The sequence below is a fragment of the Coregonus lavaretus genome (assembly GCF_964263955.1).
Source record: "Coregonus lavaretus genome assembly, chromosome: 14".
Taxonomy (NCBI): domain Eukaryota; kingdom Metazoa; phylum Chordata; class Actinopteri; order Salmoniformes; family Salmonidae; genus Coregonus; species Coregonus lavaretus.
The window spans coordinates 29396580-29505542 of NC_140001.1; the positions used below are offsets into that span (position 1 = coordinate 29396580).

At 44.7% G+C, this 108963-nt stretch overlaps 2 protein-coding genes across 4 annotated transcripts; both read right to left on the reverse strand.

Moving 5' to 3' along the window:
• Positions 1-35961: 35961 nt before the first annotated feature.
• LOC311141104 (uncharacterized protein) lies at positions 35962-43812 on the reverse strand (the record flags this gene model as incomplete). Its single annotated transcript, XM_084176370.1, has 2 exons — positions 35962-36789; positions 43639-43812. The coding sequence occupies 2 exons, from the start codon at positions 43810-43812 to the stop codon at positions 35962-35964; spliced, it is 1002 nt and encodes a 333-aa protein (XP_084032496.1).
• Positions 43813-47353: 3541 nt separating this feature from the next.
• coro1ca (coronin, actin binding protein, 1Ca) lies at positions 47354-97633 on the reverse strand. Of its 3 annotated transcripts, none has more exons than XM_084177487.1 (11): positions 97524-97633; positions 75407-75606; positions 60750-60872; positions 58324-58453; positions 57624-57805; positions 54087-54206; positions 53767-53871; positions 53436-53581; positions 50652-50709; positions 50244-50486; positions 47354-48425 (listed from the first exon to the last, which is right to left on the reverse strand). In XM_084177487.1, the coding sequence occupies exons 2-11, from the start codon at positions 75602-75604 to the stop codon at positions 48306-48308; spliced, it is 1425 nt and encodes a 474-aa protein (XP_084033613.1). In that variant the 5' UTR covers positions 75605-75606; positions 97524-97633; the 3' UTR covers positions 47354-48305. The 3 variants fall into 3 exon arrangements, with proteins under 3 accessions (XP_084033613.1, XP_084033614.1, XP_084033615.1); XM_084177488.1 differs by having other exon boundaries at positions 97529-97617; XM_084177489.1 differs by lacking the exon at positions 54087-54206 and having other exon boundaries at positions 97524-97613.
• Positions 97634-108963: the final 11330 nt, after the last annotated feature.

Consider the following 108963-nt stretch of genomic DNA (forward strand, 5'->3'; position numbering starts at 1 on the left):
CAAAATGGTGACGCTCTAAACATGTTCAAATTCCCATAGGAACACAGCCATTTTTAAAGTGCAGGGCTTGTGCAACGTGCCATGCCTTTATTTTTCGTCTTACATGAATGATATATACACTACCAGTCAAAAGTTTGGACACACCTACTCATTCAAGGGTTTTTCTTTATTTTTACATTGTAGAATAATAGCGAAGACATAAACTATGAAATAACACATATGGAATCATGTAGTAAACATGAGACAAAGGGCTGTGAGACAGAGGTTTAAATCCTAGACACATGGAAAGTGGGATGGACAGTCGTGATCAGATGAATTACAATGAATTGCAAAGTCCCTCTTTGCCATGAAATTGAAGTTAATCCCCAAAAAACATTTCCACTGCATTTCAGCCCTGCCACAAAAGGACCAGCTGACATCATGTCAGTGATTCTCTCGTTAACACAGGTGAGAGTGTTGATGAGGAAAAGGCTGGAGATCACTCTGTCATGCTGATTGAGTTAGAATAACAGACTGGAAGCTTTAAAAGGAGGGTGGTGCTTGAAATCATTGTTCTTCCTCTGTTAACTATGGTTACCTGCAAGGAAACACGTGCCGTCATCACGTTTGCACAAAAAGGGCTTCACAGGCAAGGATATTGCTGCTAGTAAGATTGCACCTAAATCAACCATTTATCGGATCATCAAGAACTTCAAGGAGAGAGGTTCAATTGTTATGAAGAAGGCTTCAGGGCGCCCAAGAAAGTCCAGAAAGCGCCAGGACCGTCTCCTAAAGTTGATTCAGCTGCGGGATCGGGGCACCACCAGTGCAGAGCTTGCTCAGGAATGGCAGCAGGCAGGTGTGAGTGCATCTGCACGCACAGTGAGGCGAAGACTTTTGGAGGATGGCCTGGTGTCAAGAAGGGCAGCGAGGAAGCCACTTCTCTCCAGGAAAAACATCAGGGACAGACCGACATTCTGCAAAAGGTACAGGGATTGGACTGCTGAGGACTGGGGTAAAGTCATTTTCTCTGATGAATCACCTTTCCGATTGTTTGGGGCATCCGGAAAAAAGCTTGTCCGGAGAAGACAAGGTGAGCGCTACCATCAGTCCTGTGTCATGCCAACAGTAAAGCATCCTGAGACCATTCATGTGTGGGGTTGCTTCTCAGCCAAGGGAGTGGCCTCACTCACAATTTTGCCTAAGAACACAGCCATGAATAAAGAATGGTCCCAACACATCCTCCGAGAGCAACTTCTCCCAACCATCCAAGAACAGTGCCTTTTCCAGCATGATGGAGCACCTTGCCATTAGGCAAAAGTGATAACTAAGTGGCTCGGGGAACAAAACATCGACATTTTGGGTCCATGGCCAGGAAACTCCCCAGACCTTAATCCCATTGAGAACTTGTGGTCAATCCTCAAGAGGCAGGTGGACAAACAAAAACCCACAAATTCTAACAAACTCCAAGCATTGATTATGCAAGAATGGGCTGCCATCAGTCAGGATGTGGCCCAGAAGTTAATTGACAGCATGCCAGGGCGGATTGCAGAGGTCTTGAAAAAGCAGGGTCAACACTGCAAATATTGACTCTTTGCATTAACTTAATGTAATTTTCAATAAAAGCCTTTGACACTTATGGAATGCTTGTAATTATACTCTAGTATACCATAGTAACATCTGACAAAAATATCTAAAAACACTGAAGCAGCAAACTTTGTGAAGACCAATACTTGTGTCATTCTCAAAACCTTTGACCACGACTGTATATGGAGAGTGTGGGGCAACAGAAAACGAACAGCAGTGGGGCTAAGGATTTTAGAGATGGGGAAAGGGCCGATAAAGCGGGGGGAAAGTTTACGGGACTCCACCCGGAGGAGCAGATCCCGAGTGGAGAGCTATACCCTCTGCCCGAGACGATAGCAGAGAGCCGTGGTCTGGTGGCAGTCCGCCTGTTGCGATACACGGAGGTGGTCTTAAGAAGAGTGGACAAGGCTCTCTTCTAGGTACGCCAACAGCGGCAGACGAACATCTGGGCCGAGGGTATGCTGACTTCTTCCTCTTGCTCAGGGAAGAGCAGAGACTGGTAACCCAAGGAACACTCGAAGGGCAAGACACCAGTGGCCGAGCAGGGAAGGATGTTGCGGGCGAACTCCACCCACACGAGTTGCTGGCTCCAGAAGGTGGGGTTGGCAGAGACGAGGCAACGAAGAGTCGTCTCCAGGTCCTGATTGGCTCACTCCGACTGGCCGTTAGACTGGGGATGAAACCCGGAGGACAGGCTGGCCGATGACCCAGTGAGGGTGCAGAACGCCTTCCAGAATTGGGACGAGAACTGAGGACCACGATCGGAGACCATGTCGACCGGAAGTCCATGGATCCGGAAGACGTGCTGTACAATGAGCTGGGCCGTCTCCTTGGCTGAGGGTAACTTGGGAAGGGGAATGAAATGGGCGGCTTTGGAAAACCTATTAACTACCGTAAGGATGGTGGTTGGGACCAGGGGTGGTGAGGAACGGAGAGTGGTTGAAGGAAGCCTGCCGCAGCTCGGCGCGGAGTCTTACTCTGTGCACACACAGTACAGGCGGCAAGGAACGTGGAGACGTCAGGAACCATGGTGGGCCACCAAAACTGTTGTCGGAGGAAAGCCAGGGTCTGGCGGGAGCCGGGGTGGCAGGTGAGGTTAGAGGAATGGGCCCATTCCAGGACCGGGGAGCGGGCAGAATCTGGGACAAACAACGAACATGAACTGGTTCAACATGTCACGGAGCACATCATTGACCAGGGCCTGAAACTCTGCGGGAGCGTTGGTCAGTCTGAATGGCATAACCAGGTACTCATAGTGCCCGCTAGCCGTGTTAAAAGCTGTCTTCCACTCGTTTCCTTCCAGTATCCGAACCAGATGGTAGGCATTCCGAAGGTCCAACTTCGAGAAAATGGTCTCCCCCTGGAGAGGCTCGAACGCCGAGGAGAGGAGTGGTAGAGGGTTATGTTTTATTACCGTGATGTCAATAAGGCCCCGGTAGTCGATACACGGGCGCAAACCCTTTGCCGGCCGGGGAGGCAGAAGCACGAATGAACCCTGCAGCCAGAGAGTCCTCAATGTACGCTTCCATGGTCTTGGTCTCCGGATCAGACAGGGAATAAAGCCGCCCCGAGACGGTGTAGTGCCCAGGAGGAAGTCAATGGCGCAGTCGTAGGGTCCATGCGGAGGAAGAGATGTGGCGCGGGCCTCTCGGAGGTCCTGGTACTCCGCAGGAACGGCTGAGAGGTCTGAGGCTTTTCCCAAGCCCGCAGGAGAACGCCCAGGGGCAGGCTGCACCGCCTTGAGGCAATGTGCTTGACAGAACGGGCTCCAACCCAGGATAGAACCCATAGCCCATTCGATCAGGGGGTTGGAGCCATGACAATCCCAAAACCACTCAATGACTCAATGAGCAGAAACTGCATGGACTCACTGTGGTTACCTGACACTCGCAGGTTGATGTGAACCGCACTGTGAGTGACCCTGCCAATAGAGCGTCCATCCAATGCTCTGGCGTCCATGGGAATGGAGAGGGGTTGTATGGAGATGCCCAGCTCCGACACCAGCATAGCGTCCATAAAGCTCCCGTCGGCCCCAGAGTCCATGAGCACCCGGAGAGATTTAGACTGGTCACCCCACAGCAGGATAGCATGGAGAGGAGTTCAAGTAATGGGAGATGGGAGACTCCCTGTATGGCCCACCAGCATACCCATACCTACTGATGAGCCTGGTCTTTTACTGGATATGTAATGTCCTGAAGTACCACAATACAGACAACTTTTGGAGCTCAGTCTGTGTAAACGTTCCTCAGGAGACAAACTAGCCCTGCCCAGTTGCATGGGCTCCGGAGGAGGCGAGTCAACAGTCCTCGATGATTCCCGGGGGAACTCGGTTGACATCGGATTCTCTCGGGAATGCAGGTATCGGGGACTTCCGGGATTCTTCGGAGGCGAGGGGGAACCCGTGGACGATCGCGTGTGAACAGGAACAGACCTCCTCTCCCTGCTGCATTCCCGCAACCGCCAATCGATCCTTATGGTGAGGGCTATGAGGGAGTCGAGGTCCATGGGCAGCTCCCGGGCTGCGAACTCATCTTTAATTCCCTCCGATAATCCGTGAAGGAAGGTGTCAAACAGGGACTCCGGGTTCCAGGTACTCTCGGCGGCCAACGTGTGAATATCTACAGCGTAGTCTTCCACACTACGGGAGTATTAACGCAGCCGAAGAAGCTTCCGAGCCGCCTCTCTCCCGGACACCGGAGAATCGAACACCTTCCTTACCTCTGCCATGAAATCCTCTAGACTAAAGCAAACGGTGGATTGTTACTCCTACACCGCCGTAGCCCAGGCGAGCACCCTTCCGGTCATCAGTGTTATAAGATACACCATCTTCGTACGATCTGAAGGAAACGAAGAGGGCTGTAGCTCTAAGATGAGGGAGCACTGGGAGGGAAACGCCCTGCAGGTTCCAGGATCCCCAGCGTAGCGCTCCGGAGGAGGTAAGCGGGGTTCTCGGGAACCCGGGGTAGGCTGGGGAGAAGCACCGCTGGTAGCGGGGTTACTGGGAGTCTGGAAGGTTAGCGTTGTGGCTTACTGCCTAGTAGAAAGTCTGTGGAATTATTCCAACAATGCATTGAAGGCATGGTCATGGTGTTCCGCCAAGGTATGGAGTCCCTCCACAAGGTTATGCAGTAACTCCTTGTGTCTTCCAATAGTGGCTCCTTGGAGGGAGACAGTGTTGCGGAGCTGGTCCGAGTCTGCTGGGTCAGTCATGGCCAGTTCGTACTATCACGATTCAGGATATGACCCAGATGCAGACACAGGAGGTGGATAGTTAGATTCTAACACCAAGGGGCAGGCAAAGGGCAGGTCGAGGGCAGGCAGAGGTTCATAATCCAAGGCAGAGTCAATAAGGGACAGGACGGCAGGCAGGCTCAGGGTCAGGACAGGCACAAAGGTCGGAACCGGGAAGACAAGAAAAAAAGAACTTGAGAAACGGGAAACACGCTGGTAAGACCTGACAAAACAAGATGAACTGGCAACAGACAAACAGAAAACGCAGGTATAAATACACAGGGGATAATGGGGAAGAATAGGAGACACCTGGTGGGGGGTGGAGACAAGCACAAGACAGGTGAAACAGATCAGGGTGTGACAACCTTGCTTTTCTAAAGTCTACCAACCTTGCCAGCAGGAATGCCAGCTAAAATAGTTAGACAAGCTAGCTCAAGAGGTATGCTTACTGTAGATATGCAGAAAGACTGACATTTTTTTTTACATAGAACTAAGCATAATGATTATGGCTCTAGATTGCAGGAAAAAGCTGTTTCAGACATCCTCAAGTACTTTGTGCCCCCTCAGACTTTTGGGTGCATGACGCCCCTGCTCTCTCTCCCCACAAGTGAAATTTTAGTCAATTCTCACACCTGCACTTATCTGTCCATCAAACATGTAAACAACTAGCTTATATCCTGGATACCCACCTGAGTGACCCATACACCAAAGAGAAGTTCCCATCTCTTTTATGGACCTGCTGTGAGTATGCAGCCTAAACAGAGAAATAAATGCGGTCAGAGACCTACTTGAGCAGCACCGCCCCTCAAGATTCTGAGCCTGCCTGGCAAAGCCAGAGCCCCCTGATGGGAGAGCATTATATACAAGGAAATTCTCAAAGCTGCTAATGAGAACCTTGACGACTTTGCACCTAGCCGGTGGGGATTCCGGTGGGGTACCCCCACCCAGGTAGTGGCAGTGCTGGCAACACTGGCTGCAGTAACCCATGGGGAGGGGGTCAAACTCGGACAATCAGAGAGGGTGTTTATCATTGTGGCCCAGGTGGCACAAAATAATCAAAGGTCTGACTGCACAGAGATGCTTGGGAAAAATGGTTACAACGGGGGACCAGAGTGTTTGTGTCTCAGGTGAAGAGGGTGGATCTGATCTCCATCACCTAGGACTTGACATAGATTAAGTAGATTAATCAAATCTCACATTGTTGTCAATTTCTGCTCAATCTTGCATGCTTTCTCAATCAGCTGTAACTGTATGTGCACTCGTAAATCAGGTCCTTTCTTGAGTTGGGCTCTGGGATATAACAACCGTTGAGTATCTGATTTTATGGTGGATTGTTGAGGAGGGGTGTTGAGTGTGTTGGAGTATGTGAATATGTGCGTGTGTGTTTGTCCGGCATCTGTTGTGGGGGGGGGGTATGGGATGGACCGTGGTAATTATTTGCTAGGATAATAATTGCTTGTCAATAAATTAAATGTAATATAATGGCAATCCGGGTTATATGTTAAAATCCTACGCATGAACTGCCGACATTATTACGCATATTAATTGATAATGATGGAAAATAAGATATGCAAGATATTTGAATTGACAGAATGTTTAAAAAAGGTATAATCTTCGTAAATGATATCATCGGTAGGACTGGTGGAGTTATGTCGCACATGCAGCTAACAAAAACATATGGAAATGTCTGCTCTACCCAAAATTACAACCAAATAATTGCAGCCTTACCGCAAAAGTGGAAGAGGAAAGTTGAAGGGGGAGAAAGTAAGGAACTTGTCTGTCGGCCTTGCATTAAAGAACATAATTGGTTAAGGAAAACTGTGATAAATAAAAAAGTATATCAGTTTCACTTAAGGACCAAAGGATTGACAGCAGTCCCATATAGATTGCAAAATAGTTGGGAAGAGATCTTTGACGTACCGATCCCATGGCATAGTGTTTATGAACTGACACGCAAAACGACACCGGATTCAAAAATTAGAATCTTTCAATTTAAATTATTATATAAAATTCTTGCTACCAATAGAATGTTATTTATATGGGGGATACAATCTTCCCAGCTCTGCAGATTTTGCTGTGAAGAGATAGAATCATTAGATCATTTGTTTTGGTTCTGTCCATTTGTAGCTTGTTTTTGGACACAGGTCCAGGAATGGCTAAAGGATTGCAATATTTACCTGGAACTAACCTTGCATATAGCATTACTGGGTGATCTGAAAAGTCATAGTCAATCAATCAATAATATAATAATACTTTTAGCAAAAATGTTTATTTTTAATTCACAATCTGTAGAAGCAATGAGAATAGAAAGGTTCAGAACTTTTGTAAAACATCACAGTATGGTTGAAAAATATATGGCAAATAGAAATCCTATATGGATGGTGTTAAGAGATAGATGGGAGGTATTGAATAGAGTTGAAGGATGGGACTAATAACAAATAACAACAAATAATAACAAAGATAGCTAATAATGTAAGCATACTGTGTCCATAATAAGTATATAGGTTGTATGTTGGGAGCTTTTGGTGAAAGAGCACTGTTAGAAAGATATGGCATTTAGAAGCAAACCGGATGGACATCATGAAAATAATCGGAGAGGTTGAGAGTAAAAAAAGTTTAGGAGCAAAAAAATAAATAAATATATATATATATATATATATATATATATATGTGTGTGTATATATGTGTATATATATATATATATATATATATATAGATATAGAATTATTGTAAAATTAACTCTGTCCATAAGGTGTAGATAGTAAGTATAGACCGGAAGTAGAGGCCTGGGCATTGTTGTTCACTAATTTACTCCAAGTAGGGAAAGGATGGTGGGGTTGAAAAGTAATAAAGGGGAATATATATATAAAAAATAAAAAAAACATGGGGGATTGGAAGTGATGCAGACAATTACATTGATAGAAGATACAATCTATCTGCAATATTAAGCTGATCCATAAAAATAAAAAATAAAAAAATTAAAAAAAGATATTTGAATAGATATATATTTTTAAATAGTTATATATAGAGGTGACAGCATTGGAAATGCTTTTGCCGGTTAATCTGCTTCTATTTTGTGTGTGGCACTGTGTGCTGTTTTTGATGGATGGGTCCTGGCCTCTTGGGGCCCTAGGGATCCGGAGGGATGTGGGTGGGATGCCGATCACTGAGATGACGGCTCAACTTGGGATGGGGAGGGGCTTTAGCGGGGGAATTAGTGGAGAACAATTGAAGGGATACTTAGTAGCAATGCAAATATCACGGTACAGCTATATGGACACTCAATCATTACAGTATTTTTTATTGGTAAATTTACAAACATATATAATGATAAATAGACTTGAAACTTGTATCTCATTATGGTGTATGGTGAAATAAGTTTAGCCAGTTATAATTGTAATGGCTTAGCTGATAATAACAAAAGAAGAACAATATTTACATGGCTCAAATGTCACGATCGTCATACGGAGTAGACCAATGCGCAGCGTTAGTTGCAAACATACTTTATTTATTTAATGAATGCACGAACAAAACAACAAAATGATGACGTGACGTCCTCGGTATAACACAACCGACACGGCAACAAACCAAACGGAACAAGATCCCACAAACACTAAGGGAAACAGACTGTTTAAATATGGCTCCCAATCAGAGACAACCAGCAACAGCTGACACTCGTTGCCTCTGATTGGGAGCCACTCTGGCCAACATAGAAAATCAACAACTAGAACTCCCACACAGAACATAAACACATAGAATCTACACACCCTGGCTCAACATATAGAGTCCCCAGAGCCAGGGTGTGACAGTACCCCCCCCCCCCCCCCAAGGCGCGGACTGCGACCGCGCCTCAACAAAACCCAAACAGGGGAGGGCTGGGTGGGCATTCCTCCTCGGAGGCGGTTCCGGCTCCGGACTTGACCACCACCCTTCAATAATCCCCCCGTAGCGCCCCTGGTCCAGTCTGGCCCCGCTGGCAGGAGCTGGACTGGACATCGTAGGAGCGGATTGCTTCAGCTCCGGTGTGGAGCAGCTGACCGGTACCTGACCAGGCACCGGTGACCCAGGCACGGGTTGTGCCGGACTGACGACGCACACCCCTGGCTTGGTGCGTGGAGCAGGAACGGGCCGGACCGGACTGACGATGCGCACCCCTGGCTTGGTGCGTGGAGCAGCAACGGGCCGGACCGGGCTGACGATGCGCAACCCTGGCATGGTGCGTGGAGCAGGAACGGGCCGGACCGGGCTGACGATGCGCACCCCTGGCTTGGTGCGTGGAGCAGCAACGGGCCGGACCGGGCTGACGATGCGCACCCCTGGCTTGGTGCGTGGAGCAGCAATGGGCCGGACCGGGCTGACGATGCGCACCCCTGGCTTGGTGCGTGGAGCAGGAACGGGCCGGACCGGGCTGACGATGCGCACCCCTGGCTTGGTGCGTGGAGCAGGAACGGGCTGGACCGGGCTGACGACTCGCACCCCTGGCTTGGTGCGAGTGGCAGGAACAGGCCGGGCCGGGCTGGCGACGCGCACCGTAGCTTTGGTGCGAGTGGCAGGAACAGGCCGGGCCGGGCTGGCGACGCGCACCGTAGCTTTGGTGCGAGTGGCAGGAACAGGCCGGGCCGGGCTGGCAACGCGCACCGTAGGCTTGGTGCGAGTGGCAGGAACAGGCCGGGCCGGGCTGGCGACGCGCACCGTAGACTTGGTGCGAGTGGCAGGAACAGGCCGGGCCGGGCTGGCGACGCGCACCGTAGGCTTGGTGCGAGGGGCAGGAACAGGCCGGGCCGGGCTGGCGACGCGCACCGTAGGCTTGGTGCGAGTGGCAGGAACAGGCCGGGCCGGGCTGGCGACGCGCACCGTAGGCTTGGTGCGTGGAGCAGGAACAGGCCGGGCCGGGCTGGCGACGCGCACCGTAGCCTTGGTGCGAGGGGCAGGAACAGGCCGGGCCGGGCTGGCGACGCACACCGTAGGCTTGGTGCGGGGAGCAGGAACAGGCCGGGCTGGGCTGGCGACGCGCACCGTAGGCTTGGTGCGAGGGGCAGGAACAGGCCGGGCTGGGCTGGCGACGCACACCGTAGGCTTGGTGCGGGGAGCAGGAACAGGCCGGGCTGGGCTGGCGACGCGCACCGTAGGCTTGGTGCGAGGGGCAGGAACAGGCCGGGCCGGGCTGGCGACGCACACCGTAGGCTTGGTGCGAGGGGCAGGAACAGGCCGGGCCGGGCTGGCGACGCGCACCATCCACTTAGTGCGGGGAGCAGGAACGGGCCGGACCGGACTGGTGACGCACACCACTTGCTTGGTGTGAGGAGCGGGACTGGGTTTCGTCACAACTCTCCGCTCCCTCAGCTGCCTACCGAGTTCCTCTCGCCGTGCCTCAATTCTCACCTTCTCCCTTATCGCCTCCAATAGCTCCACCCTCTGCACCACTAACTCCTGCTCCCTCTGCGCCAATAGCCCCCTTAACCTGGTGGCCTCCTCACCTAACCTCCTACTACGCCCTGTAGCTGCCTCCTGCTGCCCCGTCGCCCATGCCGTATGCCCCCCCCTAAAAAATTTTGGGGGTTGCCTCTCGTCCGTCCGACGACGACACTGTTGATGCCGTTGCTCCTCTCTCCGTCGCGCCTCTACCGTCTCACTCCATGGACGGCGGTCCATCCCGGCCTGGATTTCCTCCCAGGTCCAGGACCCCTGCCCGTCCAATATTTGCTCCCACGTCCAGGCTACCTGCTCTTGGACACGCTGCTTGGTCCTGGGTTGGTGGGATCTTCTGTCACGATCGTCATACGGAGTAGACCAATGCGCAGCGTTAGTTGCAAACATACTTTATTTATTTAATGAATGCACGAACAAAACAACAAAACGATGACGTGACGTCCTCGGTATAACACAACTGACACGGCAACAAACCAAACGGAACAAGATCCCACAAACACTAAGGGAAACAGACTGTTTAAATATGGCTCCCAATCAGATACAACCAGCAACAGCTGACACTCGTTGCCTCTGATTGGGAGCCACTCTGGCCAACATAGAAAATCAACAACTAGAACTCCCACACAGAACATAAACACATAGAATCTACACACCCTGGCTCAACATATAGAGTCCCCAGAGCCAGGGTGTGACATCAAAGAGAAGGAATATAATATATATTGTTTACAGGAAACTCATTTAACAATTCTAGATGATGTTGCGTGGAAAAAGGAGTGGGGGGACGAAATATACTTCTCCCATGGGCAAAGAAATTCAAAAGGGGTGATGATATTAATTAATAGTAATTTCGATCCGAATGTGCAAATTGTCCAAATAGATACGCAAGGTAGATGGATTATTTTAAATATGTTATTGGACAATAATCAGATATGGCTCATTAACATTTACGGACCAAATAATGATGATCCACACTTCTTTGACAATATATACAGTGGGGCAAAAAAGTATTTAGTCAGCCACCAATTGTGCAAGTTCTCCCACTTAAAAAGATGAGAGAGGCCTGTAAATTTCATCATAGGTACACGTCAACTATGACAGACAAAATGAGAAAAAAAATCCAGAAAATCACATTGTAGGATTTTTTATGAATTTATTTGCAAATTATGGTGGAAAATAAGTATTTGGTCAATAACAAAAGTTTCTCAATACATTGTTATATACCCTTTGTTGGCAATGACACAGGTCAAATGTTTTCTGTATGTCTTCACAAGGTTTTCATACACTGTTGCTGGTATTTTGGCCCATTCCTCCATGCAGATCTCCTCTAGAGCAGTGATGTTTTGGGGCTGTCGCTGGGCAACACAGACTTTCAACTCCCTCCAAAGATTTTCTATGGGGTTGAGATCTGGAGACTGGCTAGGCCACTCCAGGACCTTGAAATGCTTCTTACGAAGCCACTCCTTCATTGCCCGGGCGGTGTGTTTGGGATCATTGTCATGCTGAAAGACCCAGCCACGTTTCATATTCAATGCCCTTGCTGATGGAAGGAGGTTTTCACTCAAAATCTCACGATACATGGCCCCATTCATTCTTTCCTTTACACGAATCAGTCGTCCTGGTCCCTTTGCAGAAAAACAGCCCCAAAGCATGATGTTTCCACCCCCATGCTTCACAGTAGGTATGGTGTTCTTTGGATGCAACTCAGCATTCTTTGTCCTCCAAACACGACGAGTTGAGTTTTTACCAAAAAGTTCTATTTTGGTTTCATATGACATTCTCCCAATCCTCTTCTGGATCATCCAAATGCACTCTAGCAAACTTCAGACGGGCCTGGACATGTACTGGCTTAAGCAGGGGGACACGTCTGGCACTGCATGATTTGAGTCCCTGGCGGCGTAGTGTGTTACTGATGGTAGGCTTTGTTACTTTGGTCCCAGCTCTCTGCAGGTCATTCACTAGGTCCCCCCGTGTGGTTCTGGGATTTTTGCTCACCGCTCTTGTGATCATTTTGACCCCACGGGGTGAGATCTTGCATGGAGCCCCAGATCGAGGGAGATTATCAGTGGTCTTGTATGTCTTCCATTTCCTAATAATTGCTCCCACAGTTGATTTCTTCAAACCAAGCTGCTTACCTATTGCAGATTCAGTCTTCCCAGCCTGGTGCAGGTCTACAATTTTGTTTCTGGTGTCCTTTGACAGCTCTTTGGTCTTGGCCATAGTGGAGTTTGGAGTGTGACTGTTTGAGGTTGTGGACAGGTGTATTTTATACTGATAACAAGTTCAAACAGGTGCCATTAATACAGGTAACAAGTGGAGGACAGAATAGCCTCTTAAAGAAGAAGTTACAGGTCTGTGAGAGCCAGAAATCTTGCTTGTTTGTAGGTGACCAAATACTTATTTTCCACCATAATTTGCAAATAAATTCATTAAAAATCCTACAATGTGATTTTCTGGAATTTGTTTTCTCAATTTGTCTGTCATAGTTGACGTGTACCTATGATGAAAATTACAGGCCTCTCATTTTTTTAAGTGGGAGAACTTGCACAATTGGTGGCTGACTAAATACTTTTTTCCCCACTGTATAATACATTATCAACCCTGCAAGCAATTCAAGACAATATTATTATGGTGGGGGATTATAATACTGTTTTAAATAGCTCAATGGACCGTAAAGGAAATCACACCACAAACAATCACCCACATGCTCTTAAGGAAATCGTGAATGTCATGGATACATTAGAACTAGTAGATACAGTGGGGAGAACAAGTATTTGATAGACTGCCGATTTTGCAGGTTTTCCTACTTACAAAGCATGTAGAGGTCTGTAATTTTTATCATAGGTACACTTCAACTGTGAGAGATGGAATCTAAAACAAAAATCCAGAAAATCACATTGTATGATTTTTAAGTAATTAATTTGCATTTTATTGCATGACATAAGTATTTGATCACCTACCAACCAGTAAGAATTCCGGCTCTCACAGACCTGTTAGTTTTAAGAAGCCCTCCTGTTCTCCACTCATTACCTCTATTAACTGCACCTGTTTGAACTCGTTACCTGTATAAAATACACCTGTCCACACACTCAATCAAACAGACTCCAACCTCTCCACAATGGCCAAGACCAGAGAGCTGTGTAAGGACATCAGGGATACAATTGTAGACCTGCACAAGGATGGGATGGGCTACAGGACAATAGGCAAGCAGCTTGGTGAGAAGGCAACAACTGTTGGCGCAATTATTAGAAAATGGAAGAAGTTCAAGATGACGGTCAATCACCCTCGGTCTGGGGCTCCATGCAAGATCTCACCTCGTGGGGCATCAATGATCATGAGGAAGGTGAGGGATCAGCCCAGAACTACACGGCAGGACCTGGTCAATGACTTGAAGAGAGCTGGGACCACAGTCTCAAAGAAAACCATTAGTAACCCACTACCGTCATGGATTAAAATCCTGCAGCGCACGCAAGGTCCCCCTGCTCAAGCCAGCGCATGTCCAGGCCCGTCTGAAGTTTGCCAATGACCATCTGGATGATCCAGAGGAGGAATGGGAGAAGGTCATGTGGTCTGATGAGACAAAAATAGAGCTTTTTGGTCTAAACTCCACTCGCTGTGTTTGGAGGAAGAAGAAGGATGAGTACAACCCCAAGAACACCATCCCAACCGTGAAGCATGGAGGTGGAAACATCATTCTTTGGGAATGCTTTTCTGCAAAGAGGACAGGGCGACTGCACCGTATTGAGGGGAGGATGGATGGGGCCATGTATCGCGAGATCTTGGCCTTTAACCTCCTTCCCTCAGTAAGAGCATTGAAGATGGGTCGTGGCTGGATCTTCAAGCATGACAACGACTCGAAACACACAGCCAGGGCAACTAAGGAGTGGCTCCGTAAGAAGCATCTCAAGGTCCTGGAGTGGCCTAGCCAGTCTCCAGGCCTGAACCCAATAGAAAATCTTTGGAGGGAGCTGAAAGTCCATATTGCCCAGCGACAGCCCCGAAACCTGAAGGATCTGGAGAAGGTCTGTACGGAGGAGTGGGCCAAAATCCCTGCTGCAGTGTGTGCAAACCTGGTCAAGACCTACAGGAAACGTATGATCTCTGTAATTGCAAACAAAGGTTTCTGTACCAAATATTAAGTTCTGCTTTTCTGATGTATCAAATACTTATGTCATGCAATAAAATGCAAATTAATTACTTAAAAATCATACAATGTGATTCTCTGGATTTTTGTTTTAGATTCTGTCTCTCACAGTTGAAGTGTACCTATGATAAAAATGACAGACCTCTACATGCTTTGTAAGTAGGAAAACCTGCAAAATCGGCAGTGTATCAAATACTTGTTCTCCCCACTGTATACAGTGAGGGAAAAAAGTATTTGATCCCCTGCTGATTTTGTACGTTTGCCCACTGACAAAGACATGATCAGTCTATAAATGTAATGGTAGGTTTATTTAAACAGTGAGAGACAGAATAACAACAAAAAAATCCAGAAGAACGCATGTCAAAAATGTTATAAATTGATTTGCATTTTAATGAGGGAAATAAGTATTTGACCCCTCTGCAAAACATGACTTAGTACTTGGTGGCAAAACCCTTGTTGGCAATCACAGAGGTCATACGTTTCTTGTAGTTGGCCACCAGGTTTGCACTCATCTCAGGAGGGACTTTGTCCCACTCCTCTTTGCAGATCTTCTCCAAGTCATTAAGGTTTCGAGGCTGACGTTTGGCAACTCGAACCTTCAGCTCCCTCCACAGATTTTCTATGGGATTAAGGTCTGGAGACTGGCTAGGCCACTCCAGGACCTTAATGTGCTTCTTCTTGAGCCACTCCTTTGTTGCCTTGGCCGTGTGTTTTGGGTCATTGTCATGCTGGAATACCCATCCACAACCCATTTTCAATGCCCTGGCTGAGGGAAGGAGGTTCTCACCCAAGATTTGACGGTACATGGCCCCGTCCATCGTCCCTTTGATGCGGTGAAGTTGTCCTGTCCCCTTAGCAGAAAAACACCCCCAAAGCATAATGTTTCCACCTCCATGTTTGACGGTGGGGATGGTGTTCTTGGGGTCATAGGCAGCATTCCTCCTCCTCCAAACACGGCGAGTTGAGTTGATGCCAAAGAGCTCGATTTTGGTCTCATCTGACCACAACACTTTCACCCAGTTCTCATCTGAATCATTCAGATGTTCATTGGCAAACTTCAGACGGGCATGTATATGTGCTTTCTTGAGCAGGGGGACCTTGCGGGCGCTGCAGTATTTCAGTCCTTCACGGTGTAGTGTGTTACCAATTGTTTTCTTGGTGACTATGGTCCCAGCTGCCTTGAGATCATTGACAAGATCCTCCCGTGTAGTTCTGGGCTGATTCCTCACCGTTCTCATGATCATTGCAACTCCACGAGGTGAGATCTTGCATGGAGCCCCAGGCCAAGGGAGATTGACAGTTATTTTGTGTTTCTTCCATTTGCGAATAATCGCACCAACTGTTGTCACCTTCTCACCAAGCTGCTTGGCGATGGTCTTGTAGCCCATTCCAGCCTTGTGTAGGTCTACAATCTTGTCCCTGACATCCTTGGAGAGCTCTTTGGTCTTGGCCATGGTGGAGAGTTTGGAATCTGATTGATTGATTGCTTCTGTGGACAGGTGTCTTTTTTACAGGTAACAAACTGAGATTAGGAGCACTCCCTTTAAGAGTGTGCTCCTAATCTCAGCTCGTTACCTGTATAAAAGACACCTGGGAGCCAGAAGTCTTTTTGATTGAGAGGGGGTCAAATACTTATTTCCCTCATTAAAATGCAAATCAATTTATATTTTTTTTTACATGTGTTTTTTCTGGATATTTTTGTTGTTATTCTGTCACTCACTGTTCAAATAAACCTACCATTAAAATTATAGACTGATAATTTCTTTGTCAGTGGGCAAACGTACAAAATCAGCAGGGGATCAAATACTTTTTCCCCTCACTGTATCTGCAATATTAAGCTGATCTACCCCCCCCCCCCCAAACAAATAAAAAAATAAAAATAAACTAGTTTACCGTTCCATAGCAAGCTGCTCTATCCACACTAATTGGTGGAGTAAATTAATGTGTTGGTTTCACAGGGGGAAAATGTACGAAAAGGAACTATATGAACCATTACTTTTTGGGGGGTTAGAATTGGTTCAGAACTTTATGCTAGTCTGAACACTAGAATGGAACGAAATAAATAGGGGTTCTGCTCGGAACGGAACGATTGGAAAATAATTTTGGTTCCAACCCCTGGTGGTTGGTTATTCAACCTTAAAATGAGTAACACATCCATGGCCACATTTTGAGGTTCTTATGTAATCATCTAAAGTGTCAGTGGCGATTTTAGCATGTAAATCTTGGTGGGGCAAACTCCCAAAAATGTTTTTAGATGCATGCCAGCAAAGCCATTACACAACACTAAACAATACATTCATTACAATACATTACTGCACCAATTTGTAAGTCGCTCTGGATAAGAGCGTCTGCTAAATGACGTAAATGTAAATGTTAAAAATTATTTGCCTTATAACGGTGACAAACGGTGCCCACAAACTGTTAGGGCCTACATAAAGCTGTCCCAACAGCAGAGTTCCAACAGCAGTCCTAACACCTTACCACTGCTACACCTGGCTATCAGCGGAGCCTTGTCTGGCAGCGAAACAGTTCATTTAGCCTCTTTTACTGCCTTTAAAAACAACATAGCTGATATGGCTGACTTGCTTAAACAAATGTGGTTTCTACTGACAATTGAGATGGACAAACTATGGCATAAGGGGACGGCGAGTGGATAAGAGGCAATCCGTAATTTTGATAAAGACATTAATGAGCGGGCTAGGATGGACGTAGTCAATATAATTATTTGTTCAGCACTTTTTAAATGTACAGCGACAGAATTAGAACATGGGCCGTTCTTACAGTATTCTCCCTGTACACCAAGTCACAACCGTAGGATAAATAAAGGGAGCATATAAGCAGACAATGAAAGCTCTTACAATATTCGATGATGACATTTCTCTAAAACAGGCTATAGGCTACATGTGCACCACCAAGTCAGAACAGTAGGCTAAATTATGAGGGGAAAAGGGACCAAATTATTAGGGTGAGGCACATGGGCTACTAACAGCTTACTACACATCTCCCTGGCATATTACATAATTTATGCAGCAGCATAAAATAAATTTTTGGACTCACCTTGTTGTGTTGTGCTCACTTGAAAAGGAAGGTGGCGCGGCGGTCCTTCGTGGGCAAATTTTGTCATTAAAGTCTATCGTTCTCTGGATTTATGGTGCTTTCAAGACAACTGGGAACTCCGAAAAAAAACAAGGTTGAATCATGACGTCAGTGATCATCAGGTCGGAGCTCTAGAAAGAGGCCAGAGTTCCCAACTTGGAATTCAGAGTTGGATGACTGTTCAAAACGTATTTTCCCAGTCGGTGCTAATTTTTTCAGTTCCCAGTTGTCTTGAACTCAATGAAGTCTGACATTTCCCAGTTCTGAGTTTCCAGTTGTTTTGAATGCGGCAGAAGTCATGCTGGATTGACAGCATGGCCAATGTTGAATGTTTATCCTTTTAACCTTGGAAAAGAGACCCTTAAACTCAGACTTGGATCACACACCCACTCCACTGAATAGCAGGCTAGTGATTGCTTTGCAATGCTAGCAGTTAGCCACTGATTCCTTCCAAACCAGTCACTGTTGAATTTGCGATTTCCAACTTGTTGTGTAATGTTTATGTCCAATGGCCGATGAGCACCGATACATTTTATCTATAATTTCTCTTCATAATTTCTCTTCATATGACAAGGATTGAAAAGGATTTGCCAATAGATTGTCGACTTGATTCATGATGATGACTGCTAGCTTGCTAGCTAAGATTTTGTAAGTATGAAGTTGACATGATCGTTCCAAATCAAAGCTATATAACGTGATTTGATGTCATTTTATCTGTGGCAGAATCTCGAACAGCTTTGATCAATTGCACTATGTACTTTTAATGTAATCTCAACTGCAATCCAGGTAATTTGGTTGTGCTAATAGATGAAGCACAGTGATAACGCATTAAAGTTGCACTATGCAGGGGCCTCCCGAGTGGTGCAGCGTTCTAAGGCGCTGCATCGCAGTGCTAGAGGCATCACTACAGACCCGGGTTCGATCCCAGGCTGTGTCGCACAATTGGCCTAGCGACTTCTTGTGGCGGGCCGGGCGCATGCACACTGACTTAGATCGCCAGCGGTGTTTCCGATACATTGGTGCGGCTGGCTTCCGGGTTAAGCAAGCAATGTGTCAAGAAGCAGTGTGGCTTGGTAGGGTCGTGTTACGGAGGACGAATGGCTCTTGACCTTGGCCTCTCCCGAGTCCGTACGGGAGTTGCAGTGATGGGACAAGACTGTAACTAAATTGGATATCACGAAAAAGGGGTAAAAATAAAATAAATAAATAGACTCGTTATAAATAAAAAGTTGCACGATGCAGAGATCGCTCCACCATTTCCTGTTTGCTAAAACTCTAATAATTTGCCTAATTTCAGTTTGTGACAAAATAAGCTAGTATAGTGTAGAGAATCATTGAACCGTCTAAACCACAGTGAATATATTTTCCATAAGCAAAAATATTGTTGTTTCAGCTGTATGAAGCTTGTGTACAAAAACAAAAATTGCAAAAACAAAATGTAAGAATGGGAAGCATAGAAATAGTGCACATAGAACAGATCTACTGCTTCTTAGACTTGCTTTCAAGTAGAATGATAGATCTATAACATACATTTCTATGTGAATTTGGTCGGGTCGCCCAAAGTTTACATATTGGCACTTTAAGTTGTTGTATAAATGTAAAATATCTGACTATATTGTATTCCCATTTGAACTTAGTTGTGCTGTTAAGTGGTTGAAAGTGCAGTGATAACACATTTAGATGACAACTAAACCAAAAATCTGACATTGTTTTTCCATTGGAATTTGGCTGTTCTTTTAGATGGTTGAAAGCATAGTGATAACACATTGGGAATTCAACAAACAATCATAATATTCATAATCTCCAGCACCACCCCAACATCAACATACACTACATGACCAAAAGTATGTGGACACCTGCTTGTCGAACATCTCATTCCAAAATCATGGGCATTAATATGGAGTTGGACCCCCCTTTGCAGCTAAAACAGCCTCCACTCCTCTGGGAAGGCTTTCCACTAGGTGTTGGAACATTGCTGCAGGTGTAGCCGGCGCGGTCTGCTCGTTGCCGACTACTGCGTTGTGTTCCGGTGCACTGAAGACAAGACACTGGCGTACTTGAAGGCACTTTATTGTGTACAACTCTCTCAATCTGTTCAACATCAAGGAGAGAAAATGTTCAAAACTCTACCCTCGACCAGAATCCGCCTCTCTCAGTCGAGTAGAATGCAGACTCAGTATAATCACATTCAAAAATCGAAGGAATAAAATACAACATAATTGGAAAATAAACATCGCATCTGGTGTATATCTTATGTATGTGTCATATTGCATGTTATCTCTGCCAAAAACTCTGAGCTTTTAGCCTTTACATTAATACTGTGCAACATGACATAAACCATCTTTCAAATAGGTAATACATACAGTAATATGCACGAAGCAACATGTAATCCTTCACATTTGAGCTTTTCAGTGCCATTAAACACTAATCAATACATGAAAACATTTTAAATGAACACATATTTTTAACCTGATATAGGGAATACATACCTGTTCAACATCAAGGAGAGAAAATGTTCAAAACTCTACCCTCGACCAGAATCCGCCTAACATAAAAAAAAAAACTGAAACGTGGGCTTCAACACAAGAGGATAGAATGACGATCGCTAACTTACAGCTAAACAAAACACGAGGTTAGCTAAGTTAGCAATTTCTCAAACTCTCAAAAATAGCTAAATTCACGACACAGCTTGATTAAATGTATGTACACTCATCATATAATATACATACAAGTTACTATGTGCACTGAAACGTTTTAATTTTAACAGGTATATTAAGTTTATATCACGCCGAAGTGAACACATACCTCTCTCAGTCGAGTAGAATGCAGACTGAGAAAAGCATGAGACAACTCCGCATATAACCAAACCAACACTCTAGAGGGCGCACTTACACAACTAACTCTCCCAATATCTGTAAACTACACGAAATGCTGAACAATACAATATTTTGGTGAAATCAACTCACAAAATAAAATAGAAAATAGAAAATGAACGGTTGCAAAAATCTGTAATTCTTTGACCTGTTACATTCACCCCTCTTTAATTTCACCAAAATCCTTCGCACGTCGAGGGTGGAAAATAACCAAAAACATATAGAATAAAACTCTTGTCCACTTGGTCCAAGATAGCCCTAGGACTCCATTTCCCATATACAGCGCATAAAGCTACTTACAAAGTAAGTTAAAAGAAAACAGCAGTTGATCAGGCTACTGCCCCTTCTAGTGAATATGATGCCTTATACACCATATGAGATCTTGGAACACTTTCCCTCCAATATGAACATCTCATGACCCAGGTCATACTACTGGTAATAAAGAAAAATATCTTAATCTCAAAAATGTATCTAAAATAAAGAACGGAAAGACAGTGACCTTCTGACTCCTGTAACAAAACCCTTGGTGAGTGGTTTTTGCACCATGTTCTCTATCAAGCGATCGACTGCCTTAACAACCCTGCCAGTACGTGTTCTGACAACCTGACTTTCAAACCCTTGTACTTGGGAGGGTATCTGACTATCAGTCAGTGTAACAGGTGAATTGACGTCCGAAGACCCTGTCTCATCTAAGTCAGGAACATCAATTGGGGCAACAGAGTCAGTGTCAGTCATGTGCAAATCAGGGGGGTCACTGGAATCCGACAAGTCTCTCACAGGTGAGTATTCATTTTCCCCTTGGCCTCTGACCTCTTTAGACTGGGCTCTCGTGGGTGTCAGTTGAACAGACTTCCTGGACAGAGAGTGGGGCATCTCATTCTCCATCTCAGACTCATCAGCTTCTCCAATAGACTCAGAGTCAGAGGATGCGTTTAACCACGAACATGTACGGTCCTCAGAAGCATCTACTGCTAGGCCACTCAAAGCATCAACAGAAGGAGGCTGAAACTCACTGGCCACATCCGAAGCAGCTCCATTCATCTCTTCATCGCTTAGTTCTGGCATGGGCAAGAAGCTCACGTCCAACATCAAATTCCGATGAACAACTTTTGTTTTCCCACTTTCGTCTCTGACTTTGTAAACGTGAGTCTGAGGGTTCCGGTCTATGATGGTATACATAGTGGCTTCCCACTTATCCGCTAACTTCCTCTTCCCTCTCTCTGCTTTATTAGCTAACAAAACTCGGTCGCCAACGTTCAAGTGGGTTCCACGAACTCTCTTGTTGTAGCCATCAGCTTGATGTTGCTGTCCTTTCCTCGCATGCTGCTGAGCTATGTCGGCAGCCACATGGAGGTTCGCCATCAGTTTCTCTGCATAGGTCTTATAATTCACCACGACTGGATCCCTCAAGACTTGTTTGAAGACCATGTCTACTGGGAGTCTGGGGACTCGACCATACATCAAATAGAATGGAGGATATCCAGTTGTTTCATGAGTGGTGGCATTATACGCAAAAGTCAAAGTCTGTATCTGTTGGACCCAGTGTTGCTTAGCTGTCAGGGGTAGGGCACGCAACATACTGCCAAGTGTCCTATTGAACCTTTCGGTTTGCCCATTTCCCATGGGATGGTATGCTGTTGTGTGTGTTTTCATAATCCCTGTGAGGCTGAGGAGTTCAGCTATGAGTTTGCTTTCAAAATTGGCCCCTTGATCAGAATGTATTCGCTCTGGGAAACCGTAGATGCAGAATACGTTATCCCATAACTTCTTTGCTATTTGCTTTGCAGTTTGGTTTATGCAGGGAAAGGCATGAGCCAATTTTGTAAAGTGGTCTGTTATGACTAACACATCGACAGATCTTTGCTTACAGTCCTCAGCACTCCAAAAATCAATGCACACCAGCTCCATGGGTGCCGAAGTGCGAATGCTCTCCAAGGGAGCTCGGGCAGCTGGTTCAGGGGTCTTTGCAAGGATACAGCGTTGGCAGCATTTCACATATTCCTTGATGTCTCTTCCCATTTGCGGCCAGAAGAAACGCTGTCGGGCGAGGTGTGCTGTTCTAGCCTGCCCTTGATGCCCAGCGAAATCATGCACACCAGCGAGAGCTTTGGCCTTCAAGCTAGCAGGCAGCACAAACTGATACCTCTTCTCTCTGCTTAATGGGTCTTTGGTTACCCTATATAGGACTCCGTCCTGGACTTTTAGATGATGCCACTGCTTGCACAGTGTCTGGGTCGTAAGAGCTAACCTCCTCCTCCCTCGCCTAGGTGGTGGCTCACCCCTCTGAATGAGTGGCAGGACTTCCCTGATAACTGGATCTATTTCCTGGCTGTGCCTCAGCTCGCCGATGGAGAGGGCTGGAAGTGTGTCTTGTTCTGAGGGCATCGCCTGGGGAAGAACATTGAGAAACTGTGTTGCTCTTATCTCTGCTCCCCTTTCCCACTCTACATGAGCTTCACAAGCAGATTTCACATGAGAGGGTTATTGACTGCCAGCCAGCCTGTCTTGAGTGGGGTCCATAGTTACACAGCACCCTGCATCATGTGCCTGGAGACACTGGGTCTTACTCCGAAAGAGATCTTGGACTTTCTCCTCTTTGGTTCCCTCCGCCTCGGCCAAAAGACTTTCATAGGGCTCACTGATCAACCTTTGGCTCACTGATTTAGCAAACGGATCTCTACTCAGGGCATCTGCCACAATGTTCTTTACCCCAGGAATGTGTTTGATACTGAAGGTGTATGGGGAAAGCTTTGCCACCCACCTCTGTTCGCAAGCGTCAAGTTTTGGTTTGGTCATTATATAGGTCAAAGGATTATTGTCGGTCCACACTGTAAAAGTGTGGCCTTTCAACCAGTGGCTGAATTTTTCACAAACACTCCATTTGAGCGCCAAGAACTCCAGTCGGTGAGCAGGATACCTCTTTTGTGAGCCAGTGAGGGTCTTGCTGGCAAAGGCGATCGGGCGTGCCTTCGTTTCTCCTTCTGGTATCTGGGACAGAACTGCCCCAAGGCCATCAAGAGACGCATCAATGGACAGAACCAAGGGCTTAGAAAAGTCTGGATGGTTAAGGACCACACAATTCAGGAGCTTCCCCTTAAGGCCGGCGAAAGCGGAATCGCAGTCAAGGGTCCAATCCGCAGGTTTGAGCTTTCTGTAGACTCCCGCATTCTGACTGTACTTCCCGGCCTTTCCTCTCCGTTTCTGGCCAGCTGTGAGAGCAAACAGGGGTTTTGCGATGGAGGAGCAATTTGGTATGTAGTGTTGGTAATAAAATACCATCCCCAGGAACGACTTCACTCTGTGAACTGAAGGAGTGCAGCCATCATCTTCCATCAAGTCCCTCTTTGACATTTTGGTGATGACCTCGACCTTCTCTGGGTCAACAGCAACACCGTCACTGTCAACGATGTGTCCGAGAAACTTCACAGATCTCCGCAACAGATGGCATTTTTTTGGACTCAACTTTAGATTGTGCTCCCGTAGCCTCTGGAAAACAACCTCTAATCTGCTGAGGGCCTGCTGTTCATTGGGGGCAAATATCAAGAGATCATCTAGGTAGCACAAGAGACTGCTGAAGTTAAGATCGCCAAAGATACTCAGCATCATCCTCATGAAGGACGCTGGACTGTTGCAAAGCCCCTGTGGCATTCTGTTATACTCGTGCAGGCCTAATGGTGTTGTGAAGGCGGTGTACTTTTTGTCCTCCTCATGCATGGGCAAGTTATAAAATCCAGACGTGAGGTCCATGGTGCTGAAGACAGCATTACCGCCAAGGGCAGCCAAGCAGTCCGATTGATGGGGCAAAGGATGAGCATCCTTGATAGTTCTTGCATTCAGCCATCGAAAGTCTGTGCATATCCGGAGGTCGCCATTTTTCTTCCAAACCATCACGAGTGGAGAAGCATATTCACTCATTGACTTCCGTATGATTTCCTGTTCCTCCATCTCGGTGAGAACTTGGCGCAGCTTTTGATAGTGGGCTGGCGGCACTCTGCGATATGGAAGACGGAAGGGACGGTCGTCAGTGAGGCGGATCCTATGGGCAAAGCCCTTGGCTTCTCCACAGTCAAGATGATGCTTTGAAAATATATCCTGATATTTCTCCAGCAATGTCACAAGTTGGAGCTTGGTGGAGGGGCTCGCTTCACAATGATCAATGTCGACATTTCCTAGACCAGACTTCTGCAGTCTGTCTTTCAGGTCACCGTTGTCGTCCTGTTTCACATGAGTCACTCTAACAGAGCCAGCATCACTCTGACAGGAACCCTGGAACAGTGTGAGATCTTCAGCTGCAACACAAGTAGAGACGTCCGCAAGCTTGCTGTTCCTTTTCAGTGTGAGTGGTTTGTCTGAGATATTAGTGATTTTCATGGGAGTCCAGCCATCTCCCCATAGCGGTGTTACCACTCTCCCCACCATAATGCCCCGAGGCACACACCTGGAGGTTGTAGGCTCCACCATAACTGTACTCCCAGGTGACTTGGGCATTTTACTTGGCAGTCTTCCCCACAGCAGGTACTCTTGTTTGGGAAGGAGAGTCACCGCCTGAGTTAGCTTCACTGTCCCTACTTTTCCTGGGACATCTTCACCCCTCCATCTTGTGAGACTGGTCATCATTTCTAGAAACTGTTCGCCATCTGGAGACCCTTTTGTGTTGCTCGAGATAAGTGTCCAATAACTGTTCTCGTTTTTCAGCTGATGCAGTACACGTTTCAACATGTTGGTGCCTACTATTATGTCGTCTTTCTGACCAGTGATCACCAGAACTGGGACCATGCACTTTACCCCATACAGACTTAGACAATTATCAGACATTGCTTTACAGACATTGACATACATCTCCTTCAATTCTTCACTTTCTTCAAGAGTTGAATCTTCAACGCTCACACATCCCCTTTCCGTATGTGAGCTATCTAGTTTAAACTGGCTCCACCTTGCTCAGAGTTAGGTGGTGTGTACGCTAACTGTGGCTGAGCGTTAATTCTTGGCCGGCGCTGTTGGCATTTTCTCTTCCAGTGGCCGGGCTTGTAACAGCCCATACAGAGGTTCGCCTGTCTACAGTGTGCAGTAGTTGAGTGTTCGGCAGACTGACAGACTTTACATCTACTCTGAACAATGGCTGCTGGCCCCCTGCTTGGTGGCACGACTGCTGTTGTGTGTGCCGTCTGCTCTAGCACACGGTTCAGCAAGCCAATGAGAGACTGCATGCAGATGCTCTCTGTCTGAGGAGAGGATGGAAGCCCCATTGCCTTTGGGTAACCAGTAAGGTCTGTTGGGTTTTCAGCAGCGACTGTCTCTGTGGTTAATGCCTGAGCATGTGCACGAATGTTCTTTGGCCGATAAGATTTGGCTTGACACATTGTTCTAGCCTCTCTCTGATGTTCAACGAGGTGTTCCTGAATCTCATTTGCTGTCCACTTTTCAGCTGTTTTGCACTTTAGGACACTTGCAAGAGCGGGGTCGGGACAGTGTTTCACCAGCATCATTGTGACTTCGTGAGAGGGGTCCTCAATGTTTCGCCCCTGCCTTCTCAGACACTCATCTGCGACATCCACAGCCTTGTTCAAGCGTATCCAATAGTCCATGGGACTTTCTCCGGCCAGAGGAAGTGTGTTATAGAAATCTGCTAAAGGCATAGAGGAGTAGGTTAACTCACTGAAATGTTGTTTCAGAATATCAAAGACGAGCTTGGAGTTCTCAGCTGGCTGCAGCGATGGCATACTGCGCAGGGTAACTTTAACAATGTCTCTAGCCTTTCCCATTAGTCTTGACATTATCTCCTGGGAGTGCTCTTGCGGGTGTACACCCCTCTTATTCAGGTAAACGCTCATAATCTCTTCCCACTCATGCACTGTGTGTTTGTCTGTTCCATCACCCCTGAAGTACGGCGGCTCTTTGACATCTGTCTTCATGACTAACTTTACTCCTGTCATGTTCAAATCAGACTGTCCATATCCTAAGTTCAGGCTAGGCGTAGGAGTGGTTTGGTTATCTGCACTACCAACAGATCTCTGTAATTGGCTAGCAATGTTCTCTCCTATTTCATGAGCTAATTGTGTGATGAGACTCCCTAGGTCTGCAGAACTCACATGTGAACTAGACACTGGCTGACGTGGAGAATGTTCATCTGTTTGGGTGTGAGTGTATGAAAATGCAGGACGGCCCACTGAACTAACGCTGCTTGCAATGTCTGGAGCATCTCTTAAGCTACGCATGTGTGGTGCGGGGGAATATTCATCAGTGCGTAAGCGTGTGGACGAGAGTACAGGTCTGCCTAGTATACCAGCACCCCTAACCGGCGTGCTCTCCACCCTACTCATAAACCTGCCCCTCCCCAGGCTTACCCCTGCAGCATCTCCAACACTAAATGGTGTCTGCGCATCCTTACCATCAGTCATTTTTAAAAAAAAATAGAAAGTTGTAATAGACTATGGTAATGATATGTGAATCACCAGAACATGTGAATATGAAAAAAGTAAAATGATAGAAGTAGCTGAGGTAAGCAATTAAGAGCTACAATTTACACATTAATGTTTGCCCTTATACTTGTCAACGTTCCGAAGAGGTTCCTACTCGTCACAGCAACCACCGGCGATCACCCTGGCGATGATCTGAAGCGAAGATATCCGGGTCACGGCACCAATGTAGCCGGCGCGGTCTGCTCGTTGCCGACTACTGCGTTGTGTTCCGGTGCACTGAAGACAAGACACTGGCGTACTTGAAGGCACTTTATTGTGTACAACTCTCTCAATCTGTTCAACATCAAGGAGAGAAAATGTTCAAAACTCTACCCTCGACCAGAATCCGCCTCTCTCAGTCGAGTAGAATGCAGACTCAGTATAATCACATTCAAAAATCCAAGGAATAAAATACAACATAATTGGAAAATAAACATAGCATCTGGTGTATATCTTATGTATGTGTCATATTGCATGTTATCTCTGCCAAAAACTCTGAGCTTTTAGCCTTTACATTAATACTGTGCAACATGACATAAACCATCTTTCAAATAGGTAATACATACAGTAATATGCACGAAGCAACATGTAATCCTTCACATTTGAGCTTTTCAGTGCCATTAAACACTAATCAATACATGAAAACATTTTAAATGAACACATATTTTTAACCTGATATAGGGAATACATACCTGTTCAACATCAAGGAGAGAAAATGTTCAAAACTCTACCCTCGACCAGAATCCGCCTAACATAAAAAAAAAAACTGAAACGTGGGCTTCAACACAAGAGGATAGAATGACGATCGCTAACTTACAGCTAAACAAAACACGAGGTTAGCTAAGTTAGCAATTTCTCAAACTCTCAAAAATAGCTAAATTCACGACACAGCTTGATTAAATGTATGTACACTCATCATATAATATACATACAAGTTACTATGTGCACTGAAACGTTTTAATTTTAACAGGTATATCAAGTTTATATCACGCCGAAGTGAACACATACCTCTCTCAGTCGAGTAGAATGCAGACTGAGAAAAGCATGAGACAACTCCGCATATAACCAAACCAACACTCTAGAGGGCGCACTTACACAACTAACTCTCCCAATATCTGTAAACTACACGAAATGCTGAACAATACAATATTTTGGAGAAATCAACTCACAAAATAAAATAAAAAATAGAAAATGAACGGTTGCAAAAATCTGTAATTCTTTGACCTGTTACACAGGGACTTGCTTCCATTCAGCCACAAGAGCATTAGTGAGGTCGGGCACTGATGTTGGGCGATTAGGCCTGGCTCGCAGTCGGCATTCCAATTCATCCCAAAGGTGTTCGATGGGGTTGAGGTCAGGGCTCTGTGCAGGCCAGTCAAGTTCTTCCACACTGATCTCGACAAACAATTTCTGTATGGACCTCGCTTTGTGCACAGGGACATTGTCATGCTGAAACTGGAAAGGGCCTTCCCCAAACTGTTGCCACAAAGTTGGAAGCACAGAATCTTCTAGAATGTCATTGTATGCTGTAGCATTAAGATTTTCCTTCACTGGAACTAAGGGGCCTAGCCCCAACCATGAAAAACAGCCCCAGACCATTATTCCGCCTCCACCCAACTTTACAGTTGGCACTATGCATTGGGGCAGGTAGCGTTCTCCTGGCATCCACCAAACCCAGATTATTCAGTCGGACTGCCAGATGGTGAACTGTGATTCCACTGCTCCAGAGTCCAATGGCGGCGCGCTTTACACCAACACTTGGCATTGCGCATGGTGATCTTAGGCTTGTGTGCAGCTGCTCGGCCATGGAAACCCATTTCATGAAGCTCCGACGAACAGTTATTGTGCTGACGTTGCTTCCAGAGGCAGTTTGGAACTCGTTAGTGAATGTTGCAACCAAGGACAGAAGATTTTTACTTGTTACGCGCTTCAGCACTTGGCGGTCCCGTTCTGTGAGCTTGTGTGGTCTACTACTTTGTGGCTGAGCCGATTCCACTAATTTGAAGGGGTGTCCACAAAGCAGGGGTCCAAGTCAATGCTGAGGAGAGCAGAGGATCTTAATCGAATCCGTGAGGAAGATGAAAGAAGTGAAGATGGGAGCGGACTACGGCCCCTTATATGGGAAGTGGAGTGGTCCACTATTTGCCGTTGCTCCTGTCTGTCTACGGCAGACGTTGTGTGATTGGATCTTCTTAGACTCCGCCCCCCTATGAGGCATTACCGATAGTGAGAGACCGAACAAGTAATTTAAATAGAACCACATCATGGTCGTGTTCCTCTACCCAGTCGTTGCTGATGCATGACAGATCTTCCACGCCTTAATAGGTATTTTACATATCAGCTAACCACATCAACAATTATTGCAATCTGGTGTCGACTACTCCGTCTATGACTTGGCACGCAACCATTGGTTGATGGATGCAACATCTGAGCAGGGGAACACGACCATTGACTCCTGTGTGTATGCGGCATATGCCGTATTCAAGACACCTCGGAAACTCAGAAGTTAAAATGTGTGTACCTGTTTTGTGTAGAGCTTCCTATTGGTTAAGTCTGATACATTCCATCTTTCTACAACGAGATTCCAAGTCGAACATTTCTGAGTTTCTGAGTTCCGAGTTGTCTTGAACGCAGCAATATGCCCAATAGGCTACTTCAACCCAAAATAATAATACCTTATGAAAGTGACACATTCCTACGTACTTCCGGGTCGTGTCCCATTATCTCTTGACTAGGCTTCAAGATTATGGCCACATTCACCTGCTCAGACATTGCATGCATCAACCAAAAAGCTCTGAAGGCACACCGGTTTGAGTGTGTCAAGGACTGCAACACGGCTGGGTTTTTCACGCTCAACAGTTTCCCGTGTTTACAGTGTGGCTTGCGAAAGTATTCACCCCCTTGGCATTTTTCCAATTTTGTTGCCTTACAACCTGGAATTAAAATGGATTTTTTGGGGGGTTTGTATCATTTGATTTACACAACATGCCTACCACTTTAAATGCAAAATATTTTTTCTTGTGAAACAAACAAGAAATAAGACTCAAAAACAGAAAACTTGAGCGTGCATAACTATTCAGCCCCCCAAAGTCAATACTTTGTAGAGCCACCTTTAGCAGTAATTACAGCTGCGAGCTCACAGAACAGGGCTCCGGGCAGCCGAGCGGAAATGGAGGAAAACTAGACTCCCTGCGGACCTGGCATCTTTTCACTCCCTCCTCTCTACATTTTCTTCATCTGTTTCTGCTGCTAAAGCCACTTTCTACCACTCTAAATTCCAAGCATCCCTAACCCTAGGAAGCTCTTTGCCACCTTCTCCTCCCTGCTGAATCCTCCTCCCCCTCCCCCCTCCTCCCTCTCTGTGAATGACTTCGTCAACCTTTTTGAAAAGAAGGTTGACGACATCCGATCCTCGTTTGTTAAGTCAAATGACACTGCTGGTCCTGCTCACACTGCCCTACCCTATGCTTTGACTTCTTTCTCCCCTCTCTCTCCAGATAAAATCTTGCGACTTGTGAAGGCCGGCCGCCCAACAACCTGCCCGCTTGACCCTATCCCCTCCTCTCTTCTCCAGACCATCTCCGGTGACCTTCTCCCTTACCTCACCTCACTCATCAACTCATCCTTGACCACTGGCTATGTCCCTTCCGTCTTCAAGAGAGCAAGAGTTGCACCCCTTCTCAAAAAACCAACACTCGATCCCTCTGATGTCAACAACTACAGACCAGTATCCCTTCTTTCTTTTCTCTCCAAAACTCTTGAGCGTGCCGTCTTTAGCCAACTCTCTTGCTATCTCTCTCAGAATGACCTTCTTGATCCAAACCAGTCAGGTTTCAAGAGTGGTCATTCAACTGAGACTGCTCTTCTCTGTGTCACGGAGGCTCTCCGCACTGCTAAAGCTAACTCTCTCTCCTCTGCTCTTGTCCTTCTAGACCTGTCTGCTGCCTTTGATACTGTGAACCATCAGATCCTCCTCTCCACCCTCTCCGAGCTGGGCATCTCCGGCGCAGCTCACTCTTGGATTGCGTCCTACCTGACCGGTCGCTCCTACCAAGTGGCGTGGCGAGAAGCTGTCTCCGCACCACGTGCTCTCACCACTGGTGTCCCCCAGGGCTCAGTTCTAGGCCCTCTTCTATTCTCGCTATACACCAAGTCACTTGGCTCTGTCATATCCTCACATGGCCTCTCCTATCATTGCTACGCAGACGACACACAACTAATCTTCTCCTTTCCCCCTTCTGATAACCAGGTGGCGAATCGCATCTCTGCATGTCTGGCAGACATATCAGTGTGGATGACGGATCACCACCTCAAGCTGAACCTTGGCAAGACGGAGCTGCTCTTCCTCCCGGGGAAGGACTGCCCGTTCCATGATCTCGCCATCACGGTTGACAACTCCGTTGTGTCCTCCTCCCAGAGTGCGAAGAGCCTTGGCGTGACCCTGGACAACACCCTGTCGTTCTCCGCTAACATCAAGGCGGTGACCCGATCCTGTAGGTTCATGCTCTACAACATTCGGAGAGTACGACCCTGCCTTACACAGGAAGCGGCACAGGTCCTAATCCAGGCACTTGTCATCTCCCGTCTGGATTACTGCAACTCACTGTTGGCTGGGCTCCCTGCCTGTGCCATTAAACCCCTACAACTCATCCAGAATGCCGCAGCCCGTCTGGTGTTCAACCATCCCATGTTCTCTCACGTCACCCCGCTCCTCCGCACACTCCACTGGCTTCCAGTTGAAGCTCGCATCTGCTACAAGACCATGGTGCTTGCCTACGGAGCTGTGAGGGGAACGGCACCTCCGTACCTTCAGGCTCTGATCAGTCCCTACACCCAAACGAGGGCATTGCGTTCATCCACCTCTGGCCTGCTGGCCCCCCTACCTCTGCGGAAGCACAGTTCCCGCTCAGCCCAGTCAAAACTGTTCGCTGCTCTGGCACCCCAATGGTGGAACAAGCTCCCTCACGACGCCAGGACAGCGGAGTCACTCACTACCTTCCGGAGACACTTGAAACCCCACCTCTTTAAGGAATACCTGGGATAGGATAAAGTAATCCTTCTACCCCCCCCCCCCCAAAAAAAAAAAAAAAAAAAACCATTGTAAAGTGGTTATCCCACTGGCTATATGGTGAATGCACCAATTTGTAAGTCGCTCTGGATAAGAGCGTCTGCTAAATGACGTAAATGTATTGGGGTATGTCTCTATAAGCTTGGCACATCTAGCCACTGGGATTTTTGCCCATTCTTCAAGGAAAAACTGCTCCAGCTCCTTCAAGTTGGATGGGTTCCGCTGGTGTACAGCAATCTTTAAGTCATACCACAGATTCTCAATTGGATTGAGGTCTGGGCTTTGACTAGGCCATTCCAAGACATTTAAATGTTTCCCCTTAAACCACTCGAGTGTTGCTTTAGCAGTATGCTTAGGGTCATTGTCCTCCTGGAAGGTAAACCTCCGTCCCAGTCTCAAATCTCTGGAAGACTGAAACAGGTATCCCTCAAGAATTTCCCTGTATTTAGCGCCATCCATCATTCCTTCAATTCTGACCAGTTTCCCAGTCCCTGCCGATGAAAAACATCCCCACAGCATGATGCTGCCACCATGCTTCACTGTGGGGATGGTGTTCTCGGGTTGATGAGAGGTGTTGGGTTTGCACCAGACATAGCGTTTTCCTTGATGGCCAAAAAGCTCAATTTTTGTCTCATCTGACCAGAGTACCAAAGAACATGCGCTATCGTCACATTTTTCAGTTTGACCATCGTCATTGTAAATCTCTAAGAAATTGCCTTAAATTCTGATACACAACCTGTAACTACTACTGTACTTATCAATAAACCATTATTTGCCATTCTTCCAAGACTCTGTTTCATCCGCTCTTCCCAAGAAGTTGGCCAGCCAAGAAAGCTATGATCCTCACATGATCCACTGTGTGACTGACTCTCTCCAGAAACCACCGTCTTTGAGAATTTCAAGCAGTTGCCCATCAAAGTTTAATGATGCCCTTAAGGTGCTCTATTACCTGTTTTTTTATCCTCTTCATCCTCCAAATTAATTCATTTTCAAGGGCAGAGAGACAACACTGAAGTTGTCTCTCTTTCAGGAGCAGACCTCCCTCGGGTAGTGTCCCCTCTACGGTTATTATCCAGGTCATAGGACATCCTCTAGCATCCTGTCACTCTGAGAAGCAGGACTAAATGAAGCCAAGCCAGACCGAGATGCTTTGGGTGGTCCTGTCCTGTGGCTGTGTACCTTCCATTGTCCAGGTGGGAAGAGTGAGAGTGCAGGAGTAGTATTATTGTAGAATTATTTAGCACCTTGTTGAAAAAAGAGCAGGGAATCTGACCCTTGTGCGAGGCTCCCTCAGGGCTCACATTTCAGGCGCTACAAGGCTGCACTTGCTTTTGGGCTGTTCTGCCTTCATCTTTGATGTTTGCTCTTTGGTAACTTGACTCTCTGAATAACTGGCCTTCTGCCATGGGATCAAACGTTCAGTTTTCACTTTGAAAACAAATTGGTATTTGTCATACATTCATCCCCTTTCTGTGAAAAAGAGAAATAGGATATTTTATGATCATTAAATCACAAACATTAAAGATGGCAATCGATACTTTCTCTATGTTTTAACTATGTTCTGTTAAAATAAAGATGGAAATCGATACTTGATGTTTTAACTATGTTCTGTCCGGCAATGTAAACAGCTGGTGTTTACAATACTTAAAACGTTCACAGGAGGGCAGCAGTTGCCTATCTTTAGGAATCCCTGGTACAAAATCATAAAGAAGTGATTTCTCTTCAAGTGATCAGACTTCATATGAGCATGTGTGTACAAATCAGTGTCTTGTATTCAAATATGCTCATGTTCGGTTTCAGTGCAAAGTACATAATGTAGTTGGATTGACAGCTGTTGAAATATTGATTGAATGTTGTAAAGAAGCCAGGAGGAAAGACATCAAGGCTCTGGTGCCTTTCACTGGCTTTTCTGGGCATGACATTACATGGTGGTGGTGCCAGCCTCTTTGAACTGGCAAATCACCAATGTGGACATGCATGTGATACTACGGACACATTTCTCGTGTAACATGTGAGTGGGCAGAGTATTTCAACGTTTGTCTCTGAAATATTTAGATTATATATAATATGAACCTAAAATTACAACTGTAGGCACATCTGTCAATGCAGACAAAGTACATGCAGTAATGTGCATGTCACTAGAATTGTCCTTTTGCTTTTTCGAAATTTGAGAACAGATATTATAAATCAGGCAGCTTTTCTTCAAACATATTCTTGGGTAGAAATAAATAAAAATGACGAGTTCCAAAGTTTTATTTAATGTACATGCAGTATGCCTCATCCCTTTTTTCCAAGGCTGTTTTTACACACACCGTGGCCAAACTTGCCAGCACTACCATTCAGAGATGGCCAAACTCCATATGGCAATTTATACTGAACAAAAATATAAAACGCCACATGCAGCAATTTCAAAGATCTTACTGAGTTACAGTTCATATAAGAAAATAAGTCAATTTAAATAAATAAATTAGGCCTTAATCTATGGATTTCACATGACTGGGCAGGGGTGCAGCCATGGGTGGGCAGCCAGGCCCACCTGGGAGCCAGGCCCAGCCAATCAGAATGAGTTTTTCTCCACAAAAGGGCTTTATTACAGACATAAATACTCATCAGCACCCCCTCCACCTCCCCTCAGATGATCCCGCAGGTGAAGAAGCTGGACATGGAGGTCCTGGGCTGCCGTGGTTACACGTGGTCTGCGGTTGCGAGGCCAGTTGGACGTATTGCCAAATTCTCTAAAACGACGTTGGTAGAGAAATGAACATTAAATGATCTGGCAACAGCTCTGGTGGACATTCCTGCAGTCAGCATGCCAATTGCACGCTCCCTCAAAACTTGAGACATCTGTGGCATTGTGTTGTGACAAAACTGCACATTTTAAAGTGGCCATTTATTGTTCCCAGCACAAGGTGCACCTGTGTAATGATCATGCGGTTTAAATCAGCTTCTTGATATGCCACACTTATCAGGTGGATGGATTATCTTGGCAAAATAGAAATGCTCACTAACTGGGATGTAAACAAATGTATGTACAACATTTTAGAGAAATAAGCTTTTTGTGCATATAGAAAATGTCTGCGATTTTTTTATTTCAGCTCATGAAACATGGGACCAACACTTTACAGGTTGCGTTTATATTTTTGTTCAGTGTATGTTTTAGAAACCACTTACTGAACATGGTGAAATCTCACACTCAATGCAAGTCTTTTACACTTACAATTTCTAGAAAAACTAATATCAACAAAACCTCTATTGAAGCTGGACAAAAATTAAACAAGATTCATTACGCAAACAAAATGACCACAATGTACAGCAGAACTGAGGGTCACTGTAAAACAATCCTTAAAGGGATTCAGGAGAATTTGGGGATTTTAATTGACTTGAGTAATGTAAGTACCAGTATAAATAAAAACTTTGTAACCACATACTCGCACCTGCAAATCAGTTGTTTTGATGTTCGAAAAAAATTGATAAGATAATAAAAAAACAAAAGCAGCTCTACCATCTATCCATATAGCATTAGCAAATTCTCTTCAATATTAATCCACAAAGCACCCAGTGTGACATGTATATAATTGTACAATTTCTAATGAAGTAAAAGAGAAACAGAAGTCCATTAATAAAATAAAATACATTTTCTCACATCAATAATTTACTGTGTTGAAATCAACTGGCGAGGTTATCACCATAGAGTTAGCAAACAGAAATATGCTTGCTTTCTCTCGTTCACAGAAGCCAACATTCTTTTTTCTGTGTGATCTACATCTCTTTAGTTAAGCTTTGAAAGCTATCAATTGATGAACAAATCTCATTTCACAATGACTGTTTTCTACAACAAGGGAAATATAGGAGGAATAATTGATCAGATATATCAAAAAGGGCAGTCAGGGCTGAAATTCCTTCTGTTTTTAAGGCATAATAGTATGCTATTTAGACCTAATTGTACAGTATCTGTTTGCTAAAGGTATCCACAGAGTCAGATTCCACATACAAGTTTGGCACACAGCAGCGGACGCACCCAGGGAGTTCCCTCTCCACAAGAAAAGGTTTCTCTCTCCTTTATTTGCTAGTTTACATGGTTGGAGCCCCAACCTATACTTAGTGGTTGGCCTTCCTCAGGTGGCAGGTGCAGACCATGGGCTGGCTGGTGCTGGGGCTGGAGCTCTGCTGCACCTCCTCAGCCTTCTGCCCTTTGTGCTTAGGCTCCACTCTCCGCGTCTCCTTCTCCTCTACTTCCTTCACTTTCTGGACCTCCTTCGGTTTGGGCTCCTTGCCCACCTTTTCCCCCACCAGCGCAGTGGAAGGGGTGCGCAGATTCTTGGGGGTTCCCTGGATCTGGACCCTCCTGGTTGAGTCTGGCCCGCCGCACACCCTACTCTGGACCTCACTGGAGGATTTGACTCCTTCCGCCTTGTGGTCCATGTACTTCCTGGATGAGTTGGCAGGGGGTTTGTAGGCCTCCAACTTGCGCTTTTGGCTCATGGTAGCGGCACAGCAGATGATGAAGATCATGACAATGAGGAGGGAGGTGACCACTATGATGATCAGCATATTATCCTGGAGGAAGTCCACCACCCGGGTGACCATAAAGTCCTTGAGGCGGATCATAGTGGTGGTGATAGTGTTAGTGATGGTGCTGACCAGGGTGGGGGCTAGGGTAGTGGTGGGGGAGACAGGGGAGACTTCAACGGGGCCGACATTGACAGGGGTGACATCGGCGGTGGGGGTGACATCTACCGGGGAGACAGGGTGGTGGGGGCTATCGACGGGGAATATAAGATCCGGCTCCCCTCCGTCACCACTGCCATCCATGGAAATGCTGTAGACCAGTGGCACATGCATGGCACACCCATGGCCCCAGAGCATAACCAGACTCACACATGACAGGTGAAGAATCAAGTGGTGCCTCATCTTTCCTTCAGAATCCTGTAAAGACAAGAGGGAGACATTCAATACAACATTTCTCAAAATTGCAGATGGTTTAGAAATGTTTTGATGTCAAATGAATGAATATTTGGGCTGATTTCAAGAAGATAGGCTTTCATTTTCTGCATCTACAATCGTGGTCAAAAGTTGAGATTGACACAAATACTAATTTTCACAAAGTCTGCTGCCTCAGTTTTGATGATGGCAATTTGCATATACTCCAGAATGTCATGAAGAGTGATCAGATGTCCCTCTTTGCCATGAAAATGAACTTAATCCTCAAAAAACATTTCCACTGCATTTCAGCCCTGCCACAAAAGGACCAGCTGCCATCATGTCAGTGATTCACTCGTTAACACAGGTGAGAGTGTTGACGAGGAAAAGGCTGGAGATTACTCTGTCATGCTGATTGAGTTAGAATAACAGACTGGAAGCTTTAAAAGGAGGGTGGTGCTTGAAATCATTGTTCTTCCTCTGTTAACCATGGTTACCTGCAAGGAAACACGTGCTGCCATCATTGCTTTGCACAAAAAGGGCTTCACAGGCAAGGATATTGCTGCTAGTAAGATTGCACCTAAATCAACCATTTATCGGATCATCAATAACTTCAAAGAGAGAGGTTCAATTGTTGTGAAGAAGGTGTCAGGGCGCCCAAGAAAGTCCAGCAAGCGCCAGGACTGTCTCCTAAAGTTGATTCAGCTGCGGGATCGGGGCACCACCAGTGCAGAGCTTGCTCAGGAATGGCAGCAGACAGGTGTGAGTGCATCTGCACGCACAGTGAGGTGAAGACTTTTGGAGGATGGCCTGGTGTCAAGAAGGGCAACAAAGAAGCCACTTCTCTCCAGGAAAAACATCAGGGATAGACTGATATTCTGCAAAAGGTACAGGGATTGGACTGCTGAGGACTGGGGTAAAGTCATTTTCTCTGATGAATCCCCTTTCCGATTGTTTGGGGCATCCGGAAAACACCTTGTCCGGAGAAGACAAGGTGAGCGCTACCATCAGTCCTGTGTCATGCTAACAGTAAAGCATCCTGAGACCATTAATGTGAGGGGTTGCTTCTCAGCCAAGGGAGTGGGCTCACTCACATTTTTGCCTAAGAACACAGCCATGAATAAAGAATGGTACCAACACATCCTCCGAGAGCAACTTCTCTTAACCATCCAAGAACAGTTTGGTGACGACCAATGCCTTTTCCAGCATGATGGAGCACCTTGCCATAAGGCAAAAGTGATAACTAAGTGGCTCGGGGAACAAAACATTGACATTTTGGGTCCATGGCCAGGAAACTCCCCAGACCTTAATCCCATTGAGAACTTGTGGTCGATCCTCAAGAGGCGGGTGGACAAACAAATACCCACAAACTCCAAGCATTGATTATGCAAGAATGGGCTGCCATCAGTCAGGATGTGGCCCAGAAGTTAATTGACAGCATGCCAGGGCGGATTGCAGAGGTCTTGAAAAAGAAGGGTCAACACTGCAAATATTGACTCTTTGCAAAAACAATGTAATTTTCAATAAAAGCCTTTGACACTTATGGAATGCTTGTAATTATACTTCAGTATACCATAGTAACATCTGACAAAAATATCTCATAACACTGAAGCAGCAAACTTTGTGAAGACCAATACTTGTGTCATCCTCAAAACTTTTGACCACGACTGTATATTACAGCAGCTACTGTAGGCCTACAACATGCCTCCTTTCCGCTCTACTAAGAATGCAGGGGCAGTTGGGTTTCTAGTATTAGTATGAATAAACATTCATCAAATGGTCTGATAAAGTGTGATGAGGGATTTTGTGTCATAACTCAGAACAAAGTAGAAACAGCTCAGGTGTTGTAGATTTTCCCAATGACCAGATTAATCTAGGTTTAATCACTACAGAACATCCACAATATTTCTCCCATTTCACATCTTGTATTAAATCTATTTTAGCTGTCTGTAGTCATTACTTATTTGGGGTGGAGGCCGACAGTTTGGTTGAGGTTTTAATTTGTATAGTGGAGTGAGGCCACCCATCCACCACACCAAGAGGGGAGGAAGCTATATATGCCACAGGGAGCAGGGAGGCGTGGGAGACTTGTGACTGTGGCCTCTATATTTACACTGGGCTGCAGCAGGCTAACGACAGGCTACGGCAGGGATCTGATGGGTTATTTCTGCTCATACGGAAGCCTGCATTCAGCCTGCCTTAGGAATGGGTGGACTTACAGTATGCTCTACAGAGAAAGAATCAAAGTGTCTAGAGCAACTAATGCAGTTCAAATTCAGTCTATCAACATTACCTCACAGTCCAAACACTCTCTAAATGTAATGTCTTTCTGCCTCTCGCTTTAGCTTTCGTGAAATTATAATAAGAATATTTAGAGACTTGAAAATCAACTACTGAAGTGTGTAAAAAGGCATAGAACGGCGCTGAACTGAAATCTGTAACCCAGTACCTTCACTGTGTCTGGAAATACATGTACTGTAATTACATAGTGCTGCTTACTACTCACTCATGAGGATGACTGGCTTCTAATCAGCCTCTAGTTACAATCAACCTCTGCTTCCTTAATGTAAATGCTGTGCCCATGTCTGCTTGTGTGGTCATGAAAATGTATGTACTGTAAACTACAGTCATACTAAAATGGATGGTTATCTTGATCTCCCCACCCATGTATGTGCAGTCAGGGTGGCTACAGAGAGATATGCACTCTGACTGGACCATGGTATTAACCAGCCATAATTACATCTTCAGGAAGAGTCTCCTGGTTGGTCATCATTTCTATAATCACTGTAGGCCCTCCACTGAAAGACCCTCTAAAGAGATAATTATCCTGAATTCCTCTATCCATCTTCACCTACAAGCTACAACAACCACAAATAAAATAAAATGTTATTGGTCATGTACACAGTTTACAGCAGGTATAAAAGGTGCAGCGAAATAAATGCTTGTGTGCTAGTTCCATCTACATTGCAGTACAATAATCAATAATAAGAGTCAAATACAAAATAATAAGTAATAGAAGAGGTAGTGTCATAGTAATAGCCTGATATGTACACAATATGATATACAGTATAGATGATAGATACTGAATGTGCTATGTCAATTATGACTGTATTTACAACTATAAAGTGGGTAGTGTCTTGGTCGTGCAGTTGAATAAATAGTATATAATAGAACAGCAGAGTTGACTGTGTGTGTTTGTGTGTAAGGGTTGGATGTGTGGAGAATCATTGTATATAATCTCTAGAGTGCAGATAGTCTCTATGTGCAAATAGTCACTAAGGTGCAGGTCTATGCAGGGAGACAGCTAGGGTTACCAATCACTTGTGTGATTGTGACTTTTCCCCTCTAATTATTAAGACCAACTCTCTGTGACATGCACCATAACATCTCTTTAAAGGTTCTATTAGCTCCAGGTCTTGACTTCTCGAACTTAGATATTTCTAAACAAAAGATTATGATGGATTTTATGTTTATCATGTTAACGCTACACTTTTCTCTAAACATTTTCTGATGTCTTCACTTAAAAGTTCACAACTGTTATTAGATGACGAACGAAAGGCATGGAAATGCAATTTCTCAAAAAGAAAACATCTCCTTGTCCAAGTCTCTAAACCTTAAGTTGACAGGTTTGTCATCACATCAGTCTACAGCAATCCTAACAACTTTTTTCTTGTTACACATATCCTAACCATTAATTAAAATGAACAAAAATGGAAAAGGTCAGTACTTACAGATTGTATGTCTGGCTAGTGTCTCCTCTGGACTGAATTGTACAGGGATTCTAACAGCAGAGAAGGGGAGAGAGAGTGAGAGCAGAGAAGGAAATTGAGGGAAAAGAGAGGGAGCATCCAAGTTGCCACCCTTCTCCTATAACTTAAAATATACTGAAAGTTCTTTCTCCAGTTTAAAAAAAAAGCCTGCTGATTACAGAAAGATGTCCATCCTTCTACATTTCCATCTCCTCCTGCTCCCTCCCCCAAATCCTCCTCTCCCTGCAGAGGGACCTTGGTGGATGCTTTGGCCAGTCTAGAAAGGAGGGACAGTTAGGGGCTGCCATACTGTATGTATTTTCCTTGCCTGCTCCTAAACCTTACATATGATGGAGATATTGATGAGGGGGACAGGGACATCTTTGTCCACTACAAATTGATACTTCTAATTATTCACAATCCCTGATTCACTGGTTCATGTGGCAATCCTGAAAGTTGAGCGATGAGGTCAAATACAAATTCAGCTGAAATGTAAATGTTAGTGCACAGGACTAAAGCACTGGAGCAGCACAACACAGTGTATGTGCAGGACTTCCATTATTATCAAAGATGAAAATAAAACACTTCCCCCTTTACATTTTAGTCATTTAGCAGACGCTCTTATCCAGAGCGTGCATACATTTTTCATACTGGCCCCCCGTGGGAATCGAACCCACAACCCTGGCGTTGCAAGCGCCATGCTCTACCAACTGAGCTACACGGGAGGCTTGCCTTTATTCACAGTTGAATCAGTATTCTCTAAAATGGAAATTTTGAAGGTTAGTGGGTATTTTAGTTCTCCACAGGGCGAGTCCCTAGTTTTCTTTGCCTACGACTGAGTTCTCTCTAATTACATGCTCCAGATTACAGCCCGTCTCCACACGGCCTACAAGACCAGCTCACAGGCAGAGGGCCCGTCTTTCATCATATCACACATACAAACCTAACATATAAACTTCACGGTCTGCTACAAACGTGCCTCAGAACTCCCATCTCTGCTGGCGCTGCAGGGCTTTTGTTCTGCCCACGGCTGTTTGGAGCACCTCGTGCCTCAGCCTTGCTGTAATAAGAGTCGGTATCATAGGTTGAAGAACTCAGTATGACAGATTTTTTTCCCCCTATTGATTTAGTTTTTGATGGTTTTATTCAGTATGTACAGTGGCTTGCGAAAGTATTCACCCCCCTTGGCATTTTTCCTATTTTGTTGCCTTAAAACCTAGAATTAAAATAGATTTTTGGGGGGTTTGTATCATTTGATTTACACAACATGCCTACCACTTTGAAGATGCAAAATATTTTTTTGTGTGAAACAAACAACAAATAAGACAAAAAAACTTGAGCGTGCATAACTATTCACCCCCCCCCAAAGTTAATACTTTGTAGAGCCACCTTTTGCAGCAATTACAGCTGCAAGTCTCTTGGGGTATGTCTCTATAAGCTTGGCACATCTAGCCACTGGGATTTTTGCCCATTCTTCAAGGCAAAACTGCTCCAGCTCCTTCAAGTTGGATGGGTTCTGCTGGTGTACAGCAATCTTTAAGTCATACCACAGATTCTCAATTGGATTGAGGTCTGGGCTTTGACTAGGCCATTCAAATGTTTCCCCTTAAACCACTCAAGTGTTGCTTTAGCAGTATGCTTAGGGTCATTGTCCTGCTGGAAGGTGAACCTCTGTCCCAGTCTTAAATCTCTGGAAGACTGAAACAGGTTTCCCCTCAAGAATTTCCCTGTATTTAGCACCATCCATCATTCCTTCAATTCTGACCAGTTTCCCAGTCCCTGCTGATGAAAAACATCCCCACAGCATGATGCTGCCACCACCATGCTTCACTGTGGAGATGGTGTTCTCGGGGTGATGAGAGGTGTTGGGTTTGCGCCAGACATAGCGTTTTCCTTGATGGCCAAAAAGCTCAATTTTAGTCTCATCTGACCAGAGTACCTTCTTCCAAATGTTTGAGGAGTCTCCCACATGCCTTTTGGCGAACACTAAACGTGTTTGCTTATTCTTTTCTTTAAGCAATGGATTTTTTCTGGCCACTCTTCCGTAAAGCCCAGCTCTGTGGAGTGTACAGCTTAAAGTGGTCCTATGGACAGATACTCCAATCTCTGCTGTGGAGTTTGCAGCTCCTTCAGGGTTATCTTTGGTCTCTTTGTTGCCTCTCTGATTAATTCCCTCTTTGCCTGGTCCGTGTATTTTGGTGGGCGGCCCTCTCTTGGCAGGTTTGTTGTGGTGACATATTCTTTAAAAAATTTTATAATGGATTTAAATGGTGCTCCGTGGGATGTTCAAAGTTTCAGATATGTTTTTATAACCCAACCCTGATCTGTACTTCTCCACAACTTTGTCCCTGACCTGTTTGGAGAGCTCCTTGGTCTTCATGGTGCCACTTGCTTGGTGGTGCCCCTTGCTTAGTGGTGTTGCAGACTCTGGGGCCTTTCAGAACAGGTGTATATATACTGAGATCATGTGACAGATCATGTGACACTTAGATTGCACACAGGTGGACTTTATTTAACCAATTATGTGCCTTCTGAAGGTAATTGGTTGCACCAGATCTTATTTAGGGGCTTCATAGCAAAGGGGGTGAATTCAAATGCACGCACCACTTTCCGGTTATTACTTTTTTTGACTTTTTTGAAACAAGTTATTTATTTATTTTCACCAATTTGGACTATTTTGTGTATGTCCATTACACGAAATCCAAATAAAAATCATTTAAATTATAGGTTGTAATGCAACAAAATAGGAAAAACGCCAAGGGGGATGAATACTTTTGCATGGCACTGTACAGGAAGGTCAGGTGTACACATGCTTGGCCATAGTGAGATTTGTATTTCTCATTAGAGTAATGCTGAAAGTTAATAATGCCTTTTCTGTATGAGGACAAAACATTTGCTATGTAGCTGAGAGACTCAATGCTCAAGTGTGTTATATATTTTGAGTTTGACTAAAGTGTTACAAGCCTCCGTCAAGGTCTGGGATGGAGCTGTTGAGTGAGGTTGTCCCTCTCGCTGTCCTCTGCTGGGCATCAGGGTTACGTTGCTTTTGGGATGTCTGGATCTCCCCTGGCCTCAATCAGTGGTACTGGTGGGGACCATTGCACACCATCTCTGTGCTCTGCCCCTGTAGCCGCTGGGCCCTGTGTCTGTATCTGTACCTGCTGCCACTCAGCTTGGTCAGGAGGATGACGGTGCTGACAATGAACAATGTCATCACAGCAGCCAGCACAGCGATGGTGATCATGCACTGACCTACCAGTCCTCTCCCATGAGGGGCCATGGTCGGGCATGTCACTATTCAGGACACTGACACTTCCTGAAATGGAAGATTTTGACATCCCTTCTGTGGAGGAGTTGATGGCAGTGGTAGGGTAGGGGGTTGGATGCAGGGCTGATGGGATGGGTGTTTGTTTACCTCTCACAGTGGTGTGGGAGATCTCAGTCCCATGGTCCGAGGTTTCAGTTCTCATTGTTTGCTGGGTAACGGAGACTTCTGTTGTGTTTTCTGGCTGGTCTTTGGTGAGGGCTACAAGTGTAGTTGTTTTATGTGGTAGCTCGGACAGGTTTGACTCCTGGGGTCCATGGGTTGCTTCCTCCCTGTGGCTAGGTAGACGTCTTGAGACAGCCTTGCTTGACAGAAGCAGCAGTAAAATAAGAGCTGGACATCTCCCGGGCCTTGGGGCAAACATATTGGAAATTGTAAAGTGAAACGACAACAGCAAATATTGAAAGATTGAGTTGTACAACTGTTTCCTTGCACATAGACATTAATCACAAGCACCAAACTTTAAGAGGCATAAATGTGCCCAATTCAATCCTTCCTGTTATGAGACAGAAAGTGAGAAACGTATTCTGTATATTGTGATGCATTACAGAACACTGCACTGCCAGCACTGTCAAGCACAATTACCCAATACAGTATGCATTTGCTTCATATTTAAGATCATGTGTTGCTCATCAACATTACATCACTTCAGCCTCTGTAAAGAGAGATCCATTTCCTTTACAAATAATATCAGTGACTGACAATCATCTGATACAACCATATGTCAATCTACCCCATCAGTGATGTTGCAACGTTCCCTCAGCATTTCAGACAAAAACAAAGAAATAAAGTGGAGACTGTAGTAACTGTATAGCAGCTCACACTACTGATCATCCCCACTGCTATAATACTTACCCAAATGCTGGGGGAGAAGTCGTTTTGTGGTATATTGACCCCTCAACAAGCGGATTGTTCCTCGTCAAGCAAGAAACGAGACATTGGCTGATCTGTGAGGAATAAAGGAAGCATACCACATTGACAAGTTTCAAACTGACAAATGAGGAATGGGGTATGGTTGCATACATAGGTTTCAGACAATGAAAGCAATAATCTCCTGATAAAGTATAACAAGTCTGTGAGAGAAAACACTAAATACCTTCACATATCTCAGATATTGCTTGTTTGAAGATGGCCAAGTCATGTTTGCTTTTTGCCGAGACTTCTGCATCACTCATGAACTTGACACCAGCAGACAATTTTATTTTTAATTTCTTTATTAATTTTTCTGATAGTCAATGAGTTGTTGACACTTGAAAAATTAACAAAATTAACAAAAATGCAGAACAGACCTCCACAAGAGGCTGAATTCTTGTTTGTTTTTCTTCTGTAATTCATTTCTCTCTTTTTGTATTCATAATACCTGTGATAGAATGGAGGTTCTGTCATGATGCATTATGACAAGGGCAGGGAATGCAGACAAGAGGAAACATTTCAAACCCACCATAACCTCCTCCCAAACAAACCTCTTCAGCTCAAAACAAACAAAACAAATGAAAATGAAAAGTACAAAGAAAAAGAAAATTACATGGTCATGTTATTTACAAAACTTTAAATCATTTTCTAGGCCTTTATTTCAAACATCTACATATTTCTCCAACCTACAGTGTCCCTTTGAATCGCTATTCACTAATATTCCAAACATCACAGCTCTCGCTGCCTTGAGTGGTTCAAGGAGGCTCAGGATAAGCACTGATGTACATACAGGACACAAAGCCCAAGACAACCTCCCCTTGCCCTGACTGATCCATATCATATCTCTACAGCACAGTAGAACACCTTGGAGTCATTCTCAACCCCAATAAAATATTCCAGAACACCAGACGGTGCATATTTAGTGTCCAATTGCATCTATGGATATAATCTTAGATCCTGGGATTCCAAGATGTATTGATGAAAACGTACCTTTCTCAATGCTTTCTATGCCTTTCTATCCACTCAGGCAGCCCATACACTACCTATCCTGCTAAATAACTCACACCATTCTCAAACCCACAGTCATCCATAAGCACTTCCTGTGCACACTTCCTATGGCACTTTCTGATCTATTCAGTGGTAAAAAACTTTAAAGGCTAACAAACTCTGAACCTTAACCCCTCTCTGGAAAATGAGCATAACAAAAATAGCATGACAACAGAAATATTATCGCGGTTGGCAAACCATCAGATATTCAGTTAATCCAAATGACTCCTTGTTTCTCTGATTCTCTAGTGACAGATTATTTAAGGGTAGCTATTTAGTGGGTTATCTGCAATGGGAGAGCCGGAGAAGGACGCAAGGCTAAAACATACAGTATATAAATTACTAGCATTATCATCACACCATCCAATTCTGTTATCATAGGTCAGAACCTTGGTCACAACCTACGGTGAATCCATTTAATATCCAAAATCCCTCTCACATTTCCTATCTGGCAAAACAAAAACAATAAAAGGTGCATCCTCTACAACTCCAAGAAGGCCAAAGTCATACGAGGCACATATTCGCACATCCTGAAAGCCTTGCCTCTCCATGTTACATCTTGTCGACCGTTGTCAACCAACAGAGGTCAAAGCAGGATCAAATTGTTTTCGTTTCAGACTCACCCGCCACTCACACTCTGGTTGGCTGTATGGATATGGGCCAATGAGGTGGTGAATAGTGAGCATCCTGGCACATGGACCCTGAACACAAGGGCATGGTTCAACATTGGGGTTTACGCCTGCACAAACTACACACAAACACCTCAGAGGCAGAACAAGGCTGCTAAAAGCCTGTGGAAATGTTAACCAGCGACATAACCCACAATTCCGTTGGTCCTTCTCTGGGCAGCACACAGGTCATTGCCACAAGAACCCGTACAAGAGAAGCACCCTAGGTGACTGCATGTCATGAGTCCAGGCTCTGTCGTAGCCGGCCGCGACCGGGAGACCCATGGGGCGGCGCACAATTGGCCCAGCGTCGTCCAGGGTAGGGAGGGGAGGGAATGGCCGGCAGGGATGTAGCTCAGTTGGTAGAGCATGGTGTTTGCAACGCCAGGGTTGTGGGTTCGATTCCCACGGGGGGCCAGTATGAAAAATATAAAATTATGTATGCACTAACTGTAAGTGGCTCTGGATAAGAGCGTCTGCTAAATGACTAAAATGTAAATGTAAATGAGTCAGTAGCACTGTGACTTACAGTGCAGAGCTTACAGTACATACATACCATTTGTGTCACAGGGCCAGATGGGGGGGACATACTGACAAACAAACATAGTGGCAAACTATGACACATTTCTGTTTCATAAGACTGTAACGCTAACAATGTTTATCGCAGTGGTCACCTAAACGATTCAAATGATTTTTGTATTGGGGCATGTGCATTGTAAACTCCAAACAAGAAAACAGTTTAAGGTGAAATCTAAGGCTACGAGAAGTTAAGGTGACATCTAACCTGTCATTTTCATCTACAAAGCTAAGGGGAGTTCTCTAATACCCTTTCTGTTCCTGGGACACAAAATAGATGGAGATGATCAAAACATTGTTCAAGTCGTTTACTGTGATAGATGCATACATAAGTTATAGAAGGTATCAAACTTTATGAAAGGACTTTGTTTGCTGCTTGCTTAGTAAGACAAGCTAGAGTTAGAGATCAAAGATAGAGAATGAACCTCGAGTAGAATATCTATTTTAAGCATTAACTCTGGTCAGGAGATGTTAGCAAGTGTCCAGACAGTGGTCCCATTATGATGTAGTCCACTAAGAGGGGAGGAGAGATCTGAGTTTCAGAAAAAAGAGAATGAGAACCTTCACATAACACTTACAGCATGAATCATACCTCAGTACTTCTGTTGTCTTTGAAATCTAAAAGCTCTACGATACATCAGGATCAATTTCTCTGAGTGTTTGGTGGTCAATCAGTCAAGTTTCTCATTGATGTCTTTTACAGTATTTGATTGATTATTGAAATCTTCCCCCCCCTCTCCTTGCATTACCAGCCTATTGCATTGTCCCATATAGTTCGCATTTTGAATCTTCCCGGGAAAAACAAAGAAAACGAAAGAAAAAAATACTGTCAAGGAGGTGTATAAACAAAACTCCTTTAACATTTGGCAAGATAAGAAGTTGGGGTATCGGGGAGAGAAAATACTGATACCTACATATAAAACATTTGGGTTTACCCAAATAGGAACTGTTCACATTGGAATTTTCTTGGTCACAATCTTAAAAAGGAATATGTAAGATTTTTTCATACAACAAACAAAACTAAACTGCCACTTATTAAAAGGAATGGAATGGTTTGCCATATTTCATCTGTGTTAACTGAGGGTTAGGGCTGGCTAAGAAAAAAGTTCATCTCGGAATGTTGCTTGGGATCGTTACTAGGCAGGTTTCAGGCGGAACTCTGTCATCTAGATTGCCAGCGACTGGTCCCGCCCACCTCCCAGCCAATGGTTCGTCCTGAATTGTGGCAGGGTGGGGGGAGGATCCTTAAATGGCGATCTTGGACATCTGCTCCTCGAGTTGGATGATTCGCTTCTCCTGACTGCTGACCAAGTCCTTGAGGGATTTGATTTCTTTCAAGACCTCTTCCAGCTTGGCTTCGTTTTTCTGAGGAATACAGAGACAGGAGCAAGACATAAGATACCCTTTCTGGAGATGTTTGTGCCAGTGTCCCCCCCCCCCTCCCCGGTTAGGTTTGGTACATTGTTATCTAAAAACAAACATACTCTGTTTATATCTACTGAATTTCCCCAGATCCTTTTTAATCCTCACATCATCGAGTCTATCCCTGCTGGCTGCTCTGCAGGCAGGCTACACTGCAAGCAGGGCTCTAGTACCCTGTGGCACCCTGGGGGTTAACATGGCGCGCCTGCCCAGACTGCTATGATTACAGGCCAGAGCTGCAGATAGAAGCTGAGGCCAGGGCTGGGTCCCATGCGGGCGGCTGTGTTGTGGACGAGGTAGGGCAGGACACCCAGAGCACTCTGCCTATGGGCAGGTGGGTGGGGGGACTTCTAGTAACCACCTTCTAAAACACACCCTGCCAACATAAACTCTACGGGCTCTATTTTCGTCTGGCGTTATGGCAGCGCTAGTGTCAAACGCACGTTAGTTAGCATTTCTGTCATGTAAAAACTGGCGCATTGGCATTTTCCAGCCCTAACGCCAGGTTCGGCAATTTACCTGTCTTCGATCAGCTCGCTTGCGCTCAGATGGATGGGGTGGAAATAGTTTAGGTGTCCTTAAAAACATGATCCAAAGTGCTAATTTCAGGCAGCGTTGATAGGGATATTTAAGACTAACCAAAAGCTGGTTTTAGCGGCAACGCAGTTGGTTATGGCATACATTTTTACAGCGGAAATGCATCCTATCCAGCCATGACGCACACTGCCCATATGCGCATGGAACAAGAGTAGCCTAATGTGCTTTTGGTGCCTGTATTTTGTTTTATTTAATTATAAACCAAGCATAGCCTCACCCTCTCAATTAAGGCTTTTTTTTTGTCTGCCCAATGCAATCGCCGAAGCAGTAAAGACTGTCGATAAAGGGTTTGGCTCCTGAGACCGCTTGGAAAGAAATCTTAAATCACCAAAGCTTTTATTTATTCTATGTATATATTTCCACATTGAAGCCACACAATTACTTAGAACAATGTGGACTACAAACAGGTTCAAGTTAAATTATTTAGCAAAGACGGGATAGATCTACATTGTTATTTTGTTTTAGTAAGCTGTTTAACAGAATATTACGGACTAACATTGTAATTGGAGTTGATTCCAATGCAATACATAAAAGACCGTAAATACACAACTTGAAGCGACCACATATTTAGCCATGGAGCACGTTCTGATTGGCCAGTGAGGTGACAAGCCTCGACACACCCATAACTTGTTTATTCATCAAAACCCAGTCCTTTCGCGCCAACGCCAGCATCTGCACCAATAATTGTGCTTGTGAAAATAGCAAAAAATATTTTAAACACACCCGGACCTATAGTGCTACTGCCCAGCGCTTAGATTGAGCATCGCATTAGGTTTGTTAAAATAGAGCCTTCCATGTTCCAAGGCCCTAGCTGCAATGTGCCGAGGCCAGGGCTGAACTAAAGGCCATTAAAGACTACGTTTCAGTGGTGAAGGACGGGGTAGGTGTGGTGATCATCAGACTAGTCCTGGGAAAGCACTGTAATCATTCACATGTAGATACATACTGTAGTGTTGGTATACTGATCCAGTCTGGTGTCAACTTTCCCTCAAATCACTAGTGGCACATTGTACATACAGAAGAATATCCTGGCATCTGGTAAGTAGTACTTTTGTGCATACAATTCAGTGAACAGAGAGAACGTACCAGTCTCTAGCATACAACCCAGGCAGTGTCCTCCCCAGATAGACAGAGACACAGACAGAGACAGACAGCAGTACTCACTATGGATGGAGTGGATGAGGCAGACTTGTTGGCTGGGCTTGTGTTCTCCGCATTCTTGCTCAGCTTGTTGTCCAGAATGTTCTTCTTGACCACCTTGAGGTCGCGGTTCTTGCCAGGGACGTAGCCGTTCTTCAGGGAAATGAGGATGGGCTCGCCGTTCTTCCCCTCGAACCAATCCTCCGCCTCAATGGCACAGTCTGGTCCTGCCGTGTCTGGGTACAGGTCGTCCTGGAACAGGTCAGACTGCGGGGAGAGAGAGAGAGGGGCATAGAGACAGCTGTTAGAAAACACTGGACCAAACACATTTAATAGAGCATAGCCTCAAAACAGAGTTTGAGTTAAACGTGGCATTGATTGTTGAAATCATTCATATATTGAATGTCTCTAGATCAGAATGAAGAAGCTCACCTTTCTTGGCACAGTCATGATGATAGGTTCACACTTCCTTTCGTGCAGTTTATAAAACCTGTCAACATAGAAGTACAAAGAAGCATATTACCCACAACATCACATAACAGACCTACTGTCTAATATCCTTTCACACACTGCAGCCCAACCCAATGCACTTCTACTTCCATGACACTGGCAATACTCTCAAGCAGCCTCAGTAAACATGGAGCTGTATAAAGGCATGATACATGATTCTGATTGGCAGGGCCTGAGGTAAACACAGATGAGCGAGCTCCCCTTCAACATGTGGTTCTGTGCTGCCTCCTGGTGGACATAGCTGGCCAATAGCTTCACATCACAAGTCATGTCTTCCTCATAGACGCTCATCATAGACCCAGCCAAGCACCAAAACACCTGGTTCAACTAATCAACTAGACCTCGCTGAATTGAATCAGGGGTGTGCCCATCAAAGCATAATAAATCAGATTAGCAGCCCTAATCAGATTAGTTGACCTTTAAACAGGTCAACATTCACAACGCCGCAGGGCCAGATGGATTACCAGGATGTGTTCTCTGAGCATGCGCTGACCAACTGGCAAGTGTCTTCACTGACATTTTCAACCTCTCCCTGTCTGAGTCTGTAATACCAACATGTTTCAAGCAGATCACCATAGTCCCTGAGCCCAAGAACACTAAGGTAACCTGCCTAAATTACTACCGACCCCATAGCACTCACATCTGTAGCCATGAAGTGCTTTGAAAGGCTGGTCATGGCTCACATCAACACCATTATCCCAGAAACCCTAGTCCCACCTTAATTTGTATACCGCCCCAACAGATAATATAATATAATATGCCATTTAGCAGACGCTTTTATCCAAAGCGACTTACAGTCATGCGTGCATACATTATTTTTTTTGTGTGTGTATGGATGGTCCCGGGGATCGAACCCACTACCTTGGCGTTACAAGCGCCGTGCTCTACCAGCTGAGCTACAGAGATCCACAGATGTTGCAATCTCTATTGCGCTCCACACTACCCTTTCACACCTGGACAAAAGGAACACCTATGTGAGAATGCTATTCATTGACTACAGCTCAGCGTTCAACACCATAGTGCCCATCAAAGCTCATCACTAAACTAAGGACCCTGGGAAATAACACCTCCCTCTGCAACTGGATGCTGGACTTCCTGACGGGCCGCCCCCAGGTGGTAAGGGTAGGTAACAACACATCCGCCACGCTGATCCTCAACACGGGGGCCCCTCAGGGGTGCGTGCTCAGTCCCCTCCTGTACTCCCTGTTCACCCATGACTGCATGGCCAGGCACGACTCCAAAACCATCGTTAAGTTTGCCGATGACACAACAGTGGTAGGCCTGATCACAGACAACGAAGAGACAGCCTATAGGGAGGTGGTCAGAGACCTGGCCGTGTGGTGCCTCAACGTGATCAAGACAAAGGAGATGATTGTGGACTACAGGAAAAAGAAGAGGACCGAGCACGCCCCCATTCTCATCGATGGGGCTGTAGTGGAGCAGGTTGAGAGCTTCAAGTTCCTTGGTGTCCACATCACCAACAAACTAACATGATCAAAGCACACCAAGACAGTCGTGAAGAGGGCACGACAAAACCTATTCCCCCTAAGGAGACTGAAAAGATTTGGCATGAGTCCTCAGATCCTCAAAAGGTTCTAAAGCTGAACCATCGAGAGCATCCTGACTGGTTGCATCACTGCCTGGTATGGCAACTGCTCGGCCTCCGACCGCAAGACACTACAGAGGGTAGTGCATACGGCCCAGTACATCACTGGGGCCTAGCTTCCTGCCATGAAGTGTCATCAGATACAACACACTGGAGTAAAACCACAGCGCTGCTCTGACTGTGGTAAAGCATTCACCTTAAGCAGCCTAGTGCAACATTGGTGCGTGCACACTGGAGAGAAGTCCTACCACTACCTTGAATGTTGAAATAACTTTTCAGTATTAAAAGAACACCAGCTTGTTCACTCTGGAGAAAAGCTTTACCGTTGCTCGGACTGCAAGAAGGACTTTGCACAACTTTGTAACTATGGTCCCCTGTAGCTCAGTTGGTAGAGCATGGTGCTTGCAATGCCAGGGTTGTGGGTTCGTTTCCCACGGGGGGCCAGTATGAAAATGTATGCACTCACTAACTGTAAGTCACTCTGGATAAGAGCGTCTGCTAAATTACTAAATTGTAAATGTAAATGTAATCCAGGACCTCTACACCAGGCGGTGTCAGAGGAAGGCCCTAAAAATTGTCAAAGACTCCAGCCACCCTAGTCATAGACTGTTCTCTCTGCTACCTCACGGTAAGAGGTACCGGAGTGCCAAGTCTAGATCCAAAAGACTTCTCAACAGCTTCTACCCCCAAGCCATAAGACTCCTGAACAGCTAATAAATTGGCTACCCAGACTATTTGCATTGTGTGTGTCCCCCCTCGTTTATTATCTATGCATAGTCACTTTAATAACTCTACCTACATGTACATATTACCTCGACTAACCGGTGCCCCCGCACATTGACTCGGTACCCCCTTTATATAGCCTCGCTACTGTTATTTTACTGCTGCTCTTTAATTATGTTACTTTTATTTCTTATTATTTAGTTATTTAATGTATTTTTGGTATTTTCTTGGTATTCTTTCTTAAAATTGCATTGTTGGTTAAGGGCTTGTAAGTAAGCATTTCACTGTAAGGTCTACACCTGTTGTATTCAGCACATGTGACAAATAAAATTGTATTTGAAAATGGCTGATCCGTTTCCTTATCCAGCGAGTCGTACCTGGCGATCTCACACTTGTTGACATCCAGGCCTCTCTTGGGCATATATCCCATTCCCCTCTGGGGCTCCTTGGTGGTGAAGGTGTTGAGGTAGTGGACAAATGGGGCCTCGTCCGTGATCTCAAAGTAGCGGATGCTGCTGTCACCCTACATACCACAGAAACAAGATAAGCCTTTTAGTGTTTGGAACAGTACAACGTTTTAGTAATGTCTTCATGGATAACACTGTATCATGCCTAACTTAATGGATCAGAGTAAGACTTGTTGTAAGTCACGTGCACAACAGATCAAATAGATGTGTGTGTAATATTTGCCAGAAAAACTCCACTCACCTTACCACACAGGTAAACCACATTGGTGTCTGGGTCATAGAAGGGCAAGAGGACTCCATTGCTGGTGTCCATCTCATGCACTGAGATTGCCTCATCCATGGCTTGCTGTAAATTAAACATTGACATAAAGTCAGTTACTGAGCAGTGCAATAACATCTTTATCAGGGCTGCGTCCCAAATGCCACCCTATTCCCTATATAGTGCACTACTTTTGACCAGAGCCCTATGGGCCCTGATCAAAAGTAGTCCACTATAAAGGGAATACGGTGTCATTTGGGACTAAGCCCAGGAGTAGTGATGGTGAGGATGGGGTGACCCACCGGATTCCATAGGGCTAGCTGTCTCTCACTCATGCGGCTGAAGCCTGTGGTGAACACATTCCCGTCCGACAGGAAGATGGCCCTCATGGGCCGTGCCCCCTCGTGTGCCTTTTCCTTCTCCTGTGACGCAGAGGGTCAACAGTCAACATACTGTGGGTACATCCTAAATCATCTCAAAGAGATCCCTTTCAAATTAGGAAAGAGTAGTCTCCCTAGGCAGATGGGTTGCCTCCCACAACGTTTCCAACGTTCCAGCATACGTCAGCACGTACTGTAATACAACGTCTATTTGGCATAGAGGAACTACGTCACCGTACCCACATCCCGGCACAAAATAGTAGCTAGCGAGATACAGTTTACGGAGGTTATTTTTAATGAGTGCATTTTGAAAGTGGCTAGTTTGCATCTACTATCTTCACTAAAACAATTGCAAAGGTTTTGCCTGCAAACGTCGAATCACGACGTTCTGGCACAACCCACCCCATATCTTTACCAAAAAGTTACCGTCATATACAGTACCAGTCAAAAGTTTGGACACACCTACTCATTCAAGGGTTTTTCATAATTTTTTTACCATTTTCTACATTGTAGAATAATAGTGAAGACATCAAAACTATGAAATAACACATATGGAATCATGTAGTAACCAGAAAAGTGTTAAACAAATCAAAATATATTTTAGATTCTTCAAAGTAGCCACCCTTTGCATTGATGAAAGCTTTGCACACTCTTGGATTTCTCTCAACCAGCCTCACCTGGAATGCTTTTCCAACAGTCTTGAAGGAGTTCCCCCATATGCTGAGCACTTGTTGGCTGCTTTTCCTTCACGCCGCGGTCCAACTCATCCCAAACCATCTCAATTGGGTTGAGGTCGGGGGATTGTGGAGGCCAGGTCATCTGATGCAGCACTCCATCACTCTCCTTCTTGGTCAAATAGCCCTTACATAGCCTGGAGGTGTGTTAGGTTATTGTCCTGTTGAAAAACAAATGATAGTCCCACTAAGCCCAAACCAGATGGGATGGCGTATCGCTGCAGAACGTTATGGTGGCCATGCTGGTTAAGTGTGCCTTGAATTCTAAATAAATCACAGTGTCACCAGCAAAGCAACCCCACACCATCACACCTCCTCCTCCATGCTTCACTGTGGGAACTACATATGCGGAGATCACCCATTCACCTACTCTGCGTCTCACAAAGACACGGCGGTTGGAACCAAAAATCTCAAATTAGGACTCATCAGACCAAAGGACAGATTTCTAGCGGTCTAATGTCCATTGCTCATGTTGCTTCGCCCAAGCAAGTCTCTTCTTATTATTGGTGTCCTTTAGTAGTGATTTCTTTGCAGCAATTCAACCATGAAGGCCTGATTCACGCAGTCTCCTCTTAACAGTTGAGATGTGTCTGTTACTTGAACTCTGTGAAGCATTTATTTGGGCTGCAATTTGAGGTACAGTTAACTAATGACCTTATCCTCTGCAGCAGAGGTAACTCTGGGTCTTCCTTTCCTGTGGCAGTCCTCATGAGAGACAGTTTCATCATAGTGCTTGATGGTTTTTGCAACTGCACTTGAAGAAACTTTTAAAAAGTTCTTGACATTTTCCGGATTGACTGACCTTCATGTCTTAAAGTAATGATGGACTGTCACCCCTACCTTGTCACAACACAACTGATTGGCTCAAACGCATTAAGAAGGAAAGATATTCCACAAATTCACTTGTAAGAAGGCACACCTGTTAATTGAAATGAAGCTGGTTGAGAGAATGCCAAGAGTGTGCAAAGCTGTCATCAAGGCAAAGGGTGGCTACTTTGAAGATTCTCAAATATAACATATATTCTGATTTGTTTAACACTTTTTTGGTTACTACATGATTCCATATGTGTTATTTCATAGTTTGGATGTCGTCACTATTATTCTACAATGTAGAAAATAGTAAAAATAAAGAAAAACCCTTGAATGAGTAGGTGTGTCCAAACTTTTGACTGGTACTGTATACCAGACCCTAGTCACTGCTGTTGCCTAGGGCCAGGTTTACGAAACTAGGAAATATACCAGACCCTAGTCACTGCTGTTGCCTAGGGCCAGGTTTACGAAACTAGGAAATATACCAGACCCTAGTCACTGCTGTTGCCTAGGGCCAGGTTTACGAAACTAGGAAAATAGTAACAAATTGTTGAGATGAGTAGAAACATTAGTAAGGTTGCAAAATTCCAGTAACTTTCCCAAAATGTCCAGGTTTAATCAGAATTCCCAGTTGGAGGATTCCCAGATTTCATAGTTATTCCTTCCTGATTCCAGGAATATTCCAACTGGGATTTCTGGAAACTTTGGGAATTTGACCACCCTATAGAGCAGGTTTGTTAGTGAAAAGTCCTGTCAGTGGTAGAGTTGAATTCCGGTGACTGGTATCCCGGGACTTCCCGACCAAGCTCCTTCCAGTTTCCCAAGAAAAATTATCGCGGTCCCGTGGGCCAATAATATTAAATGTTTATGCCGCACTAATGCAAAAACACAAAATATGCACTTGCGAAAACCTGCATGAACCGGACATATCAAGTCTCTGGCTTCATACATTAAATAATTGACATTAAAAGGTAAAACAATTCTATATCATTTATTTAAAAACATTTTCCAAGAAATTATCAAATAGTTTGACAACCCTGTTTGTAAGCTTACAAAATTATATCAAACTTAACTGTTTATCTTTGCCAGCGATGAAGACATGGATGTCTCATGGTATGGTATACAAAATGGGTCAACTTTGAACACCTCTATCTCTTAAATGTTTTGGCATTCAAGTCTAAAGTCACTTTGACCACTTCTTCCATGGGCAAACATGTATGGAAAGTTTTGTTTAAATCAAAAGGGATGCTGTCAAAAAGTGATTGAATTCAAATGTATTTACCCAATAACAAAAGCGAGTGAACAAATCTTTACTAATCAGATTCGTGGGATTTGATCAATCGTGGCGCTATCCATGGTGCTGAATCTCCACTACTAGACCTATTCGCTTGTTTGTTTAGCGGAGAATCGGATATGTTCCCTGTGACAAAGTCACCACAATAAGCTGGTTATCATAAAGTAAAAACAGCCACAATCTTCTGAAATTCCCCTGATAGCCAAGTGCAAGGGGAGTCTACATTTTTTGTTTTGTTGTACCTTCGACTGAAAGATGTCAGCCAGGTCAGTCAACGGTACACTAAAACAAAAAATGTAGTTTTCACTAGGCTGTAGGGTAATAACCTCATAATATTTTAGGTCTACATTTAAACTAGGCTACAACAACGAAATAGTATGGTGACTGACAGAACTTTGAGTTGATTAAATTGTGACAAATAGACCTACAACAAGAAACCATTAAGATTCCAGTCCATATGTCTCCATTTACAGCGGTATAATCATTTTCGCTGGTATTATATGCTTTTAAATAGTATTTCCTTTTTGTACGGGAATACCGGGATTGTACCAGGACGGTTCCAATTTTCTCAGGAAGGATTTTTTTTGGGGAAAATATTAAATCCTAGTCAGTGGTGCTCACCCCTACAATCTCTTCCTTGCGGGGGTTGATGACGCGGATGGTCTTGTCCTTGCAGGCGGTGCAGATGAGGCTGCCGTTGCGGTTCCAGCAAGCGCTGAAGATGACGTCAGGGTGCATATCCTCCAGCTGGATCATGGCCTCGCCCGTCCCCACGTTCCAGATGATGATCAGGTTGTCACAGCCTGAGGAGAGAGGAACACACACATTTTATATAATATACATACATAAAACAGCCTGAAGAGAGATGAATACACATTAATATACACATACTACACAAAAGGAAAAAGGACACAATGCCAAATAGCACTGATATGGCAAGATAATACCATCTACAACTCATAGCTCATTCTGGTTTGGTTTTGACATGGAGGGTAAAAACTGAGTAAAGCAGTATTTTTAAAGTCAATGAGGACAGATGTGCGGTGATCAGGAATCTCAGTGTTTAGGGGAAATGAAGCCTTGGGGAGTGATGCAAACTCACAGCAGGTTGCCACTTCTCTCAGCGCGAGGAGAAGATTAGAGAGGGGGGGGCAGAGAGAGTGAGAGGGCTGATGACGACACAGATTACAACCACAAAAGCAGAGGCACAGAGGCTGAACCAGAACTATAATGATAACATTTAAAATGTCCACCTCACACAGGCCATCCAGTCACGACATGTTATGAGAAGGGTTTTAATGGACAGGAGGACGCCACTCACCAGCACTGAGCAAGACGTTGCGTGCCGTGGGGTGCCATGTGATGATGCCAACCCTTTTGGAGTGTCCCTCCAGGACCACCACGGGCTCAGACATGCCGGTAACCAGCCCGTTCTCAGGGATCTGCCACACCTGCAGACAGACACGGGTCAAAGGTCAGGACCAGGACATAGCTAGGGTCACTATAGGATCATATACTGAGGTCAGACATACAGCTGCAGTTTCCCTGCTGTTAGCCTGTGTCATAAAGCTGTAAACTACTGGTCCACAGAAAGCAGTACATTCACATGAACTAACTTGTCAAAAACCCTTTTAGATTGACATCACTGTGACAGGAAGTCAGTAGATCACACTTACAACCAAGAGACTGAAGGGGGCAACAGAGACTCAAGGTTACTCATTATACTGATGTTTTCAAATCAGAGTGTATTGGTCATGTACACAGATTTGCAGATGATGTTGCTGGTGCAGTGAAATGCTTGTGTTTCTAGCTCCAACAATGCAGTAATAATACCTAGCAAAACAAAACAATAAGCACATAATCTAAAAAGTTAAAATAAAGAAATATCAGAACGAACAATGTCAGAGTCCGGAATATATAAATAAATAAACAAATATAATGGTGTGTGTTGACAGTATATTAATAGAAAAGGTGTGTATAGCAGTAGTTATATAGGATGAGCCATGACTACAACACAGTATATACATATAAAATGGGTAAAACATTACTAATGTGACCAGTGTTCAATGACTCGATGTACATAGGGCAGCAGTCTCTAAGGTGCAGGGTAGAGTACCGGGTGATAGCCGGCTAGAACAGTGACTAAGGTTCAGGGCAGGGTACTTGGTGGAGGCCGGCTAGTGGTGACTGTTTAACAGTCTGATGGCCTGGAGATAGAAGCTGTTTCTCAGTCTCTTGGTCTTGGTCTCGGTCCCAGTTTTGATGTACATGTACCGTCTCCTCCTTCTAGATGGTAGCGGGGTGAACAGGCCATGGCTTGGGTGGCAGAGGTCCTTGATCTTCTTGGCCTTCCCGTGACACTTGTGCTGTAGATGTCCTGGAGGGCAGGCAGTGTGCCCCCGATTATGCATTGGGCTGACTGCACCATCTTCTGGAGAGCCCTGCGGTTGCGGACGATGAAATTGCCGTACCAGGTGCTGATACAGCCTGATAGGATGTTCTCAGTTGTGCATCTGTAGAAGTTTGTGAGGGTCTTAGGGGCCAAGCCGAATTTCTTCGGCCTTCTGAGGTTGAAGAGGCGCTGTTGCACTTTCTTCACCACACTGTCTGTGTGAAGGGACCATTTCAGGTCTGGTGATGTACACGGCGAGGAACATGAGGCTTTTGACCCGCTCCACTGCAGCCTCGTCGATGTGGATGGGGGTGTGCTCTCTGTAGTCCACAATCAACTCCTTCGTTTTGTTGACGTTGAGGGAGATGGATAAGGTGGAGATGATATGGTCCTTAACTAGCCTCTCAAAGCACTTCATGATGACAAGAGTGAGTGATACGGGGCTACAGTCATTTAGTTTAGTTACCTTTCATGTACATGTAGCTTACTTCCTCGTGAGAACACAGCCAGTAGAGACTATTCAAATATGGTACACATTGCAGAATCAGAAAATGTATCTACGGAAATGAAGACTGAAGTTTAAAGTCATTATCTCTAGGAACTCTGACAGCAGTAGACTGTGTGACAGTATGTAGTCTCACCGCTGCACTACCACACTATCAGAGCTCCTACTCTAGCTGCAACAGGTAACTATGGATACAGCAGTCTCAACAGAAATAACACGGTTCATCACGACACTTAATCTAAAGTCAACATTACTTTTAGAGAACCTTTTCAGAGTGTATTTCTAGCAGCAATCTCAAATGTTCTGAAGAGAGAGGAACCTTTGACGGTTCAACTTCTGTAAATACACTTGGAACACTGCATCGATTCACAGACGGAGGACTTTTTCTGCCGTTCATAGAGTTGCATGGGGAAGCCAATGCCTACAGGTTGGGAAGTGATAGAAGCATACTTAAGAACATAGCACACACTCTGATCAATGCTATTCACAGCCCAAATAAGGACATAGAGTATAGCACCAGCCTCAAACAAGTTAGTGACCTCATCCCTATAAAAAGGCTAAATCATTCCCCACGTCTCTCTCTGGGTCTAATCTAATCCAGACTAGAGTGCAAGCCCTGCCTGCACGTATCCTTAGCTACCCTATCACCATCTGATTCTGCACCCATCCCTACGCTATTAGTGTCTGGCCTTTCACAATCAAAACCAGTCATCTGTCAGTTGGCATCGGGGAGAGGGTGTGTGTATACTGTACATATGCAGGTAAAGTGTAAACATACATTATTGTACTACTCCACTGAGAGGGACAGTCTCTGCTGAGGCGTGAGGAAAGGGGTGACTGTAAATCTTACCATGACCGTGCAATCCTCCGAGCCGCTGGCGATGACCTGGTCATTGTGGGGGCACCAGTCGATGTCCAGCACAGGGCCCGTGTGACCACACACTGTGGGGTAGGCCTTGTCAATGCGGCCCGACTGTGGAGAAACAGAGGCATGAGATTTAACACCAGAGACACTGAGGTGTATGACCTTAGGTGATCTGAGGAAACACACACAAACACACAGAGAGAAAAATAACATTCACACTCTCTCTTAGAAAATGAGTTTCCAGTCATTCAATCCTTGGGTAGAATCATTGTTAGACAAATACTGTGGCGTAGCCTGAGAAGAAGGGGGGCAAGGGAGACTGAATTCTCAACCTCCACAAAAGAGCGAGGGAGAATGAGAGATGGCGCAGATGTGAAGAAACCATGCATAGCCCTGTGACTGTTAATGTGTTGCTGTGTGAAGGAGGCCAGTGACTGAGGCGAGGGCAACAGGAAGACCCCTCCAACCAAAGAGGAGGAGCTCTATCAGGTAAAAACCACACATTTTGGCTAGGGCTGGGCATTACTAGGGACCTCACGATACGATCACGGTACTTAGGTGCCGATACGATATGTATTGTGATTCTCACGGTTGCTGTCCGCGGTTCTGAAACAATCTTCAGTGAGCCGTAGAATTGGCGCCTTTCCCTATGTTGCTATGTGCATAATAGCAAAGTTAACCAGCATATTGGGATTGAGAACAATGCGGCGGAGGCAGCGACAAGGAAACAGCCCTTACCTTAGCCTAATTGTATTCGAAAATTGAGGAGCGAGGAAACCCCAATTTAATTAGGTCTAGAATCAATAGCTTAACTGTTAAATGTACCTGGCTTTAGAAATCACCATATCTACAGAAATAAGACCGATCATTGTTCTGTTGCCTGTTTGAGTGTTTGTTTAATAGCCTACTGATTCCGTGAGCACCAAGCCTCATGCAAACGGCCAAATGTCGGATAAAGCAATTTCGGCTGTTTTTAATCTTTGCTATGCAGTAATAAAGGCTTTTTATTTATTTATTTTTTAGAACAGACAGGTATTACTTATACATTTATTTAGTGTTGTTTACACTGTTCCAAACAGGCAGAACAATTATATTGTAATCTAACAGCACCTGTTTGTCACATAATATGCACGCAGCTCTCGCTCCTATACCCTCCTTTTTCTTGATCTTCTTATTGTTATTATTACAATTACTTATTATTATAATGATGATCGTAATAATAATGTCGTTATCATTAGTAGGCTTTCTATAGTAGCCTTGTATAGCCACCATCAAGCTGTAGGCCTAAGAGCGCATCCTGTTTAGTCTTAATACCGTAACTTAATTAGGCCTATACTTCAATATATAGGCTACTGTATCAAATCAAACATTAATTCATTCATGCCATCACACAGCATACGAGACATTCATGCTTTGAAATGCAAATCAAGCATTTTATTTTTAAAATTAACAAAGGGAGCTTTGAATAATTAGCCTAAACAATAAATAAACCGCAATTCACGAATGCATGCAACTGTTTTTAGTCAGCTGTAATAAAGACTTTATAGATATTTTTTTCCAGTTAGAACAGACTGGTGCATTTATTTATTTAGTGTTGTTTACATTGTTCCAAATGGTCCGAAAAAAGTATAATATTGTAATCGAACAGCAACTGTTTGGCAGACATAACTCACGCAACGCTTGCTCATATACACTCCTTTTTCTTGATCTCCAGTAGTTTCCACAATTAAATCAAAATGTCTTCAACAGATCTGACTTCCCCTTTCCCTCCTGAGAAACCAGTAAACATTCACCCGTTATAGTTTCTTTTTCACGTCCTCTGTCTCCATTTTGCTGTCGCCATTACTGTGTTCAGAGTTTGTTATAACCAATTTATTGAAGTGATTATGATAGGCTATAGGTCCGGCCCTATTGTTCACATGCATGCGATGCTTACATGTTTCACGTAAAGAGAGCAAGGGTTGAGGGAATAGGGAATGTTTTTCGTAAACAAATTAAGGATTTCGGTAACAGAACTTTTCAGTCAGAAACAAGTAAGAACCTAAATGGCTGAAATGATGTTGCCGCTTCAGCACGGACAGTGCAATAAACACTTGCTGTGCTGTGGTGCCTTTTCGCTGCAGTAGGGAGGAGCGAGACAATGTGCGCCAGTCACACAGGCACTCGCTGTCTTTTTTTTTTTTTTTTACACAGTGTGACCATCGGGCTCGTTCTTGATTCATTTGTGTGTCTTAATTATTTAATTAAACAGTGTGCTTAAAGCATCAGACAAGCTCAGTGCATATGTAGTTGAGTTTATTCAAACACATAGGGTGTGTAGTCTATATCACATTTACATAATTATTCAGACCCTTTACTCAGTACTTTGTTGAAACACCTTTGGCAGCGATTATTGCCTCAAGTCTTCTTGGGTATGACGCTACAAGCTTTGCACACCTACATTTGGGGAGTTTCTCCCATTCTTCTCTGCAGATCCTCAAGCTCTGTCAGGTTGGATGGGGAGCGTCGCTGCACAGCTATTTTCAGGTCTCTCCAGAGATGCTCGATCGGGTTCAAGTCCGGGCTCTGGCCGGGCCATTCAGAGACCTGTCCCGAAGCCACTCCTGCATTGTCTTGGCTGTGTTCTTAGGGTCATTATCCTGTTGGAAGGTGAACCTTCGCCCCAGTCGGAGATCCTGAGCGCTCTGGAGCAGGTTTTCGTCAAGGATCTCTGTACTTTGCTCCGTTCAGCTTTCCCTCGATCCTGACTAGTCTCCCAGTCCCTGCCACTGAAAAACATCCCCACAGCATGACGCTGCCACCACCATGCTTCACAGTAGGGATGGTGCCAGGTTTCCTCCAGACGTGACACTTGGCATTAAGGCCAAAGAGTTCAATCTTGGTTTCATCAGACCACAGAATCTTGTTTCTCATGGTCTGAGAGTCCTTTAGGCAAACTCCAAGCGGGCTGTCGTGCCTTTTACTGAGGAGTGGCTTCTGTCTGGCCACTCAACCATAAAGGCCTGATTGGTGGAGTGCTACAGAGATTGTTGTCCTTCTGGAAGGTTCTCCCATCTCCACAGAGGAACTCTGGAGCTCTATCAGAGTGACCATCGGGTTCTTGGTCACCTCCCTGACCAAGGCCCTTCTCCCCAGATTGCCCAGTTTGGCAGGGCGGCCAGCTCTAGGAAGAGTCTTGGTGATTCCATACTTCTATTTAAGAATGATTGAGGCCACTGTGTTCTTGGGGACCTTCAATGCTGCAGAATTTTTTTTGCACCCTTCCCCAGATCTGTGCCTCGACACAATCCTGTCTCGGAGCTCTACAGACAATTCCTGCACTGTCAACTGTGGGACCTTATATAGACAGGTGTGTGCCTTTACAAATCATGTCCAATCAATTGAATTTACCACAGGTGGATTCCAATCAAGTTGTAGAAAGTTCAAGGACATTTTCAAGTCTCATAGCAAAGGGTCTGAATACTTATGCAAGTAAGGTATCTGTTTTTTATTTTAAACACATTTGCTAAAATGTCTAAAAACCTGTTTTCACCTTGTCATTACGGGGTATTGCGTGTAGATTGATGAGGACATTTTATTTAATCCATTTTAGAATAAGGCTGTAACGTAACAAAATGTGGAAAAAGTCAAGGGGTCTGAATACTTTCCGAATGCACTGTATATGGAAAAAATAGTTTAAACATTTCAACCAATCGATTGGTCGAAAGAACAGGACGACTCTTGGTCGACCAATATTTTTTTTGAGTTGGGGACAGCCCTAAAATGAAGGCATGTTGTTGGTAATAACGTCCTCATAGACATGCCAGCAGATGCTTAGTTTTTGCTCTTTAAAATGAAACCCTGAGATAACCTTGAATCTGAGCCCCTTATATAACACCCTTATACAACAGGCCAGATGACCAGAAATAACTTTCCCAGCCGTCATACAAACACACACACAAATGTAACACACGCACACAACAAAAGGAGCCAGACAAACAGAAGGCTTTCCCAGCCACCCAGCTGACTAAAATCAGTCTAGCCTGGGAGGGCGGGTTCTATCTTGACCTCTGACCCCAAGTGATTTGAGGATCAGGTGCTCTCCACAGTGTGAAGTCTGGGTAACGTGAGCTCTGAAAATGCTGTGGAGGTTAGGGTTGGATTTGGGAGACTGACACGCCCTTTTCCTTGCTCCCGTTTGTTGAATCCCCAGCTGGACCACCGCAGGGCCTGACAGAGATGATGTCACTGAGGCAGAGAGAGCCCTGCTGTAATGGCTGCAGCCCTATTTAAAGCATAATGGATTGCTTCATGAATATCACGCACTGCCCACAGCCATTCTAGCATTAGACTGGGCACCATGACAACAATGGTTTCAGAGGAGCTAAATATAAGTGCTACATATTCAGTCACGGGTAGAGAAGCGCTTTCCAGGTCTCTGTAGACATTAGAAAACAACAAACAGGGAATGTAAGAATTACATACTACAGCCTTTAGTTTTACGTCAAAACTCAAGACGAATGCTTAGAATGACCATTCAGATAATAACCTAAGAGTGTGAAGTCAGAGAACACAACCAGATTCAAGTATGCAGCTGCTCTGTCCTCATGGAGATGTACTAGAAGCGTACGTGGACAGAGAGAGGTTACAAACGAATGAACCTGAGTGGGCGGTCTAGGCCCTATGTCTAAATGCTTGTGTAATAGCAGGCAGTGGACTGGCCACTAGGATCCAGACCAGGATATGAGTCAGTATGCTGTCTGAGGTCTCCATCTTTCTCCATCACTTCCCTACTGTGCCACTGAGGAAAACAAAGACTGTCCAGTTCGACTCTGTTGCCCACATGTCACAATACACCACACACAGTCCTGTTGTTGATATTACTAAGCAACATGACTGACTCACTGTTCGATTTGGCAAGGACTAGATTATATGACACTGGGTAGTTGTTTTGTTAAACTGGCCTATATATGTATTTACTCCGTTAAACACAGGCATCATTAAGATTTCTCAATCATAAAGGAACCATATGAGCCTATTAGGTTAAAACCTGATTACAAGTGGTCAGTGAGTCACAGTTCAACAAAAACTAATTTGGAAAAAGGTGTTTCATTTTGGGAGCGCCAGAGATCGAGGACACATTCACAGCCCTCACAACCTCACCTGACTGACAGAGTTGGGCCATGACACATACTCAAACTCCAAGCTCAGTGATCAAAGTCCAGTCTATGTGAGTGTGCTATTCGTGCGTAGGTGTGTGAATCTAAAATCACAAGACCTCGTTCATGGCTCCATGCCTCGCCCTGTCCAGAGAACACTCCCGGCAATCCAACATCAGAATACTAAGCACCTGTTCTGGGCCTGTGAGTAACATGCTGACTAGCCCGGGAACACGCGTGCGTCCGCATGTTGATTTCGTCCATCCACACCAGACTCAAAATCAGGACACGCAGGTTGAAATATCAAAACGAACTCTGAACCAACTATATTAATTTGGGGACAGGTCAAAACACATGAAACCTGCTGTTGCTAGCTAATTAGTCATGGAATGTAAACATTGGGTTGTTATTATATCTGAAATGCACACGGTCATTTCTTTCTGGATCTTTGTAGAATTTTGACCCATTTTGAGTCACACAAAATCATGTGTTCTCTACTCTACTTTATCCACAGATAAAAGGGGAAACCTAGTCAGTTTCTAGTAATCTCTCCTCCTTCAGTCTTCTTCCTTCTTCTTCTGTGGGCTTTACATGGCTATTGGCAACCAACTTTAAGGTTCATTACCACCACCAACTGGACTGGAGTGTGGACTTCAGTTCATCTTTCAATCACCCACGTGGGTATATGCTCCTAAAAACCAACGAGGAGATGAGAGGCGTGACTTACAGCGCGTCAAGCGTCACAAATATAACCAAGTTCTATTTTAGCGCCTGGCTACGCAGACTCACGTTGACACGCGTGGGCAGTTTGGATTAAATGATTGAATAACGTGTACATTTATTTTGCAATACTCACGCACGCAACGCGGGCGGTGCGATCAGCATGTCAGGGATAGGCTTCTCTGAATACTTAGCCAGAGAGGAAGGAGGACAAGCAGAGCAGGGAGAGAGTCGTTTGTGGAATCAGAGAAAGATTGGCGTGGTTCCAAGCAAAGTGGCCCATATTGCAGCAGTGGCCTGAAAGTGATTCTCAATCCTCCTGTAAGCAGCAGGATGTGCAGCAAGAAAAGCCAGAACTCTGTGTGGAGGGATGTAGGCTACTGAGGTGTGTGAGGGAAAGGGGTGACTCAATCTAGGCTCTATCAGCAGAGGACCAGGTGTGACAGAGGGATGTAGGCTAGGCCTATATAAAGGACACTGCTCAGTTCTACCATTTCTTCTTTCCTGCTTAGGTCTTGCGCAGTGCTTAAAAAGGTAGACTCAGCGATATGACGTAGATGCAGAACGTAAACAGCATAGTGGGTCATTCATGATGAGCTGCAGGTTTCCAGTAGTTTATTTTACCTTTACTTTAGCACGGAATCCCATTGAGACCAAGGTCACTTTTGCAAGGGAGCCCTGCAGTTGCCAGTAGACCCGATTGTTTATTTACAGGGACAAAGGTGTGGAGATGGCAGACTATGACCTGGGTATGTGCAGTAGATGGGCATATATGTGCTGACCGTGAATGACAAACACTGCTACATTATACAGTAGTATCCAATAAGTGCTGTAGTGCTGCCTGCCTGGCTCAGTGGTATTTCCTGCTGAAATAGTTGTGTTGTGTCCTCTAGCTGCTGCCTGGTCCACAGACCACAGAGACATTAAGGCTGTGCCCCAAATGGTACCCTATTCCCTATAGCGCACTATAGCCCTATGGGCCCAGGTCAAAAGAAGTGCATTATATATGGGATAGGGTGCCATTTGATACGCAATCACAGACTAGGACCATGTGCACAGGGTCTTGGGAGAACCTCAGCACTCTACTGGAGACTCACATTCCTCAGAACATTTCACATGTAAACTCTAGCTGTTAGACATCTCACACCCTTGTTCAAATGATACGCTTGTCAACACTTTTGTTGCTCTTTACCAAAAAACACACCAGTACAGTACAGGCTCTCACCCAACCAACATAATCATCTGCATGGTTAGCTTGTGAAGAGAGGACATTGAGCCCAGCAGCAGTGAGGGCAGCCCTGTGTGTTCTGTCTCTGTGAGTGCGCTGGAGTGTGAGTTAGCCATGCCAGACTTGCTCTAGGACTGCTGTAGGCCTATTACCACCACAGTTCATAGGGCTGCCGACCGTGCCGTCCAGCGAGCCTGAGAGCCTGTCTTTCCAGACATTCCACACCTCGGCCCCAGGCAGCTCTGGTATGGCTGTGACTAATGAGAGCGAGAGGACCGCAGGGGTGTTAATCACATAACTCTTTGAGGTGTTAATTTTGTTAGTGTCTGCTAAACACAATAAGGAATTCCACGGTCCGAGGGAAGTACATGAGGATCTCGCTTCAAGCCTGAATACATATTATTTGATAGCGTCGTGATTATCTACATAAGGCTGGAATGCTTGTGTACGGTGAGGTCACTGATGGTTAGGAAAGGACTGCCAATCAACAGATCACAGCCAAAATGGTTTCAACAGTTCTAAGGCAGGCATGGCACCACCATGCTGCCTTTAGAGTGCAGTACATACACATGTAGGCCGTCTTACTCCTTTAGACCACGGCTGTTCAACGCGTAATGAAAATCAGGCTGACAGTAAACAATCAACCTCCTAAATTCAGGTTAACACAGGTAACTACGCTACATTAACATTGAAATAATAAGGAGCAGTACAAGGACTGGCCTGTGGCAACCTACCTTGGCTCTGACTGACTCCTCCCTTGGAGGGTGAGCGGCAGCCTGAGGCAGGTACAGTATCAAAGATACAGCCAGGCCAGAGTTTTATTACACGGTCATAATATTTACCCCAATGTCATTCAGTAACCACAGGAAGAAGGTGCAAGGTGAGTGAGTAGGTGCTGATAAAGTAGAGATAATAGTGCTCTAAGCTAGAGACCAGGCAGAGTAGTAGGAAACTCTACATGTAGGAACAGATTGTTACTCATCACTGCCCCTTTACATGCCTGGCTGTTAAGTGACATGACAGAACACTTTCACAACACAGGAACACAAAGAGTTACTCCTGAAATAGACCAAACCAGCAGAGCAAGGAATGGCAGACAAGACCGCTGATCATCATCTCCATGGCAACCAGCCCGGTGGGAGAGACAGGAGACAGGGTAGGTGTGTGATTCATGTAGACGAGGTGGGAGTTGAGATATTTGACATCCTGTTGAGCAAAACACTGACATGAGTAGAAAGGGGCTGAATAGCACAGTCAATCTTGATGCGAAACTGAGGCAACCCATCAAATAAAGGCTAGATTAAATTAAGCATTCAAGACTAATCTCAGTCCTCAACAGTCTACACGTTTTTGATGTTAACGACCAGAACACACAAGGGCATGGACTAGGCTATGTGCTGTCTAATATCCTGTGAGAAAAAATGTGTGTCAAGCAAGCAGACCTGTTGCATAGCAACAAGTGAAGCTGCACAAAACCTCATAACAAGATATAAAAAATGTTATGGACAATGACATTAACAATAACACTTTCAATACCTAAACCCAAGAGATGAGTCATGCACAAACACACCCTTACAGCAAAACATGTGATGCTCTATAGGAGGGCTCTTACACGCATGCTTCCCTCCGAGCACAATGGACCTTTTTACTTTTCCACTTGAAAGCACAGCTGAGGCTGCTGCCTGCAGACCAGTCAGACCCCGGGCTGGTCTCCATGGGAGGTAGAGTACAGTCAGACTGGACAGGACACCACGGTTGGGCCCTCTCTCTGCTAGGACTACATGGCTGGAGGTCTGCTCCAGCTTTAACACGGTAATGGAGGGGTAGAGCAGAGGGCAGCTGGCCAGGCATGAGTGATGGCAGGGTAGGAGCCAAGACCAACATGTGGTTGCCCAGGCCCAGTCAGGTTGGGAGAAAGCCTGCAGGTACACCGAGAGAGGGAGCGAGAGGGAGCGAGAGAAAGAAACTGGAGGTCTATTGCCCATGGAAAGTGTTTTGTCATAGAGATCAAAAGATGAACGAATCCTGGGCCCAACATTCTAACAAACCCCATTAACAAAAGGTTTATAGCAGTGGTCACCAACCGGTCGATCACGCTGTTGGCGGTAGGTGCACTTGATTCAGAAGCCCTGCGCACCGGGTAGGCAAACAAAGTGTTCCCATTTAACCATTTCAAACTCCGCCTACACGGTGGCCCGGGAGATCTGTGGCTAAATCGAGTGCGCCTACTGCGCTGGCCAATCGGATAGCTCAAATCACCGTGCCTACCTACAGTTTCCACGACCCCGGCCACAGCAAAGTTTGATACTAGCCTGTGATCTTGACTGAGAAACGGTTGGTGACCACTGGTTTATAGGGACATGATTTTGTCACTCGACCAGCAAAATACTTGACCAATAGTGGGGAGAGATTCCGCTTCATTCACAAAGGCCATTTATTTTCCCTGAAGAAAAAATTATTTACAAATAATGAAAAATTGCAACAAGCAAGCATAGTCCTAAACCTTTTATTAGAAAACCAATGGCACTAATAGTGTCCCTTATAACCAACAGAACATGGCAATGAGATCCACAGAGGGACTGGCTGACAGACAACACTTGATTCAAGAATCTCATCTAGGCCCCTCTCTCCTCTCCAGCCTATCCCTGAAATCACAGAGAACTGGCAATGCTAGCAGCCAATGGAGAGGCAGGGAGGAAATGGTCCTGGAAGGCCGTCAGGCGGGGAGCAGTGAATGGCCATATATGGTCAAATCTGCAGTCAGCAGGACAGCGGCAGCAGTGGCGACGACAGCAGCAGAGGCAGTATAGAGATCCTGGAATACAGATTGAGCAGTGTGGGGGAAGACACTTATAATACCCCCCTTGCATGTGTAAGAGTTAGGTAGGGAGTGTGTGTGTGTGTGTGTGTGTGTGTGTGTGTGTGTGCTTATTTGTGTGCGCACAGTCCACACACCCAGGGATTTCTGAAGCTAAAAGATTGATGAATGGGGATTGAGGATTGGTCCAAACAGAACATGGCCAAATCTGAATGTTTGAACCACTGGTTTAGAACATGAGCCCATATACACTGGGTGCCCTGATTGTAGTTTTATCCCAAAAGAGCACCAGAATGGACACACTGACTAACACATGGACACACTGACTAACACATGGACACACTGACTAACACATGGACACACTGACTAACACATGGACACACTGACTAACACATGGACACACTGACTAACACATGGACACACTGACTAACACATGGACACACTGACTAACATATGGACACACTGACTAACACATGGACACACTGACTAACACATGGACACTGTACATGGAACATAAAGAGACCACTGAGCCAGCCAGTCACCAAGAAGAATTCAACAATTTCATGCTTGACTGAATCAAATGAAGGATTCCAAGGCTTGGGAATATAAATCAGAACTTGTGGTTCATTGAGATATAGCCCCTCTCCTCCAGAGTTGGGCCAGGCAGATTGAGAAGAATGTCTCGCTGCACAGTTCCTACAGCATTCAGTCTCCCACCGCTTCCTACATATGGAAATGAGGGAATAAATGGCAGAGCGTCAGGCGCAGAGAGAGAAAGGAGGAAATTGAAAGCGTGAGGGTTGAAGACGACATGCGTTCAGTCAGACACCTGACACTGACAGGACGCAATGCAGCCAAACAGGCAGGCAGCAACAACGAGGCGCTGAGTCAACCTGGCCTGCCACAGGAACCACCACCTACACACAGAACCATGAGACCGAGAAACACAGACGGCAGACCCAGCACATCCCTGCGCAACAGACTGACCAATACCACAGGCCCCACCCCAAGGCCAAGACCCATCACTTTCTGGCCTCACACACAGCATCGCTCCACACGCTCAAGCACACTCAAACTTAGGATAATAGGCAAGTGCAAGGAAAGTATGAGGGGTGAATCTGAATGCCCATGAGTCAAAGCTCAAACATAAAATGATTTGGAGGGTTGCTGTGGTTTTTCTGACTCATCACCAACAATACTGGATGTGGATGGGAGGTAGACCATATGAAGATGAGATTAGGGCCACAAATTGCATATTCTGGGGGTTGAATCGTAGGAGCAGCAGCAGGCTACTTCTAAACATCATGGTGTGTAGTGGTGGAGTCCCAGTCAAACAGCCATTTACAACCCTGAAACTGCAGTGTTTATTAATGCAGTATAACTTTTCTGTTCGCAGAGTAATATTTTCCACGCTGCCATAGAGATGCGTGTTCTCTAAGCTTATATGGAGATAGCAGCCAGATGGACCCGTCCTTTCTCTTAAAAGATTACTGGCCCGTTTCATTTTGACATATCGTGGAAACAAAAGCCAAATCTTTCAAAACGCAAATGGCCATTTGAAGCGATATTAACTCTTCTTACTTAGAGTTTCAGAGCATGGCCTGTTGATAGGACATTAAAAGAAAATCTCCCACACGATTCCAAGGAGATTAGTCCATGCAGCTGTAACAGTGTTGCTTCTGTCCCTCTCCTCGCCCCAACCTGGGCTTGAACCAGGGACCCTCTGAACACATCTACAAATTCCTCCTACGAAGCATCATTACCTATCGCTCCACAAAAGATGCTGCCCTTGCAGAGCAAGGGAAAAAACAACTACTTCAAGGTCTCAGAGCGAGTGACATTACCGATTAAAACAATATTAGCGCACACCGCTAACTAGCTAGCCATTTCACACCGGTTACACTGCCAGCCAGTATCTAAGCAGATCTGAAAACAAGAGTTTGTGGAAATTACACTTTGCTCTGCGCATAAAGCCATCACTCTCTCCGTCCACTTTTAATTCACCAGTCAAAGCAGACGATGTTCTGCGAACACACCCTTACTGTACAAAGTCAGAGACTACAGAAGAATAATCTCTCAGAAGTCAGATAGAGAATCAGAAGCTAGTCTAGACCTGACACACACAGCCAGGGTCTGGGAGCTGGGAGTGGGACAGGCAGGCGGTGGCTGTATTGAGTGAGGTGCCGAGAGGTGTAAAGCTGTGTGATGACAGGCCAGACGATCCGGTCTCCAGTGCCAAAGCAGAGTCAGATGACAAGGCCCACCGACCTCCTCTGATTACAGGCCTGTCAACAGACAGACACACAGCCAGACAAACAGGGCAGATAGAGACATACAGCACTTACTGTATGTCACACAGGGTATATCAAGCCCTGGCTGGCTGACACTGGGGCACTGCTGGAACAGACAAATCATAACCCCACCAAGCAGTGTGTGTGTGTGTGTGTGTGTGTGTGTGTGTGTGTGTGTGTGTGTGTATATATGTGTATGTCTGCTGCAGCCAGACATATACTACTGACCACTAATGACAATGTAATAACACCTAACTGGGTTACTAAGGGACATTCCAGACCAGAGTGGCCCCCCTCCCCCATTGGGTTCAACGAGTGTCTGACCTAAATGGTCTGAGCTTGTCAAGGACCCTTATATGGAGGTGAGCAGCACAGGAAGGTTCCATCCCCAGAGGCCTTTGGTTTAGTTTGTGTTGTACACAACGCTATGATAAATGAGAGAGCAAGCCAGCCTATAGTGAGGGTTAGGAAACCTCACTCAGGGAGGGTTGACAATCATCCCAGTGGCTCAGACACTAACATTGTCTGTTTTCCCTGTAATTAAATCTGAAATGCAAATGTATGTTTATTTACTTTATGCAAAACATACATTTTTCACTGGAAAACAACCTTGCTGCTAACAAGGGCAAAGATGAAAGCAAAAGCTTGTCTGGCTGGCCTTTGCTGTCCATCAGGAGTACCCTAGCTTCCAAAGGCACTGTAACACTTCCAGCCCTGTCCTGTCCTCCTAGGTCCCCATGTTTGCATTCATATTGTGTCCAAGTCTCAGACTTCATCATCCTGCTTGTATCAAATATCTGATGCCAGTTTGGATGCTTTCCTCTTAAAATACCCTAAAACCCCTTAAGTTATATGATCCTCTTACATCTTCGCCACTGTAACTACATTATCACACACACACACGTATGTCACCCCGCCACTGAGGACATAAGAGAAAGCCAACAAGCACAAAGAACAAAAAGGTGGATGATAGCTGCTACAGCATTCTACGGTACTATATTTTCCCTCCCTGAGAGAAGATAAAATACATATTTGAGAATGAACTGTAAATCTTTTAAGACAGCTGGGTAATTTAGGGTCCAATCATTAAATCTGAACTGACTCGGAGCTGACAGGGCCTTGGCCTTCCTTCTGTTCAAAATATAGAAGAGGTGAAAAAAGACTGAGTTACTAATAAGAAAATGAGTTGATAGAAAGACAGCACTAATAGACCCCTTTCCAATACACAACACACTGATGTCACGCACAGATGCGCGCGACTCTTGGCTGCAGTAAGAAAGCCATCGCCATCTGCGCCCATTCAACATAGCCTAGATTTAAGTTTGTATTACTTCTAAACAAAATAACTTTTTGGGGTTCTCATACGCTTACAATGCTGTTTTGATTCTTGCTTGAACAGTCTAAGATTATATTTGGTTGTGATCTTTGCAAAATAACTATTATGGATGCAGCAGTTGTTAGCTAGAATGCTAACGCTCATTGCCATAGGCTGTAGGAAAAGCTAGCCAAAGAGCCATTTCACTGGTTGAAGTTGAAGTGTTTAACTACAATGCAGTTGATTTGCGATGACACAAACATTATATTAAGCAGGACATTCATACGAGCCTTAAAATCCAATTATAATCCAAAAGTAGTGGGAAATGCACTCATAAGCAACATGTACAGAGGCTGTTTTTTGCTGCTGTTCTATAAGAACTCCCCCGTGTTCTGCCACCAACTTGCACGCATCGCCCTCGTGCGGCAATGTTTGCAAACACAGAAAGGGCTCTATAGGATCTTCCTCAGAATATTGAGTTTAGTACCAAAGAGTGTCCGTCTCCCACATCTGGGCCAGTCAGTCTGCAGTCTCTCTCCACTGACCACCACCAGTGGGTACTGCTGAGCAACCCAGCCTGTCAGAATCCATCTCAATCTCACCCACTCAGCCAGGCCACCAGAGACCACAGTCACACAGCTAGAAATCCCCTCCGTCTGTCTGTCCTCAACCACAGCCTGAAACATGCCTCGTGATGCTGCTGACACACAATATGCTGCTACTTTATCCTCATGAATGAGTAAAGGGAAATATGTAGGCTCTCGAACACACACAAAAAGTTGTGTTTTTAAATTGCAGGGTTGGAATTTGTAGGTGGCCAATGTGTGATTTCCCCTGGGTGTGTGTGGGTCTATCTCAGCAGTAAATTGTGCTGTGTGTGACGTGAATGGTTGTTCCCTGCAGACAGGGCGTGTTGAAACCCAGGGAGTGTTGAAAGCCTGGCCCAGGCCAAAGTGTGTGTCGAAGCCACAGAGATAGGTCAAACTAGGCCATAGGCCAAGTTTGCTCAGGCAGCAAGTGCACATGCCCATATGAATCTAGAAACTCTCCGTTGCTTGACATAAGTTTCCTTGTGAAACCCACTGACAGATGCACACAATGCAGCATTTAGTCAATAATCCCACAGACTCACCTTGTGAAGAGGGAGGACCAGGAAGGCCCCGCCTCCGCTGGCCTCTATGATGATGGCGACAAACTTGGGATTGACGGCGCAGAACGAGCTGTCCCATGTGACCCGAGACACTCTGATGTCGTCGTAACACTGGTCATTCTTCACCGCCTGGCCAAATACATGACGGAATTTGCTCGCTCGCACAACTCGCCTGAACATATCTGGGCAGTGGACGGAACGGGGGAGGGGGATGGGTAGAGAGAAGTTGGGGTTTAGTTTGGAAATGGTCACAGTCAAGGATATAAAAGACAAAACCAAGCAAAGGATTTTAGGATAGGAATCTAGGCCTATAAAATATGTCAAAGGAAATGGCAATTCTTTCTCCTGGTTACTCTGAGCCCTGTACCCATTCCCCTCCCAGATGTGTGAGGCTCAGCCGCAGTCAGACTACGTATGCATCCCAAATGGCACCCTATTCTCTAGGGATGGGAATTGCCAGGGACCTCCAGATACAATATTATCACGATACTTAGGTGCCGATATGATATGTATTGCGATTCTCATGATTCTTCTATATTTATTGCGATTCGATACTGTGATTTTATTAAGATTCCATGTTCCAAACATATTGCTCATCATATACTGCAGAGGGACAAAGGAGAGCCATAAAAACAAGTTTTGATCAGTCATGGAAATAAAGTGCTGAAAACAAATTGCCTGCCTATTTAAAAAGAAGTTGGAGAACAAGCTATGAAAGAAAAATACTGAGTTTTGGTGCAGGTACAGCCAACTAGCGCAAAAATAATATTGATATTGTCAAAACGATAGATACGATATAGTTAAATAATAATATCCCGATACGTAACCCTATTGATTTCCCCCCCCCCCCCCCCTTATTACTATTCTCTATGGGCACTGGTCAAAAGTAGTGCACTATATAGGGAATAGGGTGCAATTTGGGACGCACTCTAATGTAAGGTTTAGCAGCATTACAGTACAGCCAGAGGAGCCATGTGGCAGATCAGACTAACACTCCTTCCCCATTCCTCTGTCATTCCACCAGGCTGACATTCAGCAGACACGAGCCAGCGTTGGACATTATTTAGAGTTGAGCAATGAGCATAACTGTACCATTTCTTTGATCCACCACCAGAAGTACAAGAACTAGGCCTACATTGGCTGTTGTGTACTTCCTCATACACTGGCAATGAGGAACCAGATAATTAGGGTCAAATTGTAGAGCGCCGAGAGTAGGGCTGGGCGATATACAGTTGAAGTCGGAAGTTTACATACACTTAGGTTGGAGTCATTAAAACTTGTTTTTCAACAACTCCACAAATTTCTTGTTAACAAACTATAGTTTTGGCAAGTCGTTTAGGACATTACTTTGTGCATGACACAAGTCATTTTTCCAACAATTGTTTACAGACAGATTATTTCACTTATACTTCACTGTATCACAATTCCAGTGGGTCAGAAGTTTACATACACTAAATTGACTGCCTTTAAACAGCTTGGAAAATCCCAGAAAATGATGTCATGGCTTTAGAAGGTTCTGATAGGCTAATTGAGATCATTTGAGTCAATTGGAGGTGTATCTGTGGATGTATTTCAAGGCCTACCTTCAAACTCAGTGCCTCTTTTCTTGACATCATGGGAAAATCTAAAGAAATCAGCCAAGACCTCAGAAAAAGAATTGTAAACCTCCACAAGTCTGGTTCATCCTTGGGAGCAATTTCCAAACGCCTGAAGGTACCACGTTCATCTGTACAAACAATAGTACGCAAGTCTAAACACCATGGGACAACGCAGCCGTCATACCGCTCAGGAAGGAGACGCGTTCTGCCTCCTAGAGATGAACGTACTTTTGTGCGAAAAGTGCAAATCAATCCCAAGCCACTGCTCCAAAACCGCCATAAAAAAGCCAGACTACTACTGCACATGGGGACAAAGATCGTACATTTTGGAGAAATGTCCTCTGGTCTGATTAAACAAAAATAGAACTGTTTGGGCATAATGACCATCGTTATGTTTGGAGGAAAAGGGGACAGGCTTGCAAGCCGAAGAACACCATCCCAACCGTGAAGCACGGGGGTGGCAGCATCATGCTGTGGGCGTGCTTGGCTGCAGGAGGGACTGGTGCACTTCACAAAATAGATGGCATCATGAGGAAGGAAAATTATGCGGATATATTGAAGCAACATCTCAAGATATCAGTCAGGAAGTTAAAGCTTGGTCGCAAATGCGTCTTCCAAATGGACAATGACCCCAAGCATACTTCCAAAGTTGTGGCAAAATGGCTTAAGGACAACAAAGTCAAGGTATTGGAGTGGCCACCACAAAGCCCTGACCTCAATCCTATAGAAAATTTGTGGGCAGAACTGAAAAAGCGTGGCCTACAAAGGAGGCCTACAAACCTGACTCAGTTACACAGCTCTGTCAGGAGGAACTGGCCAAAATTCACCCAACTTATTGTGGCAAGCTTGTGGAAGGCTACCCGAAACGTTTGACCCAGGTTAAACAATTTAAAGGCAATGCTACCAAATACTAATCGAGTGTATGTAAACTTCTAACCCACTGGGAATGTGAAAGAAATAAAAGCTGAAATAAATAATTCTCTACTATTATTCTGACATTTCACATTCTTAAAATAAAGTGGTGATCCTAACTGACTTAAGATGTGTGAAAAATTGTGAAAAATTGTGAAAAACTGAGTTTAAATGGATTTGGCTAAGGTGTATGTAAACTTCCGACTTCAACTGTAATTTGGATTGATGTTTTAGCGCGATGTTCCAAATGTCTATCGCAAGAACCATTTGTTTTTCCTTTTCCGTTTTTTATGTTATGTATTTTTGGGCTCGTCTCCTTCTGCGCTTCGCTCCTTCTGTACACATTAACCATACAGGTTAACCATACAGATTAACCATACAGGTTAAAGTGTAATCACAGTCTAATAAAACCAAGAGATACGTCTTTGCTTGACAGTGATTACAGGGCATCCTCAACCTCTCATAGATACAGTGTCGTGAAAAAGTGTTTCCCCCTTTCTGATTCTCTATTTTTGCATATTTTTGATACTGAATGTTATCAGATCTTCAACCAAAACCTAATATTAGATAAAGGGAACCTGAGTTTACAAATAACAAAAAAAAATGGATACTTATTTTATTAACAAAGTTATCCAACATCCAATTCCTCTGTGTGAAAAGGTAATTGCCCCCTTACACTCAATAACTGGCTGTGCCACCTTTAGCTGCAATGACAATGACTGATCAGTCTCACATTGCTGTGGAGGAATTTTGCCCCACTCTTGCATGCAGAACTGCTTTAACTCAGCAACATTTGTGGGTTTTCAAGCAAGAACTGCTCATTTGAAGTACTGCCACAGGAAGTGTGATGGTTTGGGGATGCTTTGCTGCCTCAGGATCTGGACGACTTGCCTTAATAGAAGGTACCATGAATTCTGCTCTGTATCAAATAATTCTACAGGAGAACGTCAGGCCATCCGTCTGTGAGCTGAAGCGCAGCTGGGTCATGCAGAAAGACAATGATCAAAAGCACACAATCAAGTCTACATGAAAATGGTTAAAAAGCAACAAATTTGAAGTTTTGGAATGGCCTAGTCAAAGTCCAGACCTAATCCCAATTGAGATGTTGTGGCAGGACTTGAAAGGATGGTCGCTGAGTTAACGCAGTTCAGCATTCAAGAGTCAGCCAAAATTCCTCCACAGCGATGTGAGAGACTGATCAACAACTACAGGAAGCATTTGGTTGCAGTCATTGCAGCTAAAGGTGGCACAACCAGTTAGAGTGTAAGGGGGCAATTACTTTTGCACACAGGGGAATTGGGTGTTCGATAACTTTGTTGAATAAAATAAGTATCCATTTTATTTTATTTTTTTGTAAAATCAGGTTCCCTTTATCTAATATTAGGTTTTGGATGAAGATCTGATAACATTCAGCATAAAATAATGCAAATACTTTTTCAACAGCACTGTATCTATATGTGGATATTTCTTTAAGCCCTGCCTTGCCCTAGCCTAGTACATGAACATGTTTGACATAACATTCCACATAAGGCTTACATCTCTCATCACATTTCATTTGTTTACGTTTCATATTGCATTGCGCCAACTATCAAACAACTTAGCTAAAAAGGTAGATGTGATTTAAACTGATGAATGACAATGGATTAATCAAGTCAGCAACCAGGAGACCAGACACACACCAAGCCCCTCCCCCTGCCACTCAACAACAAAGAGACGAACGCTCGCTTTTTCCACACTGACAAGCAGTTTCAACTCGCTATTTGCATTTGAGTCAACATAAAATCGGTCGTATGGACACAAACACATTAAGACATAATTTTACTGTAATAGAGGAGAACTTAACCTTTGCAACGATACCATTTCTATGTTTCAACTCCCAAAATTTAGAAGAGAGCAGACCGTGCTTCTACATCTGCATTGCTTGCTGTTTGGGGTTTTAGGCTGGGTTTCTGTATAGCACTTTGTGACATCTGCTAATGTAAAAAGGGCTTTATAAATACATTTGATTGATTGACCGACCCTACGAAGTCGGGAGTATCAATGAACATGATTGTGGAAAATGAATACTCAGTTTGTCGCGAGCAGTATTGCGGTTAGTAATCAAATCAAATTTTGGCACACGCGCCGAATACAACAGGTGTAGACCTTACCGTGAAATGCTTACTTACAAGCCCTTAACGAACAGTGCGGAGTGAGAAAATATTTCCTAAATAAACCAACGTTTTTAAAAAAGTTACACAAAATAACAATAACAAGGCAATACACAGGTGGTACCGGTACAGAGTCAATGTGAGGGGTACGGATCAGTCAAGTTAATTGAGGTTATATGTACAGTAAAGTAGGTAAAGTGACCATGCATAGATAAAAAGCGAGTAGCAGCAGAGTAAAAAAAAGGGGGTCAATGCAAATAGTCCGGGTAGCCATTTGATTAACTGTTCAGCAGTTTTATGGCTTAGGGGTAGAAGCTGTTAATGAGCCTTTTGCACCTAGACTTGGTGCTCCGGTACCACTTGCCGTGTGGTAGCAGAGAGAACAGTCTATGACTAGGGTGGCTGGAGACTGACCCTTTTTAGGGCCTTCCTCTGACACTGCCTGGCATAGAGGTCCTGGATGGCAGGAAGCTTGGCCCCAGTGATGTACTGGGCCGTACGCACCACCCTCTGTAGGGCCTTGCAGTCGGATGCCGAGCAGTTGCCATACCAGGCCGTGATGCAACCGGTCAGGACGTTCTCGATGGTGCAGCTGTAGAACTTTGAGGATCTGAGGATCCATGCCAAATATTTTCAGTCTCCTGAGGGGAATAGGCATTGTCGTGCCCTCTTCACGACTGTCTTGGTGTGTTTGGACCATGATAGTTTGTTGGTGATGTAGACACCAAGGAACTTGAAGCTCTCGACCCGCTCCACTACAGCCCCATCGATGTGAATGGGGGCTTGCTCGGCCCTCCTTTTCCTGTAGTCCATGATCAGCTCCTTTGTCTTGATCACGCTGAGGGAGAGGTTGTTGTCCTGGCACCACAGTGCCAGGTCTCTGACCTCCTCCCTATAGGCGGTCTCATCGTTGTCAGTGATCAGGCCTACCACTGTTGTGTCTGATTGATGGTGTTGGAGTTGTGCTTGGCCATGCAGTCTAGGGTGAACAGGAGGGGACTAAGCACGCACCAGAGGGGCCCCAGTGTTGAGGATCAGCGTGGCAGATGTGTTGTTGCCTACCCTTACCACCTGAGGGCGGCCCGTCAGGAAGTCTAGGATCTAGTTGGAGGGAGGTGTTTAGTCCCAGGGTCCTTAGCTTAGTGATGAGCTTTAAGGGCACTATAGTGTTGAACGCTGAGCTGTAGTCAATGAATAGCATTCTCACGTAGGTGTTCCTTTTGTCCAGGGGTGAAAAGGTAGTGTGGAGTGCAATAGAGATTCCATCATCTGTGGATCTGTTGGGGCGGTACGCGAATTGGAGAGGGTGTAGGGGTTCTGGGATGATGGTGTTGATGTGAGCCATGACCAGCCTTTCAAAGCACATCATGGCTACAGACGTGAGTGCTACGGGTCGGTAGTCATTTAGGCAGGTTACCTTGATGGCAGGACTATGATGGTCTGCTTGAAACATGTAGGCATTAGACTCAGTCAGGGACAGGTTGAAAATGTACGCGTCCTAGTAATCTGTCTAGCCCTGTGGCCTTGTGAATGTTGACCTGTTTAAAAAGGTTTTACTCACATCGGCTACGGAGAGTGTGATCACACAGTTGTCCGGAACAGCTGGTGCTCTCATTCATGTTTCAGTGTTGCTTGCCTCAAAGCGTGCATAGAAGTCATTTAGCTCGTCTGGTAGGCTCGTGTCACTGGGCAGCTAGCGGCTAGGCTTCCCTTTGTAATCCGTAATAGTTTGCAAGCCCTGCCACATCCAACGAGTGTCAGAGCCAGTTTCAATCTTAGTCCTGTATTGATGCTTTGCCTGTTTGATGGTTTGTCAGAGGGCATAGCGGGATTTCTTATAAGCGTCCGGATTAGTGTCCCGCTCCTTGAAAGCGGCAGCTCTATCCTTTAGCTCAGTGCGGATGTTGCCTGTAATCCATTGCTTCTGGTTGGGATATGTACGTACGGTCACTGTGGGGACGACGTCATCGATGCACTTATTGATGAAGCCGGTGACTGATGTGGTATATTCCTCAATGCCATCGGATGAATCCCGGAACATATTCCAGTCTGTGCTAGCAAAACAGTCTTGTATCTTAGCACCAACGTCATCTGACCACTTCCGTATTGAGCGAGTCACTGATACTCCCTGCTTTAGTTTTTGCTTGAAAGCAGGAATCAGGAGGATAGAATTATGGTCAGATTTGCCAAATGGCGAGGGAGAGCTTTGCACACGTCTCTGTGTGTGTGGAGTAAAGGTGGTCTAGTTGTTTTTTTTCTCTGGTTGCACATGTGACATACTGGTAGAAATTAGGTAATTAGGGTTGTCCGCGAACGAACAGCTCTTTTTGCACTGATCTTTTTGGTGAACGTTGGGAACCGAATCACATCGGTGAAAGAGATGTTAATTTGCCTCCCTGATTTACATACAGCTAGTGTTTTTTGAGATCAAAACAATTACCTGCAGATAAATTACAAACTAATTATCTAAAAGAGGGTGAATCCTCATTGCAGAAACAAATAGTGGGGAGAGTGCGTCATTCTGGTCCACCCTCATTTTTGCAGTGCGTCAAAAACTTATTTTTGCAGGTGATCTAGTAATTGATCCAGATAAAAATGTTTTTGAATGCGCATTTCACGATCTGATATAATGGTAGACTACTTTTGGGTCTTTACGTTGGAGATGAACACATTTCATTTCCTTGGTTCTAGATTGATTTTAAGCATTTTTAAACGAGGAGTCATTTGGGAGCCAAATGAGCCGGCTCTTTTAGGTGAACGAAGCCAAATGACAAGCTCACAGAAGACTCTGAATTCCCATCACTAATTGCCGTACCACTGGCAGCATTTTAGCCACAGACATATGCCTAGCTGTCTAGTCTGTTCTATATATACACACTGAACCAAAATATAAACACAACATGTAAAGTGTTGGTCCCATGTTTCATGAGCTCAAATAAAAGATTCCAGAAATTTTCCATAGGCACAAAAAGGGTGTGATGAGGAGAATTTATGTCTGTAATAAGGCCCTTTTGTGGGGAAAAACTCATTCTGATTGGCTGGGCCTGGCTCCCCAGTGGGTGGGCCTGGCTCCCAAGTGGGTAGGCCTATGCCCTCCCAGGCCCACACATGGCTGCACCCCTGGCCAGTCATGTGAAATCCATCAATTCTATTGACTGAATTCCTTATATGAACTGTTACTCAGTAAAATCTTCAGAATTGTTGATTGTTGCGTTTATTTTTGTTCAGTGTAAATGTGCACTGAGCATAAAATAAGCATTTGTATAAGGAATTGGCAACGTTCTAATTCAGAGAAAAGCATATTTTTATCCAGGTAGGCCAACTGATTTCAACATTAAACAAAGTGAACAGATATGTTGTTCAAACAGTTGGAGAAGGACTGGAGGATGTATACATAACAGTTCAACTGTTCTACTTTGTTAGTAAGCAAATAGATCCAAGTTGGCTAGACTTTAAATATGAAGATTAGCTGGCTACTCACTAGCAGTGGGCTTGTGCTTGAAAGATTGTTTATGAGACCAGTGTTAATTTTCTATAATGCCTGCTACCAGAAGTTGGTCATTATTAGTGGATGTGCATGTTTCAGGTTACATTTGTAACAAAAAGGGCATTTTCATACAGACTTGAAAGCCAGATCAGTGATTATAAAAAAAAAAAAAGCAGGTTAAAAACTACTTTGATAAAATAATTAAATTATTAGTGGGTCTTATGGTTGAAGCCTTACATTTAGCAGAGAGAGCGAGAGATTTCTTTAAGCCCTGCCTTGCCCTAGCATATGAACATGTTTGACATAACATTCCACACAAGGCTTACACCTCTCATCACATTTCATTTGTTTCATCTTGCATTGTGCCAACTATCAAACAACTTAGAAATACAAGAACCATCTTTCATCCACTGGAAAAACCTACCAAAGCTTTTCCCAACAAAAATAAGACCTGTCCAATTCAAATTAGATACAGCCAGGGACTTTGTAGCTGGTTCAGCTGAAATTCTCACCCAGTAATGAAATCTGTTAGCAGATGAGGGACCTTTCGGAAAACATACCTTTTCAACAGCTACAAGTGAAGTCACACATCTGAGCTACCAATAAGCAGTAGCCTCCAAAAGTGGGAGGATAACTTATTACAAGACAAAAGTAAGTGGGCCACTTTGTCTTAGTTTATCTTCAACTAGGCCTACAGTTCCTCTTGTGATAGAAAAGTGAACGCTGCAATCATTCCATCATTGACTGCAAAGACAAAACATAAACCACTGCGTTCAGACAGGTGTGATACTGTAGTGTGGCCCTGTGTAGCTCAGTTGGTAGAGCATGGCGCTTGCAACGCCAGGGTTGTGGGTTCGATTCCCACGGGGGGCCAGTATGAAAATGTACGCACTCACTAACTGTAAGTCGCTCTGGATAAGAGCGTCTGCTAAATGACTAAAATGTAATGTGTGGGTCTGGTCTCTTGGTTGCTGACTAGATTAATCCATCGTTGACATTCGTCAATTTAAATCACCTCTACATCTGATTTGGCAACTACACACTGACTTACTTCAAAATATCAAATAAAGTGTTGCTGAGGCAACCAGGTAAGGGAGGAGAAACTTGGTCCTACATGATAGAGCCACATCACTTCTCCGGGACATCTGCAGCATCTACATCTTTGTAGTTTTAGTTTAATAGCCTTAGGAGGAAGTCTCACTTAACTGACCTCCCTGAACTTCAGATGATCTGTGTAGTCTAGCTCTGATGATATGATGCAAGACTGCCTGGCAGCACTAGGCTATCTACTATTCACACACTTTACTACCCATTCCCATCCTAATTCACTGACAAAGGGCATGTGGTGGTGGTGGTGTGTCAGTCAGGCAGGAAGTTCTTTCTGTGGACGGGTGTGGCACAGTGACACAGGCAGATATGCATCACTACTCTACTGATAATAACCCTTGTGGAATACGAGCCTAGATCCTTGTGTAGGTTAGGCTAGACTTAACCTCTCATCACGAGCCTCCTCAACATGCTACAGGCATTCAGGCACACAGCCCATGTATGCCCCCCCATGCTGGAGCTAAAGGAGGGAAGAACCTTGGCAGTAGGGCAACCAATGGGGTATACATTCACAAGTCAACCACCATTTCCATCAGCTTCCTGCCATCCAGGACCTCTATACCAGGCGGTGTCAGAGGAAGGCCCTCAAAATTGTCAAAGACTCCAGCCACCCTAGTCATAGACTGTTCTCTCTGCTACCGCACGGCAAGCGGTACCGGAGTGCCAAGTCTAGGTCCAAAAGACTTCTCAACAGCTTCTACCCCCAAGCCATAAGACTCCTGAACAGCTAATCATGGCTATTTGCACTGCCCCCCCACCCCATCCTTTTTACGCTGCTGCTACTCTGTTAAGTATTTATGCATAGTCACTTTAACTCTACCCACATGTACATATTACCTCAACTAGCCGGTGCCCCCGCACATTGACTCTGCAACGGTACCCCCCTGTATATATAGCCTCCCTACTGTCACTTTATTTTACTGTATATATAGCCTCCCTACTGTCACTTTATTTTACTTCTGCTCTTTTTTTCCTCAACACTTTTTTTGTTGTTGTTTTATTCTTACTTTTTTTGTTTAAAATAAATGCACTGTTGGTTAAGGGCTGTAAGTAAGCATTTCACTGTAATGTCTGCACCTGTTGTATTCGGCGCATGTGACCAATAAAATTTGATTTGATTTGATTCCTCTGGGAGGCCCTTGTCCAATGCCTAGTCCACAGAGTCATAACCAACCCAAACAGAGGCACCTTCTCCTGTTGACCCCTTCATCACCTCTGTTCTCATGCTTAAGGCTCAGCCGAGGCCACCCTTGTAGGGAATAGTAGGTTAAAGACATTCTGATACTTTTGTATACGTTTTAGCCAGTAGTTCTAAAAGTAGCGCCCAGGAGCCAAAAGTGGAGAGGTTGTTGTCCTGGCACCACACTGCCAGGTCTCTGACCTCCTACCTATAAGCTGTCTCATCGTTGTCGGTGATCAGGCCTACCACTGTTGTGTCGTCAGCAAACTTCATGATGGTGTTGGAGTTGTGTTTGGCCACGCAGTCGTGGGTGAACAGGGAGTACAGGAGGGGACTAAGCACGCACCCCTGAAATGTGATCCCAGTCTTGTATGTCCTCATTATCCAAGGCTGGGGGAACACAGAGTGGAAACAACTGGCTTACAGCAGCTCAGTACAGAACATTGCAACAACCTGTATGAGTTTCCATCAAGCTGCCTGAACCTGTAGATTCCATACGGACAGCTTGTGATCCAATGCAGATCATACACGCCAACTCCAGAAATAACACTATCTTAAAAAGGTATGATACAGGAAGACATGTAGACGCCAGACATTTTAGTGCTCTATGATGCCAAGATGTCAGTGTGGTAGAAATGAGGCACAAAACAGCTTAAGTCAGGAACAAACCGTGACTTCCATGTTTAATGGGAAGGAAATAAAGTGTATGACACACTAATTTAGGGCCACTCCAAGTGTTCAATTAAAGCCAGTCTCTCCCTACCAGGTCTGATGGCACCATATGGTCCCTTGGCTGGAGGAAGCCAACTCTAGAATGGGGAGGCAATCATTGACTGGTAGCCCATTGTGAACAGCAGAGCACACCAGGGTCCTGGCTCAGTCAGAGCAGAGTGGAGCCTGGTTGGACGAGCGGTTGAGTGTGTGAGGGAGGGACCATGGCTAATTATCACAGTAAGCTAATCAAATCAGTCTCTTGTTAGAATGCATAAATGCTGAGTGGGTACATTTGATACCCGTTCCATTACGACTGAAGTACGGTTAAATAAATAAAGTCAAAAAGGGTTCCTCTCATTCTGCAGTGATTCATCTGCTTCTAACAGACAACACTTTCCAGGTCTACTACACATCATACACAGATGGATGAGTAGGATGAAACGATTCATTGATAATGAGCATTTTGTTCCTGCAGTGACAGGACCTCCACCAGCAGAGCAGCCCCAGCTCCAGCCGTCAGCCCAAGCCCCAGCCAGACACCCTCCTGGCCTGACCTGCTCATCACAGGCCCTGTCGGTCCCACCCAATTAACCATGGACCCCCCTCATAGTCAGACAAACATCCTGCTGCTCCAGTTTGGTCTCCACACTGGTCTGCCTGACCGGAATGCATAATGACCACAATCTCCATCCCTGGCCAGAGGCAATGCATGCTGGGACATTCTGCTATGTGTTACGGCCCCTGCATCAGGGGTCAATGCAGGGTCATAGCTGTAGATATTGGCAGTTGGCAGATCTGCTGCGAGCTAGGTAAGGCTGGGTCATCTGACAGAGAGCGAGGGTGGAGAAGCGTTTTCTCCTCAGCTCAGTAAGGATGTGCTTGACAGGCTGGATCTGTTTGGCCAAATGCACCAGTGGACTGCTTTAGCCTAATTCGTGAGTCAGCCATCCCCTATAGTTGAGACTTAGTTGAAACTGGATGGCCCTGCCAAGCCGCAGCAAGGTCTCCAGGCCATGTTTACAAACACTGAGACGCTGCTTAGCAACATCAGTAAAATACCAGCCAGGGAATGTTTAAAAACGTAATGCATTTATGTAGCCATAGACAAACAGCACAGGGAATTAAACCTTATGTCCATGAGTAGTATTTGAAGGCAAACTGCTGTCTGATCAGTTCTGTTGAACAGGTATTATATCACATTGAGCAGAATGCCCAATTTCATGCCATGAATTAGGCTACACACAGATATCACTTTTCTTCAAACAATAAAAAGACAGGGAACGTTTTAATAATGTTCATTTTTAAATGTTCAGCTAGTGAGGCCACATACGAAACATACAGTACGGTTCAAAGGCAATAAATATGAGAAGTTTACAGGAAGACAGGCAGGTGGGTTTTTACAACTGTGGTATGTGACAGTGATAGCTGAATGAGTGGGGGAGGGAGGTGTATAACAGAGCTCTGTCAGTCAGTCTTGCATGACCGAGCGTCGTAGCCTGGCTATCCTATCCTCTACAGGACGATATCACATACTTCCTGCTCCACTCTGGGGAAGTAGACAAAGAGCCTCATTGCCAAAATCCTGAAGTATCCCTATAAAAATGTTAGCCAGGGCCGGGTTCTCCGATAGCGATGGAACTTAGGCTTACGAGTGTTTAACGATGCATCGTTCCTACAAAGGCCGAAGATGTAACGCGTTTCCCAAAATACCACGCGGACAGAACGTTCGCTAAGTGCGTCGTTGGAGTATGTGTCGATACTGATAGGATTGAAAAAGACAGCGCTGCTCTCGGATCAGCTTTCTCCATTAAAATCTTGCCTTAACATTATAATTATTCCACAATAATGATGACGGATCAGCTCCTAGCTGGATCAAGCTAACTAGTGGCTAGAGCCAGCCAGAGTCAGGGCCTCATCTCCCTAGTAGCACCACCAGTGTGGCAACAGAAGGAGGTTACCAATCTGAGAGTCTCAGCCATGTGTCAGACTGTTCCTGAGGGTGCCCTGTCATTCCCTCTACTGTCTCCTGGGTCATGTGGTTCACTGGCCACTGCCATAATCCAAGCAGACTGGCCTGTAGGACGGGCCAGTCAGATCACAGAGGAGGGGTCGACCTGCCCGTCTCCTTGACGCCCAGCAGGGCTGAGACTGATGTTGAAAGACAGAAAGGAGGACCACCAAGGATCACACCATGGCTTGGCTGCCACTGATAGGCCAAGACCCTCAGCCTGAGGAAATGGGGGGGGTTATTACATACAGCCAAAAAATAAAAATAACCTGCATTTTTAGATACTACTGCCCTGTTGGAGGTAGGAACACAATAATTTCGCTACACCCGCAATAACATCTGCTAAATATGTGTATGTGCCCAATAAAATTTGATTTGACTGAGCACAGCATGAGAAGTAAAATCAGTGATAACTGAAGAATTCAGCCTATTCCCCCTTTCCTTGAGAGCACAGAGGTTTAGAGGTCTCCTCTCCCCTCTACCAAACAGTCAAAGCGGAGTGCTAGGGAGTAGGGACTGCTGCCTTCTATTAAATCAAGGCACATTGTTACGTTCTGACATAAGGCTGGGAAGCAGTTACTGAAAAGAGGTGACGAGAGTGAAAAAGAGGAACGCGAGAGCTTGTAGTTGACCGGAGAGAATGCCTTATATTTCCCTTTCAGCTCAGACACAATCTAACACCATACATGGTTATATTCATGCATCACAATTAGGCCTACTACTACAGGTTTTTTCTGCATAGAAAGTATTGGTCCGAAAAGTAAAACAAAAATTTGGGATGGAAAAAGGTTCCATTTAAAGTTAAGACTAAAACCAGACAAAGTATGTAGAAAAGATAATGGACATATTTATTTTTAAATAAGATCACCTTTGAGAACTAACAAATCACTCAAATAAAAGCTACACAAGGAGAATTGAAAATTCCTATTGATTTTTTTATGTTTGAGTCACTCAGATAGCATAAGCCTTGGCAAAATGTGTAGACTTGCAGGAAATTAGCTTCAAAACTGCTAAATTTTGTCACTGCGGCGAACAGGAGGGCCTATAACAGGAGTGATCACACCCCCATCACGCCCACCACCTAAGCCCCATTTTGATGCAGAAGAAAACCCTGTTCTAACAGCATGGTCACCTCATTTTGTCTATGGTTAACAGTGCCAAAACTGGTTTGTCAATAAGAAGCCTGCCACACTAATGACAATATGCCACCCTGACAATGTGCCACAACAATACAAACAAGGAAATAGACAGAGTATCAATCTGGGGGAAAGGTTAGCTTACTTATCAATCTGAATCCTGAGTAAATGGAAATTGTACACAGACAGGGAAATGAGGAGGAAGGGCCGTATCCTGTTTGATCCCAATCCCCCCAACCACACTGACAGATCAGGTCAGCATCCTCTCACATTTAAAGTCCCATCATGTCTCTCCCTCTCTCCCTGTGAAAGCCACTGATAATATAAGGGAAGGGCCTTTAAAGTACATGGTACAGTACATGGAGTATTGGCAGCAGGTCAACCAAAGCCAAGGTGAACAATGTAAATCCAAATAGAATTCACTATTTTCTTTCACCATACCCTCACTACAGAGTGGTTACTAGGGAACCAGACAGGTGCTGATATTATCAAGCACTCAATTTCATAGCTCACTGCAGGGATCCCAGCAAGATTTGACCAGGAAATCCCAACAACACACACACAGGCCCTATGTGAAGAAGGGGAGGGGTAAAGTCAACCAAGGAAAGAGATCAGAATTAGAAAAGTATAAAATATGATGGCACCACTTCAATACACACAGCAGCAAATTTGAATCTGTTCAATCACTAGGCTATATTCACATTTCACAACACATCAAGAGAAACTTGCCAAAAGTGGCCAATAAAATTGCACAGAGAAACAGATGAAGAAAATTAGCAATGACTATGTTTTTCAAACACCAGACACGTCAGAATTTAACCAGCACTTGTGTGTGTGTGTGTGTTCTTTAAAAGTTATGAAAGATGTTCCATTTGGTAATTTCGTAAATTGTAACTTGAAAGCTATTTGCCCAGGGGATACTAGCGATTTACAAAGTTGAGCAGAGAGAGCTTCTTTTGTTGACAGATAATAGGCCTCGCTTCCTCAACTGACAGGATGAGCTCAACAGCTATGACATCAAGGAAAGCAATTTCACAACATGAATAAAAAAGTTATTTTCAAATGGGTTAAATAACGTAAGGTATTGAATAGAGTTGAAGGATGGGACTAATAACAAATAACAACAAATAATAACAAAGATAGCTAATAATGTAAGCATACTGTGTCCATAATAAGTATATAGGTTGTATGTTGGGAGCTTTTGGGAAAGAGCACAGTTAGAAAGATATGGCATTTAGAAGCAAACCGGATGGACATCATGAAAATGATCGGAGAGGTTGAGAGTATATAATATAATTATTGTAAAATTAACTCTGTCCATAAGGTGTAGATAGTAAGTATAGACCGGAAGTAGAGGCCTGGGCGTTGTTGTTCACTAATTTACTCCAAGTAGGGAAAGGATGGTGGGGTTGAAAAGTAATAAAGGGGAATATATATATAAAAAAAAATTAAAAACATGGGGGATTGAAAGTGATGCAGACAATTACATTGATAGAAGATACAATCTATCTGCAATATTAAGCTGATCCACCCCCCCCCCAAAAAAAAAACGTATTTGATGATGAAATGTATAACTACACAACATGCTGTATGGTATGTTTGCCATCTGTTTTTCAGTGAGTACACATTAAGTAGCCCTACTTAAATAACTTAACACCAATTAACCACATAGCCATCAACACAAACAACCACACTGGAGTGGAGGCCCCTCTTTTCCCACAGTCTGCCATCCATGTTGTCCCAAGGCTTTTCTTTCTGTACCATCACCTCAATGCACTCCATGCACTGGCAGACTTTGCCTTTTGCCACCCAGAATGCATGGAAAGACACCACCTAACATTAAATCCCTTTCCTGTAACCAAGGTCACAGTGAACCACTCATCAAATTCCAGCTATATTCCACCGCTTTTCTTAAAATGAGATAAGGTGCTGTTTTTTCACCCCTCTCTACTCCTGGGTGACCATGTGGTCTATGCTCTGCTCGTTGTAAAATACCATGCGGGCACAATATCAGCAGCTCAGTTCAATGGAATGTTGCATTATTTTACAAACTTTGGACTGGGAGGACATGGGCTTTACACGAGAAGGACTATGAGCTCAAGGGCCAAGAATCCTGTATCGTGCAACATACAGACAGAGCCGGTGCAAAAAGACAATAGACTGGAACTGATCCACTCATTTCCCTACCTAGGTAGGCTTGGACAAACCAGACCAGAAATTTCAAACAACATTCAAATGGCACATCAAATGTCAAGTAAGGACGAGGCAGCATTCGCCATTTCACCTTGTTTTTAAACTGGAACGTCAGGATCTGATACAGGATCTTACTAGGGTCTAGACTACACTATAACAATGAAAGATGTAAAATGTCTCAAGAGGGCCTTCGTCTAAGCGTGTACTTATCCAACTTAATTCCAAGACTTGAGAGCCCACTCCACCAATCATATAAAGCTACTTAAAATCAGGACATGCTTTAGATAGACTGCCTAGGCTAAGTGTTTCCAATCACACTGCACAGGATTTTAAGGTGCAAGGTTCTGTTGTGAAACATCCGTCAAGACAATGAACCCCACTAAATGAGAAGGTCAAAACAAAAAAAGTGTGGGCAATAGTTGTGATGAAACAATAATTATTTTGATCAGAAGAATACACCACAGAAATCATGCTGAATTGTGTGCTCATCAAATCAGTGCATGATCCTGGCCACATCCCAAATAAGTTACATCTACAGTGGCTTCAGAAAGTATTCACACCCCTTGACTTTTTCCACGTGTTACAAGGTGGGATTAAAATGGTTTTAATTGTAATTTGTCAACAATCTACACAAAATACTATATATGTCAAAGTGGAAGAATAATTCTAACGTTTTTTTTTAAATATTCAACCATGTTAGAATCATCTTTGGCAGCAATTACAGCTGTGAGTCTTTCTGGGTAAGTCTAAGAACTTTGCACACCTGGATTGTACAATATTTGCACATTATTCTTTTTTAAATTATTCAAGCTCTGTCAAGTTGGTTGTTGATCATTGCTAGACAGCCATTTTCTTGAGTTAAGTTATTGTCCTGCTGAAAGGTGAATGTCTCCCAGTGTCTGTTGGAAAGCAGACTGAACCAGGTTTTGCCTGTGCTTAGCTCTATTCAGTAGTAGTTGGTATTATTATTATTTTTTACTCCCTTGGTGATGACAAGCATACCCATAACATGATGCAGCCACCACCATGCTTGAAAATATGAAGAGTGGTACTCAGTGATGTGTTGTGTTGGATTTGCCCCAAACATAACGCTTTGTATTCAGGGCATAGTTGATTTCTTTGGAGTAACTACAATGTTGTTGATTCATCCTCAGTTTTCTCCTATCACAGCCATTATACAATGTAGCTGTTTTAAAAATCACCATTGGCCTCATGGTGAAACCCCTTGAGCGGTTTCCTTCCTCTCCGGCAACTGAGTTAGGAAGGACGCCTGTATCTTTGTAGTGACTGGGTGTATTGATACACCATCCAAAGTGTAATTATTAACTTCACCATGCTCAAAGGGCTATTCAATGTCTGCTTTTATTTTTACCCATATACCAGTAGGTGCCCTTTGCGAGGTATTCAAAAACCTCCCTGGTCTTTGTGGTTGAATCTGTGTTTGAAATTCACTGCTCAACTGAGGGACCTTACAGATAATTGTATGTGTGGGGTACAGAGATGAGGTAGCGGTTCAAAAATCATGTTAAACACAGAGCGAGTCCATTCAACTTATTTTGACTTGTTAGGCACATTTTTTTATCCTGAACTTATTTAGGGATTGAATACTTATTAACACAATTTTCATTTTAAATTGTAAAAAATTCTAAAAACATAATTACACTTGTACATTATGGGGTATTGTGTGTAGGCCAGTGACAAAACATCTCAATTTAATCCATTTTAAATTCAGGCTGTAACAACAAAATGTGGAAAACGTCAAGGAGTTTGAATACTTTCTGAAGGCACTGTACAGACAGACACACATCACATGCCATCACCCTCAAGTTCAACTAGGCCTGTGCAGTCCTGTCGGTCTTTCACAAAATCTCACCCTGGTTCTGACATATCGTCAGGTCCTCCCACGCTGAGCCGTCCTCCAGCAATCAATGGCCCATTTCACCAGATGTTGTGAGCAGTGGGTGGGAAAATATGAGGGGAAAAATCGCGTTGGTTTGTAACTGCTGGAACTTCCGAGTTTAGCGTTACAAATCTCACAGAGTAGGTTAGGCAGCACACAGAGAAGAGGGCAAAGGAAATGCACCTGGCCAAAATACCATTATGCTGCGTTTGGACGAGGGACGCAAAAACAGTCATACCAGTTGGTATAGCCGGACAAGAAAGCAAGAAAGAGGGTGACGGCAAAAGCAAGCCAGCCCAACCATATGCGTTGCTATGGTGATTTCAGTAAACAAACCGTGCAAATCAATATCCGGTAGAAAACAACGCTATGGCAGACGGCAAAAATTGAAATATTTGAACTGGCGGCAAATCCCATCTAAGGTGGCGGCTGACGGCATTCACCGCGTGCTCTCATTGAAAACAATGACATCCGGCTTGCCGTCTACCTCATACCATCTAAACACAGCATTAAACTTGGCAGCACACAAAAGAGGAGGTGGATACTATTGGCAAGACGCCAACACCTTTCCATGATGGGTCTTGTTTACAGGACCAACGTCCAAGTGTCTAACTGTCAAACAAAGAGACTGGCACCATCCTATTTTAAGCACTCCTGCTGGCTATGCTGTTAATCACTGGATGGGGTACATTTTTAATCATACAATTCATTTGACTTATGCCTGTGTGAGGGTTAGGAGTTATAAAAATGGTTTGTCATAGTGCATCATGATCGTGAATCATTAATGGTGTTGGGTGCGATAATCCCATCTTTAAATATTGGGTTAGTATAAAACGGGTAACGTTGTATACGAAATCTCTGAAAGTCAAAATCAAAACAAACCCTATGTCTTTATAATAATATTTGTACTTTAAATCCCTGATTAGACCACCACCTGTTTTATTTTCAGAAATGTTTTTTACAAGTTGCCTGGTCTGTTTATTTGAAGTGTTAAAACATTTTTTGGGGAAAAACATGCCCATTTGATTTAGAAAATGTCTGAATAAAATAAATATTGGGTTACTCTACAAATGAACAACCAGCAAGAACTCTGAGCACAGAGCAGGTGTGCATGATGATTTGACACCTCCACAGGGCAGAACAAAATTGGCTGAATAAACCACCAAAAGTAATGTGTAGGGCTGTAGGCTTAATCAGTTGCTGATGTGTACTCCAAATCGTCATCTAAATCCTATTTAAAGTTTCAGCATTTAATGTTCCTGTAGAGGGGGAGTCTCAGGAGGACATGTCATAACCCCTTCACCTTGATGATGTGGACTCAGATAGCACCTTGCAGAGAGAACCTGACACAAATTTAGGAATATAGGACATGTTAACAGGGGTATGCGTTCTGAGTTACCAATATACATAAAAGCTACCTGAAAATGTGTATGTTCTTGTTGTGTTCTCGTGAATTTCTTAAGGACCTTCATCTTGGAATCCATTTATACAAATGCGGTTGGAGAAGAGGGGGGTTCAAGAACTCAGTCTCCGACCTCACTCTCGGTTAATCCCAAACCACCCCCTCGCCCCTACCAAATCGCGCCGAAGGCCCTTCGTTGTCACGTGTTGCTGACGAAACTCAACAGGGTTACTTCCAGAGAGTGGCGAGGGGATCAATAAGCCCATAAACTTCGGGACACATCGTGACTTTAATGATGCAATTAATGTTCCACTTTTAAATAATAAAACAAACATGACATTTTTATTAACAAATCCCCCTGTTTTACAATATATAAACCTCATTAACATTTAATTGGCGAGGTATTTCATCTGTTAGACGTGTCAAGTCTCGAATCAGACATAAACAAATGCACGTGGCATATAATTAGGCACGCCTCTCCATTATTTTGATCAAATTGCTTAAACTCCAACCATATCGCCGTGCGTGTTGGGATAGCACTTCGCTCTGAAGCCTTGATGGCTTGGCGGAAGAGGCTATCGGAGGGTCTAATTAGTACCCTCGATAAATGTTCACTCCCTCAGCTTTGGGACACTTGTGCATTATGGCGGAGGCGCGCGTGAATACCACACCTCTCTCCCTGCTGCATCCTCTGTAGCCTAACACTTCCTTGCATCTCACGCTTAAATTCCCTCTGCATTCTGACACTTCCTCTCCCAGCCGAGCCGTAGAAGGCAGGGGAGTGACTTCTGAGGAAACTGCGGTGCGATCTGAGAGGCCAGCCAGCCAGCCCTAGGTTGATGTGTCCTGACATCCAGAGCAAACATGACCGTGGTGTTAACATGTGCCCCTCAGGTCTGACTGACAGCTAGCAATGACCAGTCCTGCACCCACGACTCACACTCACTCTCTCCAATGTTAGGGAACGCCCAAGCTGCTTATGCAAACACACTTTTATGCAAATAGTTCTGGAGGGGGATCAAGGCTAATAATTAATGGATAAATCACTTTGGTCTGAAAACCAAAATCAAATCATATTGGTTTGTTGTCAAAGGTCAAAATGCTATTTTTTAACAGCCTGAAAAGTGTAAAAGCTGATAAAAGCTATGGTTGTTCAATACATCTAGCCAAGTCACACAAGTAGGTTGGCATTATACATGGCCATTCATGGTGACCCATCACCTCCGCCCGCGACGGCTAGAGGACAAGCCATAGCGGAATGTTTATGAGGGATCAGATACAAAAAGGGGGAAGCATAACGTATTTATGGTCTCACTAAAATATCTCTTTATCCACGTAATTTGACCCAATCGATATTTGAAACATAGCTGCGTCGGTAGCGCAGCTCTGCTTTGCCTCGACACCCCTCTCTCTGCCTTGACCCCCCTTCCTTCTTGCTGAGTATTATTCAGCTGCAACTAGGCTCGCTGGTACATTACTCATTCTCCCTTGGTCCTACTGACTACACCAAACAAATTATAATTACAGAATATTATTTTTCCAGACATAACATGCCATAAAATAAGTCTTCTCAAGAAAGCTCCGTCAGAATAAAATGTATTAGCCTATTGCTCGAACTCTTTAAAATAAAAAGTAGTGGTGCAATCATTGCAACTATGTTCTTTAAAAAATTATCGAGATTTCCGCGGGAACAATATGTTTTGTCAGGGAATTATTATATCGGTGGACAAACTGATTTGATTGTGCTCAAAATTGTTGCAAACTCATCACCCAGCTGACATTGAGCTGCACGATGAATGAAGCTCAACTGTCTGAATCAAAACTTTCCAGTTAACTTGCTAGTTACCTAAATATTATCTCATTTCGTTCAGTTTGAGGCTAAATTACATCACCGTCCTCATCCTCTTCTTTTTAACTGGAACCGCAGGTTAGTTTGGTTCATCAGATACTATGACGTTGTCGTGGCTAATATACCCCACCCCAACTGGCTGCTGGACTGGACATTCATTCCGCATGGTGGCTATCTAGCTAATGGATATCATAATTATTAGAGTCAAACAAGGTAGTTAGCTAGCAGACGTGACCTAACTCAGCTAGGTAGCTAACTCATTGACGTTGAAAACGTGGCTATCCCAATTCAGCTAGGCAACGTTAACTGTACTAGCTAGCTAGCTTTCTTAAATCAATCCAAGCAATTGCCTCGCTAACATTACTTAACTAAAGCTCAGACGGCACAGTTGAATACAATCAACCAAGCAGGAATGTCGCTAAATGTGTGTACAATATTAGTAAAGATAAAAAACAAAACCTACCTTACAGATCAAAGTAAAAAATATCCCTGACTGCTGAATTCTCTCAAATAGGACTGCCGACGTTTAACGAACTGAATCCACCACGCTGAAGCCGCTGACAACTCGCCTGTGCTCTCTTTTCCACTGTCACTGCTGCACCGGTTACAACGCCCTCCCCCTATTGCCATTCCCCGCCTCAGCTATGGCTTGGCCAGGCATTTTTGGACTAGAGCCCCCACAGTGGTGTCATAATACCCATAAAACCTAGCGGTCAAACAGGGAATATAAAAAGGAAATCCAATTATATTTTCTATATTATAATAATAATAATAATAATAATAATAATAATAAACAACATACTGTACATTGTTTCAATGTGATAAATGTGAACGCCTTGAAAATCAGAAACTTGAAGAGCAAAAACCATTGACATAATTCCCCCTCTAACTTTTTTCTTTTAATGGCAGATGTGTAAAATTTGAAGGCATGGGAGTGGTTGCTGCACTGTCCCTTATAAAATGTCACTGTGCCTATGCAAATGTCATCCAGACTCAAAAGGGAAAGAGGTCAGTGTACTGTTGTGTTTCTATAACTGCTACCTCTGCAGCTGTTGACAAATGTTGAGGTATTTTAGCTATTAGATTTAATTGATCATGAATTGAAGATCGAAATTGGGTAGAGAAAGGGGGGTAAAATACAAAAAATAAAAAAAAATATTAAACTGCTCAAAAAAATTAAGGGAACACTTAAACAACACAATGTAACTCTAAGTCAATCATATTTCTGTGAAATCAAACTGTCCACTTAGGAAGCAACACTGATTGACAATACATTTCACATGCTTCTGTGCAAATGGAATAGACAACAGGTGGAAATTATAGGCAATTAGCAAGACACCCCCAATAAAGCACTGGTTTTGCATGTGGTGACCACAGACTACTTCTCAGTTCCTATGCTTCCTGGCTGATGTTTTGGTCACTTTTGAATGCTGGCGGTGCTTTCACTCTAGTGGTAGCATGAGACGGAGTCTACAACCCACACAAGTGGCTCAGGTAGTGCAGCTCATCCAGGATGGCACATCAATGCGAGCTGTGGCAAGAAGGTTTGCTGTGTCTGTCAGCATAGTGTCCAGAGCATGGAGGCGCTACCAGGAGACAGGCCAGTACATCAGGAGACGTGGAGGAGGCCGTAGGAGGGCAACAACCCAGCAGCAGGACTGCTACCTCCGCCTTTGTGCAAGGAGGAGCAGGAGGAGCACTGCCAGAGCCCTGCAAAATGACCTCCAGCAGGCCACAAATGTGCATGTGTCTGCTCAAACGGTCAGAAACAGACTCCATGAGGGTGGTATGAGGGCCCGACGTCCACAGGTGGGGGTTGTGCTTACAGCCCAACACCGTGCAGGATGTTTGGCATTTGCCAGAGAACACCAAGATTGGCAAATTCGCCACTGGCGCCCTGTGCTCTTCACAGATGAAAGCAGGTTCACACTGAGCACGTGACAGACGTGACAGAGTCTGGAGACGCCGTGGAGAACGTTCTGCTGCCTGCAACATCCTCCAGCATGACCGGTTTGGCGGTGGGTCAGTCATGGTGTGGGGTGGCATTTCTTTGGGGGGCCGCACAGCCCTCCATGTGCTTGCCAGAGGTAGCCTGACTGCCATTAGGTACCGAGATGAGATCCTCAGACCCCTTGTGAGACCATATGCTGGTGCGGTTGGACCTGGGTTCCTCCTAATGCAAGACAATGCTAGACCTCATGTGGCTGGAGTGTGTCAGCAGTTCCTGCAAGAGGAAGGCATTGATGCTATGGACTGTCCCGCCCGTTCCCCAGACCTGAATCCAATTGAGCACATCTGGGACATCATGTCTCGCTCCATCCACCAATGCCACGTTGCACCACAGACTGTCCAGGAGTTGGCGGATGCTTTAGTCCAGGTCTGGGAGGAGATCCCTCAGGAGACCATCTGCCACCTCATCAGGAGCATTCCCAGGCGTTGTAGGGAGGTCATACAGGCACGTGGAGGCCACACACACTACTGAGCCTCATTTTGACTTGTTTTAAGGACATTACATCAAAGTTGGATCAGCCTGTAGTGTGGTTTTCCACTTTAATTTTGAGGGTGACTCCAAATCCAGACCTCCATGGGTTGATAAATTTGATTTCCATTGATAATTTTTGTGTGATTTTGTTGTCAGCACATTCAACTATGTAAAGAAAAAAGTATTTAATACGATTATATAATTCATTCAGATCTAGGATGTGTTATTTTAGTGTTCCCTTTATTTTTTTGAGCAGTATATATATATATATATATATAAATCTCCTCCGGACTTTCTTTATTCTAGTTACCACAAGATGGCATCATTTTACAACCACACATAGTGGAATAAGCCACATTCTACAACTATTACAAATAACAGCTTTACCCTATCAGCACACCAAAATGTTTCCCCGAGCCTCGTTGCTTAGGCCCACTAGATGAAGGTAAATCTGAGGGGATTGGGATACATCGCATAACTAAGTAAGATATATTTTTTTATATATTACACACACACACACACACACACACACACACACACATATATATACAGTGAGGGAAAAACGTTTTTGATCCCCTGCTGATTTTGTACGTTTGCCCACTGACAAATAAATTATTAGTCAGTAATTTTAATGGTAGGTTTATTTGAACAGTGAGAGACAGAATAACAAAAAAAATCCAGAAAAATGCATGTCAAAAATGTTATAAATTGAATTGCATTTTAATGGAGGGAAATAAGTATTTGACCCCCTCTCAATCAGAAAGATTTCTGGCTCCCAGGTGTCTTTTATACAGGTAACGAGCTGAGATTAGGAGCACACTCTTAAAGGGAGTGCTCCTAATCTCAGCTTGTTACCTATATAAAAGACACCTGTCCACAGAAGCAATCAATCAGATTCCAAACTCTCCACCATGGCCAAGACCAAAGAGCTCTCCAAGGATGTCAGGGACAAGATTGTAGACCTACACAAGGCTGGAATGGGCTACAAGACCATCGCCAAGCAGCTTGGTGAGAAGGTGACAACAGTTGGTGCGATTATTCGCAAATGGAAGAAACACAAAATAACTATCAATCTCCCTTGGCCTGGGGCTCCATGCAAGATCTCACCTCGTGGAGTTGCAATGATCATGAGAACGGTGAGGAATCAGCCCAGAACTACACGGGAGGATCTTGTCAATGATCTCAAGGCAGCTGGGACCATAGTCACCAAGAAAACAATTGGTAACACACTACACCGTGAAGGACTGAAATCCTGCAGTGCCCGCAAGGTCCCCCTGCTCAAGAAAGCACATATACAGGGCCGTCTGAAGTTTGCCAATGAACATCTGAATGATTCAGAGGAGAACTGGGTGAAAGTGTTGTGGTCAGATGAGACCAAAATCGAGCTCTTTGGCATCAACTCGCCGTGTTTGGAGGAGGAGGAATGCTGCCTATGACCCCAAGAACACCATCCCCACCGTCAAACATGGAGGTGGAAACATTATGCTTTGGGGGTGTTTTTCTGCTAAGGGGACAGGACAACTTCCCTGCATCAAAGGGATGATGGACGGGGCCATGCATTGTCAAATCTTGGGTGAGAACCTCCTTCCTTGAAATTAGGTCGTGGATGGGTATTCCAGCAAGACAATGACCCAAAACACACGGCCAAGGCAACAAAGGAGTGGCTCAAGAAGAAGCACATTAAGGTCCTGGATTGGCTTAGCCAGTCTCCAGACCTTAATCCCATAGAAAATCTGTGGAGGGAGCTGAAGGTTCGAGTTGCCAAACGTCAGCCTCAAAACCTTAATGACTTGGAGAAGATCTGCAAAGAGGAGTGGAACAAAATTCCTCCTGAGATGTGTGCAAACCTGGTGGCCAACTACAAGAAACATCTGACCTCTGTGATTGCCAACAAGGGTTTTGCCACCAAGTACTAAGTCATGTTTTGCAGAGGGGTCAAATACTTATTTCCCTTATTAAAATGCAAATCAATTTATAAAATTTTTGTCATGCGTTTTTCTGGATTTTTTTGTTGTCATTCTGTCTCTCACTGTTCAAATAAACCTACCATTAAAATTATATACTGATCATGTCTTTGTCAGTGGGCAAACGTACAAAAATCAGCAGGGGATCAAATACTTTTTCCCCCTCACTGTGTGTATGTATGTATGTATATATATACACACACACACACACACACACACACATATACACACAATACCAGTCAAAAGTTTGGACACCTACTCATTCAAGGGTTTTTCTTTATTTTTACATTGTAGAATAAGTGAAGACATCAGAACTATGAAATAACACATATGGAATCATGTAGTAACCAAAAAAGTGTTAAACAAATCAAAATATACACTGCTCAAAAAAATAAAGGGAACACTTAAACAACACAATGTAACTCCAAGTCAATCACACTTCTGTGAAATCAAACTGTCCACTTAGGAAGCAACACTAATTGACAATAAATTTCACATGCTGTTGTGCAAATGGAATAGACAACAGGTGGAAATTATAGGCAATTAGCAAGACACCCCCCAATAAAGGACTGGTTTAGCAGGTGGTGACCACAGACCACTTCTCAGTTCCTATGCTTCCTGGCTGATGTTTTGGTCACTTTTGAATGCTGTCAGTGCTTTCACTCTAGTGGTAGCACGAGACGGAGTCTACAACCCACACAAGTGGCTCAGGTAGTGCAGCTCATCCAGGATGGCACATCAATGCGAGCTGTGGCAAGAAGGTTTGCTGTGTCTGTCAGCGTAGTGTCCAGAGCATGGAGGCACTACCAGGACAGGCCAGTACATCAGGAGACGTGGAGGAGGCCGTAGGAGGGCAACAACCCAGCAGCAGGACTGCTACCTCCGCCTTTGTGCAAGGAGGAGCAGGAGGAGCACTGTCAGAGCCCTGCAAAATGACCTCCAGCAGGCCACAAATGTGCATGTGTCTGCTCAAACGGTCAGAAACAGACTCCATGAGGGTGGTATGAGGGCCCGACATCCACAGGTGGGGGTTGTGCTTACAGCCCAACACCGTGCAGGACGTTTGGCATTTGCCAGAGAACACCAAGATTGGCAAATTTTCCACTGGCGCCCTGTGCTCTTCACAGATGAAAGCAGGTTCACACTGAGCACGTGACAGAGTCTGGAGACGCCGTGGAGAACGTTCTGCTGCCTGCAACATCCTCCAGCATGACCGGTTTGGCGGTGGGTCAGTCATGGTGTGAGGTGGCATTTCTTTGGGGGGGGGCCGCACAGCCCTCCATATGCTCGCCAGCGGTAGCCTGACTGCCATTAGGTACCGAGATGAGATCCTCAGACCCCTTGTGAGACCATATGCTGGTGCGGTTGGCCCTGGGTTCCTCCTAATGCAAGACAATGCTAGACCTCATGTGGCTGGAGTGTGTCAGCAGTTCCTGCAAGAGGAAGGTATTGATGCTATGGACTGGCCCGCCCGTTCCCCAGACCTGAATCCAATTGAGCACATCTGGGACATCATGTCTCGCTCCATCCACCAACGCCACGTTGCACCACAGACTGTCCAGGAGTTGGCGGATGCTTTAGTCCAGGTCTGGGAGGAGATCCCTCAGGAGACCATCCGCCACCTCATCAGGAGCATGCCCAGGCGTTGTAGGGAGGCCACACACACTACTGAGCCTCATTTTGACTTGTTTTAAGGACATTACATCAAAGTTGGATCAGCCTGTAGTGTGGTTTTCCACTTTAATTTTGAGGGTGACTCCAAATCCAGACCTCCATGGGTTGATAAATTTGATTTCCATTGATAATATTTTGTGTGATTTTGTTGTCAGCACATTCAACTATGTAAAGAAAAAAGTATTTAATAAAATTATTTCATTCATTCAGATCTAGGATGTGTTATTTTAGTGTTTTGAGCAGTGTATTTTACATTTGAGATTCTTCAAATAGCCACCCTTTGCCTTGACAGCTTTGCACACTCTTGGCATTTTCTCAACCAGCTTCACCTGGAATTCTTTTCCAACATCTTGAAGGAGTTCCCACATATGCTGAGCACTTGTTGGCTGCTTTTCCTTCACTCTGCGGTCCAACTTATCCCAAACCATCTCAATTGAGTTGAGGTCGGGGGATTGTGGAGGCCAGGTCATCTGATGCAGCACTCCATCACTCTCCTTCTTGGTAAAATAGCCCTGACACAGCCTGGAGGTGTGTTGGGTCATTGTCCTGTTGAAAAACAAATGATAGTCCCACTAAGCCCAAACCAGATGGGATGGCGTATCACTGTGGTAGCCATGCTGGTTAAGTGTGCCTTCAATTCTAAATAAATCACTGACAGTGTCACCAGCAAAGCATCCCACACCATAACACCTCCTCCTCCATGCTTTACGGTGGGAACTACACATCCGGAGATAATCCGTTCACCAACACGGTGGTCCTCTGTAGCTCAGCTGGTAGAGCACGGCGCTTGTAACGCCAAGGTAGTGGGTTCGATCCCCGGGACCACCCATACACAAAAATGTATGCACGCATGACTGTAAGTCGCTTTGGATAAAAGCGTCTGCTAAATGGCATATTATTATTATTATTATTATCTCACAAAGACACAGCAGTTTGAACCAAAAATCTCAAATTTGGACTCCAGACCACAGGACAGATTTCCACCGGTCTAATGTCCATTGCTCGTGTTTCTTGGTCCAAGCAGGTCTCTTCTTATTATTGGTGTCCTTTAGTAGTGGTTTCTTTGCAGCAATTCGACCACGAAGGCCCGATTCACACAGTCCTCTCTGAACAGTTAATGTTGAGATGTGTCTGTGACTTGAACTCTGTGAAGCATTTATTTGGGCTGCAATTTCTGAGGCTGGTAACTCTAAATGAACTTATCCTCTGCAGTAGAGGTAACTCTGGGTCTTCCATTCCTGTGACGGTCCTCATGAGAGCCAGTTTCATCATAGCGCTTGAGGGTTTTTGCAACTGCACTTGAAGAAACCCCCCTATCTTGTCACAACACAACTGATTGGCTCAAACGCATTAAGGAAAGAAATTCCACAAATTAACTTTTAAGAAGGCACACCTGTTAATTGAAATGCATTCCAGGTGACTACCTCATGAAGCTGGTTGAGAGAATGCCAAGAGTGTGCAAAGCTGTCATCAAGGCAAAGGGTGGCTATTTGAAGAATCTCAAATTTAAAATATTTTGATTTGTTTAACCCTTTTTTGGTTACTACATGATTCCATATGTGTTATTTCATAGTTTGGATGTCTTCACTATTGTTCTACAATGTAAAAAATAGTAAAAATAAAGAAAAACCCTTGAATGAGTAGGTGTGTCCAAACTTTTGACTGGTAGTATATATTTATATTTTGGACTACTTTCAGCATAGAAATCTTTCAAATATATATTTCCAATGGTATAAAGTACTTAAGTAGTACTTTAAAGTATTGTGACTTAAGTCATTTTTGTACTTTACTATTCATATTTTTGGCAACTTTTTACTCCTCTACATTCCTAAAGAAAATAATGTACTTTTTATACTCCATGCATTTTCCCTGACATCCAAAAGTACACATTACATTTTCATTGCTTAGCAGGACAGGAAAATTGTCAAATTCACACACTTATCAAGAGAACATCCCTGGTCATCCCTACTGCCTCTGATCTGGCATACTCACTAAACACAAATGCTTTGTTTGTAAATTGTCTGAGTGTTGGAGTGTGCCCCTGGTTATCCGTAAATTAAAATAACAAGAAAATCGTGCTCTGGTTTTCATAATATAAGGAATGTGAATTGATTTATACTTTTGATACTTAAGTATATTTAAAACCAAATACTTTTGTAGTAGTAGTATTTTACTGGGTGACTTTCACTTGAGTCATTTTCTATTAAAAGGCATCTTTACTTTTACTCAAGTATGACAGTTGGGTACTTTTTCCACCACTGTACATTTCTGATTCATGCACATGGTGCCCTGGTATCTTTATTCATCCCCACTTACAGTAGGCTGTCATATAATGCACATTTCAGATGATAACTTGTAAAGCTCCTACCTTTTCTCACAGATGGTTTCCTCTCTAGTGCCTTCTCTGGGGATTTCTTGGGGAAGTCAAAAGCCGCCAACATTTGAGCCACCTTCACAGACTGGGCTTGCTCCGAAACCCAATCAGGCTTTGCTTCCAATGGCTTTGTCAAATCCGGATGCTTCAGCTTTTCTTGTAGTAGAATGTTCTCCTTTATGAGTTCAGAAACAGGCCTCGATTTAAGAGTATCCTGGTGTTTGTCACTCTCGGAGGCAGTTTCGTCCTTGTCCTGGGTAGACTTTTCATCACGGTGTACTGCAGTGGTGCTCTCTGTGACTTGCTGTGACACAGGTTCTGTTTTTAAAGTCTCATTTTGAGACTGAAGCTTCTCATCTTTGTTCTGATTATCCATACTCTCTTGGCTTTCTTCTGATCGAGCCATCCCAGTTCCTACCGAGGCCAGGGTAGCCTCTATCACTACAACTGGGATGTCTGTTATTTGAGGAGGGTCCTTCATGGTCTTCGCCTCCTCCAGAGAATCATCATGCAAGGCCTCTGAGGTGCATAGGCTAGGTGTTGTCTTCCCCACAGTGGTATTTTCTGGTTGTGGTGGAGGAATCTCAGTGACAGTGATAGTGCTGGGTGATTCATCTATGTTGTGCAAAGGCAGGGGCTCTGTGGTTTGATCATCCTCTTTGTTGCAGGACATAGACTCCATAGACTCAGTGATGACCTCAGACACTGAGGAAGATGCAGGTTTTTCTGGGATGACAATGACATCACTCCTAGAGGATGGCCTGCCCTCAACAGGTAGACTCTGTGAGCGCTCTGGTGACTGGGTTTCAGCTGGGAGTGTATTTCCCATCGTCTTCCCCTCGTTTTGGGGTGAGGCAACTGTTGTTGCTGAGTCCTGCTCTGAACCTTTACAGTCAGCCTCATCCATTGGTGAGGATGTCCTCGCTTCTCTCTCTGTGACAGATCCAGTCACTAGAGGTGAAGCTGGTAGACAGATTATATCTGTGGAGTCCTGAGCAGTTTTTCCTGCTTGCTCACTCTTTGTCAGACTTTGTGGATGATCCTCCTCATGGCAGGGCTTAGTGTTAACTTCCACTCTAGGGGGTCTCTCTGTTGTACATACAGAGGATGATGACATTATGGTTTCCTCCTCAATATCGCACTGTAATCCAGGGATATTTTTATCTGATGGAGCTGTCTTTGCAATATCAGCGGATGATTTTGATGTTTTCATTACGGCAGGTTTTGGTTTAGTTTCCTTCACGGCTGATATTGGTGTTGGTATGGCCCCTGTCGCAACACCCTGTGGATGAGGCTTTGTCTCAGCGGTTTTCAGCTGGTCATGATCATCAGACTGGTCCCTTGACACCACCTTTCTAACTTTGGAGAGATCTGGAGACGCCTCACTTTTGTTTCTTTTCAGTAGCTTCTCCAAAATAGAGCTTGGCCCTACTGTAGGCACAATGGGCAAGTCTTCTTCGTCCCCTTGAATGGGAGGGTCAGTTGTAGGGGATCCTGTCCCTTCCAGCTCACTTTGTTTGTGATTGTCATTCCGGCCAGGCTTGATGTCACACCTTGCTGCCTCTGACACTTTATTCTCTTTCTCAATGTCACCTTTGTTTTCATCTTCATGTGGCTTTACCTGTCCCACTGTTGGATGGTCATGGTTCAAGTTCCCACCCACAACTGACAGACACATTTCCCCTTTGGTCTTTTTCAATGATGATTGACGTTTAGTCTTATAGGGACCTTTTAGTTCTCTCAAACCGCCTACAGCTCCATCAGTGCACTTGGTGTCTTCATCTTCAACTGCCTCTGAGGTTCCATTTTTCATTTTCATTTCCTGGTCTTCCTGAACAGGCAACTTCTTTCTTCCTCGCTCTTGAGTGACGTCATCAGTAGTTCCCATATTAGTCCCACCCTTGCCAACTTTTACAGAACCCTCCTTCTTGTATTCCGTGGTGGCCTCACCCATTGAAACAGTGCCATCAGTTTTATCCACAGCTGGATTGTATGTCTCCCCAGTAACTTCCTCTAAAGCAGAGCAGAGGTTTTCTTCTTGTTTTTTCTGGTGTGAAGCTGTTCTCTCATCTCGACGGTACATATTGGCAGTTTTACCCTCCTTCTCGCTCAGGTTTTGGGTGGATTGTCTGGGTATTCTGGCCTTCTCCTCACTCTGTGTGTGACTCTCTGGGCTCTGGCTATTGTCCGGATCCTGTGGAGTCAGTACAGCAGTCCTGCCTCCCTCCTCTCCTCCAGCCCCTTCCTCCCTCAACCCCCCCTCCATGGAAGGACTCACCCTTTTCTGAGTGCTTAGGTTTTTCTCTGCCGAATGGGTTGTTGGCTCCCCGCCCGGGCCTTCATACAGACTCTCAGCGGCTGCTTTCCCTGGATCCTCCCTGGCGTTACCGGCCTCCTCACAGGGGGTTCCTCCCTCCATGGCGCCGCCCGTGTCCCCACCTGCATCCCCCAGGTCGGGGCAGGGCCCACTCTCCTCCGTTCCTCCACTGCTGGCCTGTTCATCCCCCTCCACTTTATCTTGATTCTGCCCCATGCTAGTCTGTGGAGAAAGACAAGCCGTTACCATCCTCACTCTTAAGTAGCAGTCTGCAACTGTCTTTGGCATGCCAGTCCAGCAGCGTTTATCTAACTGTAGACACTGTGCCCTGCTCTCCCACATCCAGTCTCTCCATCTCTTTCTTTCACAGCGGAGTGTATGATTAAATACATGTCCCACTGAGAACTGGCAGAGGTGGAAACATCAGCTGGAAACATGAGGTAGAGACAGGAAAATGAGCAGTGTAATCAGATATCAGGCACAAAGCCAGATTCATTTATTGTGAAATAGCTCAAATCTGATAAGGTGTAGACACAAGTGTAGACATTATATACCACTATGACATTATGGGAGCTAAAGGAGAGCAGAAAGTCACACTAAACAGAAGCCATTTACATGGTCTGCTCTGGCTAAATGTCTTATGACCACATTCACTCTAGACCACATTGATTGTTCATGTTCTTGCAATGTTAACCCGTATTGGGTCAACTTAAGAAAAATACATTGGAGTCACAAGATTGAACTGAAACCTCCCTCATTTTCCCTCTGGGATGATCATGTCAGCAGTCAGCATGTAGGACCTTAGCCAGGATTGTCAAATTCTGATGTATGTAAATGTGGAGGTAGGACATTAGTGAATGAAACAGCAGCCTAACAAAGCAATTAGATAATCCTGAATTAACATTTAATAGTATGGTGGACAGAATGCAGGACATAGCCCTTTGATTCCAGGTTCTTAGATGGTCAGAGGGAAACCTGATTTGACTGCAGATGAGGCACATAAGGCGATTCAATCTCTAAAGCCACACTGAAAAAATTTCCTCTCTCACTCTTTGGGAGTTTATGAAGTTTTTGATAAAGTTGCTGGAGACT

Bases quoted from the DNA above. Each gene is read 5' to 3' on its own strand.
- coro1ca (XM_084177487.1), bottom strand. From the start codon at position 75,604: ATGTTCAGGCGAGTTGTGCGAGCGAGCAAATTCCGTCATGTATTTGGC. The intron at 53,582-53,766 runs GTGAGTGGAGTT...TGTGGTATGTAG, and splicing joins TGGTTTACCTGTGTGGTAAG to GGTGACAGCAGCATCCGCTA. The intron at 50,487-50,651 runs GTGAGCTTCTTC...CTCTCCCCGCAG, and splicing joins TCATGACTGTGCCAAGAAAG to TCTGACCTGTTCCAGGACGA.